The 140,013-nt window shown below is 35.1% G+C and overlaps 17 protein-coding genes and 1 non-coding gene across 34 annotated transcripts; 11 read left to right on the plus strand and 7 right to left on the minus strand.

Annotated features, from left to right (window-relative positions):
* The first annotated feature begins 308 nt into the window (after positions 1–308).
* Positions 309–4,284, plus strand: LOC125216173 (vesicle-associated protein 1-4-like). Of its 7 annotated transcripts, none has more exons than XR_007175367.2 (11): positions 310–484; positions 595–665; positions 776–857; positions 989–1,095; positions 1,551–1,670; positions 1,750–1,791; positions 1,890–1,931; positions 2,035–2,076; positions 2,736–2,881; positions 3,607–3,966; positions 4,065–4,284. XR_007175367.2 is itself a non-coding variant. In XM_048117814.2 (10 exons), the coding sequence occupies exons 1-10, from the start codon at positions 433–435 to the stop codon at positions 3,752–3,754; spliced, it is 852 nt and encodes a 283-aa protein (XP_047973771.2). In that variant the 5' UTR covers positions 310–432; the 3' UTR covers positions 3,755–4,063. The 7 variants fall into 7 exon arrangements, 1 of the variants encoding a protein (XP_047973771.2); XR_016136335.1 differs by having other exon boundaries at positions 4,074–4,284; XR_007175366.2 differs by having other exon boundaries at positions 3,607–3,963.
* A 721-nt stretch (positions 4,285–5,005) lies between these two features.
* On the minus strand, positions 5,006–8,391 carry LOC125208933 (pyruvate dehydrogenase E1 component subunit beta-like). 3 transcript variants are annotated; one of them, XR_007174268.2, is made up of 5 exons: positions 8,062–8,391; positions 7,731–7,813; positions 7,600–7,640; positions 5,301–6,326; positions 5,006–5,185 (listed from the first exon to the last, which is right to left on the minus strand). XR_007174268.2 is itself a non-coding variant. In XM_048108466.2 (4 exons), the coding sequence occupies exons 1-4, from the start codon at positions 8,141–8,143 to the stop codon at positions 5,354–5,356; spliced, it is 1,179 nt and encodes a 392-aa protein (XP_047964423.1). In that variant the 5' UTR covers positions 8,144–8,391; the 3' UTR covers positions 5,006–5,353. The 3 variants fall into 3 exon arrangements, 1 of the variants encoding a protein (XP_047964423.1); XR_007174267.2 differs by having other exon boundaries at positions 5,006–5,196; XM_048108466.2 differs by having other exon boundaries at positions 5,006–6,326.
* Positions 8,392–13,586: 5,195 nt separating this feature from the next.
* On the plus strand, positions 13,587–17,445 carry HIP1 (HSP70-interacting protein 1). The gene is made up of 11 exons (XM_048115534.2): positions 13,587–13,814; positions 13,975–14,017; positions 14,249–14,404; positions 14,499–14,586; positions 14,673–14,753; positions 14,845–14,909; positions 15,363–15,503; positions 15,586–15,702; positions 15,782–16,078; positions 16,292–16,349; positions 17,066–17,445. Exons 1-11 carry the CDS (start codon positions 13,705–13,707, stop codon positions 17,161–17,163), a joined length of 1,254 nt encoding a protein of 417 aa, XP_047971491.1. The 5' UTR covers positions 13,587–13,704; the 3' UTR covers positions 17,164–17,445.
* Positions 17,446–26,781: 9,336 nt separating this feature from the next.
* On the plus strand, positions 26,782–30,853 carry BETA-VPE (beta vacuolar processing enzyme). Of its 2 annotated transcripts, XM_089066251.1 has the most exons (10): positions 26,782–26,971; positions 27,709–27,873; positions 28,051–28,207; positions 28,285–28,370; positions 28,446–28,645; positions 29,358–29,406; positions 29,471–29,680; positions 29,765–29,971; positions 30,100–30,268; positions 30,503–30,853. In XM_089066251.1, exons 1-9 carry the CDS (start codon positions 26,807–26,809, stop codon positions 30,262–30,264), a joined length of 1,404 nt encoding a protein of 467 aa, XP_088922377.1. In that variant the 5' UTR covers positions 26,782–26,806; the 3' UTR covers positions 30,265–30,268; positions 30,503–30,853. The 2 variants fall into 2 exon arrangements, with proteins under 2 accessions (XP_088922377.1, XP_047966272.2); XM_048110315.2 differs by lacking the exon at positions 30,503–30,853 and having other exon boundaries at positions 30,100–30,372.
* A 774-nt stretch (positions 30,854–31,627) lies between these two features.
* LOC125209735 (non-specific lipid transfer protein GPI-anchored 7-like) lies at positions 31,628–33,358 on the plus strand. Its single transcript, XM_048109320.2, has 3 exons — positions 31,628–32,062; positions 32,235–32,276; positions 33,104–33,358. Exons 1-3 carry the CDS (start codon positions 31,762–31,764, stop codon positions 33,199–33,201), a joined length of 441 nt encoding a protein of 146 aa, XP_047965277.1. The 5' UTR covers positions 31,628–31,761; the 3' UTR covers positions 33,202–33,358.
* Positions 33,359–35,600: 2,242 nt separating this feature from the next.
* On the plus strand, positions 35,601–42,855 carry LOC125215509 (uncharacterized). The gene is made up of 13 exons (XM_048116942.2): positions 35,601–35,769; positions 35,876–35,990; positions 36,080–36,158; positions 36,294–36,369; positions 37,101–37,184; positions 37,306–37,410; positions 37,655–37,735; positions 37,861–37,925; positions 40,268–40,337; positions 40,417–40,494; positions 40,920–41,017; positions 41,082–41,217; positions 42,494–42,855. The coding sequence occupies exons 1-13, from the start codon at positions 35,710–35,712 to the stop codon at positions 42,638–42,640; spliced, it is 1,194 nt and encodes a 397-aa protein (XP_047972899.1). The 5' UTR covers positions 35,601–35,709; the 3' UTR covers positions 42,641–42,855.
* Positions 42,856–43,975: 1,120 nt separating this feature from the next.
* On the plus strand, positions 43,976–50,878 carry LOC125216467 (alpha/beta-Hydrolases superfamily protein). Of its 2 annotated transcripts, none has more exons than XM_048118183.2 (8): positions 43,976–44,332; positions 45,351–45,476; positions 46,962–47,060; positions 47,307–47,449; positions 47,948–48,051; positions 48,491–48,598; positions 50,094–50,234; positions 50,357–50,878. In XM_048118183.2, the coding sequence occupies exons 2-8, from the start codon at positions 45,439–45,441 to the stop codon at positions 50,627–50,629; spliced, it is 906 nt and encodes a 301-aa protein (XP_047974140.1). In that variant the 5' UTR covers positions 43,976–44,332; positions 45,351–45,438; the 3' UTR covers positions 50,630–50,878. The 2 variants fall into 2 exon arrangements, with proteins under 2 accessions (XP_047974140.1, XP_047974139.1); XM_048118182.2 differs by having other exon boundaries at positions 43,979–44,332; positions 47,943–48,051.
* A 459-nt stretch (positions 50,879–51,337) lies between these two features.
* Positions 51,338–64,675, plus strand: LOC125215066 (SNARE-interacting protein KEULE-like). The gene is made up of 21 exons (XM_048116372.2): positions 51,338–51,598; positions 53,801–53,859; positions 54,092–54,173; positions 55,088–55,166; positions 57,758–57,808; positions 57,971–58,067; positions 58,164–58,196; positions 58,364–58,489; positions 58,572–58,763; positions 58,855–58,938; positions 59,020–59,118; positions 59,211–59,284; positions 60,063–60,159; positions 60,441–60,566; positions 60,656–60,751; positions 61,702–61,821; positions 61,901–61,978; positions 63,258–63,454; positions 63,676–63,769; positions 63,845–63,934; positions 64,379–64,675. The coding sequence occupies exons 1-21, from the start codon at positions 51,526–51,528 to the stop codon at positions 64,430–64,432; spliced, it is 2,001 nt and encodes a 666-aa protein (XP_047972329.1). The 5' UTR covers positions 51,338–51,525; the 3' UTR covers positions 64,433–64,675.
* A 3,056-nt stretch (positions 64,676–67,731) lies between these two features.
* On the plus strand, positions 67,732–69,664 carry LOC125215523 (uncharacterized). Of its 3 annotated transcripts, none has more exons than XM_089067802.1 (9): positions 67,732–67,967; positions 68,046–68,095; positions 68,195–68,298; positions 68,370–68,414; positions 68,592–68,675; positions 68,753–68,857; positions 68,966–69,065; positions 69,152–69,299; positions 69,363–69,664. In XM_089067802.1, the coding sequence occupies exons 1-9, from the start codon at positions 67,792–67,794 to the stop codon at positions 69,385–69,387; spliced, it is 837 nt and encodes a 278-aa protein (XP_088923928.1). In that variant the 5' UTR covers positions 67,732–67,791; the 3' UTR covers positions 69,388–69,664. The 3 variants fall into 3 exon arrangements, with proteins under 3 accessions (XP_088923928.1, XP_047972922.1, XP_047972921.1); XM_048116964.2 differs by having other exon boundaries at positions 67,733–67,967; positions 68,041–68,095; positions 68,263–68,298; XM_048116965.2 differs by lacking the exon at positions 68,966–69,065 and having other exon boundaries at positions 68,041–68,095; positions 68,263–68,298; positions 69,139–69,299.
* Positions 69,665–70,281: 617 nt separating this feature from the next.
* On the minus strand, positions 70,282–70,353 carry TRNAQ-CUG (transfer RNA glutamine (anticodon CUG)). Its single transcript has one exon. It is a non-coding gene; the product is annotated as a tRNA-Gln (tRNA).
* Positions 70,354–70,844: 491 nt separating this feature from the next.
* SETH2 (UDP-Glycosyltransferase superfamily protein) lies at positions 70,845–75,038 on the minus strand. Its single transcript, XM_048110611.2, has 10 exons — positions 74,776–75,038; positions 74,039–74,179; positions 73,354–73,926; positions 72,711–72,865; positions 72,153–72,243; positions 71,873–71,989; positions 71,545–71,648; positions 71,379–71,469; positions 71,195–71,306; positions 70,845–71,105 (listed from the first exon to the last, which is right to left on the minus strand). The coding sequence occupies exons 2-9, from the start codon at positions 74,174–74,176 to the stop codon at positions 71,208–71,210; spliced, it is 1,368 nt and encodes a 455-aa protein (XP_047966568.1). The 5' UTR covers positions 74,177–74,179; positions 74,776–75,038; the 3' UTR covers positions 70,845–71,105; positions 71,195–71,207.
* Positions 75,039–80,203: 5,165 nt separating this feature from the next.
* LOC125216048 (uncharacterized) lies at positions 80,204–83,649 on the minus strand. Of its 4 annotated transcripts, none has more exons than XM_048117655.2 (2): positions 81,011–83,649; positions 80,204–80,640 (listed from the first exon to the last, which is right to left on the minus strand). In XM_048117655.2, exons 1-2 carry the CDS (start codon positions 83,271–83,273, stop codon positions 80,627–80,629), a joined length of 2,277 nt encoding a protein of 758 aa, XP_047973612.1. In that variant the 5' UTR covers positions 83,274–83,649; the 3' UTR covers positions 80,204–80,626. The 4 variants fall into 4 exon arrangements, with proteins under 4 accessions (XP_047973612.1, XP_047973610.1, XP_047973609.1 ...); XM_048117653.2 differs by having other exon boundaries at positions 80,204–80,637; positions 80,965–83,648; XM_048117652.2 differs by having other exon boundaries at positions 80,965–83,647.
* A 2,569-nt stretch (positions 83,650–86,218) lies between these two features.
* AHL1 (AT-hook motif nuclear-localized protein 1) lies at positions 86,219–90,058 on the minus strand. The gene is made up of 5 exons (XM_048108402.2): positions 89,342–90,058; positions 88,507–88,574; positions 88,137–88,268; positions 87,161–87,322; positions 86,219–86,827 (listed from the first exon to the last, which is right to left on the minus strand). Exons 1-5 carry the CDS (start codon positions 89,751–89,753, stop codon positions 86,603–86,605), a joined length of 999 nt encoding a protein of 332 aa, XP_047964359.1. The 5' UTR covers positions 89,754–90,058; the 3' UTR covers positions 86,219–86,602.
* Positions 90,059–98,037: 7,979 nt separating this feature from the next.
* On the plus strand, positions 98,038–99,757 carry LOC125216110 (uncharacterized). 2 transcript variants are annotated; one of them, XM_048117735.2, is made up of 5 exons: positions 98,038–98,220; positions 98,295–98,420; positions 98,488–98,555; positions 98,639–98,838; positions 99,485–99,757. In XM_048117735.2, the coding sequence occupies exons 1-5, from the start codon at positions 98,069–98,071 to the stop codon at positions 99,554–99,556; spliced, it is 618 nt and encodes a 205-aa protein (XP_047973692.1). In that variant the 5' UTR covers positions 98,038–98,068; the 3' UTR covers positions 99,557–99,757. The 2 variants fall into 2 exon arrangements, with proteins under 2 accessions (XP_047973692.1, XP_088923963.1); XM_089067837.1 differs by having other exon boundaries at positions 98,039–98,220; positions 98,295–98,401.
* Positions 99,758–100,904: 1,147 nt separating this feature from the next.
* On the minus strand, positions 100,905–103,765 carry LOC125211265 (SNARE associated Golgi protein family). The gene is made up of 4 exons (XM_048110991.2): positions 103,196–103,765; positions 101,991–102,227; positions 101,681–101,898; positions 100,905–101,433 (listed from the first exon to the last, which is right to left on the minus strand). Exons 1-4 carry the CDS (start codon positions 103,430–103,432, stop codon positions 101,253–101,255), a joined length of 873 nt encoding a protein of 290 aa, XP_047966948.1. The 5' UTR covers positions 103,433–103,765; the 3' UTR covers positions 100,905–101,252.
* Positions 103,766–110,578: 6,813 nt separating this feature from the next.
* On the plus strand, positions 110,579–113,997 carry LOC125210578 (Leucine-rich repeat protein kinase family protein). The gene is made up of 2 exons (XM_048110116.2): positions 110,579–112,175; positions 112,304–113,997. The coding sequence occupies exons 1-2, from the start codon at positions 111,007–111,009 to the stop codon at positions 113,787–113,789; spliced, it is 2,655 nt and encodes an 884-aa protein (XP_047966073.2). The 5' UTR covers positions 110,579–111,006; the 3' UTR covers positions 113,790–113,997.
* A 5,257-nt stretch (positions 113,998–119,254) lies between these two features.
* Positions 119,255–122,579, minus strand: LOC125216006 (putative L-gulonolactone oxidase 6). Its single transcript, XM_048117601.2, has 3 exons — positions 121,859–122,579; positions 120,428–120,683; positions 119,255–120,346 (listed from the first exon to the last, which is right to left on the minus strand). Exons 1-3 carry the CDS (start codon positions 122,522–122,524, stop codon positions 119,520–119,522), a joined length of 1,749 nt encoding a protein of 582 aa, XP_047973558.1. The 5' UTR covers positions 122,525–122,579; the 3' UTR covers positions 119,255–119,519.
* A 14,329-nt stretch (positions 122,580–136,908) lies between these two features.
* Positions 136,909–139,088, plus strand: OZS1 (C4-dicarboxylate transporter/malic acid transport protein). Its single transcript, XM_048112677.2, has 2 exons — positions 136,909–137,516; positions 137,713–139,088. Exons 1-2 carry the CDS (start codon positions 136,977–136,979, stop codon positions 138,883–138,885), a joined length of 1,713 nt encoding a protein of 570 aa, XP_047968634.1. The 5' UTR covers positions 136,909–136,976; the 3' UTR covers positions 138,886–139,088.
* Positions 139,089–140,013: the final 925 nt, after the last annotated feature.

The raw sequence follows: 140,013 nt of genomic DNA on the forward strand, positions 1-140,013 counted from the left end.
GATAACTAAAATTGATCCAATTTAAATTTCTCAAAAAGTTAAATATTTGTGTGCACTAACTAACTGACAATATAATTTGAGATGATCGTAGAATAGTAAAAGTTTGATAGAATCCACAAATATGTATCGTATGTGATCATGATTATTAATTTGACGTTGAGTATTAGTAATTTTGTTCATTTTAAAATAAGCATAATATTAATTCTTGTGTATTGACGTAGTCAAAATTTGATCTCAATAGTAGAGTAAATTCGTTAACCTTGAATTTGATGATACTTATTTAGTCAATAACCAATTAAAATATGTGCCACAATTTTGCGGTCGTCGTCAACATGCTTGCTTTGCTGCTGCCTCCAATTCTTATTTCACCAAACTGAGAGAAACCTTTTTTTTGTACTGTAAAACCCTAAAATTCGATTATTGTGGAGAGAAATGAGCTCAGAGGTGTTGCTCAATTACGACCCTCCCGAGCTGAGTTTCCAATGTAAGTTTCATCGTTATCGCAATTTGACTTTTTCTTTTTCGGTTTCGATTGTAGCTTTTAATCATCTCATGATAATCGGTTGCTGTTATCGGGTTGTTGTATTTGCTCAGTTGATCAGAACAGACAGCTATCATCTTCTGTCCGATTGTTGAATAAAACCGACGATTATGTTGCTTTCAAGGTGGGTTTATTTGTTCTTATTCCGAATAATTGTTCATGATGTGTGATGTTTCGTGTTTTTTGTAAAAAAACTGTAACCTAGTTGTCTCTGTTTGTGGGCTACGTGTTCAGCTCAAGTCCACTAATCCGAGATATTATGTGGTTCGACCAAGAATTGGAATTCTGTTGCCTCAATCAACTTGTGAAATCAAAGGTTCTTATTTTATTGGTTAACTATTTCTTCCCAATGGATGTTAAGCACCAAGGAACCATTACTTTGAGATTGTTCCTTTTATTCTTGCATCATTTTGAAAGAACTCAACTTCGCACGTTTTGCTGTGACAGTGCGCGCCCTGAGGGAATCTCAGCACAGTCTGAGGTCCAAGGACAAGTTCATGATTGAAAGTGTAGCTGCAGCTCCTGATACAACCGTGGAAGATGCTCGGAAACTGGTAAATGCTTAATCTGATGTTCGCCTTTCCAATGCTTGTATTTTAGTAATTTTTAGCGACTACATGCTTGGCCTGATTCTGATGAGTGCTTCCAAATATTTTGGTTAAAAATATTTAATATGGATAGAGATAGTTCCCTGCATTATCATTAGTTATTCTTTTTGTTACTTGTTTATTTGCATAGACGTCTGTGGAGTAGTTTATTTTAGATGGGGCTAAGTTTCATTCTTTCAGAAATATATTGAGTTCAGCATTTGCTAATGGCCTTTTTGGAGGAGGTTTATTTTGTATTGGTAGAGATACTATTACTTTGATGAATTTGAATGAGTTGATACAACTTAATGAAACACCTAGTATTTCATTTAAAGTTAAAAAAATGATTTTCATGTTTATATGTTAGTGAACTTTCTGGTTCATTATTTTTGTAACTTTGTTGGTTTATATGGATTATGTAGTTTGATAAGGAGTCCGGACATCCTATTCAAGAGTTCATACTACGAGTCAATTACAGTAGGCCAACAGAATCTTCACCTGACACATCTGTCATTGAAAATACAGATGTATCTGCTCCTGAGGTTGGCTTATTAAAATTTTGAGATTTACTTGATTTTCAAATCCAGGATAACCACTTCATCCTTTTGTTGGTTACTCCAGGTTAATAGATCTCTTACGGAACCTCATGAGAACGGTTTACAGGTAAAAAATATGTTTCTCTCATGCCAATTTATTTTCCACTCCATGGGCATGATCTTGTTAGCTGGGATAGTGACTTGTGTTTTTGTTCGTTATTGCAGGTCACTAGCTCTGTCACTGACTCTCATGACTATAATTTACGGGTGAAAAGCCATTTTACTCTCACATATTGTTTTCTCCACTCACAAACATCAATGCACAAAGTGGGGATGATGACAACTTCTTTTGGGTTTATTCATAATGCAGGTCATCAACAATGTTAATGAACTTCGTCCCAATGGCGCACAGGTAGACATTCATTTTCTTGTATGGAATAAAAAAGTATGGGGGTTACATTCTTGCATGTTTGAGTACTGTGGTTGTTCCATTGAAGTCATCAACTAAATTGCTTTTAAAGTGTTATGAGGTTTCAGAAAAGATGCAATGATTCAAAAATCATCTGTTTAAACTTTTGATGAAGATTAAATCATGCATTAAGTTTTAGTTGCTATATGCATATTTACTCCTCACAATAGACTAAGTGTTGAGTGAACCAGTGAATTAAATTTGTTTAACCATTTAACTTTTGGGATTTTTATAGCTGTTTTTGTTAGGTTTCATGAGTGATATATATAATCTTCCTAGTCTTCCAATGCTGTAGAATGAAGTAGCAATCTATGTTTTTGTTACTTTTACCCATTTCTAGTTATTCTGGTTTATTTACGAAAAAAAAATAAAAAAACAGGACTGAAGATCCACTCTCAGTTATGTGTCTTTAAGAGCCTTCATGAATCTATCGACTGCACATATCGAAATAAGTCCAAACATTTCTTTGTGTATATTGTATTTGACCAGCAATACCGTGCACATATGTGGTGTAGGATAGTGTTAGCAGTTAACTTCACATTATCATTCTTACTAAGTGTCTTCTGATCCTTCTGCAACACAATGTTCAATGTATCTTGCAGGAAAATGATATCACTCGTAGTGGTGACTCAATTCTCAGGCGCTTTATCAGCAATTGTACTGGTGAATCAATTCTAAAGGAGGTCATTGGTAGCTTGCTGATATTAGTATTCTTATACCTCATGAAACAGACGATATCATGGATCTGGTATGTAACTCTAAGTCTATGTTTGATTCACATATATAACTGGGATACTATTGCCTTTATTCTCTAATATTTTGGACCTAGCTTGGCATTTAACCGAGGATTTTGCTTGGCCAGTGTTGAGTAATCTCCCGAAAGTGTTGTGCCTGTCTTCTTAGAGGATGTTTGGCTGAGCTTATAAGTCCTTAAAACAGCTTATAAACTGTTTAGGAGCTTATAAGATCTTGCAAAGTGTTTAGCAAAATGAGCTCCACAAAAAATAAATTCCCGAACCCCAATTTAAGTTTTCTTAAACTAACTATTTACACTTTCAATTCCATTTATATTCTTTTTTTACTCTCAAACTTAATATTCACTATCTACCTTATACGTTCAATTGTCCAAACATTTTCACAACTTATAAGCTCTTTAGACATTATAAGCTATCCAAAAATAAGCTTAGCTCTGAAACAACAGTTCATCATCATTAACCTACAAACACTTTATTTCCTTTTCTCTAATATGTAAAATTGCACATTTATTTCTTTTAGAAGATAGGTTACACTAAGCACGAACTGTATTATTCTAAAAGTGACTTCTGTTTAGTCCTGTGGGAAGGCACTACTATTGTCTCTGTCAAATTTGTTGGTTCTTTACATTCTTGGGGCATGCTGGATAGATGGAAACTCTCTCCCACTTCAACCATTATAAGCCTAAGTTGTAGTAAGATTTGAGTTTTGTGGTTGCAGGAGTCTGGTAATGTTTGTGGCCATGGTGATAATAAAGATGATAAAGAAATTGGTGTCTGATTCTGTTGAAGACTGGATAGTGAAAACACTTATACATATCGTTATGTATATTCTATTTGGGCGCAAGGAAAACACTGGCCTTACGTAGCACTCTGCCTTCTTGTGTCAATGATAGTGATAAACAGGGTTATGAAAGGAAGTATGTGTTCTATGTGAAGCTATGCCTGCATGTAAATTAGAAGCATTTGGAGTTTTGTACATGTTCTCTTTTAGATGGCGTATATTATTACAATGGAATGGACTACAGATAGTGATTGTAAGCATTTGCCACGAAATGAGAGACACCCGCACTGAAAGGTGGTAGGAGTACTATTTTTGCCATCATGTTCATATTTATTACTCTTGTTAATATTTATTCTTTCACTTGGATCATTATCCTGAAATCCATTTTATTCAAGTTTGTGCAGTTTTGTTCATTCAAGCTCTTCTCCTGATGTTGCGTGTTGTTGAGCAGTGCAGATCAAATTGTTCGTTACTTAGTTTACAATGATGTTTGTAATATATTAAGATCGAGAAACAACACCATTCGTTGCAAAATAGCTTCATATTTGAGTTTGTGTGGTTTGTTCATTCAAATGCTTATTTGAAGATCAACACCTGGAGTTACATTTTTTTCTCTGAGTATTGTGCAACCTTTTGACATAGATTTTTTTTGTGTGTGATGTTTAAGTATCAAACTTCACTATGGTTCGTTCATTTAAACGCTGAATTGAAGTGTAATTCCGAAAGTTTAAGTTTTTTAAAGCAATATCGCTACCTACCTTATTATGACGTGTCAAATGTAAAACTAGCATTATAAAAACAATATAATTCTCCTCAAAATAAGCATCAAATGGTTTGTTCATTCAAACACTTATTTGCAGCATCAAAACAAGCTATGATTATATGTTCTCACCCCTTATTACGATGTTTCAGATGTAATAGCAAATCTACTACTATTTGAGATTTAAATGGTTTATTCATTCAAACGCTTATTTGAAACATCAAAACAAGCTATAATTATAAGCTCTCACCCCGCGACCGCATTGTTGTTTGAGACGAGTTGAACTGAGCCGTTTGTGGAGAATTATTGTTAGAAGTGTTCATTCAGTTGGACATGTTATCCAATGCCGGGACGGGCCGCAAATGAGCGCAGCCCCAGGACCCTCCACCATCCCGAGTCACGTCCCAGGACCCTCCCTTCCCACCCCACCCAACCAGGCCCCTATAGCTTTGGGGATGGCCTTAGGGGTTCGAGCCCATGGGAATCCGTATCACCCAGCCCTAGAGCAGCATTACAGAAGCCTAGCTCAACTTTAACATAGTGTAAAGTTGTACAACTAAAATCGCGATGCAACAATTATTGACAAATAATCGAACTTACAAATTAAAGGGGTTACAAGTACATTTTTTATCAGGTTCAATTCTAAGAGAAATAAAGTTTACCATAGGAAAAATAACTAAACTAAACAAGTTCACAAAACAATACTGATTTTCTCCAATGCATACAATCTTCTTTGAATAAGATAAGGCGCCTCATCTGGAGCAACACTTGACATAGAGAGGTTCACAAAAATTTAATTAACTGATCTAACATCTAATAACAAAACTATTCAATGGGAAAAGGATAGCTGAGTTGTGATGAAAAGAGATACCGTTGAAACAGTAGCTGTAGCAACACAGGGTGGCAGACAGAGGTCTTTCAAAGCTACCGGCAGAGCTGCTCAACAGCCGTTACAATCTGCCCAGGTTGGACAACAGTCCACTCCTCCAACGTCCCAGCATAAGGAGTAGGGACATCCTGCGACGAGAGGCAAACAATTGGTGCATCCAAATAGTCGTTGAAATTCTCATTTATTGCAGCGGTAAGGCTGGCCCCAATACCACCTGTTCTCATGCACTCCTCAACGATCAATACCTTGTGTGTTTTCTTAATGGAGTTTCCAATTGTGTAGAGATCAAAGGGCTTCAAGGATCTAATGTCGATCACTTCTGGGTCATAGCCTTTGTTAACCAGAGTCTTGGCAGCTTGCATGACATGGTATCGCATCCTAGAGTATGTTAAGATCGTAACATGCTCACCGGGCCTCACCATCTCTGCTTCTTCTAGTGACACTACATACTCTTCATCTGGAATTCTTTCCTTTAAGTTGTATAGGAGCACATGCTCGAACAGAACCACGGGGTTCTCACTGCGGATGGCAGCCTTCATCAGACCCTTGGCATTGTATGGGGTCGAACAGGCAACCATCTGTATTCCAGGGATTGACTGGAAGTAGGACTCGAGCCTCTGTGAATGCTCAGCCCCAAGTTGACGTCCAACTCCTCCGGGCCCTCGGATCACAGTTGGAATCGTGAATTGCCCCCCTGAGGTGTAGTGCAACATGCCACAGTTGTCAGATATTTGGTTGAATGCCAAGAGAAGAAATCCCATGTTCATGCCCTCAACGACTGGCCTTAGACCTGTCATAGCTGCCCCAACGGCCATGCCAGTGAAAGAGTTTTCAGCAATGGGTGTATCTAGCACCCTCAGATCTCCATACTTGTCAGCAAGACCCTTGCTGACCTTGTACGAACCACCATAATGTCCCACATCTTCACCAAATATACAAACTCGAGGATCCCTCTCCATTTCTTCATCCAGTCCTTCTTTAAGGGCTTCAAACAACAGCACTTCATGCCTAGAAATATCCAAAATCAAAAGTTAATTGACATATTTCAGGTATCACCCACAATGCATCATTCAAGTATTTGGGATTGATCATCAGAGAATAATATGAAACACAATTGCAAATTAAAGAGATAAACATGATTGTGTCACCATATATAGATGTCTCCCAACACTGCAACAGCTTGAGTATAGAATCTCAAATGTGCTCACACAATTCCACCAATTGATTTTTAAAATTATAATTAGAAATTTATATTACATCGATTAGAAAGATCTTTAATGTTTAAAAGAAAACATGCACTTCAATGGAAAAATATTGCCACCCAAACTAAGGCCATTTTTTAACTTTGCAACCTAAGTTGTAAGTTGTTTTGTTGCAATATGTGGCCTGAACTTTTCAAAACGTAATGCTTAACAACCAGCAGCCAAAATATTCATTAGATGTCTATTATTTACTCTATCTTTGTCTTGTTAGAAGTTAAAGCTAATTCTTTTCTCACATGAAGTGCTCACAGTTGAATAAAATGTGCACATAATTGAGCTATACTCAGTTGATGGCGACTTATATACTAACTATTCAAATTCTCAATTAAGCACAATTAACATAAGTTAAAATAAACAGGCACCAGCTACCACTCATATAACAACAAAAATTGCAAATTTAGGGCTTAGCCATATCTGAATGCTTGACTGCAGTAAAATACTAATGTATATATGTGTAAAAGATTCCTAGTTGTAATTTTTGAATTCAATCTATCAAGCTACTGCACTTTCCAATAATTAACAAACTCTTAAAGACCATACCATAGCAAAGTCTGCATCCATGATTCAACCTTGTAGACAATCAAGCTAGGACATTATCAATTTATCATTCACGCGATAAGATTATACAACACAAACAAACTCATGATAGGCTTGTATTTTTCTATAACAATCACATGTACATCCATAATGCTGGACCAGGATACAAATTCCAAATACATACTATCATATAGTGAGTATGTGAAACAGGCATGACTCACAGTCTCACATCACTGCAAATTTCCAAAGATAATTGAATTTTCGGTTTTGTGTTGTGCAAGCAATGTATCAATCAACAGTCAACACTTATTATTTGTATGCTGGCTCTTAACGAAAAAATGAAAAGGTTTAGCCACTCCATATACAGTAAGAAGCCTATCTTTGATTAACATGGAAATTAATAACTATAGCCAGCACATGACTGACATTGCCAAAGGGAAGAAACAGAAGCCATATGCAAAGTTAACAACTAAAAACCTTACCCTGGTTTGGAAGCCGCTGATGCAGGATTTTCAGCCTGTGCCTGAATACCAAGTAAAAACCAAATAATTGCATTCTATGTAATGAAGAAAATGAACCAACAAGAAGTCCAACTACACCACATAATACTAACCGCAACTGCCTTGGTAGTGATTTTCCCAGCCTTGCGGGATTTATTAATTCGACAAGAGATCGGCCTCGCCTCAGATCTGATGACTGTGAAACCAACAGAACGTGAACAGCGGAATACAATGTGGAATCCTCAATGATTTAAAAAAATAACCAGACGCACTTTCGCAGGATCAAATTAATATATCTGACAATTCCCAATCATCATAACAGTATTCAAATTATACATGAGCAAAACTAAGATTCAGCTAAAAAAATCTAATAATTTCAGTTACTATAGTATTTGAACTTTTATATGAGCAAAAGTAAGATTCAGAGAGGGAGAGGTGATATACCTGGAAGAGAAGGAGGAGAGAGCGCAGGCGATTTGACGGCGTTGGCAGCTGCGGCCGATGAAACTCCAAATGAAGCTGCCATTGAAGCCTGTGTATCTACAAATGTAGTATGCGTTTGAAGCTGTGAGCGTGGAGAGAGATCGGAAGCAGGGTGGTGTGGCGGAAAAAGTGATTATAAAGGGAGAGAGAGAAATTGGGGAGGCGGAGATACAAATGCAAATAGGTGACCAGATTTGAGCAAAGATTCAATGCATATAGCAATGACGATGATTCCAATGACGATCCATCTGTATTTTCTTGCTCTTTGATTTTTATGTTAGCGGCATAGCGCTGTCACTGTGTATGCGGGAGAAATTGTAGGTCAAAATATCAAATTTTGGATTTAATTGTCATTATTAATTGACTTAAATTATTTAGTGCTATGTATTGTTGATTTTTTCAGCTATCAATTTAGATACAATTTCACAAAAAAGGGAAAAAAAATCAGTTAGAATAATTATAAAAAGTTCAAAGTTCTTAAATTTTTTACTGGTTTCTTTAGTTGCATGAAAACAAAAGGTTTAGGCAATTTTTACAATAATTTTTCCTCTTTTATACATTAAATATAGTATATCATAGGTAACAACTCAAATGTTTGATGGTATTGGTATACTTTTATAAAAGTTATTGACATTTTTAATTTACAAAATTTATATAAATCAAAATTTAATTTATTATTTTATGTATTTATTTAATTAGTTATAAAGAAAACGAAGAAATTGATTTATGAATTATATAAATTTAAAAATGTCAATAACATTTTTTGTAATATTCAAATCAAATTAAATATATAAAAAAAAATAATATTAAACGAGCATCAAACAAGGATAATACTCACATAAAGTATGAATGATAGCATAATTTATCTATATTAATATGCACATTTTTTATTTTAATTTTTAGATTCATTGTAATGATACTTTGTTAAGAATAGACATACTTCATATCATTAATAAGCTCACCTGTTATTTACCTAACTTATAAAAAATACTATACTAATTATCTTTGTTCAATGACTTTTTCATATCTCTAGAATTGAGTCGAATTGAGTCCTCTAAGCTCAATCTATACTATATAAAAGTCAAATACCCAAAAAGTTGTTTTTTTCCCGATTTTCATAAAATATTGATAAGTATATTATAAAATTATATCAGCATATAATATACAATATTAACATATATATTAATATATGATTAATTTGATATAGAGATAAATGGTTGTCAATTAGTCAAATTGTACTCCTTTTGTCCATTGGATAAAAATAAAATCAAGCGGTCTCTCTTTCATTTATTTTATTGACCAATAAGATTATGTCATTTGTTACAATCTCGTAAGTCAATAAATATTTTAGTTATTATTCAAATATCTTTAATATATGAAATGAAATCGATAAAAAAATTATATCAAAATTCATATTTTTTCATCCTCTACAAATCAAGATCACATTTGCTATAGTTCTATTCACAAAAAAAATCTCTATTTCTCTCTACATACAATCTTCCTTCAATTTTATTATATATTAGCATATAATATAGTATTATATTAACATATGATGGATATAAATATGTAACATAAAGAGTTGTCAAATCAATCAAATCACACTTATATCCAGTGAACACAGTCTGATGCATAAAATGAGACCAAGTGGTTGAGGAATATATGTGATTATGCCATTTGTTACAATGTCATTCGTCAATAAATGTTTTATTTAATATTCAAATATTTTTTATATATTATATTTATATATACATATAGATAGATAAATTATATCAAAATTCATATTTTTTTTATCCTCTATAAATAGAGATCACATTTGCTATAGTTCTATTCAAAAAAAAAATCTCTATTTTTCTTTGTATATAATATTCTTTCTATTTTACAATTTCTCGTTTTTAAAAATTTATTGACATGTTCCCTAATTCCTAAAATTTCATACCTTCCTAAGATTATTTGTATTTTAATTGTTACTACAACTCCTACTAATTTAATGAATAGTATTTCAGATATTGGTTTGTTTTGTTTGAATATTGATTTAATGAATATTTTAGGTATTGGATTTTTTTAGGAACTATATGTTTATTTGAATTTTTAAATATTAATTGTTATATTTTTATATGCTAGATTATGGAGTAGGTTTCTTTTAGGTGTTTAATTTATTGAAATTTTAGGTATTGAATGATAAATATTGTCGTCATGTCGGTTTGTATAGTTGTGAGTTTTTTTTTTTGAATTTTTAGGTATTTAATTTATTGAAATTTTAGTTATTGGATGATAAATATTGAATCATTTAAATTTTTATTCAAATAAATTTGGATTAAATATTACAAATCGGTTCCGGTTCTGAATCGGAATCGACCGGTTCTTAACCAGCCGGTTTCAAACCGATAGTTTCGGTTCTAAGATTTATGAAAATTTAAAATTGATTAACCGATCAATCGGTCCGGTTAGAACCGAACCGGCCGAATAAGCAAGCCTAGAGTTGAACAATTTTAAGTTGTCTTTATTAAAATAGTAGTACATTTATATATATTTAAGTTGCATCTATTACAGTAGTAGTACATTTTAAGCTGCCTCCCATGCAGACACACGTTAAAAATCTCGGTTATAACATAATCCCAAAATGAATAAACTTTAAAAAATGGTGCAAGTTTCAGCGGCTTCAATTTTTTCTTTAATTACACTTTAACAAAGTTAAAGTTAAACTATATCTAAAGCTAACTTAAGCAAATGTGAAACAATATAAATTAAGTCAAATGTTACATAACAATACGAAAAAAATGCAACTTTGCTTTAAACAATATAAATCAATTAAAATTTTATATAAGAATACTAAAAAAATCATCATTCTAATAATACTATAAGTTGTTTATTTTTTGGAATAAAAATCAATCTTAATACTGTACAGTGATAACAAAATTTAACGTTATTAAAAACTTATTCAATTAATAAAATAGTGCATCGCACTGGGATTGAATATATGGACAATATTTCATTAGACGGATGGAGCATATAATGATTTGATTCTAAAGTTCACATGTATCAATAATGTACATGATTATGTACTTATTTGATTACTATAAATATCGTCAGCTGCGCATCGCGTCAGGGCTGATGTGTAATTCCAACATGTTGAAATAATTGCGTGAACAATTACATAAACCGATGATTAACCAAGAAAAATGGAGAAAGAGCATAAACTGTAGAGCGGAAGCGTACCTTGATCCATCTAGAACAGAACAGCGGAATTGCTGGAATTGCTTTGCAGCGGCTATGGATCTTCCAAACGATCAGAGACGTTCTTCACAATAGTCTGTAGAGGGAATACAGAAATATCGAATCGTTTTTCTGACGTCTGGGGACCATAACCATAACTTATATTTATAAAAAACATAAGTTCCTTTATTTTCTATTTGGTCCCTCAACAAATAGAAAATCACAAATTTGTATCTACACTTATTTCCAAAACAAATAAATACACTTTAGTCCAAACTTTAATCTTTATTTGATCACCATATATTGGACAACTAAATGATAGTCATACACATTAAATTAGTCATGTGGAAGTCCAAATTTCTAACACAACATTCCAAGGGTTTAGTAGTCCATGAGGTTAGGGTATAGCACCAACTCAATAAACTAGCATTTACTAAGTGTCGAAGTTAAATCCATCTCCCAAGGGTTTAGTAATTCATAAGATATAGTAGTAATTGAATATTATAATAAATCACCTTTTATCTATGAATGATTGGAGTAACAATCTCATCTCTTAATTCATCTTGCTCATTTTATTTTTTTTAATTGTTGTTGCATGGTCTTTGATCAAAATCTTCAGAGTAAAGTATTTATTGTTATGTGTTTTGTTTGCTTTAGAGTTTAATAATCTTTACTTTTCTTGTGGATCGACACTTGAAGTAGTATATTTGAAGATATATTCTTGCAGTATTGTTGTAATATTAGAGTTATTTTATTAAACTTGTGTGATCTTGCACTTGATTATATAACTTGAAAATTATACATTAGTTGTGATGATGATTTATGTTAGTTGAAATGATACATTTAATGTTATGTCATTTTCGTATTTTATTCAGGTGTCTCGGGAGTAGATGTGGACAAATAAGTATTCACGTCTCTACACTTGATATTTTTCATATGTTGAGCCTTTCTTTTGGTTTTGTGATGAAAATGATATTAGTTCTGATGATATATTCAATGTTGTGTTGTTTCAACATAGATTCATATTTTTAAAATAATGAGTCGTGCATCGCACGGGTGTAATACTTATTTTGTTAAAATTGTATTCCAACTTTCAACAAAAACACCAAGACAAAACTTTATGCTAGAAATCGATTTTAATTTACAAGAAAAAGGTAACCTAATGACCTAAAAAAAATGAATATATAACAAGTTCATTTTAACAATGTCTTGTAAACTGAAATTTCGATCGATCAGCCCAGCCAATTCATCACATTCTGATCCAAAAAATTTCTATTGCTTTTTTATTTTGTTATATTAGATTTTCACTACTTTTAACTTATTGATAATTACAAAAATTTTACCATTCGAACTTGACATCTTGAATAGTGATGATAATTAATATCGAGATATATTTAGTATTATTACTGCATTGAATTTTATCATGAAAAACCAAATAAATTATAGTACTATTAAAAAAAAGGTTTTAGTGCATAAAGCATGACCAGTTGGATTTATTTCAAAATAGACCACTAATAATAGTATTTAAACTCCATTATATATTACTCCTATTATCCAACAAACATAAAATGAAGCCCATCTACATTTTCTCTCTATATTAATATGTCAACAAACAAGTCATACTAGTATTTATCCAAAATTGAAACTTAAGTGAAGCTTGTAGCCTCTAGGCCCGTCCATACTCATTGTTGCATCATATTTAATTATTTATATTACGATCTACACATATAATAAAAATAAACTTATAGGAGCTTAAAATGAAGCTTCTAGGCCCGTCTATACAATTTGTTGCATTTCCTCAATTATTGAGATTCGTCCCTCTATTATTGATATATTTTTGACACAAAAATAAAAAAAAAATTAATTAGTTAAATAAATTAAGAATAAAATAGATAAATAAAGAGATAGTAATAGAATATGAAAAAGTGTAATCAAAATAATTAAAGAGAAAGAAAATTATGCGAGAATAAGTAAAAATTAAGTGTGGATGTTTGCTATAAAAAAGAATATGATCCAATTATAATGAGACGAACGGAGAATTTATATAAAGTCACCACACAAAATAAATTAAATGAATAAATCACATGAACTTAAAGAAAATAAAAATTTAATTCTCTTCTATTTTTTTATAAATTAATTAATGAATATGCTAACAAACAAGCCTATTATTTATCCAAACTACTTAATTTTTTAAACTAAATGATGTGTTAAACAAACAAGCCCTAGTATTTATCCAAAACTTGATAGAAGCTTCTAGACCCCCTTCGATAGAAATGTATAGCTCAGTTTCTTTGCTCTTTACAACAAGACTCGCATTCCCTCTCCGTTTGTACACAGCAAAGCTAGAATTTTTATTCAAGTAGCTGCGCAAAGGAGTTCAGTACTGCGACCATGGATTCATCAAAAGTAAATCAACTGAAGCAATTTATCGAACAGTGCAAGGCAAATCCGTCCATTCTCTCCGATCCTTCTCTCTCTTTTTTCCGGGAATACGTTGAGAGGTAGTAATAGAATTTGTTCGTGTATTATCTCTTTCCTTCAGCAAAATTTGTGCTTGAAATGCTGTAGTGAGTTCTTGTATTTAGATGATTCGGTTAGTGATTCCAATTTTAATTCGAATTTTTTTGGTCAATTAAATGTAATTGTTTCGATGGTTTTCAGTCTCGGAGGCGAGATTCCGTCGTCTGCAAGGGCTTCTGAAGCGGTATGTTCAAGTTCACTCGGATTTTGTGTCTCGTCTTTTCAAATTTTGTTTCATTTCCTTTGGTTTGATTCGTACTGGTGAATATGGGTTGGATTAATCTAGTGGAGAATAATTCAATGATGGGGAATAATATCTGTAATTTTTCTTTGATTCCATATGTTGTGCACGTCTTTTTGTTTTTCATTGTTTAGAGATATGACTCAAGTTTGTTTTGTAAATGACGGACTACAGAAGTCTCATGTGGCACATGATAGTGATGACGATATGGACAACACTGAGTATGAGACACAGCCACCTCAGGAAGAAGAGGAGCCTGAGATAGTTGAATCTGATATTGACCTCGATGATTCTGATGTTGTGGAGCCTGACAATGATCCTCCACAGAAGGTCTGCACAACCCACATTTGCCCGTTTTCTTTATTTCATCACTTCTGTGAAACTTTTAGCTGTAAATGAGTGTTTTTATGATAAAATTCTCTAGATGGGTGACGCTACTGTTGAGGTTACTGAGGAAAACAGAGATGCTTCTCAGGAGGCTAAAATGCAGGCAATGGAAGCAATTTCTGAAGGTACTTTGCTACTATGAACATTATCTTTTGGTAAGTATTACTAATCGCTTTGTTCCATTTAGTAATTTTTTCTTTTCATTAAATAGGCAAACATGATGAAGCTATCGAGAGTCTCACCAAGGCTATCATGCTGAACCCTACTTCTGCAATTATGTATGCAACCCGAGGTGTATTGCCATACCCATTTCTTTTGTATTCTTAAATGTGTTTACATCATAAATGCTTAGCTAATATGTGAATTTTATTATTAACTTGCAGCTAGTGTCTATATTAAAATGAAAAAACCAAATGCTGCTATTCGGGATGCTACTGCGGCATTAGAGGTATATATGTCTTACGATGTTTGAGATATGTAACAATAACAATTGTCATTCCAAATTTTGTCAGTACGGAGTATTATTCTCTGCTGGTTCTATTAATTAAAGATCTTACTTGATGATAACATGGTATCTTGCAACATAATTGCATATGGCATTTATGGATTGCTTTCAGCTACAACCATCCAAATTAGTAAAGAAATATTGCATCAGGATAATGTGTTCTCTACAATAATTTCATATCTGTAATTTCTGTTACTTGCATTCTGTTTGGATTTTCCACATTGACATCTCTTTTGAACTAAGCATATCTTGTGGTGGTTTAGGTAGTTCTGAATCCGCAATGTTGCATTAACATGTACCATCAGCATTTTTCTTTTCAAATTACATTTTTTGAGAAATGTCTGTGTTACACCCTTCTGTGGCCGATGAAAGTCATATAGATAACTTCTACTGCAGATCAATCCAGACTCTGCCAAAGGGTACAAGTCACGTGGTATAGCACAGGCCATGCTTGGGAAATGGGAAGAAGCAGCCAAGGATCTTCACCTGGCCTCAAAACTTGACTATGATGAGGAAATCAGTGCTGTGCTAAAGAAGGTTGGCTTTTGTGTCTTTTTCTGCAGTAAAGCTGTCATAGTATAATAGAAATAGCAACCTCTTACTATTGAATGTTTGTTAGGTTGAGCCAAATGCTCATAAGATTGAGGAACATCGTAGAAAATATGATAGGCTTCGAAAAGAGAGAGAAGATAGGAAGAATGAACGCGAGAGACAACGGCGCCGAGCTGAAGCAAAGGTGACTCATCTTTCATGTATCACTTGTGTTCCCTTTTACTCCCTAAGCATAAACCAATTTTCCATATTTCTTTTTGAAGGCTGCATATGAAAAGGCTAAGAGACAAGAGGAATCATCATCAAGTAGAGGAGCTGGGGGCATGCCCGGTGGATTTCCTGGTGGAATGCCAGGAGGTTTTCCTGGGGGCATGCCGGGAGGCTTTCCTGGAGGTATGCCTGGTGGATTTCCTGGCGGTATGCCCGGAATGGGGGGAGGTATGCCGGGTATGGGGGGAGGTATGCCCGGAATGGGGGGAGGTATGCCCGGTATGGGGGGAGGTATGCCTGGAATGGGGGGAGGTATGCCCGGGAATGTTGACTACAGCAAGATACTGAATGTGAGTTGTTTGTTCAGATCAGGTTTATCTTGTGGACATTGATATTTAAGAGATGTACAGGTTTATCTTGTGGACATTGATATTTAAGAGATTTACATGATAAATAATTTTTTAAAATTTGCATGACATCATCTGTGTTGTTTTCATCAGTTTCATTGTGTGCTATTTCAAAAGTCAGATTCTAACAGCTTGCAATTTATTGTAATGCAACAGGATCCTGAATTGATGTCAGCATTCAAAGATCCTGAAGTCATGGCTGCACTCCAAGATGGTATATATTTTCTTGCTCAATTATCCAATTTTAATTTTCTAATTTCGTGCTGGTGGATCTTCACATTTCATGATTTCTACTGTTGCTTTTCAACATCTTTTTAGAAGATAGTAGTTACTATGTTGGCATCGTTTGCAATATATCATTATGTGTTATTGAAAGTAACTGTGCTCAGCATCTTCTTATGGCGTTCTTCATCGTTACGTATTCTTGTTTTTTGTTAACATAAATTGGTTATTTTGTAATGGATAACTTTAGTTACTTGTGGATTAGATATCTAGAATTTTAGGGATTTGACTAAATTTCCAGCTGAATGATAAAATGTTTAGAATTTCCAAATTTCCAATGCCTTCTCACAAAAAGTTAAAAAGAAAAAAAATGAAAAAAGGAATAAAGTTTCCATAGCCTTGCTTTTATCGCTTGGTATCTATGTATTTAATGTTTGTCAGATTGAAAGTAGAGCGAACTATATGTGAAACATGACAATTGCTTTTAGCTCATTCACTGTTGTCTATTGTTGCAACCTATGTATTATTATAAGTAAATTGATCCAACATTCACCTGCATGATTTGTTTTGTATGTTTCCTAGGATCTTTAATTTCGAATGACATACATTGCTTTGTTAAGAATAAGCAGTGCTTCTCATGAGGGTCTTATAGAGCTCAAGATTATGCCTATGTTTTCTGATTTTCTGTTCTTGTTGGCTTTTATTCAGTTATGAAGAACCCTGCTAACCTGGCCAAGCATCAATCGAACCCAAAGGTAGCTCCAATAATAGCAAAAATGATGGGTAAATTTGCTGGTTCACAGTGAGTAGTGATTGCTGGCTCTCATTTTGGCATTACTGGAGGTTTCTATTGTTTTGAAGGGCGTCTACATGTTTTCGGAACATGCTTTAAAAACTCCGTTTTAGACAGGAAATGTTTCTTTACAATCTGAGTTCACATATGATATGATGCAATTTACCTCAGAATATGGCAACTTGTGAAGATCATGGATTTGTTGCGTATGTATCTTATAAGTAATCATTTGGGGATGCTAATTTGTTTTATGCTCCACAAACTTGAAGACTAATGTATCTCCCTTTGTTGGCAATGTGGTTTGCTCTGGTAATGTAAAGAATTTCAACCTGTTGAAGAAACATTTCAAACTTAATAGGGTTTTTACAAGTACAAAACAGTGGCATGTAAAGCCTATTGGAGATGGTGAATTGTTTCAAAAATTAAGGCCATCAATGATACTCCTATAATGGAATGTTGGAAGAAAGGAATCATGTTTGCTACTTCTATTTTATTCATTTCTCAAAGTATTAGTACTTTTTCTTAGTCACTATTTCTATCTTCATTTCATCTATTATTGTATTATCCATTTTATTCTATTTCTTTCTATTTCTATTTCTATTTCTATTTCTATTTCTTATTATTTTAGGTTTTGACAAAATTTTACGTGCATTCTATTTTATGTTACTCGCATTTTCTATTTCGACTCATCTCAAACTATTTATACTAGCTATTTAAGTAAGAATATGATAATGTATTAGAGTTAATTAAATATTTTCTTATTTAGTGATGTCTCATTGTATTTAAAGTACTAATTAATTCACTACAAATTAGTAATTTCAAATTTATGATTGAAAGTGCAAGTAACATTGAAAACCGGAAGTATTATATTGGTGGCTAGGGCTATAAGCGCCAATAAATAAAATCTCAATTGATTCTTTTTAGTGTGTTTTTAATTAAGAACTGAAAAAATGAGTTGTATTTAGATATAGTCCTTGAAATTCGAGTCAAAAAATCTTCGAGTTATTAAAGTATGAACTGCCGCTTGATTGCTGCAACACCTTATAAAAAGAATTTCCCTTCGACTATGACGGGAAGGATGAAAGCGAGTCGGTATACTAATTCCTCATCTACAAATCAGCTCTTCCCATAAGTTATTTTCTCAACCAATACCGATAAGATTAAACAAAAGGATTCGCAAAGAGATGTGATCAATTGCTAATATTCTAAAGTTGTTAACTCTGCTAATTCATTAACACATTGTATTAAAAATGTCAATATGATGATATTAAAATGTCAAACATATAATTTTATTGATATTTTAATATAGGTGGTGTTCGGTTGCATAGATTAAATAGTCATAAGATATAGTATGGGATTGAATGTTGGTTGACACAAAGTTGTTCGGTTAATAGGACAATTTTGATATAAATATGCGCCATTTTGATTTGAAATATTAATTACAACAACTAACTGCATATTTACTACTATGCCCTCAAAAACACCTCTTCGATAAATATGTCTAATATGCTATAGTATACCAGAAAATAATTATAATTTAATTATTTTTCATCGGAACTTCCAAGACAAAATCATGCCACTTTCCAACCAACTAAAACCCTAATTTCTCAAAATAATAAGCGATCAACAAATCAGAACATTTATCCAAATTTCTAACCATGAAAAATTACTTCATTTCCTTCTTTCATAAACCATACAACGGAGATAAATTACCTATCTTGGAATTCAGTTTTCTTATCATCTTTCTTGAAATACCCAAATGATAGAAAATTGGTTGCGTAGCTTGGTTTCTTGCAAAATTGGACAATAGCAGAGATTGATTTGGCTAAAAAGGAAAAGGCTAAAAAAGGAAGAAATGTTAGTCGCGGCCCCAGATTGTTTTGTCGGAGGGGGGAGGCGGAGATTGAGAGTCCCGGGACAATCCATCTCTGATTAAGTCTTGGATGAAGTTGGGGATCTAATATTGCCATCCGAACATGGGTTTAATTATATCTGGGATATGATAGTCCATCCGAACGGGCCCCATAATGTATTTTTAGCGCATCTCCATCCTGCCAATACCATAGTGTCACAATTAATTGAACCCATCACTAGAATAAGAAGGCGTATATAAATCAAGAGTAAAATGGTTCACAAGCTGACATCATAAAGTCGCTTGAAAGTAAATTGAAATAGTCGCAAGATGACGGAAATAGAGATGAGCTGCCGCCTGCCGCTGGCATAGGTGTCGCAGAATACTTGGCTATGTATCTCAGATTACTTGTCTAGATTATCATTTTAACTAGGGGTGTCGAAACGGGTAGCGGGTATCGAGTATTTTCCAACCCGACTCGATACCCGTCGGGTATCGGATACCCGTTACCCGCAAAATTCGGGATCGGGTACAAAATTTTCAGAATGTCAGGTATATTGGATATACCCGATACCCGAATAAATACCCGATTCAAATTTGAGAAAGAATGATTTTTCCCATATTTATACAACTCATCATCTAATATCATTTACCTCAATTTCAATGTGGGACAACTTAATCAACTACCACCACTATCATTTCAGATTTTAATCAAAAACCATATCATTCCAATTGTCATTACAAAAGTAATTCAACTAAACGTAAACGCAAACTTTTATTGTTAATTTTGAATATCAATTGAAATGAAACAACCATCAACAAACGAGTTTACAAAAATAGTTGGATTTAGACAAAAAAAAAAAGTAAAATAAATTCAACATTAGAATTAGAATAGTAGATAAAATCAAAGATAGTAAGTACATTTCCAAAAAAAATATTAAATATTGTAAATTTTGAGAATTTACATGAACAATATTCTTCATGTAATGTATATTTGAACTTTGAGGTTTGTCGTCTTATTTCTATCAATAGTGTGTCTATTTCTATTTTTCTTTGTTTAAGATATTAATCATTATTATAGTATTTGACAACACTGAGTGTTTTGGATCTTGGCATACTTCCAATCTCAGAAATATATAAATATTACATAAATATATAAGCTTAAGCTGTGTAAAAATATTAGGTAATAAGCTTATTCACAAGTTAAAAATATTAGTAATAAGCTTATTCACAAAAGCCATCCCACATCGTTGATTACATAACAAATGAGTCCTTAATCAAGGTATAAATATCGGCATATTTGCATTCATTATTACAATCTAACTTGCTGGCGGGTACGGATACCCGAGATTGCGGGTGCGGGTTACCCGCAAGCATTGCGGGTCGGGTGTCGGGTAGTACAAATTGTCTTTTTTCAGATTCGGGTACCCACAAAATCGGGTACAGATACGTACCCGTTTCGACACCCCTAATTTTAACTATGGTGTCACAATATTTGTTGTAATAAACAAATGAGTATACTTTATTCTTTTTGAAGAATCGAAATAAAATTATAAATGTTTGACAATAAGAACAGTTATCTTAAATAAAAACAAATCAATTATTAATAATAATAATATATTGCTAGAATTGATTAAAATTATAAATGTTTGACAATAAGAACAATTATCTTAAATAAAAATAAATCAATTAATAATAATAATATATTGCTGGAATTATGAAAATAAGTTAATATATTATTCCAACCCAAAATTAGTTTCTGTAACAGATAGTTCAATTATCTCTTCTATCTGGGTACAACTGAAAAAAAAGTGGGGATGAGATGTTCAACTTCGTCTATATTAGGTGTGTTCTTTCAATATCTTTATATTTGTGTAGTATTAATTATTATGATATAAATTTATAAGAAATATATAATTAAAATACATATAAAAATAATTAAAATAATATTAATACATAATATCTATGAGTTTAAGATAAAGACTTATTGTCATGAATTTGAGCATGAAACAGTGGACCACTTTGGCATTGAGTTAAAAATGATGGCAATATTTTTTTTCAAAGAAGCTCTATAAACAATTAACTATTGCAATAGTTAACTCGTCTATATTAGGTGTGTTCTTTCAATATCTTTATATTTGTGTAGTGTTAATTATTATGATATAAATTTATAAGAAGTATATAATTAAAATACATATAAAAATAATTAAAATAATATTAATACATAATATCTATGAGTTTAAGATAAAGACTAATTGTCATGAATTTGAGCATGAAACAGTGGACCACTCTGGCATTGAGTTAAAAATGATGGCAATTTTTTTACTTTCAAATACTAACTAAGTTACCGTAATAACTAATATCAATGTTGTAGGTTAATAATAATATCAACACAAAGACATAAATTTATCAATCTTTTTGTGTTGATAAACTTATGTCTTTGTATTGATATTTAAATTTACATGTTGTATTGATGTAATTATGTCTTTGTGTCGATAATTTTAATACACAGAATTAAATGTTATTAATTATTACTGTAAATTAGTTAGCACAATAACACAACCCTAACTATCAAAACCCTGCTGCTCTAATTAGATATGTATGAATTTATAATTTCAACTAAAAATTAAGGTTCAACCCTTTTAACCCAACCATTTAAAAACAGGCTCTATTTACTACACAAATCGGCCCAAGTACCAACTAAAAGAAATGACAGCCCATTTCCCATCCCTCTCATCCAGCCCAAAATATTAAAAAATAAAAATAAAAATCTAAAATAATAAAAAAAAGATCAGCCCAAAACCCGGAGACATAGAATGTATGTGTCTACATGAATTTAAAGTTTACAACCATCATTCCAAGTGCAAAAAAATAATAGGATCAAGTATGCTTATCCTCAGCTGTGTCGGCGCTATTGTAGCTATTTCTGCTGCTTCTTCAATGAGTGTTTTGCAAGTAAGACTTTTAGTCGTAGCATACATCTTCAGCTCTTCTGAGTCTCACAGTACTCTGCACCCCATTGCGTGATCTTTGATACTTACGTAGACCCCATCCACTTCAGCCTCGTTTCTAACAACCACCCTCCCAGATGTTGTAATCTGCATACGCTTTTTCGTCAATCTTTTCAGTGCAGTGTGTTGTGCTGGCAGTGAAACTTTGTGGTTCATTTTAGCAACTTCCCTTTCATAGTCTTTGATACTTTTGTAATAGTTATTAGCTTGGTCTTCTGCATCTCTGTACTACTGGGCCAATTAACCATAAAAAAAAGTTGAGTTTATCAATATAATAATTGTCCATTTATAGACAAGTTAAAATACTAATATAAATTATAGTGTAATTGTCTATTGTACTACTCCAATATTATACTAAGATTATCAAATTTGAAATTTTGTAGGAGTATTCATTTAAATCTTTAAAATTAGATTACTACCACAAATACTGGAATAAAATTCCTGAACCATATGCAGTTTGTAAAATTCTAACTATCAATCAAAGAAAATGAACAACATTAAGTGGAATAGAAATTACAATGAAAATAATAAAATCAATAGAACTATAAGTTGAGTTGAGGAAAGCCCTCTTCTGCAAGACAAATTACTTCCAGCTATTTGCTCTCGGATTGACATATTATTCCCATAGATAAAAGAACTTTCTCCTAACGTTTAGAAACATCTCAAACCGTTAGACACCAATAAACTTGATGAAGCTTCGGGAATCAAGCAATATAACGCTCCTAAAAACACACTAAAATATACTCCTAGAAAATTTTAGAAAGAAGTAAGAAATGCTATTGTTGGGGTGTAATCCATCTACAAATCAATGGTTTTTATTAGGGCTAGGGAATTATACCGAAATACCGGAATACCGGACTTACCGTACCGAAAAATATCGAAAATACCGTTTTTTCGGTATACCGTAGTTTTCGGTACGGTATGATACCGTACCGATAGAGATCGGTACGGTAACGGTATTAGATTTCCCATACCGCAGTATACCGGTATACCGAAGATTCGGTATATACCGATGCTTCGGTATACCGGTATACCGATTGATATATATAATTGTTGGGGTTTGGTGCCCCCTGCACAGCGGAAGACTTGTACAAAACAAATATATCAGACACGGATCTATTTGACCGATTATGCGATTAATCAATTCACATGTTAAACAGATAATTGCATGCTAGAACGTAAATAATTCATGCTCATAGAAAGTAAATCCTAAACATGAATACTACGGTTTAGAGTTACCGATTTTTGATTCTCTAAAGAATCGTCGATTGCTCGCGCCTTCTCCACGTGATGATCTTCAATACTAGACCACGGATCTTCTAACTGGTTCCCGAACTGTATTCTGATATCAGGGTGGGCTGATCTTATCAAAATACTAAGACTCGAATAAAAAGAAGACAGAAATTCCTCACGGAGGAGAGCTGAAGAATTTTCGAGCTCCTCTAAAACCAGAGGGGGACGGAATTTCTACTACTGATTATTATCTTTCTGTCTCTCCTTTATTCTCCTATTTATATTAAGTTCATATTGGGCCCCCCAATTAGTCAGGGATCTATGGAAGGTTTTGGATATGGGCTCCCCCAATTAGCTTTCTATTAATTAAATTGAACCCCAATTTAATATAAGCTTTTAATTGGAATATTACGAGCAGTCACTACAGAAGTAATATTGCACTCCCCATCCAAATCCGAAATTACAAGTAATCTGGGTTTTCATTATTTATATTATTTATTTCCCGCGCTTAAGATATAAAATGTCCATTAATTAATTAATGTCTGCTATGGACTTAATTAATTAACATCTTATTAATTCCAAGAGTGGACTTAGCAAGAAACACTAATTTATTATTCATAGAGTAATAAAACTCCAACTGGCCAGTTTTCTAAATAATAAAACCTTGTTCGAGCTCCTCTTGAGGACATTATCAAACGAGACTCACCTCGCGCACGATTCAACATAATAGCAATCCTAGCACCGCTAGATATTAATCACCACTACCCAATATATCAGGATTATTGGGTTGCGAAAAACCTGCACCATTTGATAAGTCAAAGTAATGCATAATCAATACCGTATGCTCAATGCTAACGTATGTAGATTAAGAAATGGTTATTTATCAAGACCTAGTCTTTCGGTAGATAGCATAAAGACACGTCTTGCTGTTAGATCCATTCAGTGCTATACCACACCAATGTCATCTTATTTCAGTAAGGCTTAGAAATAATCGGACTGACATTGCAACCTTTCACGATAGGTAGTCTAAGCCTATCTGGGTTGTGAAATTCTTCCTTTTCTTTTGCAAAGCATTGCATAGAACCGACTGCGTTACCTTAAAGTGGACGACGCCCACAACCAGTCTACTAAGCAAAAGACTTAGACTTTGTTTGCTTCTTATACATTCAAATGTTTATAAAACATCTTCTAAATGCACAAGCAAACACAATGTGATAATATATTGATTCTATTCGTGCGAATCTACTCGAATAATACTGAATCGAGTTAAAAGTGAATTATAGAGTTTTAAGTATACAAGCAAGATTCTATTCGAGCGAAACTAGCTCGAAACATGCTTTTCAGTATACCAAACCTAACTATAATATATAAATATATATTTATATATGTTATATTTAAACTAAATTTTAAAAAATAAGAATTTTTATTATACAAAAATAAAAGAATCAAAATTGGGAACCCTATTTTTTGAAGTAGTCTAAAACTAGATTTTTTTTTAATATTTTGGATATAATAGATTTTTTCACGGCATAATGGTATAACGGTATGTCGTACCGTAAAACACGGTATATCGGAATGCCACATCGCAGTTCGGTATACCGCAAAAGTACGGTATACCGATAACACGGTATGGTGACGGTATGGAAAACTGCCATACCGAATTTCCGGTATACCGAAACTTACAGTACGGTATCGGTATGATTTTTGTCATACCGTAACTTTCGGTATGTTATACGGTATGACACTCCCGGTATGGTATACCGTACCGAAACACCCCTAGTTTTTATAGGCACAAAATAAGCATGCGAGAGGTTTTGTAATTAAGTCTCCTTAAACCACAAAGTTAAAGCAATGGAAGTTACAAGAAACGAAAAGTCAAATGTCTCTCCATTACCATCCTCCACTACTCAAGCCATTATTCTCCTAAGAGATCTCTTTTTATTTTTTTTCTTAATTTCTTTGCACAATTAGTTAGATGTAATTTAACGTACGAGACTTGATATGCATGATTGAATTGAGACATAACATTAGTGATGGATCATAATATTAAATTATTTCAGTCACACATTAAATCCAACAATATTTAAATTAAATTATTCAAAACTCATAGTTTCTTAATAGTATTGCTAAATATATTGGATTTGTCTTTTTTTTTTACCATGTACTCCCCGTCCCCGATTAAGAGTCATACTTTTCCATTTCAGTCCGTCCCCAATTAAGAGTCACACTTCATTTTTACCATAAGTAGTAAATAGGTCTCACATTCCACTAACTCAATTCACTCACATTTTATTATAAAACTAATATAAAAAATAGGTCCTACATTTCACTAACTTTTTCAACCAACATTTTTTTACATAAATTTCTTAAAATTCGTACCCGATCAAAGTGTAACTCTTAATCGGGGACGAAGGGAGTATCATGTATGTACTATATATGTTTATGGGGCGGTAGTATTTACTATGGTGAAACGGCTGGTTAAATATAGATAAAATCTTTTCATTTTTCTAATTATTATCACACAATAAATACAACCTTTTTGTTTTTTCAATTTTATTAAAAATTTTATAGTGGCAATTTGTTATTTTCTCCAAAACCCATATATGTATAGATTTATAATTAACAAAAATAATACTTATATATGCAATTTTCAATTTTGGAAACCCTTTTATATTTAATGAGGTTGGGTTCCAATCCCACTAATAATATTTTAATTACTTTTATTTTTTATCTCTCTTTACCAATTTTTCATTAAAACTCATATCGAACCCAAAGTGGATATTCTTTAGGGACCTAGGGAGTAATATGCAAATCTTCGTGGTATTACATTTTAATGTGATTGTGTTAACATTTTTTATATACTGCGTTGATGAATTAATAAGTTAACAATTTAAGAAAATCAATCCCACTAATAATATTTTAATTACTTTTATTTTCTATCTATTTCTTTACCAATTTTGCATTAAATTCCGTACTGAACCCAAAGTGTATATTCTTTAGGAATCAAGCGAGTAATATGCAAATCTTCGTGGTATTATATCTTAATGTGATCGTGTTAACATTATTTTATATACTGCGTTAATGAGTTAGCAAATTAGTAATTTAAGAAAAGTTATCATTATAATGCATTAAAATTGTATAAAATTATATATTAAATATAAAATGGTTCAATCCAGTATCTTGATAGATACAAATTTATTTTTGGTATTGTTTATAATATAATAGATACTTTTTAAAATTATTTTATATATACAATATATTTTTATATTATTTATTATATATTTATTTTTTAATATATTTAGCTGTTAATATATCTTCGTTACTTTAAAAAATTTTATCTAGTGCATAGTGCATAATACAGGGTAACACTAGTTAAGAGTGAAGCTGACATCATAAAGTCGAGTAAATTGAAAAAGGCGCAAGGTGACGGAAATAGAGATGAGCTGTGGGCCCACCCGCTGCCGCTGGCACAGGTGTCGCTCCCTTCTTCTGCATGCCTGAGCACGCTGCTTTTAATAAGACTAGCAAACGCCTACGCCACTTCATTTGTGCATTTCTGGATGGCTCTTACTCGGATTTTTGTGCTCTTCATGTTTATCGCGGCGGTGGTGGCAAGGCGGCAGAGTGTGTGGGATCCCATTATCCGGCTGCCCACGGAGGAGAATGCCACCAGGTGGGCGGTGCTTGTGGCCGGTTCTAATGGCTTTGGAAATTATCGCCATCAGGTTTATTTTTTTGCTAAACTGATTTTATTGCTCAATTTGTCTATTCATTTTTTTTCTTACTTTTTGTTTATTAGATATAAGAAATATATAAAAATGTTTTGTATGTCTTAATATCGTTAAAGTACTAATTTTTTATACTTTATACTTGTCTCTATGTAGTAGGATTATCATATTTATACTTTCTGAATGAAAGAAGAACCCCAAATTATATGTATTTTTTGTGAGAATATGAAAATAATGTTATGAACTATGTGGAGTCCCAAAACCATGTCTAACCTTTTTTTTCGACTGCACAAAAACCTCCTTCATTATCAGCTTTACTTTAATTGAAATATTAGCATGATTTTGTGGATTGATGGAATATATTCTTGTAAATAATTTTATGAGTAGTATAGTCTCAACTTCATCGCTACCATTTTACTGGATCATATTGAAGCTTGGTAACTCATCAGAGGGTAATATGCATTATAAAAGAAGTTTGATTTGAGTCATGAGGAAGTGCAGCAGCACCTGAATATGAACTACGCCTCAACAAGGATGAGTAGGCGTTTGTGTTCATTTCAATTGACACATAAACCAAATAATGCAGCCAAATTATGGTTTTGGATGTGCTACGGGCTACAGCTTTTGTTACATATGTTTCATTACAACTTCTACAATTAAATCGCATACACATGAAGATCTTCTACGTATATATGATAGATTGCTGTGTACTCATACATGAAAAATTACTGCAGGCAGACGTTTGCCATGCATACCAAATACTCAAAAAAGGAGGCATCAACGATGAGAACATTATAGTTTTCATGTATGATGACATCGCAATGAATGATCTAAATCCTCGAAAAGGAGTTTTGATCAATCACCCAACAGGCGAGGACGTCTATGCTGGTGTTCCAAAGGTAAATTGTGACATTTATGAATGTCAAGATTATTTCCTGAAATTATTATTTCAATCTCCAAGAGACTATTGGTGAGGAACTTGACAGTTTGATTACTTTGGCATCTATGTTAGAATTAACTTGACATGATGGTTTCTAGATAAATTTTAGACCTGATTTATTTATTTCTTATTGAAGGACTATACTGGTGAGCAAGTCACAACGGAGAATTTCTATGCTGTGATCCTAGGCAACACAAGTGCTTTAACAGGTGGAAGTGGTAAAGTTGTCGACAGTAAACCAGGAGACACGATATTTGTTTACTATTCCGACCATGGTGGCCCTGGAGTGCTTGGTGAGTAAATAGTATCCTGCGACGTCCATTTAGCATTGTAACAAAGCCCATGACTTAGGGCTCGTTGTAATCCTCAGGGATGCCGAATATGCCATATCTGTATGGAAAAGATTTCATTGACGTTCTAAAGAAGAAGCATGAATCTGGCACCTACAAAGAAATGGTGAGGCCTTCGTGTACAGTTTTGAAGGCCTTCTAAGTTGTTTTTGGTCTCTGATGTCGGTTGTGGTTCATGCAGGTGGTATATATTGAAGCATGTGAGAGTGGAAGTGTATTCGAAGGTATGATGCCGGATGATCTGGACGTCTATGTGACCACAGCATCAAATGCTGAAGAAAGTAGCTGGGGAACTTACTGTCCTGGGATGGATCCCCCGCCACCTCCCGAGTACATGACGTGTTTGGGAGATTTGTATAGCGTTGCTTGGATGGAAGACAGGTACTTCTAACTATGTTATTCAACTATTATTATCCCTACACATTCTGTTCTTATGTGGTGCATTTGAAATTACGACGTGCCTAGCTGACAGAGGAGCTCCTGTAATGTATTCCCTCCGTTCCATAGCAATAGAGGCGTTTCTTTTCGACACAGAGATTAAGAAAAATTGTGTTAGGTGAGTTAAATAAAGGGAGAATAAAGTGAAAAATGAAAAAGGTAGAGAGATAAAGAGAGAGAAAAATAAGAGAGAGTAAAGTAGGTGTGGAAAAATGTGTTGACTTTTACTAAAAAGGGAAATGACTATATTACTATGGAACGTACCAAAATGGCAAAAGGACTCTATTACTATGGAACGGAGGAAGTATGATTTTGAATTTTTTTTCAGCTGGCTCACGTTCAAATCTCAAGTATGACGTGTTTTCCCATCCTTCTCTTTCATGCCGAAATTTTATGATTGTTATGATTATATTAGAACTCTTGATAGCTTAAATCATACTCCTACTTAGTACGTAATATTTAGACATTACGTTTCAAGTGTGATGTATTTTCCATCGCTATCTTATAAACTGGAATGTGCAATAAATTGCCAGGATTATATGAATCCTAGTTATTTTGATCAAAGCTACATTTAAACATTGGTTTCATCTTCTCTGCTTCTGCTTTTGGATTGGCTTGCTGATACTTACAGTGTATGCTTGTCTTTCGAGTGCAGCGAGTCCCACAACCTCAAACGAGAAACAGTACAGCAACAATACGACCAGGTATAAATCCGACTGATGGCTTGTAAGGTGGATGGCTATTTCTAATTTGCATTACTTTTTGTAGGTCAAGGAACGAACGTCTAACTACAACACATACAATGCTGGATCTCATGTTATGGAATACGGGAACAAAAGCATCAAATCTGAGAAGCTGTATCTCTTCCAAGGATTTGACCCTGCGACTGAGAACCTTCCACCGAATCAATTCAATGCCAAAGCTAACATGGGTGTTATCAACCAGAGGGATGCCGATATCCTCTCTCTGTGGGAAATGGTAAGTTGATGCACCGTGCAGTTTTCTCGCCAGAGTTGATGAGATCCCTCTCACGAAACTTGGATATTGTTGTTTCTGATCCAGTACAACAGGCTGGATGATGGTACAGAAAAGAAGGCACAACTGCTAAAGCAGATTACGAGCACGATGCTGCACCGGAAGCATCTTGATGGTAGCTTGGACATTATCGGCATTGTCTTATTCGGCCCAGCAAAGGCTCCTACTGTCCTTAAATCAAGAAGAGGAGGTGGTTTGCCCCTCGTGGATGACTGGGACTGTTTGAAATCAATGGTTTGTTTTCTTAATTGTGCTTTATAGTGTGTGTGTCTCGGCTAAGCTTATATAGTGGTTAATGTCTGAAGCCAAAATGGTTATTTTTGAAATTGTGTGTGTTTTTGACGTATATGATCGATGAACAGGTTCGTGTATTCGAAGCTCAGTGTGGCCCATTGGCGCAGTATGGGATGAAACACATGCGGTCATTTGCGAATATTTGCAATGCTGGGGTTTCCGTAAGCAGAATGGAGGCAGCATGTATGGCGGCTTGTGGTGCTACATCGACCCCTCTGCTGCCTGCTGCATAAATATGTACGAATTGTGGAAGTTACAGATTTTGTGCAATGTGGTGTGTTTAGATTGTGTTTGTTGCATGATACAGGATGATGATCAATGAATAACATAATTTATAGATATGCGAATGATATCATGAACGGATGATACATGAGCAGAAATGTGTTGAAGTGAAGTGGATCTCAAATTTGTAGAAATTCATACATTGGGATTGATAAATGGATCAACAAATACTAAAAAATGTGTTTATAGGCCTTTTCTGAAGGAGGAAAAGAGGAGACAAACGGGAGTATTTCTAGGCTGGAATGGATCCATGAAATAGAATTTGTGGGAATGGATATAGCAGTAGTTGCTACTGTCAGTCTCCGGATGGAGCAGAGGACATAAAACGCAAATCTCTGCACTCCCTCCATTCCATTCAAGATAACCTTTACTTTTTTGTTTGTCCTAAACTCCCAATTAAGTTAACTTTCTAATTTTGTAAATACTTCTCTCTCTTCTTATCTTTACTTTTTTGTTTGTCCTAAACTCCCAATTAAGTTAACTTTCTAATTTTGTAAATACTTCTCTCTCTTCGTTAAAATATCTAAATTACTTTTTTCAATTTTATTTTATTTCATTTAACAACACTTTCTAGAATCTCGTGCATGATCATTTTGAGTGGGACGGAGGGAGTACTATGCATGACACTAATTTTTATTACTTCGGAAATCGTATAGATAGATGATTTTTTATGAAAGAAAGTGGTAGCTTTAATTTGTTACCAGTAGTATTTAATTTCATAATATTCTTTCTGTCTAGACAAAAATACTCTTAAAATTATAGACTTCTAACGAAATTGATATGAACTGAGATTAAATTGGGATAATTTATTTTCGAATTTAATGGCATAAGGTGTTTGATTCCATCGCGGAAATTGTGATGAAATTAGACTAGTTTTACTTAATGGAAATGGTCTTATTTTGAGTCCATATTACTATGTTATTTCGTCGCGCTAAAATTCGTACCGGTTAGTGTGATCAATATTTCTGAAGTCACACATAAATATTTATTGGCTGTACAACTTAAGCATATTTTGTAGTAGCAGAAATTTGAAGAAGCCATAAGCCACAAAAATATATACCAAAGACACAGAATTTAGCATCATCATAACTAAATGTGGCCAGGGAGGTTATTAATGATGGTAAGAGTCAAAATTTCCAACTAAAATTTGAAAACACATATGAAAATAATTAGTCAAAATGTAGACATTAAAAATACAAAAAAAGGATCTAGATGGTAGACTCGGCTTCCACACCATTTCATATGTAAATTTCCATGAGAAAACCATCTACTACCATTCTTTTATCTTTACTAATTCAACATCCCGTTTTCACACGCAATCATATTCAATAAATACAAGTCCTCAACTCTCAACGACCCCACCCTCCTTTTTAAGATCGGACAACCCCAATTCCTAACCAACCACCACCAAAAAGAGGTTAATTTAATTTGCCGATCTATCAATTTCAATGGCGATTAGGTCCTCGACGATCGCGGCGGCGGTGATGACGGTGGCGGTGCTGTTGGCCGCTGGGAGAGTGGTGGAGGGGCAGTCGGACTGCGCCTCTAAGCTGATTCCCTGCGTGGACTACTTGAACTCGACGAAACCCTCCAAGGAGTGCTGCGACGCCATGAGCACTGTCATAACAACTCAGCTTCCTTGTCTCTGCGGATTGCTTAGAAACCCAGCCGCTATCCCCGTCAATATCACTCAAGCTCTTGAGCTCCCTAAGCATTGCAACCTCCCCGGCGACACCACTGCTTGCAACGGTATGCTCTTCATTTCTTCAATTTTTGGATTAATTAAATATTTACTGATAATGCAATAAAAAAAATTGAATTGATGTGTGAACTAACATCTGAATGGTAAAACTAGAAATACACATGTTGTCTTTATGAATGGCCAGCTAATACACATGTTGAATTTGGTTTCTGTCAACAGCACTTGCTGATGCTCCAGGATCCTCATCTCTCCCTCCTCCAGGTAAATTCATTAAATTATGCCTCTTTTGTTACTAACTACAACTACTACTAATATTTTATATAGCAGTCCCCTCACCCAAATTAGTTAAATAAATAAATAATTTGTTTAGTAAGTAAGTAGTATTACACATAATTGGTAGCAATTATTAATACACACGAACACATTAATAGTACTATTATGTAAATGGATTATTTAATACCACTATGCTAAAATGATAAAATAAATGATCGAGCACAATAATACTCTGCCTAATAATTCTGACTAACTCAAAATACAAGCCTAGCGCCTTAATGTTGATGACTAGATTCATAACATTTGTCAGTTGAAGTTTCGCTAGCCAATTAATTAGATATTGAATTACTAGAAGCTCTATAAGATGACCCAATTTATGTATATAGATTATGGTAACCTAAAGACTGTGTTTGGAATTAGAAAATGAAAAAGAATCTTTTGGTAATTAATTAGTGTAGCGATTACCAAATCAAATAGATAGACTATTACAATAAAGTTAAAAATTTGACCAGTACACCATAGTGGCCAAATTTACGCTATTTCCGAGCTGCTAAATGTTGACCCACGTGGCCGACCAACTATTCAAACACCTAATAATATACACCTAAATAGTACCTAATAGTTTGTCCAAATTGAATTGCATCTGTTTGTTTGTTTTCACTTTACATTAGCAACCAATAATGGTCTTAAAAGTCATCTTATCACTGGTTCCAAACATTCATGGGTGTTTGAGAATACAATATTTTTTTATCTCTGGTTATTTATTTATATCAAAAGTTTGGCATATGCAACTTACACGCTGTGCATTTAAATAGCGACACCCGGTGGCAACGGCGGTAACGGTGCTGGTGCACTCACACAGATGGGGATGCCGGCTCTTCTTCTGGCCTCAGCTTTCACTTTCTTCTATTAGTTGAAGAAATCGAGATATATACCCATTTCTATCTATGATTTATTTTGTTTTGATGGTAGAGGTTAATAAGTTTGGATGTTGTTGCTATTGCTACACTGCGTTATTTTTATTTATCTCATGGGTTAATAAATATTCGGCATATTATTTCCGATTTGGATCCCGATGGCGATTTCTATTTTCAGTTGTGACTTGTGAGTGTAGTTAAGATTAATCTAATTACTATGAAAATAATACTATGCATCATTGATTAATAAATTATTAATCTTATCACTTCCACATGTCACTCCGCCACATACGTTTTGAACAATGTTACTATCATCGATAAATTCGGAGAATTACAACATAGGACTAAGTTTAGTGACAAAGATTGTGATTACTCTGTCAGTGTCATTGTGACCCTATAACTTAAAATATTAGTTATATACTTATGATAGTATAACTATTTGACTATTTCTTATAATGAAACTTTTCTTAAAAATAAATTAAACTTTTGCGTACGTCAAAGTGATGCAATGAATACTGTTTATACCATTTTTGTTAAGGAAAACGAGATATTTTGTTAGATTAAATGAATATCCAACCACATAGAAGGATCATTCGGCTGTAAAAAATGTCCGGACCGACAGGCCGAACCTAATAGCCCAAGTATAAAGTGGAAAAGCCCAAAAGTTATAGCCCAAAATTTTAAAAATTTGACTAGCCTGAAACCAAAATATCCCGAAACTAACACGGTTTGCCTGGATACCAAATGGATTGTTCTAAATTCTAATTAACCAAAATTGATATATGATAATTGAAAAATGTGTTTTGATTTTCTTTATAACCTAATAAAAATATTTATGACATAAAAATTAAAGAACGATACTGTATTTATGTTGCATGTGTGTCACTATTTTTTTTAAAAAAATAGCGTTTAAGTATTACTCCATCCATTTCGCGGTGGTGGAGTGTTTCTTTTCGGCAAGCGATTTAAGAAAAATTGTGTTAAGTGCGTTAAGTAAATAAACAATAAAGTAGGAAATGAAAAATGTAAAGGCAGGCGAAGAAAGAATATAAGGTATAGTAAAAAATAAGTGAGAAGAAATGTGTTAACTTTTATATAAAAAAAAGAAATGACTCCACTACTATGGAACGTACCAAACTAGCAAAATGTCTCCACTACTATGAAATAGAGGAAGTACTTGCATGTATCTAATACTCAATCCGTCTTAAGTTTATTGAGATGATTTAAATAGAGAGAATATAAAGTGAAGTGGACAAAGTAGAAATAGAAATAAAGTACGAAGACAAATAAAATAATTGTTTTTGTCTTAAAAGAGAAAAGAAAATGGTTCATTTTAACTTGAAAAATCTAGTAAAAGAGTATAAACTTTAATGGTGTTATTGAGTCGTACAAGGTTCGTCCATTTTTAACTAAATGATTAGAAGATCGATCATTATTTTAGATTAGTTGTCTATCCTTCAAGGTGCCTACAAATTAGTAGTTATTGGATTTTGTCAATAGATGTCATTTAGAGCGTCCACAGTGGTGGCCTTCTTGGGCATGCCCAAGCCACCAAAACTTGGGCATGCCCAACAAACTTGGCCATTCCCGTCAAAACTATATGCCTATAATTTTGATATTATGAAAATGGTAAAGAAGGAAATTTAGGGTTTAAAATTGAGAATGAAGTAAACAATTTTCGGGAAAAAAAATTCTGAAATTCGGGAGGGCCGCGGCTCTCGGCTCCTTGCAGTGGAGGGTCGCGTTTCGCGCCTAAGAGCCTCGGCCAGGCCGAGAGCACGCCTCTCGCTTGGGCACCCCCCCTGGGCCACGCCTCCTCGCGCCTCTAGCAATGGGGGCCGCGCCCAAGCCAACTCCGGGCCAAGTGCCGCGGCCCTCCCACTGTGGACACTCTTAATCTAGTAGTAACTAAAAAACGACTATGGATAGATTAATTTGGAATAGAAGAATAGAAAAAGGTGGCGTTCGGTTGCCATGACTAATAATCATGAGACTATTCATCTAGGATTAAGTTGTGAGATAATTTTAGTTGGAGGGGAACTATGACTAATTATCAAGAGACTATCCATCTAGGATCAAGTTGTAGAGTTTAATCTTATGAACCAAACATGATACATAATTAATTATGAAATTTAATCTTGACAACCGAACACTCAAGAGTATACTATCGCAATTTTGAGAAAACCCAACCCAATCTTTGAAACTATCGCAATTTTGAGAAAACACAACCCAATCTTTGAAATAAAATATCCACTGGACCAAATAAAAATAGACTGATCAAACACCAATCAGTTACCACGTGGGATTGTTAATCTAATTTTGCCACGTGCAAATTTTATTTCAGCAGGTTCCCCCTGTAACCACTCTCGTAATCATATTTTGGATTTAAATTATCTAAATATTCTCCAAGAATGCTAAAAATCACAGTGCTTCACTATCTTCATCCATAAACATTGATACATTCACCACATTGAGCCGTTTCCCATCATTATCCGTTGTCAATTATGTCATCTACTTTGCATTCTCCGCTATCCTCCCCACTCTCTCCAACTTCATCTCTCCAGGCAAATCCCAAGCTCTCACACCTTTCTCTGTGTTGTACTTGTATGTATGCTTTAATTATCTGGTGGCGATTGATATGTGTGTATGTGTGTGTAATGTGCCCGGCAGGTGAAGAGACTGCGGATTCCAGCTCGCTCCGTAGATTCGGCTGTCGTTTTCAAGCCTCGGCGGTTTTACCCTTCGATTCGAGCTGCTGCAAACTTCTCTTCGTCGCTCGACACCGGTGCAGTTTTTGTTTATTTCTTTGTTTTGATTTTTTTTTCTCTTCTGTTTTTATTACATTTTATTAGTGGATTCCGGTGTTGGAATTAGGTTTGAGCACCGAATTGGATGCCGTTACGAGTTACAGCGAGATTGTTCCGGACACGGTCGTTTTTGATGATTTCGAGAGGTGGGGGTTTCAAAATCGTGAAATGAATAACTACAAAAATCTCGATTTACATTTATGTTTACGTGTAATGTGTGTATTGGTGTTTCTTTTTGTTATAGTGTTTCTAATTTACTGATTATATCTTAAATTCTACAGGTTTCCTCCTACCGCTGCCACTGTTAGTTCCTCTTTACTCCTGGGTATTTGTAGCCTTCCCGATACTAAATTCAGGGTAATTATCCAGATTTTATTTCAGTAAACTGATAAACTTGGCTGGTAGTAGTACTTTTTATTACTTTGCCCCTTACTTATTTTTCAGGTTAAATTCTGTCTAGGTAGATATAAACTCTTCTAGTTTACATGTTGAACTAAGAATTAGGTACAAGTCCACTAGCGGAAACCTTCCTTCTGTAACAATATTGCTTTACTTAATTTAATTTTCAGTGAGGACTTCAGCTATCTACTTGTATCCTCCTTGCAATCACACCGATTATCCATTCTGTATCAGCTCCCATTTAAAGACTGTCCATTTGGATAACCAATTCCTGTAACAGCTCCCATTTTAAAACTCTTTACATGGAGTATTAAGTACTCCATAAGTCCATATAAAAGATAGCTCTGTTCCTACCACTATATAATCATAAAGAAAACTCAAAGAGTTAACAGTGGATTTGGCTAGGTTAGGGATGAGTAACATTACATGTATAGTTTTACCTCAAAAAAACTTGAGTCACTTACTTTTACCCTAGCAAAAAGGGTCACTTTTCCCTATAATGTATGAGAACATAAGGAAGATGATAACGAATGTGTTATTAGTAAAGGATGCTCATACTTCTAAATTCCTTTTATGTTTTATTGTATGTGATTTTATTTGAGAAACAATGGGAATTTTAATACTAAGGAGCACTTAAACTATCATTGCTAATATAGATGAAATTCAATTTTATTTCTTTCGTTTTATAGAGCGCTGTTGACACTGCATTGGCTGATTCAGAGTGTTATGCCTTTGAAAATTCTGATGATCGAATATCTTGCTTCGTCAACAAGGTAGGTCCTGTAAATTGCACATGGAGTTAATAGCGTGAATTTTGTATGAGGTTATGAACATGTTACTGCATGCATTATTTGGGTGTGTATTTAATCATTGTTGTGTTAAAACTTATAATAGGCTTTGGTGAATGTTGGAGGTGATCTTGCAAAGCTTGTGCCTGGTCGCGTTTCTACTGAAGTTGATGCTCGTCTTGCATATGACACTCAAGCCATTGTTCAAAAGGTTACATTTGATTGATTATTCATTTTGGTCTTATGTCTTCTGCTTCTCTACTTGCTAAGCTATAATGTTGCTCGACCATAGTAGTAGTTTAATAGCACTTTATTTACTGTTGCATAGTATAATATAGCTTATAAATATTTTCACCAACGTTGCCTAAATATATAATCTCACAAACCTTCTTTTATTTGCATACATGATCTCACCAGAAGGTTCGTTGATCAACAGTTTGAATTTGCTTTTTCAGGTACATGACCTTTCGAAATTATATAACAAGATTGGTGTATCTTCCGAGCGTTTGTTGTTCAAAATTCCTGCAACTTGGCAGGTTAGTGTTTCCTACTTTAATATACAGATTTCACTTCTTAGAACAGCTGAATAGTCGAGCCAAAATTGAGTTATAAATTTTGATCATCTGTACCTGTTTTATCACTTTGCTTTATGCTTTTCTAGGGAATTGAAGCATCAAGGATATTGGAGTTGGAAGGCATTCAGACACACATGACTTTTGTCTACAGGTATTAAGCATATTGCTACATAACTTTGAAACTAATGCATTTAAAAGATTCTAGAGAAAATAACTACACTAACTATGGACACCTTAAAAGTTCTAGTGATGGATGACTAGTTTATTAGGACTTAGGAGTATCAAATAACCCCAGAAACCCCGGAAACCCGTGTACCTTCTCCCTAGAAATTGTACTGATTACAAGATTAATCGAAGCATTACCCTAACTTAAAACTTCTGCCTACCTAATAAGTAATAACAACATGCATTGATAACATCCCATCATATGACTGGCCCAAGAGGCACTTGAGATAATTGAAACAACATAATTAAGTAGTACATCGTCCTCTTACTGTGTTAAACAATGTACTACACATGCTGATTATATTCTGCACTACGATGTCAATGATAAACTAGGATTGACAGATCATTATCTACACCATCCTTATGCGCGAAACAACTTTACTCTTGAGACAGAAATGTGGAAATTCGCCTTAAAACTCCCACTAGCCCTATCAACTTATCAATCCCACAGCTTAATAAAGACTTGACCACACGTTCATCCTCCCACGAAGTTTTTGTCTACATATCACAAACTGAATCTTTTACCAGCAAATCTGATGACGACGAATACAGACCTCATTATTCTCATCCAGTACCTTCAACTGGGAGACGTGGTAAAAACGTAAAACTAGACGAAGACCCAACACAGGTAACTGAAACCGATAAGCTACAGCACTCACTCTGCCAATAACCTTAAAAGGACAAAAGTACTAGGAGCAAGCTTGGTATTTATCTGCTGAAAATGTGACTCATCTTGTGGGGTGTTATTTCATAAAAACCTTACCTCACATTGAAATTTGATATTCCAACAGTGTTTGTTGGCAGACTAACAAATGAATGTTTCAAGATTTTGTCCCTCTATGAGAGATCACATGTGGGAGTTTTTACTCAAATTTCTCTAGGAAAAAAATGAAGTCTGTATAGTCAGGTGAACAACCATACACCATCTCAAATGTTTGTTCTCCCTGAGTGAAAACTCATATTAAAGCAACTTTGGCCCTTTTTGGAAGAAAACCAAGACACATGAGCAATGTTAACTCATTTCTATGGTTACCTCATTCCTAAGGACCTCAAGGACTGCCAAACCTGATGACTGATTTCTGTTTTCTCTAGGTAGTACCTAAAACCTGTGCCCCTCAAGGACAACCTTACATATGAATGGCATGAGAGCCACTTGACAGTAATTGGAAAGTAACATATTTGATTAAAGTCCAGCATCTTTCCATGCTAAAGACAAGTACTACATAGGTGAAGTCGCCTGATGATGCTAAACTTGGAATTTTTAGATCTCTATTCATTATGTTTTTATGATAAACTTTCAAATTCATAATACTGTATGTGATTCAAAAGTTACCTGTTTTATTTTTTATTTTTTTGAATTTATTTTCTTCTACTTATACTAAAAAAGTGTAAGGTAGTGTCATTAAGGCTTCTGTGGATATTTTATTAACCAGTAACCACTTTAAAGAGTTAAGTCAATGATAAAATTATACATCTTGGGGGGTGTGGGGGGGGGGGGGGGGGGGGTCTCTATATCTTGTTTCTGTAGGTATCTTATTTCTTTTAGCAGGGGCAGTCGTATGTACAAGTTCTTATTTGATTGCCTATTAGCCATACTCAATCCCATCGAGGGGTTGCTATTTCTATGTTTCTCCAGAAAGGACCGCTGCCTAACTGCTACACCAGCACATTAGCCTCTCTTGTTCCTTGTAGCCAGAATAAATCTAAATCAGCCATGCCGCAGCCTCCTTCTATTTCCTTGATGCTGCTGCCTGCTTCTCTTGTTGATAGATTTGCTTTGGTGGCTTTTACTCTAGATGTTGTGGTTTCTCCTCTCCTTACAAAGGCCCTTACTCCTTAAAGCATTGCCCCTCTCTTGCAGAGCCCCCTGCATCTTAAAGGATGGGAAGAGCGTATGTGGCTTCCCTCATTGAAATTGGAGGGAACTGACCGTGGAGTCCTTTAACAATATGGACTCAGAAAACTAAGGCTCACTTTGTAGCAAGGGGATTGGGGAATATGGATTTGCTGATCAATATATAACTTGAACGAGTTTCAAACATTTGACCTCTTCAAATATCAGACAGCCGCACAAAATGGCTCATGTCCGCAAGCAATGACTATGACCTCCTTCCTAAAATGACAATGATGATTATGAAGTGACACATACAACAGAAATTATGGGTCCTGTTGAACTCCATATATTTTATGTGCCCGCATTCTCCACTTACAACAGCATGCCTCTTTCTTGTAAAATATTTTACAACCGCATTTAATGTGTATCAACAGTTTTTGCCAGGCTGCTGCTGCAGCTCAAGCCGGAGCTTCCATCATTCAAATTTTTGTCGGTCGCCTTAGGGTAATTCATTCTCAAATTAATTTGTGCTCAATTGTAATTTATTTACTATGGTTGAATAAGCGACTATGTTCTTTATTAGGACTGGGCCCGCAACCATACTGGTGATTCTGAAGTAGAAGCTGCTCTCAGTAAAGGAGAAGATCCTGGATTGGCTTTGGTCAGTTTTTCCTGTTGCAAAACCTATACCAACTAGACTATCTTGAATTTTCTGAATTTGCTGCCAATTTTTCATGATTAATTAAGTTATTTCACATCTGGTCACAAGTTCCATTGTTGTAACTTGTAATATCATTTAACTAAACACAGTTTGAGTTTTCTGTTAAAAATAGTGATATTTTTGTTCAAAATGTTTATAGTTGGAGAATATAATTACAATTCTGTATAAATTGAAACATTTTTGTTAAAAGGCTAATAGTTTGGTAGTCTTTTAGTGAAATTAAGAATCGTGCTGTTCTTAGTCTTGTCATCTCATGATTACTGATTTGCTGTCAATAACTTCTACTTTATTCTTAGTTCATTGTTGCATTTATTTAATATGAGAAGGGAAAGGTCGAACTTTTATCAGTACTATCATGATTTCAGGTTACAAAGACCTATAATTATATTCATAAATATGGACACAAGTCGAAATTGATGGCAGCCGCAATTCGTAACAAGCAGGACGTGTTTAATCTATTAGGGTAATATTCCTGTCACGAGCTTGTAGTTATCAGTTAGTTGTATATGACGGTTTCTCTTTTGCAGGGTTGATTACATTATCTGCCCATTGAAGATATTGCAGCTGCTTAAGGAATCAGTGACACCTCCTGATGAGAAATATTCTCTTATAAGGAGGCTATCACCACAAACTGCAGCCTCCTATAATTTTAGCAATGAAGAGGTTTGCTGGCTTTAATGCTGTTATGATATAGATAGAGATACTACTATAAGAAAAGACTTGAACCTTGAAACACTAAGCGGGGGTTTACTTTGAGTGCTATGATTAAATGTTAAAAATAATCCAAGCTACTTGTTTGACCATCTTATCGTTCAGATACTCAATCCTATATTTTCTCAATCTATCCCATCACTCAAAGTAAATGCCCCCCTAAAAGAAAAGAAAAAACTTTATTTTACTCACATCAGGTGTCAGTGAGTTCTCTGAATGCATTTTACCCTACATGAGTTCCATTTTTTAGGCAAACCTTGTTTCATCTTTGCTCATGTGTGACTGTTACAATTGTCATGGGCATATCCTTGTTTTTTGGACATTAAAAAGCTTTATCTCTTCCTTCCTAATAAAAATGTATCTAGAGGACATTCTTGACTAAATTCAAAATTGTTCCTCTGCCTCCCCCCCCCCCCCCCCCCCGCTGAATCTTCGTTTTATTTGAGGTGGCAAGAATCAATGCCGCATATTTATTTCCAACAGTAACATAATAATTCTTGTACCAAAATGAGTTGCTGGACATTTTTGTGACTTTTGTGGAACGCTGGGTGTATGATTACGTAATTCGTTAAACACTGGTAATTTTTTAAAAAAGTGATCTCTGATTAAAATCTGGACATTATGCTATTTTACCCAAAATAATTGAACCAATAGGTTTTGATCTCCTGTGTTAGATTATGGTTGCTCCTTCATAGGAAATTTGAGATTTGGGGTAAGAAACCATAAGCCTAAACAACATTTACACACCACACAGGAGTCTTTCTTTAGACTATCCTCTGGATCTGGTCATGGAGCCATCAAACAAGAATTGGAATAAATGGTTTATATTGGTATATATTTAGTGTCGTGGTGGAAATTATAACATGGCCTGGAAATGCATGGGATCAATCTGTGACTATCTTTTGACGTAATGAGCTTGAGATGTCTTTAGATGTTTGTTGGGGAAGATAGCCTCAGAGTCCTCTCTCTGTCCTTATCCTAGAAGATTAAGTCGATAGACAATGTGGAACCGAACCTTGCACTCATTCTTTCTTGCTCTATTTAACGCACAATTAACACACATTTCAGAGCTTTCCAGTGTTTAAAAATAATGCTTTATAATTAGTTATTTCATATATTCTGGCCTTGTACATATGTTTCATACCTTTGGAAAAATCCTTTTTCTTGAGAGATTTTTCTGTACCTGAGGATTGACCTAATAATGCTCAAATGGCAAATCTATTTTCAGCTTGTCAACTGGGACGAGAATAGCTTTGCCTCTGCTTTGGGGCCTGCAGCGATGGGGCTTCTAACCGCTGGAATGGATGGGTATGCTAGCCAATCTACGCGGGTTGAAGAATTATTCGACAAAATCTGGCCACCCCCTAATGTGTAAAGGTGTCATGAAGTAGAAGATTTTCAGTGGTGGAATTAAGGTGGTAAAGAGAGTTAGCTGCGAGATCTTTTGTTATAAATCTTTTTTACTCTGGTGAATTTGGCTGTGAAATTCCTCAAATTGTCTCTCTCCAAAATCCATGGGATAATTAACTAATTTTGTGGATCGGTATCTGCAGCAATTCTATTCGCATAACTCAGTCGTGCTTGATACTACTTTTCAGGTGCACATTTTTGGTAAGGAAGCAGTATAATCAACCGTATTTTGGAGTAATGACAATTGACAGCTTTACTAAAAGTACTCGGTGGTGAAATGTTTAATAAGATTAAATTTTAATATTTTTAAATTCAAATGTTAAAAATTAAATAAAAGATGGACACAATTCAAAATAATGAGAATACAGTTCAAAATAATGCAAAATGCCTCCACTATTTTTTAAATTATAATATTTTGTCTAATTGGTCCGATTGTCAAAATTAGTTTTATTTTTAAAATATATTGACAATAAATTACTCATATACATTATTTTATTTACTAACTTATATTTTTTGCAGTTAACATAACAAAACAATATTAATGATATGGATTTGACTTCTAACAATAACTTTTTTCCCATTTTCTCTTTACTAGTTTAAGAGACTACTCGAGTTACAAAGATGAACACTGTACGTGCTTCAAATTTAAGTAATAAACGATGAAGATAAAAAAGAATAATACAATTTATGTACATTTTCTCTAATGGAATAATACAAGTGCTTTAAAGTTAAGTATTTGCATATAGAGAACAACATGTTATTTATTATGAGTAGGTGGAGTAGGAGTGGAGTAGGGGATCCGGTCCGGTTATATATCTTATGCGAACTCCTTATGTGAGCAACAATCTCGTTTAACATACGTTTAGTATTGTTCGTTTCGATTTATATAGTATTTGGTTTGATTCAAATACATTATAAAATATTATTGAAATTTTAATTTCACATAATTCATTAAAATCAAAGTTCGATTTACTCATTTTCTCTATAATTTTAAATAAATTAATAAAATAATAATTTGATTTTTTCATGATTTTTTTAAATTAAAAATTTTAATAACATTTTTTAATATATTAAAGTCAAATTAAATATATACTAAATCAAAGCTAACAACAATAAACCCGTGTCAAACAAGAGTAGCGCTAACATAATAAGTTGGCAAAGAATGTAGCATAACATTCCTATGTGAATAAAAATTACGAATGGTGGTTGTGTGCTCAAGGTTTTTCCAAATATAGGGTCTGAAATTGATAAAAATACAATTCAATGCCATAAAAGATAAAGATTTCTTGCGAGGACCTCAGTGATTAAGTTTAGCTGTTTCGTTCACTCTTGATGTTTCCGGTTTCCCAATGCGTGCGCCAGCACAATGATGGGCCCCCCACCACCACGTGGACCGCCCATTTCGTTGTTTCTGCTCCTCGTCAAACCCAATGAATCGGAATTAACCAATTCTCTCCTAAATCTTGCAAAGGCAAGGAAAAAAGAAGCAAACCCCAATCAAAATCACAAATCCCAAGCTAATTAAAGGTGCAATATTACTCTTTAGAATCGATCTCATACAAAATTAGATGCGTTAAAATCGGCAATGAAAGGCTCATTTTCAGTCCCCGGCGACTACATCTACTTCAAGTCTCAGGTTCCTTTACATAAAATCCCGGTAAGCTCTGGTTTCCTTCCTCCTTTTGGGGATTTAAATATCGATTCACTATGAAACTGTACTCACTTATCTGTCTGATTTGCTTGATTGCTCAATTGGGGAATTTCTGGTTTCAGTTCTCAATTCTCATCTTAATTTTGGTGGTGAAGTAGTGTTTTGAATTTTTTGGATCGTCCATGATCACTGGTCTGAAGTTCTCTTTACGTGTTATTATTGAAGTTGAGATCTTTACTTAATTGATTGTCGTTTTGTCGAAAGTGTGATGCCATCAGTTTTTGAGCGGATTAGATTCGAGTTAATGGAATCATGTACATGCTAGTAAGGATTGGTATTGTCCATATTTAAGTAGAATTAGGGATGTTCTCCTTCTGTGCGGATTTGTCATAAGCAAAGAACGGATTTTATCACATTTTGGTGGTTCCCATATTTTTATGCCATGCTCTTTAAGGTTGAAATCATGGGAAAAATCTTGTCACATCAACACCCAATGATAACATTATCATGAATTGGAGTGAAAAGGTAGAAACAGGGACTGTCCAAATCCTCTTTCCATCTATAGAACGTGTGAAAAGAGTGTCCTTTTCCATCAAAGAAGAAAACACCTTTAATGAGTAACAAAGGCACTGCTGGGATGAAACTTCATATGAAGTTGTTCTTATCGGGATCTATTGTTCAATGGGAGGGGGGCACATTCAGCACAACCTTTATGATATTGGAATGTTCAGAAAGAAGTATAGGATAACCATGCTTAAAAATCTTCAGCTATTTGGCAGTTTTTTACTTTCTAATTCCTTTAGTGATGTTGGGTAATTATACTCCTAAATGTGATATGGAGGCACATTCACCCGTGTCATTTTCCATAACTGATGAGCATCTGTGAAGGACTACTATCTTGTTACTTATTAAGGCTAGCATATGCTATGCTTTTCTGGTTTTCTTATAGTTGACATTATTCATGAGAAGAATGAACTTTGTATTGGGCAACAGAAGTTAATAGTTTCTCAAATTTTCAATGTAGATTGGCTCAAAGCAATGGAGATATTACGATTTTGGTCCAAAATACGTGCCTCCTTTAATCTGCCTGCCTGGTATAGCTGGAACTGCTGATGTGTACTACAAACAAATCATGTCACTATCAAATAAGGTAATGAGCTCCAGATTACTCAAATATCAAACTAGTTTATGGTTGCTTGCAGACACTTAAGTGTTTTATTGAACGGATGCTGGATTCGGGAAACTGTGACATAAGATGAGTGGCCACAGTTCAATGAAGTACTTGTTTATCGTTGTACTTCACATCTGTGCTTTTTAGATAAAAGGACCCCCATACCTATATGATTTTATTACATATTTTGAATCATTCTTCATCCATTATTTATTCATACATTATACATCTATGAGCATTTGCTTGGTGTTAAACTTTCCCTTGTTGGCTGTCTTCCAGTCACATAATATACAGTGTGACCTAGGCGCTTGACTTTCATTACAATATCCACTTTAAACTACTCCTATAAGTTAAATGGTATTCTCTTCACAAGGTCCTATGCATACAGAGACTTCCCGATACCAATTTGCTTTCTCTTTCATGGTGACTGCACAGAACTTCCAGTGAATTTGCGTTTGCTACTTATGTAGGTGTCTATTTGTTATCTTTGTATTCAAACAAATATCTCTTACTTTAACTGTTTAGCATTCACTTATTTTCTGTATAAAGAAAAGAAACATGGATTAGAATTTGGAGGCAAGAAAAGTCAGAATCAAGAGCCATTTGGAAAAGAAAGCACGCCATACCCAATGGGCTCCCATGTCTGGATATCTCTTTGTTACTCGATCGTCTTAGTTTACAAGTCTCTAAGTTGTGACTTCGAGAATGTTAGCAAAAATGATGAGACAAGTTGACGAATATTGTGCAAATTTTATTCCAAGATACACTTCAATGTTTCAGATCTATTATTGTGAGATGGTCTTCCAATGCACTCCTGAAGCACATTTCGACTACAAACTACAATTATAGTAATAGGAAATTCAACACTTAAACCTGCATTATTAATTGATTATATGTCTCCATCATTCTATCTCACTGAAGTCAGTAAAAGCCTATTGAGTTTGCCCTTTTGAGATGTTTCTATTACTTCATGTTTATTTTCAAAATGCCTAGCTAATTCTCTCTCCCCCCCCCCCTGAAAATGCATCTAAATAGACACCTGGCGACTGAAAACTGTCCGTTTCTTAAATTACTAAAATTTCTATTGGCAAACAGTGCCCAGAAAATTTGGGTAACCTCTATGCATGAACTGTTGGGAGTAATGTACTATTGTACTGCAGAGATTGTATACTGCGTCATCAACGTGCATATTTAACTGTGTTAATGCACAACTTTCCAGCCTAGCTCCAGCTTAATTCCCGTATTTATTCTAGGGTTTAACTTCTGAGCAGAGAGATGTTATGCCTGTTTTTCCCATTGTTGATGCAGTTGTCTCTCCTTTTGAATTCTGTTGTGTGGTATTTACTTATTGGAATTTGAAGGTGATCTTCATTTGAGATGGTTTCTACGATGTTCTTTCACTTGGCTTAAAGTAAAATAACTTGTTCTTGATAAGGCCATTGATTTGATTTACTAATGTCTCAGGGTTATCGAGTCATATCAGTTGATATTCCCCGTGTATGGAATAATCAAGAGTGGATCCAAGCATTTGAGAAGTTTTTGGATGTTATTGATGTCCACCATGTAAGATGTCCTTAAAAATTGCACTCAATGGGCATTAGCATCCTTATGTTAATATAGATGAAAGGACAGAGATTCTGTCATACTTATATTAGATTGCAAGTCCATATTTTATGCTATGTTTGTGTTGAATATCATTTTGTACATAATGAGTTGCTGGCTAGAGTATTTCTCCTCTGGTTTCTTGTTCGCTTTCCCTACTTTCTTCTTGCTCATCATGAAGGGAAGAGTTTTCTTCTTGACCTCCAGATACATCTGTATGGCACATCACTTGGAGGGTTCCTGGCTCAACTTTTTGCTCAGCATCGTCCACGGAGAGTTAAATCATTGGTACTCTCAAACACGTTCTTGGAGACAAGTAATTTTTCGGCAGCCATGCCTTGGGCTCCCATGTATGTCATTAATGATGCTTTGATCCTTTTCGCTAGACAAGCTAGATCTAATATAATATTTGTTTGTTTTATGTTGCATTACTTCAACTTAATATTTCAGTTTCTGAAATGTTTCTATCTGAATTCTGAACTGGGTCTGTAATAATCTGGGCCTTAAAAGACCATTGTTGTCTACAAAAATATATTTTAGGTGTTTCAATGTTTTTAGGTTGGGGTAAGGTTGGGGTATCAACCATTATATATTAATAAGTACCAGTTTTGACATTTTTTATTATCAAATGAGGCACATTAACAGGTGTCAGTTGAAATGCTAATTCTGTAATTAGATTGTGACTTTTGCCTAGTATATCTTTTCTATCAATTGGCTTTATTTGCACTCCCACTTGGTGAAACTGCTGTATTGTCATTGTCACTACACATGCTTCTTCATCTTCATGTGCTGTCTGTTGTCCGTAACCTTATTATAATTTATGGAAAACTTAATTTTTGACAGTGTAGGCTGGGCCCCTTCGTTTTTACTGAAACGGTATGTCCTTACTGGAATCCGTGATGGTCCTCATGAACCTTTCATTGCAGATTCAGTGGATTTTGTTGTTGCACAGGTGAATAATTTTTAAAAGAATATGACAACTCGCGATGTCTTTCTGCTTGTAGCTTCAACTGTTGCTCTAATTTGTAACTTCTTATGCAAAAACTGTATGTGCTTGCTGGTTTCAGTTTGTGTTTGTTTTGGCACATATTTTTAATGATTATGTACGTCCAGAACTCCAGATGTTATAGATGTATTTTCTCCCTCAGTCTAATTTTACTCAAATAGTTCCATTGGACTTGTGTAGAAAAATTGGCTATCAAATAGTAATTGAGTTACTAGGCATTCCTAGAATAATAAATACACTTCATGTTAGTGGACAACCAACCTTGATAAAGGGAATATGTGAACAAGAATACCAAAGATTCACGATTTGGTCGCTTTAATCTTTATCATCCAGGCATATGAACAGCAAATTCTTTACTAAGGCGTGTACATTGACTTCAATGCAGGTTGAGACCCTTTCTAAAGATGACTTGGCCTCAAGGTTGAGTTTAACGGTGGATTCAGCATCAGTTGGACCACTTCGGCTTTCAGATACTTTTATAACAATAATGGATGTAAGTATACTGTCATTTGGTGTGTCTAGCGATGAAGACAAGCATGTGGTTGATTTTCAATGATGGTTCTTTATCCATAGAAATCTTTCTAACAAATAATTTCTGACGGAAAACTTGTCTAATCTTACCAATCCAAATCCTATTATTACACGGAAGAAGAGGCAATTCTTTTTTATCTCTTCTAAACAGATGTAGCAAATTTTATCCATCTAGGCTCACCTCACATCCAGGGTATGATATAGTTGAAGAGACACTAAAGAAACCAAATCTCAGTATACTTTGTTTGAAAGGAAATACAGAGCGAATGCTAGATTGAATATGCGAAGGAACATGTTAACATCATGATTTTCAACTACACCGTGGAAGTTTTGAATATTTTGCTAATTGGCAGTTTTTTACATATACTTTGTTCAAACAAAACTGGAGCCAGGGGTTTGGGGATATAATTTTAAAAATGTAGACTTCTTCTAGTGATTTTATAAATTCTGTACTTCCAGTAACATAATCTAAGCTAATTTTACTTTCCAAGCATCATTTAGTACTTTACTATTAGTGATATCATGTTTTCCATTTTCATTCTTTACTCCTATCCTTTTCAAATTCATTAAAATATTATCAAGATCAATGTATCACTTTTACATACTCTCTTTTATCTTAACAAATTTTGCTTCTTATAGTTATTTTCAGTTTTCTCTTCACTGGTTCTACCTTGAGTGTTTTAGCATTTATGGCCTGTTTACTTGAGGATTAGTCTAGATAGATAAAATTAGTATAGGCTAATCCCTTGTTTATAAGATGGATTGGAACTTTGGATATCCCCACGGCTCTTGAATTATGATTAATATCTATCATTTGAGCTTAAATTTGCTGGATCCATATCCCTTTGAAAGGATGGAGTGGATAAATCCTAGTAATGAGAATAAAAATACTGATTTACTATATCTTATCAATCATGAAAAGTAAAGTCACCTTAGAATCTATTTCAATCATGAAATTAAATTCTAGTCTTCTTAACTATTTGTTAGTTGCTTCCTAAACCCTAATCAATTAGGGTAATATTACAAACTTTTTTTTTTCTGAATTGTTATATTATTATATTTACTGTTTGGAGGTACATGGTTTTCCAAGTTGTATTTTTATATTTCCCCTTCATAATGATTCATGAAATTAGACAAGCATTCTTTAAATGTAGAGTATCTTCAAAAATTTGCACGAAGTTTGTTATTTACTTGTGTGTCTATGACAATCGGTCTGTCCATCCCAAGCGTGTGTCGCTCAGCTCTGCTGCATTGTAACGCCAGCTGATTCAGTGTGGCTGCAGCATAGAGTTGGAAAACTCTGAAAATCCAACATAAGATGCAATAAATTGTATTGTGGTTATATTTTCAGCTTTATAGCTTTTGATGTACCGGATCACGAATCAACTTGTGCTTATGTACACCATGAATAAAAGGCAACTTTACTGAATTCATGATTATTTCTTGTTTTGTTGAAGACCAATGACTTCTGTGCGGTTCCTCAAGAACTCAAGGATCAAGTGATTGAACGATATCCTGGTGCCAGACTAGCGAATCTCAAGTCTGGTGGAGATTTTCCTTTTCTTTCACGGCCAGATGAAGTAAATCTTCATCTTCAGGTATATACTAATTTTTGCTTATTCCATCCATACCAAATCACGATTTTTGAGACTATTTTACACTGTGGTCATAGCAATTGCATCTTTCAAAAGTAATCGAGCATTAACTTGATTAATCACAGCTACACCTGAGACGAGTTGGTGTTGAAGCCCAGCCAGAACTTGTCCAAGGCACCAATAGGGATGGTGCTGGTGAGAGTTCAAGTGACCAAAACAATGAACGAGGTGGTGTGGACGATGTCTCAAAAGACGAGACGAGGGACTACATTGGTGTCACAAATGAAAACAGTGTCGCCACAAATGAAAACGAATCACCTCTGGCTTTGGAAACTCCTTTTCTGGGTAATTTTGATAATGAGATTCTCAGGAATGTGCATTTATCTAATGATGAGTGATCGATGCACATGACCACTTATGCTGAAAGCTATGGCGACGAATCGGAGCTTTCGCATGAATATATCATTCTTAAAATTGCTCCATTTTGCATAGATTGTACATTAATAGGATACCAGTGTTGGGAATTTAAGCATTATTTGATGTATTATTTTGTACATTAATATTGAAGTTTTCTGGATAGGGGATGCTTGTCTTGAAATTTTATCATCCATTTTCTGTGTGAGAAACCAACATTTTCCTTTGTATAATCGTATTGTGCTCCTCTGCAATTTTCTAAATAAGCATGTTGCCATGATGAAAAACAATCCGCTCTCACACAACCCAAGTAACTATGATGGTTTAATGAAGACCTATACAGAGAAGTGGATTTATCATAAAAAATTCATAACCAAAATAGTTGATTTAAATGCGTATATTTACTCGTGAAATTTGAAGTTTGAATATATATTTTGAATGCAATAAGTATTTCAAGCAAATCTTAATGGTTGATATTAGTACAAAATTTGACCTTGAAACAATGAAATGGAGTATAACAAAAGAAAATAAGAGTTAGCGTAAATCCACATTAATTCTAGATATTTCTTTCATATTACTTCAACACTTATCAAATTTAATTTGTAAGGTTGAAATGATCAAATTATAAAAATGAAAAATAAAGGAAAGATTGAGAAAAAGGCCGACCCGCCCGAAAATTCACCAAATAGGGGGTCGAACAGTCAAACCCACGCAAAACCCGAATTAAATGCCATTTCTGTCTTCCCTCCTTCTATGAAAGCATCTGTTTCTCTATTTCTCTCAACAATCAACAACCAGAAATCAGGATCAACAACGTTATTTCGGGACTCTGATTGATCTCTCACAGAAGGAAGCAGTCTCGCCTTTAGAAACTATCGCCATGTCGATGTCTGATTCCGATACGTCGTCGCAGGGGAGCGAGTATAAGAATTTTCGCCAAATTAGCCGAGATAGTAAGTCAATTTTGCATCGCTGTGCCTAATTTCTACGACCTGTACGTATTTTCCGGAGAGTGTGTTAAAATTAGCTGGTTTGTGCATGTGATTGGGTTGAGTGTGGTTCTTCATTCGAGATTGATGCTTGTTAGTAAATCTTGCGGGAATTATTTTCAGTTTTCTTTCCGTTATTGTATTGGTGCCTTTGATTTTGTGGTATTTGTTATTGTGTATGACTTGATCTCGATGTAGTTGTATACTTTGATGTTGGATGTAGTGATCGTGTAACATCACTTAAATTATTTGGGAGGCGAAAATTGTTGTTGGATTTGAGGCTTGAAAACTGATTTAGATCAACTGAATAAAACCGCCAGCAAGTTTCCAGTGCTAATGATTGATGTATATATTCCTAAGATTATACTTAGCTTATAATTCTGCTTAGAGTTTCACTCGAGTCAGCGTGTTAAGGGCACCAAATTTCCTCAGTTTCTTTAAAAAATGTGGTCATTTTCAGATACTACTAGATATGGCTCTGTGATACTTATCGTAAACAGTCTTAGCACGGCTCTATTGTTAATTATCTTTTTCAAATTTGAGTATGCCACCGTAACGCTTTAACAAATGAGTTAGGATCTAGTATGCTATAGTTATGCTGTATCATTGGCAATGTTTCCTGTATTATCAGCACTCTTGATCATGAAGATTGAAGATACCTTGATAAGTAATGCAGGTCCCAAACTAGTTCACAACTTAGAGTTATGTCTTACCTTTAGACAATTAATTGAGACTTTGAGAGTTTTCTAATACTCTATTGATAGTTTTTAGATGTCAGCATCTCCTGTTATTCAAGATCATTACTTTCTGACACAAAAGGATATATTCTAGTTCATGAAATTTTATTTTTTGTTCAATACTTTTCTATGATCAGAAAGAATGTAAATTGATTACGGAAGGCATGGAAACCAAATAACCAATTGACATGGTAGAGCAGGATTTTCCTGTATCACACCATAGTATATTAGAAAGCACCTTTCTCAGAAAAAAAAGTATCGGCAGAAGAGGAGGCCTTTCCGGATGAAATCTTGAATAACCTAATAAGATAGAACATTTAATTCTCTTATATTCCATAAGGTGATGCATAGATGAAGAATGTCATTGAGCACCAGAACTTGAAAAGCTTTATCAAGGTCCAGTCTGAATCAGTTTTTTTGTGCTGGTCACTTGTAGGAACTGTGGGTTGCTATGCAAATTCTAATAAAACACCACTAGTAAAATGGCCAACTGAGCCTCTCTATGGTTTTTAGTGTCTGTTGATACATTGATTGCAGAATTGAATACCTTCCATGCTTCAATCTGTTTCAATCTTTTTAATGATTACTTGTAGCAGCTGTTGATCATTGATACTATAAAATCCCTGTTTAAGCACCACTTTTAAGATCCAATCTGAATCAGTTTTTTTGTGCTGGTCACTTGTAGGAACTGGTGGGTTGCTACGCAAATTCTAATAAAACACCACTAGTAAAATGGCCAACTGAGCCTCTCTATGGTTTTTAGTGCCTGTTGATACATTGATTTCAGAATTGAATACTAGGATTTGAATACCTTCCAAGCTTCAATCTGTTTCAATCTTTTTAATGATTACTTGTAGCAGCTGTTGATACTATAAATTCCCTGTTTAAGCACCACTTTTAAGATCCAATTCAAGCACCATTTCTTTTTTTTACGTCTATTGATGCATTAGTTAAAGAATATCATTAAGCACCAGAAGTTAAAAAGCTTCAGAAGCTCCAGTCTGTATCAGTTTCTTTCTACTATCTACTTTTAGAAACAGTTGATCGCTAAAAAATTTCCTGTTAAAAATAACCAATAAGTTTGGAAAGTTGGAATTCAATCTTCCTATGGATCTTACATCTGTTGATGCATACATTAATGATCATTGAGCTTCAGTCTGTATCAGTTTTCTTACAACTGGTACATGTTAACTGATTAAAGTAGTTTAACTATTTTGTAGTTCATAATATCTGGTCCAGAAGTCAATTTTCCAATCTCCTTTATCAGTTTCTTATGACTTGTGTTGTGCTTGCTGATGTAATGGTGTGAGTAGTAGTTTGTTCTCTGAAAATATTTCTTAGTGGTGGTTATTTTTGAAGGATTGCATTTATATATTTTTTGTCTTGTGTAAGTTCTCAAAATTGCTAATTTCTGCTATGCCATATACAGGATTGTTATATGAAATGCTCCGATCAGCCAAAACAGGGGACTCAAAGTCGAGTTGGAAGGTAGAAAAGAATAAACATTTCTCTTGCATTCAGAAAATTGATAAGATTTTAGGAGTGGGTAATTGGGTTGGAGGATTACTTGGACTTCTCCTCTCCATCAATCCCTTACATCTGCATATATGTATATTGCCTAAGGCATCGAGTTTTTAAAATTAATCTATCATGTGATGCCCCTTTATCCCTAATTTTCTACAAGTTTGTCACCTCCATGTTCTGATACATTGACATGTAGGTACTCATTATGGACAAAATAACTGTTAAAATAATGTCTTACGCATGCAAGATGGCAGATATCACAGAGGAAGGAGTTTCATGTAAGAAATACCCAACACTATTGTTTTCTTGTTGCTCTCATACATCTATGCCATGATCTTATCTTTATACATTACAAGGTGTTATTGTTCATAGTGTATTTATTAATGTGAGTGCTTGTATGTTGCTTGTAAAATGTTTCAATAATATGCATGTAACCCCTGTATAAAACTCAGTACAAGACCAATAATTGATACTTTGATAATTTAATAATCTAACAACAACAACTACATTAATACCACTACTATTTCAGGCAATGATTTGAACAGTTATAGTCAACTCTCATTGTAAAGATAGTGAATATAAATATTGATTATGATATTCACAGAACAAAACCTGTTGAAACTTACCTTCTTATGAAAGCAACTTCAAATCCATATTCTTTACTGTTTAAACGTCTAACCAAATACTTCAGGTACTAAATGTCTCTTTGTGCTAGCTATTTGGTGAGTTACTTTACTGTTTGCCCTTTATAATTTACATGCCTGTCAGCCTGTACCATCCTTGTACCTTTATGTAATTTCTCTAATTTGTGCATTTAATACCATTTTATAATAACATATTTTATGGCTTGCTATGAAAACAGTCAGACGTATTATCTGTATGCTTAGACCAATAGAAAAGCTTTGGATGTGTAGAGGTCCTTTGGTCCATGCAGTTTTGATTTATTATAAGTTGGTGGAAGCATTATATCTGGACTCCATGTCTAGTGTAATCTTTAACTTCATTTTTCTGGAAAGAAGAAACATGTATTTGATTGATTCCTAATTGCAATTCACTTCTTTTAGTAGTACTATTTTTTATGGAACAAAAAGTAGCATATGATTGTCTAATGTTTGAAAGATTCACTTTGATACAAATAAATGCAATAAATTCTTTAGATAGAGGAAGTAACAATTTCTCTGAACTGTTGCAGTGGTGGAAGATATACACAAACGAAGGCAACCTTTGCCCTCCATGGATGCCATATATTTCATCCAACCAACCAAAGAAAAGTGCGTGAGTTCACTTTTTTTTATCATCTGACTTTGGTTTTGGCATCACCCTGATAGTTACCGGACTCAGAGCATCCTTAAATGAATGTTATTCATCATATATCAATTATCCTTTTTCATTTTCTTCTTCTAACTATTATTTATGCTACTGAGTGACAATGAATTAACATGTAGATTTATAACATTTTGTAGCTTTGTAGTGCATGATTTTGTTAGCAGCAATTATAGAATTGGTGATCTAAAAGCAGGCCGTTTGAAGCACTGTGGCATGTGGTGCTCGTCTTTCTAGCGATGGTCATCCTTCAGTATATTTCGGAGAAATCTACCAATTTCTTCCATTTTGTCTTGCCTTAGATCATAATGCATTTGTGCTGCCTTCAGTTAGGATAGCAAGTATGAAAGTTACAGTTCTGACTTCTGAGCTAGCAGCATCGTAATATCTTGTTTGTTTGATGATAGTATTGAGTTGTAGGTGCAGTAGTTTTAAAAATATGGAAGTAGCAGCACTTTGGTGGCATTCTAATACCACTAGTTTGATATAGTAGTCGCTTATATCTGGAAGATAAATGTTGGAGTACTAGATAGTAGATACCATTATCTTTTACCATATGATAAGTGTTGCACATTAAAGCAGGAAGGGTTAGTTTACTGAACTTAATCTGGTTTTATGACTATGAGTCATGACTTATGTGAGATATCATGCTTCCTGCTGGGGTGAAAAACGAAACCAACTAAGAAAAGTCACATCGTAAATTGTAGGTGCACCATGCAATTTGCTCTAGCTAAATTGTAAAGAACACAAAATCTAGGTGGGCATTTTGAGTGAGTGCATAAGACATGCAACCTCCTTGCATTTAATCACAATATGTCCATATAGAAAGAGATTTTTCTCACAGATTGAGACACTTGAACAAATTTCTATTTGATATTCTTTTTCATCAATCACTGAGAATGCAATGATCTTAGGAGTATTATGTAAATACAAGGTGGTACGGTAGTGTTTATAACAGCAGGGGCAAGTGCTGACCCTATTAGGCCCCTTGACTAGGTAAAAATGCAAAAATCTTGTGTATCCTAAACAAGCTTCAGGCCTTCTATTCTCGGTTTAAACCTGCCAAGATGTGATATTCTTTTGTATTTTTCTTGTAATATGACCTATGTACAAAGAGCTGAGAGGTTGCATTTTCTAATTTCTACCCACTAATATTATTGTAATAGGTTTTGCTCAACCTTTTCCAATATTTATTGCCCAATGCGGTAGTTATCAGCACTGCAATGTTGTTTACGCATGTAAAGGGTTTTTTAGTTTTTACATAGGCTATTTGGAGGTTGCCCAAGCTGGAAGATCGTAACTACATCCAAAACTTTTTTCAGGAAAGACGCATGATATAGGCAACTTTTAATTCCTTGCTTGGCCCTTCACAAATAGCGCTCTTTTTCCTCGTTGAATTTGGATAACCAATGTACTTTATATGGTTTAAAATGTGCTTTTGCTTGGTGCGAGGCACCCAGAAATTGCTCTTGAGCACCTCACCTTGTTCGAACTGGGCGGATGCCTCGAACCTGCTGAGGCACACCTGCATTTTTCTTCTTCCTTTTTTTTCCTGGTTTTGAAGGACGAAAATTGAATGGGCTTCTCTCTTGCCTCAGTTTGAAGGGGGCTGTTAAAACAGCCTCAATAAACAAATTAAAAGTAAAAAAGTAAGTTCCTGAATGCTAAACCTAAAGAAAATGAGAGAACTCTCTCTCGCGCGCGCGCTGCATCGTGGACATTTGATTATGGATAATAATTATTTAACCTTTTAGATTTTGAAGCCATTAGTAGTCATGAGCTTATATGTTTTACTCCCTCTGTCCACCAATACACGTCCCATTTTACCATTTTTGTCCGTCCACCAATAAAAGTCTCATTTGCTTTTTTACGACTTTTGGTAATGGACCCCACATTCCACTAACTTTATTTCACTGACATTTCATTATAAAACCAATATATAAAAGTAGGACTCACATTTCAATAACCCTTTACATTCACTTTCCACAACATTTCTTAAACCCGTGCCCAGTCAAACTTGGCCTTATATTGGTGGACGGAGGGAGTATTGTTTTTCTCATATATTTGCCGTACTTAGTTTTTACGTGTTCTATTAGGCATAATTTTCATGTGTATCACGATTTCTGCCTTGGTGTTACGCTTTGGACTGCCTCGAGGCTTATGCCTCGCGGGGTCACTGGAAAATGTCTGGGGACTTAAAACCTTGGTACTTTGGCTATATTGATAGGAAACACTCAAGTGTTTTTATTTGTTTGCATTTTGTGGTAAAATGCTCCGTGAGCTTTGTTACTTTGTATATCAAAGCTCTGCAGTTCAAGCCTGGGGAGGGTTGGTAATTACTTGCTCTTTGGAATTTCATACTTCTGATGCTAATTACACAGTAAATGTTGTGGCTGCTAGCATAGTCCATACAGTTCCCTACTAGTTTTTTTGAATGTTTTTGCTTGCAAAGTTCTTCTAGATAACTTTTAGTTAATGTTTTCTTTTCTTTATATGCCTCTAGTTCTTGCTCTTATCCTTCATTTTCTTGATGGTGCAGCATCGTCATCTTCCTGTCTGATATGTCTGGAAAATCGCCATTGTACAGAAAGTATGTCAAATGTTCCATTTCTATTTCATTAGGTGTTCCTCTACTGTTTTATGGATTCCTTCCAACTAACATTTGTGGAGTTATCTGCGTCTATTGCTATAGAAAAAATATTGGGCTCATCATCTCTCTGTTTTATCTAATTTATTTTTAATCTGCCTTCAGGGCATTTATCTTCTTCAGTTCACCTGTTTCCCGCGAATTGGTGGCCCAAATAAAGAAGGATGGAAGTGTTTTATCTCGCATCGGTGCCTTAAGAGAGGTTACCCGATTTTCGTCCTTTCTTTTCTGTCTGTGTCCATACAAATTACTAGCGGTAGATCTAGTATTTGTTCTTATTTGAATCTGAAATGTACAGATGAACTTGGAATATTTCGCTATAGACAGCCAGGTATACAATCATTTATACTTTTGTGTTAGTTCTTGTAAAATAAGTCATGCTATATCAGAGGGGGGCATTCAGATCCGTGTATTTTAAACTGTTCCTGCTGCATGGTGATAACTACAACATTAAATGGAACGGATTCATTTAATAATTGGCTAATACAAATACTTCAGGGTTTCATCACTGACAATGAGAGAGCCCTTGAGGATCTCTTCGGGGATGAAGAAAGCTCTCGCAGAGGTGATGCATGTTTGAATGTGATGGGGTCACGAATAGCTACAGTATTTGCTTCTTTGAGGGTACGTCATCTTAAACCTAAATGTTGGCCCACTTCATTAGCAATTTCAGAGTGAAGACCTCTATTATATTGTGATGTGACAGGAGTTTCCATATGTGCGTTACCGTGCTGCTAAATCCCTTGACCCTAATACAATGACCACTTTTCGTGATCTAATTCCGACAAAGCTTGCTGCTTCTGTATGGAATAATCTGATGAAATATAAAGCCAATCTTCCTAACTTTCCCCAGTTAGAGACATGTGAGCTGCTAATCTTAGATAGATCAATAGACCAGGTTTGTAGCTATCTATTTCCTTCCCTATATCTCAATTACTCTCGAATCCAGTTTACCTTTTCATGTATGACATGCTTATGATTCTGTTCAGATCGCTCCTATTATACATGAATGGACATATGATGCCATGTGCCATGATTTACTGAATATGGACGGAAATAAATACATCCATGAGGTAGTGTTTCTGAGGTCTTACCAGTCTGTTATATTACAATTCGGAAGTTCCTCAATCATGTTAAGTAATCATATTGGTCAGGTTCCAAGCAAGACAGGTGGTCGCCCTGAGAAGAAGGAGGTTCTTTTAGAGGATCACGACCCTATCTGGTTAGAGCTCCGACATGCACATATAGCTGATGTATGTATGGAGAATCCTCCTTCTATATATTTTATGATAAAGTTTTGCAGAGATTTGTCTCACTTGCTATATTTACTTTTATCAATTATCAGGCAAGTGAGCGGCTGCATGAGAAAATGACAAACTTTGTGTCTAAAAATAAGGCTGCACAAATTCATGGTTCAAGGTTGGTTAATATATATTTTGGCTGCTTTCTAAAAAATTTGGTCCATCTAACCAATGTCAACTTTTAATTTGAAATAGTCTTAGATCACCGACAATTTACTTGTTGGGGAGATCAATATTTAATCTGTCAACTTATCATTAAATATATTATCTTATTACTTTACTAGGGACTTTTAACCTTCGTTTATGTTTCTGCTGCCTGTTTCGGTATTTATCTTTTTTATGTTGTTAAGATATATGGCTATACTTAGGTCTGGGTAGCTATTTCAATGCGAATATCTAAGACTATTGTTTTAGCTAGGATTTAACCTTAAACATTACATGGCTGACATTTTCAATGATGTTGTCTTATGTCAACTGGAACTATTAACCTCGGTCCCTTGTAATCCCCCCCCCCCCCCCCCTATTTGAATGTGGATTAAAATTGTTTTGGTGTTCTTGGGTTGAATTAAAGAGCTGAGGGTTTTGCATATCTTTGTTTTTTCTATTTAAAGTTATGTTGTGCTGTGTGTGTATGAGTTTGTCATGTTATCACTTAAAGTTGTACCAATTTGTAGCAGGACAGGACATAACACTGCTCTGAGACTTTGAACCATCCAAGTATAGAAAAAAGTGAACACATTCAGTTATATGGCTATATTTTCATTTACCTAACAACCTTAATAATCCTAAAAGTTATTGTCTTTCTTTTTCATGCTTCTGTATTGTGGTAATGATATAAAAATATATATGTCCTGCCCTGGTATTATGTATATCTATTATGCGAGTTAAATATGCAGATCTGGTGGTGAATTGTCTACTCGGGACTTGCAAAAGATGGTTCAAGCTTTGCCTCAGTATAGTGAACAAATTGAAAAGCTCTCTCTCCATGTTGATGTGAGTATATTTTATCATCTTCTGTCATCGTCACTCAAGTCCACATGTATTATGACTTTGGCAGAAAGTGTTGCTAATGAGTACTGGTTAAAGCTAAATGGCATATGTTGGGTCGTTTTGATTGCATTTTGAAGCTCGACAAAAAAAATATGTAATCCGATTCTTGGAGAAGCAAATAAGTTACAGAAAAATTACTTCTATAGTTCTATTTTTGTTTCTGGGTTAAATCAAAATACTTCTGTTTTTGTTTCTGGGTTGACTGAAACTATGTGTTTCTTCAGATTGCAGGAAAAATTAACAAAATTATCAGGGAATCTGGGCTTAAAGATGTTGGTCAACTAGAGCAGGATCTTGTTTTTGGAGATGCAGGAACCAAGGATATTATTAACTTTCTTAGAACAAAAGAGGTGAGTTGCATTTTATACTTTCTGCTGAAAATGTGAAGAACCTTAGCTGTTGTTGACGGATTGTAATTTATATTGGTCAATTGTTGCAGGATGTGTCGCGTGAATATAAATTGCGATTATTGATGATTTATGCTGCCGTATACCCTGAGAAGTTTGATGATGATAAAATCTCAAAGTTAATGGAGGTTAGTGCTAACTTCGAATTTTTATTTCAATAGTCCAGGGGCTGTGACATGTGCCTTATAACCTTGTGGATGTGAACTCTTAATTGTTAATCTTAGATTCTTAACTACAGCAGATGGTATCACACTCCAGTGGTTGTTATATTCTTTCGTGTAGGGATAACCTTCTTATTAAGTTTATGTTCACATGCATGTTTACATATGGATCACCGGTGTGTTCATTTTTGCATGAGAAATATTGCATGTTCTACATAAACATGCATTTTCTTGAGATGAAAAAAAAAGTCTGGTGACCCTAAAATCCCAGGGACATGCCTTGACAACATAGTTCGCCTTCCCAACCAAAGGTGATTTCTTAATAAGGAATTTTTAGACCTTCAGCAAAAAACGGCTAAAGAGTTACTTACATATGTTGATGGCTAATATATGCATTTAGCTATTCATATGTAACCTTGATAAATGTAATGCCTTAGCCTTAAAATAATTTTCTTATAAGGAACCTGGAATCATGATACAAGTACAACTGGAATCATGATACAACTATAGAAACAACTACTGTCTCAAAAATGATCTGTACCATCTTTCTCACTATACACATCATCAAGAATTAGTCGCGAAAACTCATGCTGTTACTTTGAGAGACCTACTTTTAGGTCACCTTTTTAAAACTGTTGAAAAACATTATGAAGGCTGAATTAGTGCTGCTTAAAGTCTTCCCTTTAGCATAAGATACTATAAAAAGTTCTGGACTTGACTTTGTATTTTGCTTTAATTTTCATATTCTTGCCTCTTGCTCTTTTTGTTTATTTTTATTTTATTTTATTTTGTTGCATACAGGTAGCTGTATGTTTTTAAGTCTATACATTCCTAGAGGTGGTTCTTGTGGCTGAAGCTATTAAGCAATTTGGTAAAGCTTTAATATGAAAACTAATATCATGTTACAAAAAATGCAGCTGGCTAAACTAACACCAGATGATGCGACTGCGGTTTATAATATGAGATTGCTAGAATCATCTTCAGATCCCAAAAAGAGCTCACTTGCACCATTTTCTCTTAAGTTTGATGCCCACAAGGTAGTGAATACAAAAGTTGTTTTGCTTTAGTATCCATGCACATCATAGTGAAGTTAATTTCATATTTCCTTGTTTGCAGAAGAAGCATGCTGCTCGAAAAGACAGAGCTGGTGAAGAAGTGACATGGCAATTATCACGTTTTTACCCCGTTATAGAGGTAAAATTACAGTTTACGAATGCCACTGTTTTCTTCAAACAAGCTAATCAATAAAACAGATGAACAATTATAGGAACCTCTCTCTCTTTTGAGCCTTCTATTGGTAGAATGGACCATCACTGTGGTAACTCAATGACTTGCCTCAGCCAGTTATACTGCTTACTTAATGAGCTTCAAAATTCCATGAATTCTTATAGCAACCTGCTTGTTAGAATGGATTCAAATGTACTTATCTCAGACTAATATGTTGAATTGGTTTAAATTTCAATAACAATATGAAGATTATATGTATTCAGGGCCATAATTGGTTGATTTATTCTCTCATAATTATTAGGGGTGGGAATACGTTTATCCGTGGATATCCGACCCGAAAAAACCGGGTACTCAAACCCGAAAATCATCTAAAATGTCCACCCGATACCCGACCCGATATATTTTTGGGTAATCCAATACCCGCCCCCGGGTATTCAAACCCGAAAAATTGGGTACCCAAATACCTCACTCTTTACATGTGTTAATAACTAAATTTTTTTTCAAATTATAATTATATTTATATAACTATAGAAAATATTTAAATAGACTAATATCTTTAATGTTGCCTTTATTTTGTAGTATAAAAATATAAAAAAAATGGGTCACTTTTATTTTAAAGTACACGATTATATTTATAAGGATCGGTTATGTAAGTAAAACATTAAAAGTTACACATTTAATTAAAATGTAGAAGCACTGAAGCAGTGACCTAGTGTAAGAGAGATTGACTTATTTATACTAGGAGTATAAGTTTAGAGAAAGTTATAATTAGTAAATAAATTAGCCCGGCTCTTGAAGCCCGAAATGACTAAACCTAATTTATAAAAATACTTGAAATAATAAATCGGGTATTCGGGTAATTCCCGATGCCCATTCAGGTTACCCAATACCCGAATTATCTTAAATTTCAATACCCAATCCCATAAAAGTGGATATTGGATACCCAATACCGGGCGGGTATCAGGTCGGGTACGGGTAAACCCAATACCCGATATCCGTATTCCCACCCCTAATAATTATGATTAAAGTTTGCAAAGTAAATAAGGACCTGACCCTGTCATGCTCTGGTAGCTTGAATTAAAAATTGCAATATAGAAATTTATAGCAACCTATTAAAAATTGCTCTGGTTTGTGTATGCATTATAAGGTGTCTAGTGATGAAAACTAGTGGTAATACATGTTGGACTGCCATGTGAAGTCTATTGTAACCATATTGTCTGACTAATCTGTTCCCAATGCCGTGCAGGAGCTTGTAGAAAAACTAAGTAAAGGCGAACTACCTAGGAATGATTTTCCGTGTATGAATGAACCTAGTCCTACTATTCATGGATCCTCTCATGCTTTAACAGCAAGGTCAGGTAGCATGCCAGCACCTCATTCAAAGAGATCAAGAAGAACAGCTACATGGGCTCGTCCACGGAACTCTGACGATGGGTATTCAAGGTATCTACGGAGTCTTGATTTTGTTAATTGACTCAGTTTGTCTCCTATGGTTTTTGTAATATAAAAGTTGGCTTTATTGGTTTCTGAAAAATGTCTAGTGCTGTATTTTAAAGTTAAAAAAACTTGCGCATTTTGCCTTTCAACTTTTTGTTGCTCTGCCTGATGCTTGCCCATCATTTCACCTTGAAATTATATTGTTTGACGTGCCTTTTTTTTTGTAGTGATTCAATTTTAAGGCATGCTTCTTCTAGTGATTTCAAGAAGATGGGTCAACGGATTTTTGTGTTTATTGTAGGTGGGGCAACCCGTTCTGAGGTAATATATAAGTTGTGCTCTCTCTCTGTGTGTGTTTCTGGATCTCTCTCTTGTTTCTGAAATTTGTTTCTGCAGTTACGAGCTTGTCACAAATTATCAACAAAGTTGCAGAGAGAAATTGTTCTAGGATCATCCAGTCTCGATGATCCCCCGCAATTTATCACGGTAAAAGACTTCATTCTTTTCTATTATGCATTCATCTCCTTTTTTTTGTGTTACTACATTCACCGGGAATGTGTATTGAGTTCATGAGACAATGAATCTACTCCTAGGTCTGGTGTCTGATTCTTAGATGAGTCCTTGGCTAGCATGTTTTGTCTGTAGAATTGAATAGTCGATATGGTAGGAATATGCATAGGATTGAATTCACAATATAAGTTGCGCTGAAGTGGATGATTGTATGTGTTCCTTATTCATGATTTCTATTTCAGTAGATTAACTAATTATTTACGAACAGACTTTGCGTTCTGCATTCGCTTTGGTTTTAAACCTGTTGAAATGATTGCAACTGTGTCTATTAGAAGATTGCAGATTTACTATATAAATCAACATGATTGTATGATCGTTAACCTTAAGTAGAATGCCCTGATTCCATTCTCTATTTTACAGAAGCTAAAGTTACTGAATGCAAATGAGTTGTCGTTGGACGATCTCCAGATCTAGATATTTACGGGTGGTGAAGCTGGATATGCTTTGCAATTGTAATCATATAACAAAGTACTATCATGCTGCGTTCCACAATTCTTCTATTTACTCTCACCGTGTACAAAATGGGTCTGTGGCAGTTGTGTTGTACTAACTTATTTGTTGAGGCTTTCTGGAAATCCATGGTGTATGACAGCGTAAGTATACATTCTTTGAATATCGCAATTTCTGATTGCCTATGAATGTCACTCTTTTTCTCTAGCTAATTATTTACAGTTAACCCCACCTCGCTTCGTTGTGGATCATTATAATGCCAAACCACAAACAATAGCAGCATGTTCATAATTGAAACTCTATGTCCGACTAGGTATGTGAGTTTTGGTCGAAACACATCCCTTGCATTGTTCACGCACGATTCAATATTATCCATAATCAATTATCACTGAGAATTTGAGAACTAACTTTTCACTAACTTTTTTCTATTGTTCTTTTTTTTTTTATTATAACCACTAATTAAATTTACAAATAAACAGAAAATACTAATTTTTTCATTAAACAAGTAATTTTATAAGTAAAAGATAGGAGTAAAACTTTATAATTATTGGCATTCTGCCGTCACTGGAAATAAATTACTGCTACTATCAGTAATCTCTAAACATATTTTTGTCCCTTTCTTCTTTCTCTTCAACTACACCCTTCTATCTATTTCATTTTTCTTCATCACTCACGCCTCACCTCTGAACCGATAACCATCTTTCAGCTTACCTAGTCTACTCCGTCTCTCAGGACCAACAAGGGGTAGTAAAAGAATATTCCAAATTAGCACTGATGTTTCTTTCCTATTTTGTCGTTGTGGTCTTTTTTAATTTTATTTATTGCATAATCGAGCATGCCTTGGTCGTATACAAAGTACGTAAAGAGAAACAATAACATATAAAAAGTAGGAGTATTGACAAAATAATTAGTGTATCTAAACAAAATAAATTAAAGTACATCAATGCTTTAGGACATCCACAACGCTATCTCTTAATCTCATGCATCCTTCCATCTCTTAACCATCTCATTTCTTAACTATTCATTCAATTTTATTTTTTATTTTTATTTTCAACAAATCCAATTAATAAAAAACACACTTCATTAAATAAAATAAAATTACAATTTAAAATCCTAAAAATATAAAAAACACATAATTAAAATCCTCAAAAAATAAAAACACATAATTAATTCAATTACTAGACGCATTTGCTCAAATGGATCCATGAATTGATTCAATTTGGGAGAAGAAAAATGTTTTGAGATGAAGAATGTAGAGTGTTTGATTGAGAATAGAGAGTTTTTTTATGGTGGATAATTTGTGGGAATGATTTGGTATTTTATAGAAGTGATTGGAGGCTTTAAAAATATTGAAAAAAAATTAAAAATTTGAATAAAAAAGGCTAGTATAATTTTTGGAATTTTTTTTATATATTTTTTTAATTTTTGAATTTTTCTGAATTTTTAAAAAAATAAAAAAACAATCAATTTTAACGGATATAAATGACTCCCACTCGCGGGCCGGCGATTGGGCGTCACGCACGAACCACAGCTCGCCACGTCGCCAAGGCGCGTGGCGAGCTGTCTCCGAGACGGCTCCTCCGGGCGAGACACGCGACGAGATGCGCTCCGCATCACCGTCTCTTATCTGACTCGTCTCTTCGAGACGAGATGGAGACCGCAGCGCGATGTGCTTTGGATGCTACTGCTACTACTAACTACTGTTACTACTAATTTTTTTGGTCCGAGACAATCTAGTTGGCAAATTCCAAGCTGCCAAGTATCCAACCAGCCACTTTCCCCTCCAATAACAGAAAGATCCTAATATCCTATTTGTTCGGATTTTAGATAAAATGACAGTAGAAATATAATTTAGAATAAGCTGTGAGATTATTTAGTAAGATAGGTTTGACTATAACTAATTATCACATGACTATTTATCTAGGATTAAAATATGATATTCAATTTTATGATCCAAACATAATACTTCATTCGGTCCATAATAATGGAGATATTTTTTCTGTCACGGAAATTAAGAAAAAAGTGTGCAATGAATTAAATAAAAAGATAATTAAGTAGGAGAGAATAAAAGGTATAGAGATTAAAGTAAGAGTGAGGAAAAAGTAGGTGAGAAGAAATATGTTGACTTTTATTAAAAAAATAAAATGACTTCACTACTATGAAACGTATTAAAATGACAAAATGACTTCACTACTATGGAATGAAGGGAGTATATATTTAATACTATGAGATATAATCTTGCAAACTGAACACCACCCTAACAATACAAACAAGTTGTGGTGCCACTTTTAGCCATTTTTAGGAATGCACGCCACCAACGTCAAAATGACAATCGATTTATCTTTATAACTACCTTCACTACCAAGCAAAACTCACCCCCAAAACAATTACCCCCTACGTCCCAACTTAAGAGTCCTAATTAATTAGGGCACGAGTTTTAAGAAATATAAAGAAAAGTGGGTTGAATAAATCGGTGGAATATGTGTCCCACTTATATATATTACTTTTATAATATAATGTAAGTGGAATAAGTTGGTGGAATGTACTGCCTACTTCCTATTTATGATAAAAGTGAAATAAGATTCTTAAATTAGGACGGACGAAAATGGCAAAACATGACTCTTAAATTGGGACGGAATGAGTACTTATGTACTACCCAAATGAAGGAGATCTGCTTTATGGGAATTTAATCTTCAGCACAACAGAAATTTCTCCCCATCTTGGAGGTACTTTCCTCAAATTGTTACCTCAGTTTCACATCACTTTTGGATTCGCACTTAGCTAGAACACAACATTAAAGATATAGCTCAAGGCTTCAAGCAATTATCTTTGGTTTCCAAGTAATTATTCATTCAATATTGACGGACGTCGTTTCTGTTCTCATCTTCTAAATCACCATCCATAGTAACAGTTTCACGAGCATTGCTACTATTAGCAAGTGTGGTCATGACAGAGTAGTATTACAGTAAACGAGAGCCTTGCCAAACAATATTCTAGACTCGTTTCACTAAACTAATTCAGTGAGTCACAAAATCTCAGCACTCCCACTTATCATGTAAGTCATTCTTTTTCAAAAGAAGAGAGTAACTCGTTTTCTCACCAATGTTTACAATACTCAAGTCACATTCTCACTTCCGCATCGTGCACCACCGCTTAGTCAAATAATCATTAATAATTTCATTTTTGTAATTGAAAAAGTAAGATAAAAAAAAAAAACATTATCTGAAATCCAAGTAAATATCCACACCATCTTGGTGTGCGTGATGCAACCAACTATCTAAACATACTTGGTTGCGCCAATTGGTTTAGGTTGATTGTTAAAGATGATTGTTCCAATCGCAAACAAGGTTGGAATTGTTTCGACGAGGATAGACACTTGCCGCAGCTCTCTCTTCTGCAGCAAGAATTCCTCCGTCTCTCTTCATCCCACTAACGTTGCTGACAGAGTGTTGATGGATATTCAAAATTCCGGCATTATTGCTTGCCTTCGCGCCAAAAGGTCCACCATTCTTTTTTTCAATTTAGGGCTTGGAGTTTCTTACTTACATATCTCGATTTCTCTTTCTTTTTAGTGCAGAGTTAGCCGTGGAGGCTGCTCGTGCAGCACTCCGGGGTGGAATTTCCGTTGTAAGTTGTGGCCATGCCTCAAATTCTCTACTTTCAATCTTTAACTTTTGAATTTCATGCAATTAGAAAAGAGAAATGATAATATTTCTGCTGATTTAGTTTGTAAAAGTATCGAATCTGTTGGTTATATTCTTAAAAAAACTTATCTCAGATCAATTGTGTTTCAGTTGGAAATCACAATGTCAACTCCGGGTGTTTTTGAGGTAATTGTTGAATTCAAACTTGATATACCTTGTTTGCAGCTCCATTATGAAATCTTGTGTTTTTTCAACAGGCGTTGCAATGTCTGGTTCAAGAATATCCTTCAGCATCAATAGGAGTAAGTGCCATTTGGTAGAATATTTTAAACTCTTGGGTTCTCATTTGGTCTTTGACAAGGATTCTAAACAATATCAGTAATATAAAAAGCTGTGTTATGCTTATTATGTCCATGGTTTGTGTTTTTTGAGGGTTCAAATGAGAAAAAATCTCACTAGCCTTACTTTTTGAATTGCAGGTAGGAACTGTTTTAGATAGACGAGTGGCGAAAGAAGCAGTGCATATTGGAGCTAAGTTTCTTATGAGTCCTGCAATGGTGAAGGTATCATTCATATTAGAGGCCTCAAATTTATGAAAACAAATCTTTGTATTCAGATTGATTCTATTTGGTGGTATCAGGGAATTCTAAGCGATGTTGCAGAGGGCCAAGCTCTGTATATACCAGGAGCAGCAACCCCTACAGAGGTATTATCTGCATCGACTGATGGTGCCAAACTCATCAAGGTGAGCGAGCCATTTTCACCGCTTTTTGTACTTGAGAGATCAAGCATATGCTACACTGAGTCTGTTATCAAAATCTGCACTACACTCATGGAGTATTTAGTATTGTAGGTGTATCCAGTCTCTGTATTAGGTGGAGTTGAGTATTTAGCAGCATTAAAGAAGCCATTCCCCCATATCCCACTGGTGGCATCACAAGGCATGAGATTAGGTCAGAATTTATTTTTTCTTAACCACATAGAATCAAACAAAACAAAAGAAGACATTATTAATCATGTCTGCAGTTAACTGATACAGATTCAGTTGGAGCATATATATGTGAGGGAGCATCAGCTGTTGTTTTATCGGATGCCATATTTGACAAAAAGGCTATGGCCGAAAGAAATTTTCTTCGAATACATCACTTGGCATGCTCTGCTGCAACTAAGGGGAATCAAGCTGTGAGGTTAGAACTTCAATCTCTCTCTCTCTCATGTCAGCTTGCCTAAACACCTTAATTAATGTGCAGGAAAATTAAGTGTATGGATGAATGAAATTGTTATGGTGCATTTTTGGAAATGAAAGACAGCAACTATGGTTCTTGAAAATCATCTTTGTACTTGGAAAATGTTGAAGCAACATACAAGACTTTCTTGGTTGTGGGAGAAGATGACAGTTTTGTTGTAGTCCTAGTCTCGTAGTTGTAGACAATGCCCCAATGTGTTGCAGTTGGGACTTTCAACTAATTCAGCAACCACATGAATGTAAACATATAAGGAGGTAGTATACTTCCTTTTATTCCTATCATGAGTGTAGTTTGAATCCACATAACTGCACAATTTTGTTTTTATCATTACACTTGAAAAAACATAGATCATAGTACGTAGTATGTTTTAGGTACCTCAGTAACCATTGTAAATCTTCAAACATGAAATGTCGGGGTTGGATATATATCTGCTTAAATAAGATACACCGTAAACATATCATGTCTAGTACTGACCATTGGAGTACATCATAAAGCCAATGGTATTTGAGTAAGGAACAATTTTTATCTGAGTTAGTTCATGTTCAGTTTTAGGGGATTGTTCTTTCCTCATAATAGGGAACAATGGATGCTTTTGCCTTGGGTCATTGAAAATTTTCTCAAACATAGATAATTGGTGTAAAAGTAAAATAGAACTTTTCTTGTTTCTATCGAGGTACACTCCTAGAAATTAAAATTGAGATTTTTCACTCATGTGGTAATGCCATAACTTAGTGCTATTAATCTTACAAAATTTTGAAAATTTAGACTTCCGTTGAGAAATATGGTAAATATCGTAGATATAGACTTCCGTTTGAAAAATAGAGGCGCATTAGTAAAAACTACCTAGCTACAATTATTATACTTTTGTTGTACTAATAATTTTAATTCAAATAGTACTAAAATGTGAAAACGGAAAAGAATAAGGTCCCACCGAGACTTGAACTCGGGTTACTGGATTCAGAGTCCAATGTCCTAACCACTAGACCATGGGACCATTTCATGCTTAAACTACATCCATATTTATTCATATCCTCTCAAATGTTAATGCTTTCCTTTCCGAACCATAACATCTTTCTTGAGGGCCAACGCCACAACGTGGCAATATTTTTGTTGTTTAATTTGTTGACTCCAAATTCAAGTACGTATAAGTTATAACTTAATCTTCCCTTTAGAATAGGTGAATTCTTTTTAAAGCTTTTTATCTCTTTTTTAGTTGAGAGAGAATTTTCTTTTGCCTATAAATCGGCCTTTGCGTTGTATCGTTGTTTAGGGAGCCCTATTATGATTCAATATATTATACTTTTGAGTGTCAAACTCTCTTTTGCATTTCTTCCTAGCATAATTCTATCCAACTTATCAAAGATCCTTATTACAGCCCATTGTGTAAAGCCATTCTACCCTTTGATATTGAATTGCTTGTTGGGTTGAAAAGGCTCATGCATTCATTCTTGCCTACAAGTGAGGATCAATATGTTGGATCGTCAGTTTCAACCCGCGGTTAGGTGCGTCCTGGGAAATACATAAATTGAGTGTGCCATTTACAGCTACATATTTTGCTTGTTCTAATCTTTTACACCTATCGACGAATACGTAAAATTTTTATAAGCGGTAGCATTAAAAAAAATCTCACTGTAATAATAACAAATTTTTCTTTAAAAAAAAGGCTGAACAAAATTTTGATCTTCTTTTATACGTAGCCTAGTTCCACTAAAACTCCACAATGCTCAACTTATATTGCAATCGTACCTGCGGATACGAAGTTTATTTACGAAAGTTATCTTCTTAATAAAAAGATGAAATTCAAAAAGAGCAGAATGTGCTTAATTGGTTCTTACCCATAACTACTGCTCATATCTCCTTCTCATCTGCACCCAAATTCCACTTTTCTTCTCCACCGCGAGGACTTGTGAGATTAATGTCGGGCACAACCTCAACGTTCCTGTCAGCCTTTTTAACACCCGATGATGACCATTAAATAGAGGTTGCAATACAATTAATGTTGCAATAAGAGACAAGTACCTGCCACAGCTGGAGCAGTCGCCATAACAGAAAATCGATTATCATGACCATGCAGAAGAGCTTTCCTGCCCATGTACCACAAGATAGGTACCTAGAAATTAAAGTTATCAACAGCTCTCCTCTTTCCAATCGCACAGTCATAAGTTAAGTCTTTGTGAGAGAATACCTGGGTAGACGATCTATGAGGGACTGATTGGAACATTTGAGAGCACGATCGTACACAATCTCCGTCCTTTTAGCAACATCATGCCAACTGTATAGTTTTTTAATCTGCATTCAAATGATTTCGGAAAGTCAATTACGTGGTGCTTATTTGTCAAGCATGAACTTATTGGAAACCATATTTGACACAGTTCAAAAATTCCTAGGAATGAACTTTTGTTATATCTGGATAAATGATAAAGAGAATTGGAGCTTTTGGCCATAGTTTTACTGTGACTCCATTGCTTGCATTGTAGTGCAAATGAAGTTCACGTATGTCAGAGAATACTCACACGGTTGTGCATTTCTTCTGGATCAATCTGGGGAAGCAAATCTATAGCTTTTGTGATTGCCATTACCATGTCATTTGGATCTGGCTCCGCAAGAACAATAATGTCATCTGGAAGAACCTAGAAAATAAAGGTGAGCTATCAGAAACCCGAATATAAACTTTACATTTGTAAAAATGTTCAAGGCAGTGGTGCTGGAAATCTCATCCCTATTTAACGTTAGCAAGAAAGGCTGTTCTCATCAAATTTAGCAAATGTAAGTGAACACGTTAAATGACCATGCCTCTGGGACACCACCGACTCGTGTACTGACAGTCAGCAATCCACAACTAGCTGCTTCCAATATCGCTATACAGAACGCTTCTGTTAAGGAACTGTTGAAATGCACATTTATCATGTCAACAAGATTGATACAGAGTGGTGGTGGCACAAAAACTGCCCATCATAGGCTTCAGCTCTTTGGTCAGATGCTAAAAGTTTAAAATATATACTCAATGCATATTGCCTATGCTGTAATTATTTATAGCCTGGATGGGATGATAACTTAGCTTTACAGGGTCAATTGAAGATGATTTTATGGTTATGCTAAGTGGTCTTCCAGTCTTTAGGTTATCTGTTTCACTGATTTTCTTTCACAAACGGCCTATTATAGTTTCCAAGACATAGTATATAATATATTCATTCTAGAACTTGACCAAATGATGTAGTTAATGATATGTGAGTACATACATTCTCAAGGGAATTTCAGATCCTTAGAACTAGCAATGTATAGTTCTCTGCTGATAGTACTTAAAGGTTTATGAGGAAAGAATGTCAATCTCAATTTAGCAGTGAATAGTACCTATTTAAGAAGATATGTCCTGTAACCAAAACAGACTGTACTTTAGCATGTGGGACAGCACCCAACATATCAACCCGATCTTGAAGAGAGTGCTTTTCCCTCATCTCTTCCAGCCGCACTCTTTTAGGTCCATCGCCACCGATTATGAACCTTACCTGAAGGAATGTTCCAACAAGATATAGGTAAAGAAAGTCATACAGACAGTGATGGAATAAACAAACTCACATAGCAGCTTAAAATCTATTCAACACCCTAACAACGGCATTTGCAGCAATAGAATTAAAAGAGTATCTAGCATGCTATAATACTCCCTCCGTCCCGCGTTACTTGCACTAGTTTCCTTTTTGGGCGTCCCAAGTTATTTGCACTCTTTCCTTTTTTAACAAAAGACAAAACATCTAATCACTCTTTTTTTATTCTATCATTTACTTTACTCTCTCTTATCTTTCCTACTTTTTTCATCTCTCCTATTTATTTAATATAATTTCTTAACCTCCGTGCCCAACAGTAAACGTGCGACTAACCCGGGACGGAGGGAGTACTTTTTTGTGAATAACAAATATGGATAGCTACTAATTATTTTATTTACCTTTTAAAAATACAAAAGTCAGATACAAAGGAAATATTGAAACTAAGTGCTCACATTTTGATGCAAACGACAAACTTCAGGGATGACTTCAACAAGTAGATCAGCCCCTTTTCGGTAGACCAACCGACTTATCACAACTATAACAATTTCATGATTGCTGAGTCGCACTGGAGCAGGCTTGAACATTGCCGTATCCACAGCATTTGGAATAACAAAAACCCTTTCAGGTGGCAGTCCAGACCTCAACACTGTATTTTCCTTACTCGTATGTGATACACATATAGCCTGGCTGACATCGGCTAGAGTAAATTGTAAAACCTTGTTCATGTGAATACTTCCCACATCGGCAAAGCCATAAAGGGAATGATCAGTAAATACAACTTTGTATCCCATTGTGCGTGCATGCATCAGAGCTTCATGACACAGAGTTGAAAAGGCTTGGTGTCCATGCACTAATGTTATTCTCTCTCGAATCAGTATTGTTCTTATGATTGGAAGTGTTCCATAAAATGTAGGCAATGTATTCTGCATTAGAAATGGCTTCCACGGGACGTAATAAACTTTCAAACCACCAGTCATGTATCGCACTCCAGAACGATTTCCATAAGCATGGGTCATAACTATCACCTAGAAGATGGATCAATCCATGCTTATTCTATTTGTAATATCTAAGGTTGATTCAGTTACAGAAACGAACAGAATCATAATTGAGATTACGTAAGTTCAACAGTAGACGAACCTTGTGGCCGAGTTTCATCAAACACTGAGATAGATAATAAATGTGATTCTCTACTCCACCGAAGTTGGGGTAGAAAAAGTCAGATACCATTAAGATTCTATGTTTTCCTTGGTGGCTCATTTTATCTTCAGGTCTCATAGCCTACAACCAATAAAAGAATGCGACTTCAAAACTCGTAACGAACATATGTGCAATAAAAGTATGGAAAATCACTAAACTCAGCAGTAAACATCATACTGTCCTAATACACATTTGCCATCAAGACAGGCTCATACAAACAGACATAACACTAAATTAAAATTCAAATCGTTTGTCAAAAATAAAATTAACAAATTATGCCAAAAAATCCACCCAATATAATGATCAGTACATACAGACATGCTTATTAGTCCACTTCTGATATTGCTAATCTTCCTTATCAGAAAATCAATCTATTCAACAAAGAAATCCAGCTGCATTTATTATAGCTTCCGAGAAATAGCGGCAGGAGATGAGCAATCATTTGGAGGTCACTATCAAGAAATCAAGTTGGATCATTTTCCTCACAAGCACAGTAGTGCAATACCATTACAACACTCTTTCTCTATGATAAATCTAAAACTTCATTTCTATTTGAGATTATTTTACTGGTTAAAAAAAACGAGCTGCGTTGAAAGGATGCAAGTTAGGGATCAGAAAGAGGGGAAACCAACATACTCCAACTGATATGCTTAGAATAAAGAATAAAGAGATCTAACCTCGAATTGCAGTATTTTGGATGTTGAGTTGATGTGGTTTTGAAATTCAATTTCTGAAATGGAGAAAAACTAATGGAAATTGGGAATTGGGGTAAGATGCGTGGACTTCCGGCGACTTCGCCGGCAAGTTCGGGGCGGCGGCGTGCAGCTGAACGGAGAGAGAGCGGGGTGGCGCCGTGGCGGTGGAGATTACATAGAGAGATGTTGATTCATTTGATTCAATTCTTTTTCTTACTTCTCTATTTTCTAGTGGTATTTCTTTTGTTTCTAATAAAGTAGTATAAAAAAACTCACTATATAAGTAAATTCTAATTCATACATATACTCCATAAAAGAAGAATTTTAGAGAAATTTATACAAATATTATTTTGCTTAAAAATTTATTTACTAATTAAAATATTTTTTATTTATAGGTTATGTGATATAGATTTCACTTAATTTTTATAAATTTTGATTTCTATGTATTAAATTAATGATATGTACAGCGTACATGTGTTTAGTTCTAAATCTAAATTCTAACATTTAAAATTTGGAATTTTACAACTTCTCTCCACTTAAAAATTTCATCCCGAAAATTGAAACATGAATAGAATGGTAGGTATTGTCATCGCATCACGTTCTTTGGCTCTCAAATACTCCCTCCATCCCATGTAATTCGTCCCACTTTGACCGGGCATGAGTTTTAAAAATTGTAATGAAAAGTAAGTTAAAAAAGTTGGTGGAATGTGAGTTCTATTTTTATATATTAATTTTATAATAAAATGTGAATAAGAATGAGTTAGTGGAATATAAGGTCCACTACCAAATAGGGTAAAAGTAAAATGAAACAAATTATATGGGACATACCAAAATAGAATACTGGGTCAAATTATGTGGGACGAAGGGAGTACCTTTTATAACATTGTGACTTCACCACAATACTTTGACAAGAGATGTACTTTTATTTCAAAGTTCTTTGATCCATCTTCTCCTGTTTCAAGTTTGGTTGTATAGTCAATCTGTATATCTTCTCAATATTGACGTGGAACACATTATGTATCTTTTATAACTCAGGTGGTAATGCGAGTTAGTACGCTACTAGACCAACACAGTCCAAAATCTCATATGGGTCAATAAATTTTGGGCTCAACTTACCTTTCTTACCAAATCGAAGTACTTTCTTCCAGGAAGATGCTTTTAAAAACACTTTCTCAATAATACATAATTTATTATCTTTTCTCTTCAAATGTGTACAAGATTTTTGTGTATCTGCTATTTTTTCAGTTGGTTTTGTATTAATCAATTATTTTCTTCTCTCTCTTGTATAAGATTGGGTCTCACTATCTTGCTTTCACTTAGCTTTGTATTGCATAGCGGTGTTCGATATTTACGGCCATATAATACTTCATATGGAGCTACCTAAATATTGAAATTTGAAATGGTAACTATTGTTACATGCGAATTCCACTAACGGTAAGTACTTTTCCCAACTACCTTCAAAACTGATAACACAATTTCTCAACATGTCTTCTAGAATTTGTATTACTCGTACCGACCAACCATTTATATGTGGATGAAAAGTTATACTATTGTGTAGTTGAGAACCCAAGGCTTCTTGAAACTTCTTTCAGAATCATGAAGTAATCGTTGATGTCTAACGGAGATTATTGAGATAGATACTATATGTATAACTCAATTAGTGAAATAGATGATGAAAAATATGTTAATTATTTCTTTTAATTCTTCCGATTTTTATTATCTTTAATTTTCATAGTACTAGTTATTTATTTATTTATTATAACTATAGCTAGGATTATTAAAAATATGTTATTTGTCATTTATAGACTTGAGCTCAATCTATACATATAAAAAAGCCGAGTTTTGGCTTCAATTTGAATATTTATAAGTTTTGGTCTTGAATTTTAATAATTATAAATTTTGGGTCAATTTGGATATTTATAATAACTAATGAATATTTATGTATAATAAATGCCATGATATAATATAGGCCATAAACGATATAACTAATGAATTTAGACTATAAATAACAGTTACAAATGTTTACGTGTTTTGGAGTGTTTGTGGTAAGGAACGTTTCCTTGATCTTCATATCAATTAGCACAATATAGCTCTCCGTTAAAGATTATATATAAGTTATCTTTGAGCCTCTAATACAATCAATTTTTAAAATAAATTTTGGATTTTTAATACAATTTTTCATATTGATAGGAGTTACAAACCTTAATTTTTGTGACCGTTAGCCAGTTACAAATATTATAATTAGTGTAACTTATTGCAACTAATTAGCGTCTATTATAATATGCGCAAAAACGCTTGATCTCCCTTTATTTCAAAATTAATTAATTTTATCATTATTATACAGTCAATACTAATTAATAGAGTTGAATGGAAGAGACTTTTAGCACTATAAAACAAAGCAAATCTCTAAAATTACTCATTCGCAAAACAACATCTATCGATTAAAATTTAAAAGTATCTTGCGGCGTCAACGAATTATCTCAAATCTCATCTTTATAACAGAACAGAAGATGGCGGCAGATTCTTTTAACTAACCTAAATAAATTTAATTATTTTCAAATTAAGTGTTGTAAATCAAATAACGAGAAGGAAATCAAAATTGGAAAATACTGATAAATAAATTAGGAGAACGAAAAAAAGGAATTCGAAATTAGTTGTTGGCAATTACACCTTAAATTCAAAATGTAAATGTTGCGATAAGATCCCTATGATTGACGAAAGTATTAACGAAAAGTAAATGCTATTAAAATCTAAATAAATGTGTGACAAATATGATCGTGCTATTGTGCAAATAAAATTTATAATATATAAATTGTAAAGATTAATTGCTTTTTCCAATTTTTTTTTTTCTTAAGATATTGATTGATAAATGCCTTCAAATAAAATGTGGCAAATGATTACTAAGAGGTGATTCTTGGTATCTATGATAATACTATTATTTATGATTTTATAAAATTATTTTGAAGTATGAATAAATGTGAAGTAAATAGAATAGTTCGTGCATCGCACGGGTGTGATACTAGTTAGCATAATAGACTAGCTCAAAATCAAAATGTGTAGTTGGAATTTTTTTAATCTTGTAAATTACTTACTTCTACACCATAATTAATCCGCACCGAATGGCCTGCAATCCGAGTAAAGTGGGCTGAAATCCAATGGGCTGACCAGTCTTATTGACACCCTACTTATGAGTGGAAGAAACTCATATTTAATGCTTGCAAATTATTGATTGAATAAGGGCAATTGTAGCAAGTAGGAAACTGCTAAATACAATTGTGACAAAGGGACAAATATTAAATACCTTAAAAGAGGACATAAAGACAGAAGACTTTAACAAGAAGTTGAAAGGAAGACCAAACTTCTGCCAATGCTTCACAGCCCACGAAAACAGAAAAATATTCCAGTAAATAATATGTGAACCATGTGAATCAACAGTATATTAATCTAACATCTCCCTTTCCCACTTCTTAATAAACAATATGCAGTACGTATTAATTAAATAATTAAACACGTATGGAATGTCACATATTTATTGTTTATATCTAAAGTCTTCGCTATTTACTTATCAATTAGCTCAATTTGTGTCTCCTTTTTGCACTCTAATAAGTAGTAGTACTACTAGTCAATAATACATTTGGACCACTGCTATAAGTAGTCTACATATTCTGCTGAGAATTCTGAAAAGGAGTGGTACAAGGACCAAACTATAAATACGTATAGCTAAATAATTCTATTCCAAAATTACCTATTAGCCCTTTCCTTTTATGATTTGACATGTTTAACCTTTAATTCTTATATCGATTCAAACTATAAAATTAATTTTTTAGTACCAAAGTTTACTTACTGATATAATGAAATTGAGTTATGGTACAATTGACAGAGAATAGTTGTCCTATCAGTATGATCAATTATGCTGAAAACACGAGACAACTATAATTATGAAGATTGTACATGACAACTACCCATTAACTCTAATACTTACCTAAAAAGAATAATAGCTTTATCTCAGCCAATCATAAAAAATGTCACATAATGATTGAATTAATTAAATATCGTATTATAATGTGACAAATAAAAAAGAAAGTGTACAACTAACTATACATACCCGAAAAATTGGGCAAGTTAAAGTATAGTGAATTAATGTAGCTCTGTTTTTAATATTAGTAGTAGCATTATTTTAGCTTGGAGGAAAATCTTGGACATAGGAAGGGGAAAGATTCTTGGAGAAAGATTGTCGTCCTACATTAATGATTATACCCACTTTAACTTTTTTGTCAGCTTAGAGAGGGAGAGAAGCATATTTATGTATACTGGTGAAATTGTACAAACCTCTAGAAAAAGTAGAAGTGTGTAATTTGGAGTAGGTGAGCAGTCGGTATTACTAAGCTCTTTTCCTGTTTGAAAAACAATGTAACTAATCGCTGCCGACAAGAATTTGTGTCTCTCCACTAATTCTGTAATTAGATGACATAAAAGCCAAAGCTACCATAATACTCTACTCCATTAATTTATTCTACTTTTCTACTCTCTCTCACTAGCACCCAACCAAAAAGTTAACCAATAATTGATTTCTCTGTTTTCTCACCCTCCACTCCCCTTCTTGGTGGGTAGATGAATCTCTAGTGAAATTCCATCATTTCACTAATTATGCTTATGCATACATGTATGTGTCAATGAGTACATAGACAGTGAGAGTTGACGCCAATATGAATATCATCTTTGTAGTTATACTTACTTCATAAATCTATTGCTAGTATTTCATACCTATTATTGGAAATGTTGAATATCCATATTGCATGGCTTCAATAAACCTAATTCTTGTTTTCTCCTTTAATTTGAAATACCCATAATTCTTGTTTACTCCAGTATTTATTCTTCCCAAAACATGATATATAATCCACTACTACTACTACTATGGTTTTTTTACACTTCTTGATGATTTCAACTATGACTGTAAAATAAAGATATAAGTGTAGATGATATTTTTAATTAATGTAAATTCGGGTTTAAAAAGAGGTTATACTTCATTTTCACTTTTCAGTATTCAAACTCCATTTCGATTTTAATTTTTTTTTTATAATAAATGGCTAAATACTTATCTTAAATAGACAAATAAACCAATAAGAGCGCGATATAAAAATTGTCAACTATACATTTTCATACTACAATACATAGCATGTTTTATTATAATGCATGAAATATGAAAAATAAGGATAGAATATTGAGTCTCATTATGAAATGTAGTAATAAACTCACCTCGTCAATTAATGCATTTCCTCGTATGTCTTCTTAGTTTGGTCCTCACGTAACTCTTGGCAATACATTTGCTTCACAAACAAGAACACTCATCTTGATGTGCCTCGTTGACAACCAACATATAATAATGGTAAAGAGAAAAACAAGATACTCCTACTACAATATTAAAACATGATTTCTAACAATACATTGATGGTGTAATCAAATGAAATGAGAAAGTGGAAGAATAATAATAATTCATGAATAAGCAAAGCAAACACAAAAAAAAAGAAAAGTAGAGAAGCACATGAAAAATGGTGGATAATGATAAGTTTGCATCTACAATTAGTCAAATCTTGGTTATGCAATCACTGTCGACAATTTTGATCAACTTTGGGTCCCCTTTATGCGATGATGGGGGGCATCACCCAACGAATCTGCATGAACACCACCACCTTTCCAATGTTTAAAACTTAACCATGATTCCAATAAAGCCTTCTCTCCAACAACCAAAATTTGGAGTAGACTCCCACTTTGCTTTGCTCTTGGTGGGCCATCCCTCACATTCACCCTTTGCTCTCTTCATCTTCTCATTTTGTCAACTAGATGCTTCTGCCATAACAATTCCATCAGTTGTTGCAATTCTCTTCCAATACAAGTATATAATTCACCAATAACAAGCATGCTTTTCTAGTCTACAAATTTTGATATCATGAAAACAAGTGTGGTTTGTGAGATCATTTCAATTGCACTAACAAGGTAGCTATCCATAAAAGGCCATCAAGTGAGCCAACCTCTCATTTCATTTACTAATTCTAATCTCCTTTTCAACCAATACACTAACCACAAGAATTCAAACAAAACTCAAATAAAATAATGAAAAAACCAGCAAAACTATAATACAAAGATGTTAATAAAAAAAAGGGGAAATCTTACACAGAGGAAGTATCAACAAAAACCTCATTGAGCACATCGTCCTCACCATTTGCCAATCCGAAAAGCTCGTTCTCCTTGTCGTCGCCATCATCGCCAAACTCCCGCTTCGAATGTGCAGATATGAACATCAACTTATGAGCCCTGTCCATCCCCACCCTTGAATGCGAATGAGCACTCACCCATCTCAGCAACGACGAGTTGCGTTTGTAGCCAGACGACGACGTAGCATGGAGGAAGATAAGCCTAACTGCCACCTTCCCCAACGACTTGAGCTCCGTTAAATGCGCCTCCCACACAAGCCTACTACTCTGCGGGTTGGCAATCCTCATCTTCCCCGTGCTCGGATCCCTCTGCTTCAGCTGCACAGCTTGCGCGTACACTGGATCCAGCCCTTCCGTCCGCCACTTCATCAGCTCCATGAGCGCAATGTGCGCCTCCTCCCTTGACACGAGCCGCATTATAAGCTTGTCCACGTCCTTCTCCTGCTCGTGGCTCAAGCATTTGAAGGGCGGGAGGTACTTCCCGCTAGCATCCCTAATCAAGTAGAGCGGGTCGAGAATGAACGCAGCTGCCCATGCCGGATGGTAGTTCTTCTTGAACCTCGATTCGATCACCTTCTCCACGGGTGCTACCATAATGTTGAACTTAGAGCACCAGTCCTTCACTTTGAGTTTAAGCTCCTCCCATAGAGGCAGGCATTGCCCGATCCGCGGCTTCTCTGTCTCGATGTCTTGAGCCATTGTCTTGATCAGCTTCACTAAAGAGTGCACGGCTTCTAACTCGTTCCAGAAGTGAGGATTCCTCATTGTCTCCGCGACTTCCCTAGCGATCGGCTCCTCTATTTTGTAGGACTCATCCGACAGCACCAAATGCAGGGCACGAGCAGAGCTCAGAATATCCTCAACGAGCGCGTAAACAGCCCAAAAATCCGAGGCATCGAACGGAACCCTCAGCAAGCCGGCGTGGCCGTATTCCTGCAGCTGGAATTTCTGAAAGCTGTGGCGAATTTGGGATTTGTTGTTGACGAAAGCCGCGAGCTTCATGCAGTTGTTCGCCACGTTCTTGAACAGGACAAGCTCTTTCCCTAAATCCTTGATCAGACTAGTGAAGCCTTGATACTGACAGCAGAGGTTCACCATCCACGGATGCTGACTCTCGAGATTCGCCAATGCTTTGGCCTTGAACTTGTCGGAAACGACGCCCACGCATTGACGCACATTGGAATCGCAAATGTCGGTTATGGTATCCCAGAGGACCTCCTCGGCGTACTTGGAGTGGACGTAGCCGGTGGTGAAGACGGCCCTCCGGAAGACGCTGGTGCCGTTGGGGAGATTGAGGGATAAATTGACCAAATTGCCATCGCGGGTGAAGTCGTGCGGCTTCCAGCCGTCGGAGGCGATTTGGAAGAACATGGCGTCGCGGATTTTGGCCTCGCATTTGGACTTGACCTCGTCGTACTTGGCGTCTAATCGGGAGCCGGCGAAGTCGGGCTTGGAGATGGCGGGGAGGCCGACTTGATTGAGGAAGGCTTTGAATTTGGGGTGGTCGAGGCTGGAGAAGGAGACGGAGCCGCAGCATTCGTAGACCCAATCGGCGAGGGAGTCGAGGGCGGAGTCGACCTGGGCCTTGCTCAATGCCGGCGAGGGAGAGGCTTTGGGGCTCTTGAGGCGCTTCACGCTGTCTTCCAGCACTGCTAGAGCGCCCAGATCCTCTTTTCCGCCGGAGAGGACTAATTGCTGCTGGTGGCCGTACAGGCCGGAGGGGCTTGCGCCGCCGGAGGTGACGATTAGGCTCGTGCTCGGCGGCGGGTAGGCTAAATCCACTGTGAATCTCGAGGGGTCGACGATTGCAAGGGGAGGGATGACGGAGGAGGTGCCGTTGCCGCCGCCGGAGGAGGAGGAGGAGGCGCGTTTGCGGTGGTTGTGGGGCGGGTGAGGGGAGGTGGGGGAGAGAGTGGCGGAGGCGGAAGAAGGGGGGAGGGAGGAGATGGGCTTGGGGGCGGAGGCGAAGTTGGGGCAGGTGCCGCGCTTGAGGTGCTCGGAGGCGGTGCGGGAGGGGTTGGAGGCGGAGAAGACGGCGTCGCAGAGGGAGCAGCGGAGCTTGACGGCTTTGGGGAGGCCGGTGTCGGAGTTGTTGACGAGAATGGGCTCCAGGTGGGCCCAGTACCAGGCGCCCTTCCCTTTAATCGCCTTGGTCCGTACCATCACCAGCCCCTCGTACCGCTTGCTCACCGCCTTCGCGGCCAGCTCCTCCGATGGGGCCGAGGTCGACTCCAGCGGCGGCGTCGCGGCGGCATTAGTTGCGGCCATTGTGTGTGGGGAAAGCTGTGGTGATTAATACGTTTGTGGCACGAGGCGAAATTAATTAGGTAGTGTGATTTATTATATGTGGAGGATTTTGATGGTGTTGAACGTGGAGTTGACTAGGTCGTGACGGCGGTCGTGGCCGTGGGTGCATTATATGAGTGTGAAAGGGAGGCGGAGGGTGGAGGCTGTGGGCGGAGGGCGGTGAGGGGGGTTTTGGGGAATGTATTGAAGGGAGGAGAAAAGAGAGAGAGAGAGCAAATGAGCAATGGAGTTAGTGCAGAGAGAGAGAGAGAAGGGAAATAGGAATATGGTGTGTAGTTGAAATGAGTTTGGCTGCTAAGAGAGCAGAACTGTTACTTCAAACGCGCGCGTGTCTACTGTTGATGAATAGAAGCTTCTAAGACCTCCGTCACATCGTCAAACCTTTTTATTCATCTGATATTTTAACTAGTCCCTTTCTCTATTTATATTACTAATATAATACTATTCATTAAAGTATTCTTGGACATCTTATTAAGGACAACCAACAACACTATAGTATTTATGAATTTTACATTTTTTTATCACATGTAATATAATACTCACAATGTCATTTACTAGAAAAGTTTCGTTAGGCATCATTAATTATGTACCATCTCCTTTTATTTTATTTAAGTAGTAGTATAATTGTAATTTCGTATATTTATATATCATAATTATTTTGATACGAGAATAATAAAAACAAATGACACTAACATTTTAAGAATAAATAAAAAAAATCAAAATTGATAGTATATAATGTAAAAAATTACAACTACATTAAAAGCCTCTCAATTCCCCGTCGGTCATTTAATTAGCGATGCGTTTGCAAATGTTCCTCATCCGTCTAAGATGTGTTTTTGTTGTATGCTTTGTAATATAAATTCCACAACGCTGACTTATTATATTGTAAATCACCGTCTGGATACACATGTAATTAAGTTGCTCGTTGTCGCATTGCTCGTGTTTGTTGCCTTCCATTATGCGTTGCATTTATTCACTTTTTGTCCATTTAGACGACTCCTACTCTATAGCACACCAACGCTTCTCATCTGCGTTGTCGCTTAGAATATAGTTGACATCCCATATGGTGGTGAATTGGCTGTTGGAGTTGTGCTCCATTCTCTTTATTTGGGTTGATACAGAAAACACGCTTTGAGCTACTTGTAATCTTATTTCCTGATTACATTAAAATAAATAATTTTCATTACATTGTTTTTGGTTTTTTTTTTTTATAATTAGAAGTCCAATTATTTTGCATTATAATATAAGAGGTGATTAGGTGTAACCGAAGAGTGCAGTGCCTTAGCATACTAACATTGAGATTACGAATGACATTAATGTGATATAGAGAGCTGAACATGATTGCAATGAGATAAGTTTTCTTGTTGATTTTGAATGACAAGATTTCAGTGATTATTATTTCTTGATCATGCATATGACATTGAGCATATATCATTAATTATTTATTTCTTTGACTTGTTAGATGGGTTTTTTCTTCTGATATCTTGGATTAATAATAATTAATGTCTAGGGATGTTATTGTTATTGTTATTGTTATTTCTTCTTAGATGTTATTGTTATTTATTTAAACCGTGTCTTGAAAAAAGTGATATTGATTGATTATGAAGTGTTTAAGGTACATGTTTTATTTTATGTAAACTTTGTTTAATTGGAATTTAATTCCTCTATAATAAATAATTAAGTGTTTTGGAAAATACAACTCTTAAAAAAATAAGTTAATGATATCAAGAGTTAAACGGATACTGGATATTTAAAAACGATGAAATAATCAACATGTAGAGTTTAACTCATTTTGGGTCAATCATATGACACGCATATTAATTTAAGGCCCCGTCGCATTATGGGCCATTCGATTTAGGGTAATTCGAATGACTTTTTCGGGTTATAAATTTTTAATTTTAACCGCTCATATTAATTTCAGGACAACCCCATTACTGGCTATTCAATTTAGCATTATGCGAATGAATTTTTTCTGGTAAATTTTAGCCTCAACCACTTAACCTTATCAAGTTGGGCTATTTGAATCAACCCGCATGTTTTATCATGAAACTGACGTCCCTAGCTATTCCCTCATAGAATTTTACTAAGAACTTTACTAAACACATAAAAATGGATGAGAACATATCCCCACCTCGACATCTCGGTAAAATGTTTCACTATTAAGAATAAAGTAGTAAATACTAAGATTTATCCCCGGTCCTATAAAAGCATGGTAAACTAAAATTTTCGATAAAGAAAACCCTCAATATCTAGTAAAATTAAAAATATGATATTGGAATATTCACATGACTCACAACTCGATAATAAATTAGAATTCGAATTATGTATCCATGCATATCGTGACGCATTACAATGGTAGTGTGACATGGGTCCACGGTCCAATCATCCAATTTGATCAATTATGGGCTAAATTAAAAACCGAGTAGAAATAAAAAAGGGCCGAATTAGTAATGCTTGGTAGAATGTCTACCATTAGATTCAGGTGAATTCAAATGAGCCTCACAATTATGGAAAGGAGTCTGACCATTTTTATTCGGCCCACACATTTATCTTCCACATATAGTATATTGATACCTATGTAACAATATAATGACACTATACTGCAATCACTATACCGCATTCAGTATACGTGTGCATTTAAATTGTTGTATTTATAGTATTATAACTCTATATCACAACTAATACAAATGCAACTTCTGACATACCATCAATATTGGAGTCTCTTCATATTTTTGGTTCGATGCAAGTACCATATTATATAGTGAACTTAAGCCAAATCATCAATAGCGAAATCACCACTAGCAAACTAGATCAGAAAAATCAATATTGAACTACTACATAGTAACTAGCAATTTCATCCCAAACCAAATTACTTGTAGAAAAGTAGTACTACTACAAGAAAAATATTAACTTGTGACTAAGTGAACAATATAAACCGAAGATAAAAATTTGTGTTAAGGCAATCACTTGCCCCAAACAATCAACCTTTTTTTTCCCACCTAAAAACAACAAGATAATGGCAACTACAGACTAAAAAGAAGAGATTCTAGACCAACACTACTACAAACGATACATGAGTTCAACTCAAAGGATAAATTGTAGTATGAAGATACAATACATGAGAAAAAAACAAGCGCAACTAAGGCACTAATTCGAAACATGAACCTTGCTCTGGAATTGGCGTACACGCCGTGGTTTAAGGCAAGCGTTTAAGAGACAAGATTCCTCAAATAGGAGCCTCCTTCAAAAGGAATACTATGCAGATGAGGTCGGTAAGAAATCAGAATCCTCTAACCGGGCAAAGTCACATTGATGTCAGTAGGCTTGTTCTTTGATTCTTGGGGCATCGAAGACCAACTATCACCACGAAACGATGGGGATGTATGGTAAGTGTCTTCCATACCTGCACTGGAGATGGGTATGGCAGCAGTAGGTATAATAGCCAAGGAGTCGGGTTTTTGTTTCTTAGTTGTCTGCTCGAGCTGGTTGCCTGCGAGAAAGCTTCCCACTACAATCTATTGCAAAACACGAGAAATCAAAATTATGGTTACATGAACAAATATTTATGTAGCTGCTAAGAAAAAGATTGCACGGTAAGTGTGCGTTTACTTTTCATAATTGATAAGATACATGATTTCTCCTATCCTAACCTTTGAAGGTTATATGAATCAAACAAAATTAGCGCAAACGACAGATATTATCGAGGGAAAAATTTATAGTTCCAATCCATCTTAGTAAAAATGGACTAGTCTACACTATTCATATCTATCTGAAGCTAATTGTCAAAAAGTAAACGCTGCCTAACGGAAATGTAAATACTAGAAATTCACTTTTCGAGCTGCTGATACCTGTACAGGACTCGCGGCTACTAATAAGCCAGCAACTCCACCTCCAACAACACGCCCATCAGGACTAGCCAAAGAAACACTCATGCCACCAGATCTGTTTCTCATTCCTCCAGTCTCCGAGGGCATGAATGAGCCAGTCAACGACAGTATCTCAAAGCGACCCTGGTCAACACAACAAATAACGATAAAAATATGTTGGTTGATGACAACTGACTAACATCTACAGGAGAAGAATAACGAGCAGGCAAGACTAGTTCAGGATAACATATCAATGCATTCCCATCTAACATAACATAAGAATGAAATGGCAAACAGAAGTTATCACTAAAGTATATCTCCTTATCTTGAAACATGTCAAAACATATGATTAAAAACAGGATGTGCTAATATATTCTCCTGCTAATAGCCTAATATATCACTGAAGTCATTAAAACCATTAATACTTTAATAATTCTATCCTCAAAATTAAACAACAAAACATCATAATCAGTTCCATGACTTTTCTAGTTCAAATCCAAGGACAAAGATAAAACAAATCATTAATCAATCTCCACTTAAGATGCGGTTCAGCTTCTGAAGACATATTTCAGAAACCGAAATTGAGAAAATCAAATAACTCTGCTTATAACCCAAATATTAGACTTCAGTTATATCTAAACATAAGCTAGATATAGAAAAATAGGACTAACATGAACTATCTCAATATCAGGTTTGACTAAACAACCATAATTTATAACCAAACAGGACAAAGCCATAAAAAGGCAGTCTGAAGAAGAAAAAAGATAAATTTTAATTATTAAAATCAGAACCTACTTCCATAGAGATGGCGTCCAAGAAACACTAGTAAAATATTCAAAATAAAAATATGCTTGGAAGAAAACACTTCACATATTAGAAATGGTTATGCATGGATAATTATGAAAGAGATATTTCACTTAGTAGAGTAAACTAAGGAAAGTTTAAACTATTGTAGTACCTCATACGTCAATGTACCACCGGAAGAATCAGGTTGACGAAGAGTTACACTTGAAATTACACCATTAGCCGAGAGAATGCATATTGCTCGGGGACCTTGCTGAGAGAACGATATGACCTTCATAGTGACATCCTGTAAACCATAAAGATACAAATGGATTGTTTGAAAATAAGCTATCAAAAAAAGCAGGAATAGGTAGATAAGACATGCAAACTTATCGCTATTTGAACAACGATCAAACTTTGGTTAAACATGAGAACATCGAAAGTAAAGAATCACAAGCAGGCACATGTACTCTAGAGAGCGGTGAGAGATAATTTGATCAATATCAACATAAAATGTCATGGAAAACATATTTATTCCCTTTTACCTCTCCAGCATTGACCGTGATAATATGAGGTGTAAAATTAGCACCAACTGAACATGAAACCCATTCACCTACAAAATCAAAAATAGCATCAATCAGCAACTAAGATATCTAGAATGTGTGCTGTCTGTAATCAATTTCCTTGCACCACCAAAAAGTCCAACATACAGTGTTTCACACAAAATAAAATCTGATGGAAAAACCACCAAAATCGAATACCATCACGTGAATTTTTACGCAACTTCTTCAGCTCAAGGCAGGTGAATGATGAATGAGTTTCATATAGATAACTACCATCAGCAGAATTTTAGCGAAAAAGGGCAGCTAAGTACCACTAATTGTTCTCATTTTCCACTAGACAAATTAATTCAGCTACAACATCCACTCCCTTGAATACCAGACACAAAAATTACAAGATAATACACCCACATTGAAGCTTCTAATAACGAATTTCAACCCTATTCCACAAAAGTGAAAAAGAAAAGAAAAAAAATCCATAAATTAAGTCCCGTGCAGCAAATGAACGCAGGTGTCAATTAATTGAAGAAGCCAACTCCAAAAGGGAAAGAAAGGGAAAGGGCTCTCTCAGTAACTTCCATAATTTCAAGATTCCCTTTTTCCCCACACTTTGAAAACCAGCCATTTCCCCCAAACCTATCACACTTGGATCAATCTCTCAACAGGCCCCACACACTTAAATTCCAAATCATCATGTGCTTAGATTTCCAGTGTCGGATTCAGACAACACAGCACACAACATAAGCCTCACAGATCGCTGCATAACATAAAACCCAACTCCATCAACATGCATGCACCACACACACACACACGCACTCACCCATACTCTCCGTCTCCATCACTGGCATCTGAACCTTGGCAGCGGAGGAGATAGAAGACCGGATTTTCCCGCGCTTTGAGACGGCCGAGAAGTCGATAACCGGAGGCGGAGCAGAGGAAGAAATCGGCTTGGGAGAGAGAGCCCCAGCAACTGACCCATCAGGGCCGTACTTCCTCGGCCTTCCCCTCTTCTTCTTCAAGATTGCAACAGTCCCAGCCACGGCCACGGCCGCTGCCGGCGGAGGCGGAGGAGGAGTTGCAGAAGCTGGAGGCGGCGGAGTCACGGCGGCGGGTGGTGGCGCTGATACAGGGGGGGTTTCGGCGGCGGTCCTGGGAGCCACATGGTAGTCCGACGGAGCATCTGATCCCACCACTGTTACTCCGCTGCCACTCAAAGTATTACTCACTTCCATTACTAAGCAAGCTGGTATCAGATTTTTTTTCCCTTCAAAATCTCATTATTTTTAAACAAGCTTTTCTTGGACTCTGATAAGCTATTAGAGAGAAAGAAAAGTTGTAAAAAAAATAAAAAAAATAAAAATTGGTTATGAGGGAGAAAATTGTTGGAGATGAAGAAGGATTTTCAGGGAGAAAGATTGGATTTTTGGAGGAAAAAACAGAGATTTGGAAGAGAAAAAGGTTTGGTGATGGGAAAAATGGGAAAATATGAGGTTTAGGAAGTTAAAAAAAAGCCAATTTAGGTTCTCTAACTTTTCTCAGATTGTCCGAATTGCAATTTAAAAATTGTTAGGAAAACATTAAATATTGGGACATTAATTGTTAATTATTTGAAGCAAGGAAATTATGTATTTTGGTTAATAAAATGGTTTGGAGTCCGGTTGGGGGAAAATTAAAATAAACAAAAAAAGAGAGAAATTAAATAAAGTAATTGTAGTTGGGAAAAGTGAAATTAGGTTGCCAAGGCATGAAGACAACCATCACTCTCTTTTAAATAAAGCGAAAAATAAGGATTATATACATTATCAATGGCTAATTTAATTAAAATACTTATGGGAACCAAATGAAGACAAAAAAGGAATATGAAAAGAAGACAAATAGGAAATATTGAAATAACTAAAACCCCAGTTGCTAATAGTCATCAATTTTAAAATCTCAGCCATATTCCAGCTCTTTTCCTTCATTATTTTGAGCCATAGTTAATTACCATAATTTTCCATAATTTATAAGATGATGAAATTATAAAAGAAAAGAGAAAGTCAATTGAGTTTATAACGGGGAATCATTTGCTAGATTGGTCTGGTCTCTCATTGGCCAATAGTAAAAAAGCATGCTTTATATATTCACAATGTACTAACGAGAACTTTAATTATCATTATTCATTTAATTTTAATTCTTTTATTTTAATTCTTTGTTATTTTACAATAATTTATAATTATATAATGTAGTAAAAATTCACAAATAATTAGACAATACCAATTTATTAATTTTTTAAAATTACACAAATTAAATATTCTATTCTAATTATGAACCGTTGCAAAAAATCGAATACCATAATCCGTATTAGGTGGTAATTTTTTATAACTTGATTAGCACATTAGTCAAAAATTGCGTTATATTTATCGAACTGGAGGGAGATTTTCAAAAAAATTATTTAAAATTTTAAAAACATTGTCAAGATAAAGAAAAATTATAATACACTAATTTAAAAGCGAAAAAAAAAGAAAATCGATAGAAAATGGATGGAAAAAAAATTGGTCTGAAAATAATGAACAAAATGCAAAAAATTAATAAAAAGGGAAGAAATTTTGAACTATACTAAGTACGATATTGGGGGAGAATCGTTTGTTGGTGAGTATTTGTGTATTTTACTTGTAAATGCGTATACTGTTAGCATGTATGGTGTATTACAACTTTGTGCGCACATATTATTTGGCGGCTTTATACAACGTGTTAATGCTCTTTTAGATTCTTCAATTTTCACGTGATAGTTTGAGCATATAATTAAGTTAGGAATATGCTAAATTAAGTGTATTTTGTTAGAGGATATATAAATTTATACTCCTAATTTCTTCACAAAAACTTATAAAAAATTAATATTAGGCACAATAAATTTGTATGAAGTTTTTAAAATTCAATTTGGATAACATAATAGGATACTTAGATCATCTTCAAATGTACTCTAAAATCTAAAAGGAGTAGGTAAATAGTCCAATGGTACTCTAAAACTTATCTCATTTTAAATTTTTTAGTACAATATATCTATTTTTAGGTTTACACTATAATAAACTCAAATCATCTTCTCATATTTTGTGAGTAAAAAAAGTAAGTGCATCGAAAATATTCTTTAAGCTTTAATTTAATATAAATAGTTAGAGTAAAATCACTACTTAACGTGATATCTACCTTCAAATTAATATAAATTTAATGTAAATAACTGATAGTGACATTATTAGTTTTAGAGTGTTGATCTTATTTCATATCCCCAACTTTTAGCATTTTTAGAAAATATCCTTAATTTTTATTTTTTACTCAAAATATTTTAACTATAACTTTCATAAAATATCTCGCTATCTAAAAGTTATTAAAAAGATGGAAAATTGATTCATCTCACTAAGTTTTAGGTTAATTTTTTTTAGCATGTTTTACCGTTCATTATAGTAGTGAATTTGAATTTCTAATCAGTCTAACTGTTGTTATACTTATACTGTACTCCTATTACATAAATTGGGGAGCTAATTTTATTTTATTGGTGTAATGCTATTTATTTTATCAAAATCTTCATTATTAAGTATCGATTTACTTAGTTGGGCTCATTCTAAGCTATATATTTTTTGTTTTTATGATATCTCACTTTAAATAACACATTTCTTAAAATAAATATATTATTGTACTATGTTATTTTATTTCCACTTAACTAATAAAATAAAATATTATATCAAATAAGTATGCTCCACTTAAAATGATACGCAGAGACTAGTTGTCATACATGATTAATCCATAAAGATCCGAGTCAGTCTTATTTGGGACAATCTTAATCAGACTGAAAAATCAAGTGAATCTATTAAATTTTTGGCCTAATTGCGTGTGCATTAATCAAGTAGAGATTTTATTTTGCTTGATATTTTTAAGTACAATCCTATAAATTTAAAGGGTTATTCAAATCGACCAACATGCTATTGGCTATATTGACATTAACACATGAGCTTGGGACTATATTAAACATATTTACTTTTATGCATTTGTCCAAATACAATAGATCATTAAATAAATGAGCGGAATTACTATTTCGCCGAAAACTACAACTTAATAAAACAAAAGCCATATTACATTTTTTCTAATACCAATAAATGTAAATCGTCTGGAATTCGCTCATTTATTTCAGAACATGCGACCTTAGTTAAACACTTAAACTCAATTAAGGATCATTTTTATGTGGAAGTAGTTTGTTGACTTATGTGTTATTTTGATTTTGCACTAAAATTTAATCTAGTTCATATCTAAACAAAATATCGAATTATACTTCTATTTCTTTTCTTACTTTAGGAATGGGAAAATGATGAAATTTGTTCTCGACAACTCTCTGTTACAAAGCAATAGATCACATTATTTATTATTCCTAAAGACATACATATACTTTTACCTTTTATTTCCACTTAATATGTACGTTATTTTGGTCTAAATATTGAAATTGAATTGTATGACTTCTATTAATTGACGCAATTTTCTCAACCAAGAATCCCTTTTTTTCACAATAAATATTCAATTATAAGATAACGAAATGGCATTTTAAAATTTGTGCTGGCCTCGACCTTAGACTTTTATGCATTCATAATAATTTAACTAATAATTAACTCATCAAATAATGGAGCAAGCCAAGCAAAAATCTAAATTGGCGTGCAATTATAATATTAACTTTTAATCTTTTGCTTTATTAATAGCAGTAAGATGCAAGCAACAATTTTAAATTTTATTTAAAGCTCATAATTAAGCAAAGTTGTACCATCTTATAAAAGCAGTAGTTTTCAAGTTTTCCCAATTATATTAAATTATTTCCATCTTACAAAAGCAGTAGTTTTCAAGTTTTCCTAATTATATTATATATTATTTTAAATGTGCAAGGTTTGTAGGGGACCACGCGTATTGACCAAGGCAGAATATGTATGGAACCCATATGCAACTCCATAAGTATGATGACACCTATATAAATAAAATAGTTAGTCCTCTCAATTAATTTATTTTATGCAACTTCTCATCAAAAACAAAATAAATAAATAAAATATAGTATTATATAGTAAAGTAGTTTTAGATAAGAACGATGCATCCTTTTTCAGAATTATTTACTGATAAAAAATTAATTTAATGAGGGTGAGTTGCATCCACACATAAATTATTTTAATATATTTCGGAACAGTCTTTCATTAATATTAATGTTATTTTAATGTTTACATCTTGTTTTTAGTTGTAGCATCTCGGAAAAATTGAACCACCAACCCACCTTCCAAATTGTATAATCATCCGAATTGAATAAAATTTGAATTATGCTTTATGCCGAATGGACGTCTAATTTCAAATTATATTGGTATCAATGCAATTCAATTGACCAGAGATTAATAGAGCTCCCATATATATTATGGGCCCTGAATTATGATATGCATCCAGGCCCAATAAACTGATTTTAGCAAGCAATGAAAAAAAAACAGATTGATGTTTATACATGAAAACAAAATACTACCTTGTGTATGGAATGATGCAAATCATGTACCTCTAAATTATTAGTTAATCACTTAATCGAGTCCTTGTAAATTGTAATGGCCGACTTCATTGGATGAATGGGAAAATACATGAGACTTTATCCATATAAAATGGAAAAGAGATTGAGTATACTCGATACCCATTAAAAGAAAGACTCACTCGATTTTACTTTGTCAAGACCTCTATAAGATTAATATACAATGAGATGGTCAATCTCACAACAACATACCGAATAAAAAAAAAACCCAATTAAAACAGAATTTTCAGTTAAAATCTAAACAAGAATACAACAGTATTTACAGATAAAAGTGGATGGATTAATCAGTAGCCATACAAGCATTTACCAAAAATCTCAATGAATAACACCAGTAAAATCCACACAGAGCTTACAACACACCAGCATGACCACCGTCACCACAATCCACGGACAGAGGTTATGATTGAACATTCACAGTCGTCCGGAAACCCAAGGGCCAAGGGGTAACCTCGACTAGAAGATTCACTTCAAACTCACGTAGGAAGAGAAAGAGGTGATCGTAGAGAGATTTCTAGTTAGAAGCAAGAGCGTTTCTCAAATAGAGAGACAAAACAAAATATAATGTGTGAGAGACACCCAGAGAGTGAGAGGGAGGTCGTTAATCACGATTCGAGTGGAGCGACAAATGGTTGACTCATCACTCTTTCCTTGTATTTAACTATATTTCTCCATCTAACTGCAATTCCTTTCTCCACCTTTTGATCGTCTCACCTATAAATTCTTCAATTCGGCTCTCTAGATTTTCATCACCATCTCCTTTTTCATCGTCGTAGTTGTCATCAGCTGACTCCTCTATTGCTACAGAGGTATCTGATTCTGCATAATCACCATCATCACTATCAACATTGCTCCTTTGCTCACCTATCGTTTCCTCATCTTCTTGATCATAAACCAAGCCATGAAAAGCCATAATCTCATAAAAATATTGCGCAGATTCCTTCTCACATTTCATAATTGTGAAGGAAATAATAATGTTAAGCACTGCAAATACGAAAATTGGGCTAGAAGAAAATCCATTAAAGTTGCCATACAAATGCAGTGAGATGAAGAACATTAGGAAAAACAGAAATATGAGAAGCCACCCAAATTTCATAACCAGGTTCTTGCACTACACGCAAATTAAAGAAAACTTGATGTTTTGGTTAAGGAGTTCATGTCCCTATTTTATAGATTACAGTTTGATTAGTCACCAAGCACTATTAGTAAAATTTCCAAGAAATTTAATTGCTTATTTTATTACTAGTATATCATTTGTAACACATCAGTTTTGGATGTAATCCACGCAAAAAGTGGAATGAAATTTCGTGGAATGGTCTGTATCGGCAAAAAGTGGATTAATTTAACTTACTAGATGACGAAACTATGTATGCGTCACCATACTTAGCTACTGTGGTTGACATTTCGAATTAATAAAAATTGACTTGTAGGGTTTATTTGGTTAAATTTATATTTATATCTTGAATCCGGATGAGTGCAACCATTTAAGTTAAATGATGCAAAATTAATTTTAAATTGAGTTAGATCCCGTCTACTCTAAAATCAAGATCACCAACACAGGATTCATACAGAATAAATTTGGTAGAATGTCAAATCTCAAGTTGCCCTAATTAAATAGTTTTAATTTAAAATTTAAAAGATGTGCTCATAGATTATTTCAACTGTATTTGCTCAGTACTTGAGATATGTAAGACAAGAGTTAATGGGCTATATATATAATAAGATAAGAATTAATGGGCCAAATTATCGGAAAGCGGAGACTACTTTTCTCGACAAATCCTGAGTTTCAATACCATTAACCACGTTTTTGAGTTTTACTACTAGTTTTTATGCCCTTTACCAAAATAACATGGAAAATGCTAAAAATGAGATTCAAAACCCATATTAAAATTAAAAAATAGTAAAAAAGAAAAACCAAACACCGAATATTTTCCTATTTTTCTTTACTTCAAGAAAAACACCATACACCACAACAATCCATAAACACTTAACATAAAAATCAATCTTTTATGTAGCCATATTTAATTTTCCCAAAGACACATGTAGTATCAGTATTTATCTGACCCCAAAACCATTTTCGTATTTATCTAAATACTTCATAGTACTAATCATACATTTATTTATAATTTCCTCTCTCACACTGTACTTGTACGGAATTTCTTTAAGTGAAAATTTATGTAAAATGGTATTTAGATTAATTGTCTCGACCAAAACATAATATTTCATTGACAAGAGTGGTTGAGATGAATAAATTTAAAATGTAAAAAACCAATTTAATATGGTCATATTAAATATATAAATGAAAATATATAGATAAAGCTACATTTCATATGTTATGATAAAGTAATTATCTATTGAATTTCGACGCTTACGTACATGTTAGTTTGTATTTCAAAATAAAACTATTTACGTTTCAAAAATAGTTTAAAAACTATCATGATCCGGGAGAAATTAATTACAGTACTAAAGAAAGCTAACATGAAAAAATGGTTGAGGGAAACATTTTTTTTTTTAAGTACATCAATTATCCTAAATGAGCAAATTTTTCTGTAACATTTCATAATATCTTTTGAGGTTCTTCAACTAAGCTAATATCAATTTTATTACTTTTTGGCTATTTCTAATATTTTCATGACCAAAGTACCCTTAAGGCCATGAAGGGCAATTCGATCTATTTACCCTCTCATTTTCATTAAAGCATGTAATTTATTTTTCTTTCTTTATTCATCCACTTTCTGCGTTCTTCTAATTTATTTGGTATTACGTTTAATAGTTTCTTATACTATTGTTATTAATATATACAATACATACCTTATTTAAGTATTATGATATTACTTTCTAGTGCTAGTTAATACTTTTACATTCTCAACTATTTACATAAATATTTTATTTTAATGAATCTCATAATTTTTTTAAACTGAAAATTTAAGTTAATCATAATATATAACATATACTACATTGAAATAAAAATTTAATATAGTAGAAAAAATATATTCACGAATAGTCAAGGGAATAGATAAGAGGGTTTTCATGATGTTATTGTAAATAGTCTAATGATAATATTAAGACGCGACATTGTGATATTAAGCAATTGATAGCAACTATTAATTTTTTATTTAATTAAACAATTATAGATTTAAATTAATTATATATTCAACGAAGGAATGCTATTGTCTTTTTTATTAAATTGATTATGATAATTTCAAATAATTTTTTTAGACTACAATTACTGCATAAGAGTAGATAAAATAAAACTGAGCTCTTTGAATTATTTAATATTTTGTATATGTTAATGAATTTTAATTTATTTTTAATTGTCAATTTTGTATTGCACTTAAAAATAACATATTCTTCAACGTATAGCTTTAATATTGAAAACTTAATATTCCATCTAATAAATTGAACTACTTATTACATATATTGTATAAGTATAAAGTTTACATATATTTATATCTTAAGTTATATCACTATTAATATTAAATATAATACAATGATTTAAAATATTACACATACGTAAAACTAAACGTAAATAATTAATAGTAATAGAATATTAATATCATTAAGATATTTTTATTTTGAAATTAAAATTAGAGAGAATATCTTTTTTCGTATATCAATTATTCCAAATTATACTTTAATAAAAATGAGAGAATAAATAGATTTAATTGCTCTCGTGGCCTTAAGGGTATTTTGATCATGAAAATATTGAAAATAGTTAAAAAATAGTTGAATTCATATTAACTTATAATTGATGGACCTCAAAATATTATAAAATGTTATGGACCAAATTAATTTGCTCATCTAGGATAGTTGATAAACTTAAAAAAGATGTTCCATCAAAATGGAATTACAAATTTGACTCATATTAAATACTAACATCTTATTAAATAAGTCACTTTATAAAATAAATTTGACTCGATTCAATGGTTCCCACTATATAGATGATTTATAGAGAGTAGTCCACTAAATTATTTAGATTGTATGGCCACTTCATCTCGCTCTTGCCTCTCCCCTGTTGATCTCTGCCTTAGCAACAATACCTCTCTCAAAAATGGCGGAAAATGTTCATTTCTTCGCAGCAAAACCGATTTGCAGCTTCTCCACAGATCCCCCAACAAAAATATCTCCAAAAAGTACTTGTGTTTCTAACCCTCATTTTTTTTAATTAGCTGATCATTAATTAATACTTAAGTCGATCATCGCGCAGGAATTTTATTGTAACGAATATTGCTACGCCGGAAGCAGCTGCAGATCTTGTTTCCTCTTCGGCCGGCGCAGATCTTCTCTCTTCTTTCTCTCTCCCCACCTTCCAAGGCATCTCTGACAATCCATGGTCAGCTCATTAAATTTATTTCACCATCGATTGGATAAATTATATTATTTGAATCCTTTGGCTGCAGGGTTGCTGGGATAGCTGGATTGATGGTGGGAGTGCCTTTCCTGATCCAGTGGCTTGTAACAGTGTCAAGTATGTTAGTCAAACATTATCAATTATACTACTTGTAGCTAGTGTTTAATTGAGTAGTTAATCTTTTTTTGTTACATCTCCAGAGGAGGTTGGGGTGGTGGCGGAGACGGTGGAGGAAATAGCTGACGCGGTAGGTAAAGTGGCGGAGGAAGTGGACAGAGCGGCGGAGGACTTGGCGGAGTCGCTGCCGGAGGGAGGGCTAAAGCAGGTTGTGAGCTTTGTTGAGGATTTGGCTGAAGAAACAGCCAAGGACGCTCAAATGGTTGAGGAGTTGATGGACAAGGTGCATTTCTTATTTCCTTTTTTTGTGCCTTCTTTTATTCTTTGAAATATCAAATTATCAATGCCATGGGAATGCCAATTACTACATCAAATGGCAATAATTGAAATATCATGATAAATATAGTATATAACCAATAAATATGGTAGTTGGGGTTGTGGGACGCGCACCTGTCACACCCTTCAATATTTGATATGGTTTCATATTAAAAATTGAATAATAATAATAATAATAATAATAATAATAATAATAATAATAATTCAAGCTAATAAATTGATTAATTTAAACTTCTTGTAGCTAAATGAATTCTATTTAGTTAATTATTATATCACTCAAAATAAATGTTTATTCATTGGAAATGGTTATTTTAATTAATATTATCTCCTCAAATAAGTAGAGGGGAACACCAGACGTGGCCACGTGGGTTGATGTTAATTTCAATTTTCTTTCTTTATAAGGAAAACCACTTCAAAGTGTTTTTATAGTACACCCTTGATTCACGAAATGACGAAAAGTACTCTCTCCGTCAATATGATTTTTAAGAAGCTGTGATTTTATAAATTTTACTATTGCATTTTTTGTCCATCCACAAAAATATGGTCCTTCTGTTTTAGTGCATAATCTCACCATATCTTTTGCGGTTGGATAGGTGGAAGAATTGGACGAGAAGTTGGAAAAAATATTGGAGAAAGAATCCAAAAAAGGCACTGAGAAAGAATGATGGGTTATTGATTGTTAGAAGAATGGATATATTGCTGCACTTTAAAAGCAACAAATAAAACGTGATGATTATACTACTCAAGTAAGAAAGGCTTTTGGAGCTTAATCGGTTTAACTATGTATCTCTCTTTTAATTTCCTATTATTTTGGTTTTCGGATACAAATATACACAATAATGTAAGTCTCTCTCTTTTTTATTTAACTTGGGTCAAATCGCCATTTATTTAAATTACAACTTACATTAAACGTACTATTTAGAAAATAAACTTACACCTACTCATGTAACTATGTAAGTGCACATAATAAAATCATAGTGTTGCCTTAATTTGTATAGTCAATCAGATACGTGCCAAACGGAGAGAGTCTCTATTGCATGGGTTTCAGTTGAGTTGCAGAAAAAATGATAGAGAAAGAGTTGGAGTGCAACTTTGTATAATATAATAATTAAATTAATATACTTCTTTCAAACCAGAGCTTTTTTTTATTCGTCATAAATTTAGAATTGAATTTTTAATATAATTAAATTAGTCTTATAAATTTAACTAGAAATCTCTTAATATTGAAACACTTCATTAACTATAACATGGAGTAGTAATTTCGTTATTCTTGTTTAAAATAGAATTAGTATAAGTAGTTTGTGACGGGATGAAATAACAAAGTGTGAATAACATGAAATAGAGGGAGTTCATTTTATTTAATATTTAATTTTTTTTATCTTAGGCCATGGCCCAGAAAAAGTGTCATAATTTAGATTCCACATCTCTTATCTTTGTCAACTATTCGATTCTGCAATTGTTTGTTCTAGTTAATTATAATTTTCATTTCGATTATTCACAATCCTCACAAAAAAAATTGTAAATAAAAAAAACAATTCGAACGAACGGGTCGCTTAAATTATTTACTATACATATCACAAAACGTCAGGAACAGTATTATATGGTTCAAACCATCAAAAGACACCTGAAAGAAAAACTAACTAAATCCACCCCTATTTAATGAGGAATCAAAGGGACCATTTCTCTTTTTTCCTTATTTAATTCCAATATTCCATCATCATTTTTCCCTTTTTTTTGGTTCTTTTTTTAAAGTCAGGCTTTCTAAGCTTTCAAAGGTAGAGAGAAAAGCTGGACAGCATCAGTGGCCTCGCAACAAATTCTACAAGGTTTATCAGCCGGAGGCCGTAAGCACCTACGTTAGCTGGAGGTTCTCATTTCTCAGCGACGGTGATGATACCTTGCACAATATATCACATCCTCTTCTCAGAAAATAAAACACAGAATGTGCCTACTCTTTCACTACAAGCATTTCTAATCAACAAATTAAGGCATGGAATTACATGAACACAGTCGTTTAATGAATTTAAACTTATGGCAAAGTGTCAATACTGACTTATAGTATTAAGTGAAGCCAAGGTAATAATAGCTTGGATGGCTTCTTGTAACATAACCCTTAAAAAGCCGAGAACGAGGACTATGTATATATACAGATCATGATGGGGAGGGTAAGGAAGGAAGCAAGAATCGATATCATCAGTTGCGGTGCCCAACTAAATCACTTTCCCCCTCCAGGCAGACGAGTCTCAAAGAATGAGGAGCCAACTTATAAACTCACCAGATGATGAAACAGTTCGTTATATGCTACGGGTGGTATATAATTGCAATAGAAAGCAATAATCTTGCCACATGTAATGTGAGGTGTTACTGCAAGACTAGCACCTCTTCCATCTGCAGTTCCTTCAGTCGCCTTTTCGCATACAATGTTACTAGCACTGTCGCTGCCGCGGTGATGGAAAAGCCAGCAATGTTGAGCAGAATCTGAGGACCTGACATAGTTTGCCGATCATCCGCAGCATCAGCTATAGTTTGTATTATAATTCCACTGCATTTAAAGTAATAACACATTAGTCTCAACTGATAAGAGCACAAAAAGAAAATTGCCTGTGTACTTTTGCATCCAAGCAACACATGAAACAAGGAAAAAAGAAGAATCCAATATAAAATACTAATAAAATATGCATCATTGCAAGCGAGAGGGTACATCCCAAATATTATTAAGAGCACACAGAAGATAAACAGAGAGAAAGATAGAGACGAAACGAGTGAGAGGAGGGAGGAAGAGAACTAACGTGTAAAGTGTAAGAAATATTTCTGGCACCATCCCAACAAGTGTCCCAGAGAAGTAAGGACCAAATTTCACATCTGTAGCTACGGCACAGTAGTTATATATGATGTAAGGGAAAGGAGAAATCCTAATGAGTGCTACAGCTCTGAACTGATTAAACAGACTTCCCTCGCCAGCCAATCTTATCACAGAAGCTCGCTTAGGATATTGCTCTAGCCATACCTACAAGTGAGGAAAAGGATGATTAAGTTTGTAACGTGTTTATGAGTATGAAACAGTAAAGAATGACAAATGATATAAATATTCATCAATACCTGGATTTTGTGGTAAAAAAGTGAACCAATGAAATACGGAAGAGAGACACCAAATATGACTCCTCCAACAACCAGTAAAAATCCATAACCATATCCGAAAGTCATCCCAGCAAGCCACATAGACGGCGAAGAAGGTAAAAGGATGGATGGGAATATTGCCAGAGAACAAAAGATTAAAAATCCTAGCTGCTTTCTGCTGAACGATTCTCTCTCCCAATTAATTAACGGGATGATCTCCTGGAAAAGTATAGATAAGACTTAGTTAAAATTGGAGCTAGAAAAGAATGAAATGACAAATAGATGCAAGGCAGTGAAAACAGTCTAGTTATATCCAGATTTCCCACTTTATCTTAGGCACAGATATTACAAGAATAATGGCAATTTGAATTGCTTATTTGAACAAATAGATTGATACACTAAAATGCATCAGCTCTAACTGATACATGGCACTAAGTTAAAACTGGAACTACTAAGAATGAAATGATAAGCAGATGCTAATACTTGAAAACAATTGAGTTACAAATAGACTTCTCACTTGAGCTCTAAGCCTCTTTTGGGCACATAAAATACAAGCGTAATGGCAATTTGAATTGCACATTAGAAAATTATCGGAGAGAGAATACAATAGAAGGATCATTCCCCAGCTTAACATCATCCTCTACTTGTGAATTCCAAAGTAACTTGTAAGCAAAAACAGAGAGCCATCATCACATCTTAGATGAGCCCATAACTTTGAATTGAACAATGTAAGTTAAGATGTAAGAAACCTAAAATGCAATGGTACATTACAATGCATCAACTTTAACTAGCACAGGAAATGGGTCAAAGTAAAGAAGAGAAAGATGGATTACACCAAATACATACACACTAGTACATCCAGTTTTTTTCAACAACAACCAATCATCATACATTATACCAACACCAATAAACTTAATAATTGCATACAAGTTAGCTTCTCCAATGATTAAAGAATGAAGGAGCAATTCTTAGACAAAAGCACCTGAATCTTCAAAGTTTATGTTCCAAATTGGTACAAAGAGCTCACAAGCACATATACCTAAATTGGGTACAAATGCTTGCAATTGCTTAATGAAATCACAGCAAAATATAGACCTAACTTATAATTGAGAAAGAAACAAATGTATGCAATCTTTTGCACATAAATCCCCAAAACAGAAACAGACCCAAATTAAGAGAAACCTAACCTTCTCCATGACGAAGGGTCCGATCCATTTCAAGAAAACCGCGAGCAAAATCCCAATAAACAAAGCCACCAGTAGAAGCTTCGCCCACCACCACAGCCACGACCACCATTGGCCTCGTCCGCCGCAAGAAGGCGAGGCCTCATTCAGGCACTGGGCCCCAGCGCCCACGCCAACCGCCAATTTCACGTAATCCACATCCATCCTAAGATCGCCGTGGCCGGCATTATTGTAAGTCATCACAAACCCGAATCAAAAACCAGTTGTGATTTTGATCAATTGGATAGAATCCCAATTATTCAGCAATGAAAAAGATGAGAATTTGGGGGCCCCACCGAGAGAGGGGGGCATTCAGGGTTTCGCAACAATAGTCAAAATATAGCCGTTTGTGAACCTTTTTTCATCTTTTGGGTTAATATAAATTGAGCTAGAAAGATGAACGAATGAATGTATTTCTGCGGTGATGGAAGAAGAGAAACAGAGGGAAAATCGGAGATTACGTGGCAAGCTTTCCTGTGTATAGTTGCGCTGACTTGCTGGTTTAGAAATTAGAATGATGAGGAAACAAGTGACCGTTTCGGTAGATGAAATGAAATTTTCACCTTTTACTTTGATTTTATTTCACTATGTACAGTTACAACTTACAAGTTTCTTTTCTTTTCTTTTTTTTTTTCTTTTTTTTTTCTTCTCATTTTTAGGTGTGTCTGTTACTTGCAAATTTTACACTTCGTCAGCAGAAGTCAGCCAAAGATTTTTGGTTTTTTCGGAATTTTGGTTATGATATTCTTGGTTCCTTTGAAGATTTTTTTTCCGGAATTGTGGTTCATTGACTTTTTTTTCTTTCAGAATTTGGTTATGATCGATTTGCTTCTTAAACTAAATCTAATTGAAAATAAAAGTTTATATATACATATTTTATAATTTGATGTATTATTTTGTAATCGTAATTTAGTAGCCCCAACAAAATTCCCTCAAGTTTATCGAAGTAATGTCTGTTGTCTGCAATCGTGAACTCACGTACTCACCTCACTAGAACTAGAGAGATAACATGAGATAACGAAAATAGGAAAATTAATCATTTAGTTGCTTTAGCTCACAAAATATGTACCACATATTGTTACAAAGTACAAAAGATAATAGCTTTCGCAAACGCAAGATACATTTCAACTATTTAACCGTTTATTCAACTAATTTCTCAACCAACTTCTGAACTACATTATATTTCTTCGGTTAGTTTCATTATCAAAGAAATCAAGTTTAAAGGGATGACAAAAGGGTGCCTAAATGGCTAAATCAATTGGTTAGATGATGTTGTAACTTGCTACGATGCGGTGGCAATTGTATATGGACACGTGGCAGTTGGAAGGCCAACTGTCCTACTAATAAGAAATCAATTATGAATAAAGGAAATTCATTTGTATATATTAATTTTAAATAAAATAAGAGGTGAATAAGTCAGTGAAAGGTGGAATTCTATCAATATTTATGGTAAAAGTGAATTGAGACTCCTATTTGCGGACAGACTAAAATGAAAAACGAGACTCCTATTAGTGGACGGAAAGTGTAAATTTCTTGATTTATTGAAATAAAAAAAATATGGATTCAATTTTGACTTCTATTGATCAGACGGATCACTTAATTTACTTTATGTTATGAATCTCATATGCACATCTACCCACTTCGAAACTGCTATAACTAAGATATACTACTATAATGATAATGGTTGTGAACCTTATTTTAATTTTAACGAAGATTGTCAACAGTCTAAACTCTATATTAAAATGACAAAAGAAATCTACTATTGCCTACATTGATACTCCCTTCGTTCCATAGCAATAGAGTCATTTTGTCATTTTGATACGTTTCATAGTAATAAAGTAATTTCTCTTTTTAGTAAAACTCAACACATTTTTTCACACCTATTTTATTGTCTCTTACTTTTTTCTCTCTTCATCTTTCTACCTTTTTTATTTTCCACTTTATTCTCCATTTACTTAATTTACCTAACATAATTTTTCTTAATCTCCGTGTCGATTACTATGGAACGGAGGGAGTACTATATTGACTATACTCCCCATCCGTTTTTCATTTTGATATGTCCTTCGTTAATTATCTTAATTTATTTTTATTGTGTTTTGATAGTGGACTACATTCTAATAATTCTTTTTATTTATATTTTATTAATATTAAAATATAAAAATTGAATTTACGTTTCATTAACTATTTTAACCTACTTTCTTTAATATGTTTTTAAATTTGTGTCAGATCAAAATAGGGCGCACATGAAGAATAATTTAATTTATAATCATATTATAAAATAGGTAGTATATCGTTATATCTGATTTCATGGGCTTCAATCCACAGTACAAATGCTCAATATTAATTTTGGCCCATGATACTATTGACAAAGCTTCGTGAAGTTTGTTTGTTTGCTTTTGTTTAAAAATTAGTAGTCCATCCATATGGCATGAGTTCCAAAAAATTATTTAGTTTTGTCAAGAATATTAAATGGATAATGTTAATGATTCTGTGTTCATGGTGCATGATCTGCAATTTGTGAATGCCTCTCCTGCCTGTCCTTTTACCACTAATGACTGGTTATGTGATTCTGGATGTACTTATCATGTGAGTCCTTTCAAGGAAGTGTTTTCTGAGCTGAAACCTGTAACTAAAACGTTTGTGTCAATAGCTGATGACAAGAAATGTGAAATTCTTGGTATTGGCACTGTGTGTTTGAAGTTTGAAAATGGTAATGTGCTCAACTTGAAGGATATTAGATATGTTCCAGACCTGTGCTATAACTTGATGTCTTGTACTACTCTTGAAAATGAGGGTATGGGGGGTAAATGAGGGGAAGGCTGTATGAAAATTTGCAAAGGATCTATGTGCCTTTACAAAGCTAAGAAAAAGTGTGGTTTGTATGTCTATACTGTTGTGCCTCTTGCATGTGAAAAAGCTTATGTCAATGTAGTTAAAACTGATAGAACCATGTTGTGGCATAATAGGCTAGGTCACATGAGCGCTAAAGGCTTGAGTATTCTAAAAAAGCATGCCATCCTTTCTGATAATGATGTTCAAAGTGAGTTGCCTTTCTGTGATTCTTGTGTGCTGGGTAAACAACATAGAGTTTCTTTCCCTGGTACTCCTGCTCCTGCTAATGTGAGTAAATGTATTTTGGAATACTTGCATATGGATGTCTGGGGTCCTGCTTCTGTGTCTTCTCACTCTGGATGTGTGAAGAGTTGATTTTCTTGCTTGCTGTATCCTATCAATTTCTAATTACACACTTCCTAGATCCAGTAAATCAACTAGATCACAAGGTCTAGAGACTCACAAGACTGGAAGTCTGGTCGTTGGTACGCAAACAATCCTTCAAAACCCTCAACCACAGATACTAAACTAGCACAGGGAAGTAGGGATCGATCCCACAGAGATGGACTCGTAAAATACATGCGTAGAGAATTGGAAGCTATTTTTGGGTTGGCTGCTGCCACGCATATTTTGGGTTGAGGAATTTAACTAAGTGAATTTGGAAATAAAGTATGCTATGCTAACTGCTAGATCTAGGCAAAAAAATGAATTATGTATAAGAACTAAATCAAATCAACTACTAGATCTGGGACTTCTACGAACATCTCTAGACCAAGGAGATTAAAACAAGTGGGGACCAAACTCTGAAAAAGGTAAGTACGGACAGAATCGAATCTGCAGCCTAACTAACTAAAGCATCAACTGAAAATGACTTCATCTTCTTCAACGAACACAAATAAATGCAGAGATCGAGAAAAACAAACTCAGATGTAGATTGGAAACATAATTTTAACGGTAAACGAAACAACGACGGAAATCACACTACTAGACGAAGCAAACCAAGCAGAACAAAATCCCCATAATCTCATGCACAAATTTCACCTCCCCTGTTCAGATCCACACTTCGGATGCTAAATCCACTCCGGATCCAAGCATCCGAACAAAAATCCAACCGAACACAACTTCAATACCACGATTCTCGAATCTCCTAAAATATTCAGCAACAAATTCAAGAGAACATCTCAAATAAACAAACCAAAATAGCAAGCGTCATAATAATCAACACGAAATCCAACTTCATCAAGGCAAATCAAACGTAAACAGAACGGATAAACTGATTCAGCAACAAAACAACAAGCTCGACTTCCAAACGTGAAGTTCGAGACGGAACAGAGTAGTAAACAGAAATTAAGAGAACAATTGTTTCTTCGCCCTCAAGGGACGGTGGTGCACTGATACGTAATTCACGAAAACGAAAACCTCCCCCAATTTCCCATATCCCTAGTGTGTGTGCTAAGAGCGTGACTGTGTGTGGAGTGTAACCGATCTGCCATTCTTGTTGCGCACTCCTTTATTTATAAGCTTCGAGGTGGGGCCCAGCGAGGTATTGATTGACTTGATTGCCCTCAGCTTTTGGCTTCCTTCCTCTAGCTTTTCCTCGTGATTCCGTTCCTGCTCCTCGCTAGATATCCTCCTCCAGCATCTCCTGGATCTAGCGCTACACACACACCTGGCTTAACAAAACTTGTTAGATCCAGCAGAAATGTGATGTTTTTCACTACATAACCAATGCATGAAATTAGCCTTATCAATGTGTTTACTTCTTGTCTGTGATTGATGATTTTTCAAGAAAAGTTTGGTGTTTTTTGATGAGACATAAGTCTGATGTTTTTGAAAAACTTAAAACTTGGAAAACCTGGATTGAGACTCAAACTGGTAAGAAGATTAAGGCTATTAGAACTGATAATGGCCTGGAGTTTTGCAATAATCAGATGGATGATTTATGTGATAGTTTTGGAATCAAAAGACATAAAACTGTGTCTTATACCCCACAGCAAAATGGGGCTGCTGAGAGAATGAACAGAACTTTACTTGAAAAAGTGAGATGCATGCTTTCTAAGTCTGGTTTGTCAAAAAAGTTTTGGGGTGAGGCTTTATTAAATGCTACTTATTTGGTAAATAGGTCTCCTTCTGTGCCTCCGGTTGGTCAGTGTCCTGGATATGTGTTATATGGAAAGCCTCTTAACTTTTCTCACCTAAGGGTTTTTGGCTGTACTGCTTTTGTGCATAATAAGTCTGATAAATTGAGCCTAGATCTAGGAAAGGTGTTTTTCTAGGTTACCCTGAGGGTGTCAAAGGGTATAGAGTCTGGCTAAGGGATGAACCTGGGTTCAAGGTCATAATAAGTAGGGATGTAGTCTTCAATGAAGATGAATTCCCCTGCTTAAGATTGACAAATAGCCCAGATCCTATAGATGTGGACAATGAGCCCCTCAATGAGGTGGAGTCCACAGATACACTCACTGGAGTGGAGCATCCCAGTGATGCTCCAAGTGAGGTGGAACAACCATTTTGGAACACTTATCCAGTCTATACACCTAATGAACACCTGATGAAGGAAATCCAAATGTGATGCATGATAATCCTACCCAAAATGTTGCTGACAATGTGCCTAATTTGAATGATAGTCCTGTTAGATATTCTCCTCCTGTTCCTGCCCAGAATGTGATACATAGCCATAGTGGCATTCAAAATGCTATTGATAATACTAACTTGCAGGATTATGTGTTATCCATTGATAGAACTTGAAGGGTCAATGTCAATAGACCTTCTAGGTTTGATGGCTTGTTGGCTTAGTTGCTCTTATAAATTTGGCTTTCAATGTGTATGAACCTGATGGTGATGAGCCCCAAACCTATAAGCAGGCTACTAAGTCTAAGTTCTGGAGTCAGTGACAAAAGGCAATGTTGGAGGAGATGCATTCTCTAAAAATTAATTTTACTTGGATTCTTGTACCTTTGCCTCCTGGTGCATCTGTGGTTGATTGACTATATTGACTATACTCCCCATCCGTTTTTCATTTTGATATGTCCTTCGTTAATTATCTTAATTTATTTTTATTGTGTTTTGATAGTGGACTACATTCTAATAATTCTTTTTATTTATATTTTATTAATATTAAAATATAAAAATTGAATTTACGTTTCATTAACTATTTTAACCTACTTTCTTTAATATGTTTTTAAATTTGTGTCAGATCAAAATAGGGCGCACATGAAGAATAATTTAATTTATAATCATATATAAAATAGGTAGTATATCGTTATATCTGATTTCATGGGCTTCAATCCACAGTACAAATGCTCAATATTAATTTTGGCCCATGATACTATTGACAAAGCTTCGTGAAGTTTGTTTGTTTGCTTTTGTTTAAAAATTAGTAGTCCATCCATATGGCATGAGTTCCAAAAAATTATTTAGTTTTGTCAAGAATATTAAATGGAGAATGTAAATAGAATGCGAGACTCATTTTAGTATAAATTTTAAAATAAATTTCAAATGTAAAAAGTTAATAAAATATGAGGTTCGCATGCGAAAAATGAGAAAGAAAATAATTATTTAAATCACAGACAACTCAAAATGACCAAAATAACTATTTATACTAAAACGTGTGTGTGGGTTTGTGAATTTTAAAATGAGTTAGTACTTCTGTCAAGATATTCATATTTTTCTATTTTTAAATACCCATCAAAATTAATCTATTAGCACTATTTACGATTAATACTTTTTCTCTCTATTTTCCACTAAAAATATTACTCCATAATAGTAGTATTTTTTTTTATTTCTCTTATTTCACCTATTTCTTAAAAACTAGTATAGCTATATAGACAGAGTAATATTAATACAAGCATAAACATATAGCAATCGACATAATCATAGTATCTTATTAATTGCATGAGCCTTTCAATGTAATCAAGTGGTTATTAGAAATCGAGTTCGCTGCAATGGGCAAAACTGATACTTATAATTAAAATAATAGTAATATGATAACATTCACATTTTCTTTGATTGAATTCATAAGCTCTCTGCTAATTATGATGTTAAATTACTTCTGATCATCATTCGAATTATTATGAATATCTAGTCTAATTAAACTTTTGACATTGATTCATTTTATTTAGTTTCCAGCTGACAACGTTTAAATTGGTTAATTGATTAGTAATTCTTCAACTGGCTAATATTCTTCTTAATACATAATTAAGGAGTATTACTCCTTTTTGCTTTTTCCATTCACAATAAATATGGATTTCAACATTTTTTCCATTTATTATTCTAGTACAAAGTTGTTTTAATGGACACCAATCACATTAAAATTTTCAATGTAGATTGATGGTGGTGGCTTGGTTGTTGCAGAGAATAAATGCTTCTCCACTGTACTGAAACGGACCTTACAAGTTAAAGCTCAGTAATAGTCAAACATTAGAGCTGTCAGACAGAATGGCTTCATCCCTTGTTTGTGAATGCTAATTTAATTTAAGAAGATGGAGATGGAGGCTGTAGTCTTATTACATCTTATACCACGTGGAGGTATACCTCTCAGTTTTCACTTTTCTACGCTAGCGGAGAGAGAAAGGTCTTAATAAATTACCCAAATGCGTCTCTTTCCAGCCAGGCTTGGCAGTTTTCCCATTCACAAACCAACTCTCCATGCCAGCTCCCCATCTCTCCTTCAACTTTCTTGAAATTGTATAAAATTAAATATTTTGACACTAACCCACACACACAATCTGCCCAGAGCAGAGATCCCACTTTTCTATTCAGTGGAGAAGATTCCCCCAAACAATACCATAAAAGACAAAAAATTTGCATCCACCCCCTTCACATTTGCAGCAAAATGTTGAATTTTGGAAGAGAGAAAGATGGGATTTTGTGTAAGGGGCATTGGTGTATGAGCAGAGGAGGCACAGAATCTGGAACTATAATGCTGGGGTTATGATGGGAACATGAGAATGCGAGGTACAACACTCCACTGCATTGTGTTCCTGTATGCATTTTGTCTGCTTCAATTTGTGGTAGTTTTAGTGTCTCCCATTACGGAGAAGGAGATTTTGCTTCAATTTAGGGGCAACATTTCTAGCGACCCTTTTGATAGTTTGAGTTCTTGGATTCCTAGTAGTAGCCCTTGCCAAGATTATCAAGGGGTGTTCTGTAATTCTGATGGAAATGTGGCAAAAATTGTGCTTTGGAACACTAATCTTTCTGGAGTTTTGTCACCTTCTTTATCAGGATTGAAATCACTTAGGATTATAACCTTGTTTGGTAATAAGTTAACTGGTAATATCCCTTCGGAATATGGAGAGATCAGTACTTTGTGGAAGATAAACTTGAGCTCCAATGCTCTTTCAGGACCAATCCCAGAGTTTCTTGGAGATTTGCCAAACATTAGGTTTCTTGATTTGTCTAGAAATGGGTATAGTGGTGAGATTCCTTCAGCATTGTTCAGGAACTGTTACAAGACTAGATTTGTTTCCTTGGCTCATAACAATCTATCAGGGCCACTCCCTGCTTCAGTTGGTAACTGTTTGGATCTAGAAGGGATTGATGTGTCTTTCAATGGTCTCAGTGGGGCGTTGCCGTCACAAATTTGCAGCCCTCCAGGGATGATGTACTTGTCTGTGATGAGTAATATGCTATCAGGGAGTGTTGAGCAACAACTTTCACAATGTAGAAGCTTGAGTCTTTTGGATCTTGGTAGCAATATGTTTTCTGGGGCAGCCCCATTTGGGGTTATTGGATTGGAAAATCTAACGTATTTCAATGCTTCATGGAATATGTTTGAAGGGGAGATCCCAGAAATGGTTTCTTGCACAAAATTGGAAGTGTTTGATGTTTCTGGGAATGCTTTGTATGGAGAGGTTCCATCAAGCATCACTAAGTGCAGTGGCCTTAAATATTTAGATTTGGGTTTTAATAGACTTAATGGAAGTATACCAGATGGAATATCTGGATTGAGAAATCTGGTGCTGCTTCGGTTGTCAAGTAACTCGATAGATGGGATGGTTCCTGCAGAGATCGGTAGTATAGAATGGCTTGAAGTTCTTGATTTAGACAATCTCAGACTTCATGGTGAAATTCCTAACGAGATCACTCAATGCCGGTTTCTTCTCGAACTGTAAGTCCACTCCTCTCATTTTCATTGTGCCAATGTGAATATTGAATAAGTTATTAAATGATTGATCATGGCTGCAATCTGTTTTTGCTATTCCATTTATCTGATTGGTGTCTTAAACATACTTGCAGGAACGTCTCAGGGAACTCTTTAGTGGGAGAGATTCCACAAAACCTTGATAACATGACGCATCTTGTAATTCTCGACCTCCATCACAACGAGCTCAATGGAAGCATACCAATGACCATTGGAAATTTTTCTAACCTCTATTATTTGGATTTATCCGAGAACTTACTCTCTGGTCCGATTCCTTCTGCACTTGGAAATATCAACAATCTATCTCATTTCAACCTCTCTTATAACAACCTTTCTGGTGCTATCCCTCCAATCGAAAGCATCAAGCAGTTTGGATACTATGCGTTTTTCCACAATGCAGGTCTGTGTGGTGCTCCTTTAGAGAACTCCTGCTCAGGCAGTGCTTCCAATCCGTCTGCAAGGAAGCCAAGGCTGAGCGCTTCTGCAATTGTCGCCATAGTGGCTGCTGCCTTGATTGTTGCTGGTGTCCTCATCATCACAGTGATTAACATGAGGGCTCGTCGTAGGAGGAGAACTGAAGACGAGACCATGATTGTAGAAAGCACTCCACTTGCTTCTTCAACAGAATCAAATGTCATCATTGGAAAACTGGTCCTCTTCAGCAAAAGCTTACCCTCAAAGTACGAGGATTGGGAAATCGGAACCAAGGCTTTGCTAGACAAAGAATGTTTAGTAGGTGGAGGCTCAATTGGAACCGTCTACAAGAGTACCTTCGAAGGTGGGATTGCCATAGCAGTGAAGAAACTCGAGACACTGGGGAGGATCAGGAGCCAGGATGAGTTCGAGCAGGAAATAAGCCGCCTTGGAAACCTTCATCAGGCCAATCTGGCTGCTGTCCAGGGTTACTATTGGTTGTCTAGCATGCAACTAATTCTGTCGGAATTCGTATCAAGAGGAAATCTGTATGATAATCTCCATGGTCTTGGCTATCCTGGCACAAGCACTGGCTCTGGTAATCCGGAATTGAATTGGTCTAGAAGGTTCAACATAGCAGTCGGGACTGCCAGGGCTCTAGCCTACCTTCACCACGACTGCAAGCCTCCAGTTCTACACCTCAACGTCAAGTCCACTAACATACTCCTCGATGACAGCTACACAGCAAAGCTGTCTGATTTCGGGTTGGGGAAGCTGCTTCCTCTACTTGACAGCTATGGCCACCAAAAAATTCACAATGCAGTTGGGTACATTGCTCCAGAGCTTGCTGAGAGTTCAAGAATTAGTGATAAATGCGACGTTTATAGCTTCGGGGTCATCCTTTTGGAGCTAGTAACCGGAAGGAAGCCAGTAGGGAGCCCATCAGCGAATGAAGTGATGATTCTGTGTGAATATGTTAGGGGTCTGATCGAGCATGGTAACGCCTCAGACTGTTTCGACAGAAGCTTGAGAGGGTTTGTGGAAAACGAGCTCATCCAGGTGATGAAGCTGGGGTTGATTTGTACTTCTGAAACGCCGTCGAGGAGACCAAGCATGGCTGAGGTTGTTCAAGTTCTTGAATCTGTAAGAAATGGTTCGGAATCATAAATTAAATGTGTAACTAGACGTGTTGTGTTCTTCACTTGGTACAGGGAGGCCTTAGTGATTCTTTTGGGTTCATTGGAATATTTATGACAATCAATTGTTTGCTAATAGTTGGTAATAATGTTGTTTGTTCAATTATTTTGTAGCTTATGACTAATTCAACGTTTAAGCATTCTTTTGATATAAATACACATCAAGCCTGCTTCCTGAATTTGCTACTTGCCATTGAATGTGCAGCTCACTCTATTTATTAGTATTAAGTTGTTTTATCTTTGGCGGTACATTTATGACGGACGGGAAGGAATTAAAAATAATAATTGCTCCCTCTGTCTTTCAAGAATTTGCATTTTTTAATTTTAAAAATTCTTTTTTCTGAGATGGATCTATTCTCCACTAATAATATTTTAATTATTTTTCTCTTTACTTCTCTCTTACTTTACCAATTTATATTAAAATTCGTGGCGAACCCAAAATGCATATTCTTTAGGGACGGAAGAAGTATTTCTTTTCTAGAATAACTCATAGTTTATGATCTATGAGTGATTTCTAGAATAATCCCTAAATAATTATTTCGTCATTTTTATTTCTAGAATAACTCCTAATTTATAATGTAAGATTGATTTCTAGAATAATCCCACTATATATATAGAAATATATGTGTGTATGATCATGCGTATGACATAAATATTATTGGAATAGAGAAAGTATAATTGAAGTTTTTGAATTTAAAAATTAAAGTATAGAAAAGTCAATAACTTTTGCAAAAATAGTTTCAATGGTCTTTATTTTTTTATGCATATAAGTAAAACCTGTTTATAACAAATTGTACTAATCATAATTATCATATTATGGCTAAACATAGTAGTCCTCGTTAAGCAATCATTTAACTAACTTTATTCTATTCGCATTTTATTATAAATATATAAAAATAGAATCCACTTTTAACTAATATTTTCTCACCCACTTTCTATTACATTTTCTAAAACTTACATGAAGGGAGTATATTTATCATTTTATTCGATATCAAGCCGATCCACTCCTAGATCCATCACTGATCACATCAGCCACTAAAAAATGTGCAAGAAACCAACAAACAAAGCAAAACAAAGATCCGAATACTTTACAAGAATCAAAATAAAAACACAACACAAAATGTCACCATACTAACTTTCAACCGCGAATCAATGCCAAAACCTTAGCAACTGAAGTGATGGCTTTTTTTAGATCATTTATGGACATGACACCACAAAAAACTTACTTTTAAGAAAATAAATATTGAGACACACATTTGCGTTGGAAATTTTTAAAAATAACAACAATTTAGAACGTAAAAGAAAACAACAATTTAGAACGTAAAAGAAAACGTTCTTATATTAAGGACAAATTAATTTTATCTTTTGCTTTTTAGGACGCTTCCATTTGTGTCGTGTAATTTTAGTTGGGATACCAACATTAAGGACACTTTTTGAAGCGTTATTGATATATTTAGAAACATAAATAAGCATCCTTAACGAGTTTTTTTTTTGTAGCATTATTGCATTAAACAACGTTCTTAATGAGTTTTTTTTTTGTAGCGTGAGCTCCTATTTTCTTTTGTTTTAAAAGTCTGACCAACCTCTACTGCCGTTCGGATTGTCAACCATTTGTCTCGGGGAAATGAAATCCGGGTCTCTTCTTTCTAACTTTTTGGTGTGAAGTCTTGGAATTTTTTTGATAGGATCTTTGTGATTGGAACCATGTAATTTATCCAAGGATTATGCTAAAGTGTTGTGACTCAACTTTATTTTACCCAAATAGTATCCGCAAGTGTATGGGGTTATCATAGCAAATAACAAACAAGAGTATATCGTATCCCACAGAGACAATTAAGTGTAAACCTAAGTACCACGAACAAATTTCAACTACTATCCAGACGATCAAGAATTTTAGGTTTTGAAACTAACAACTACGAAAAGTATATAAATTCGGAGATTAAAATAAACACTTAAACAAGAGAGCAACTAAGCAAGTTGTGAAAGATGATAGAGAAAGATGCAGAATTCAAGGATCCGATGCACAACTCATAGTCTAACCCAATTAAAATAGATTTACCATTTAAAGTCTCCAGAATTGTTGAATCAATCACAATTGTAGATTAAATCCCCTCTCGAGGTGAGAAATCCGTAGATTAAGTGTAATAATTGAAGTCCCCTTCTAAGTCTTAGATCTAACTCCTAACAGGTTGATTAGATTAAAGATCACACTCAGAATCTCAACTCTCCCGAGTTCTATTGAATTAAGGTGTGAATTATCCTTTTTTCAAGATTAATTATTTCATTTCACGATTACTCTAAGAAACCCTAACACTCCCAATTGGTGATCACGCAATTGATAGGAAAAAACAAAAGAATAATTCAAACAATTGCAAGAGCAAGATAAAAACAAAGTCAATTGGATTAAAACTATGAATCAATGTATCTTCACACAGAATTCTACATGAAAAGTTTAGCTACTCATGTTCATGTAGAAAATAAATAGAAACTAGGAAAAACAATGGAAATCATGATACGAATTACAATTGGCGGAGGAATTGAAGCTTGAATCTTCAATCTTCTTCCAAGAGTTCTTCAGAGAGAGAGAGTGTGTGCGTTTGGCGGTTGGTGTAGAATGCCCAAGCTTAACCTAAATCTTCTTCTTATTTTTCTCTTCTAAAAATCGCGTTTGCACTCAGAAAAACGCCAAATTGACGGACCCGCCCAGATGGAATCAATCCACTGGAAATTACCTGGCCAGGTACATGTTTATGGAATTTCTCATGCCTTAGCAGACCACTCGGCTGGGTGGAATTATACGTAATATGTCGGGTGAGATTTTCTAGACATCGCAGTGTTTGTAACGGCCATAACTTTTTCTACAGGACTCCGATTGAGGCGTTTAAGATACTCACGTGAAGCTCTTTCGAAGACGAAGAGAATGATATGCATTAGAGGCTGATTGGAGTTCAAAATCTCAAGTAAAATTGTCTCAAACCAAGGCTACTGCACATCGACATATTTTGTACTCCCTCCGTCCCAGAGAAGTTGGCACACTTTCCTTTTTAGTTTGTCCCACAAAAGATGTCACATTTCCCTTTTTGGAAAAAGTTCTCTCTCACATGAATATAAAAATTATATTTTCTCTCTCCATTTAACACACAAAACAAAACCTCCTAAAATCCTATGCCATTTTCAAAGTATGCCAACTTCTCTGGGACGGAGGGAGTACCTTTTTCTACACATTCTTAACAAAATGGTCAACATACCAGCATAATAGAGAAGTAGATATAAACACGCCTAATAATAGACGAAATATGATCAAATTCATACAAAACCACCCTCTAAAACCATGTAAAATCCAAGTATGTCAACTTGATCATCAAAATAACCCAAAAACACACAGAGATAAAATAGATATAGCCACAAAATCTATATCCAAACTTGAATTGAATGGAAGATTAGAAGACTAAGAATGTGTAAATGATTAATAGCTAGGATTAGAGCGATAGGACCTTAACCAAAATGATGGAGGCATTTCTAGACAACTTCCATTGATCCACACCATCCTTTGGCCTTACCACTCAATGGTTACACTACGATTGATGCGTACCTCTACTTGATTCATTCAAAGAAAGAATACAAGCAACCTTCACTGAAGGAATTCGATAAACCCTCTAAGGGGAAAACCACACAGGAGATACAATTTCAATAATTCATCAAAGTCTAACTTTTAAAGCCTTAAAAATACTCCCTCCGTTTCTTCATAATTGAGTCATTTTTCCATTTCGGAAAGTTTTTTCATAGTTGAGTCATTTTCATATATGGTAACTTTTTCCTCTTTCTTACTTTACTCTCTCTTACTTTATTCTCTCTACTTTATTCACTTTATACTTTATTCTTTCTACCTTTTTCTCTCTCTTACTTTTTTATCTATTTATTTAACACACCCAACATTCATTTCTAAAACTCCGTGCCAAAAAGTTCCGCCTCAACTATGAAAAAACGGAGGGAGTATATCGGTGGGGTTGAAAACGCAAGGAAAAAAGCCATCAAAAATAGAGAAAAACGTCCGACCTGACGTTTCGAACCCTCATTTTGCTCGGCCGCATGAACTCTCTGGAGTAATTGGCCAAAATTGGGCAAAACGCCCGCCCACCCGGGCGTCTTTCCTACTTCAATTCACCTGACTGCGCGATTTCTCTGGAGTCAACCACTCTTCATTGCATGACTTTCTTAAAAACGACCACAACTCTCTCTACTGACTCTAATTGAGGAGTGCAAGATACTCACGCGAAGCTCTATTGGAGAAAAAGACATTGATAGCCTTTTCAGAGCATTTGGACGTCATCATGATAAGCCGATTACTGATTGAAACTAGCTGCAATTGAAACCTTTTGTTTTTGGTTTTTTAATTTCAAAGACATTGAAATGCTCCATTGTTCACATGAAAAAATACAATACATTTTAATTCACTTCCATATTAAGGGGCAATTGATTGTAAAGATAAATAAATACAGTAAATTATAAATAAATATTTTAAATATTTTTTGTCATATAACTTCAAAATAGATGAGTTATTACTATACGAAATTGCCCCTAAGAGTTTGGTCAACTAATACTTGGATGATTATTATTATTATTATTATTATTATTATTATTTACTCTCCCGTTCCTTGTTAATAGATGTGTTTCTTTTCGGCACGTAGATTAAGAATAGTGTTTTAAGTAGATAGTAAATAAAGTAGGAGAGATGATTACTTTTTGCCAAAAATAGAAATAATATGATTCAAATAACTTAGAATTTTTCAAAATAGTAAAATAACTCTATTAACAGGAACATGGGAGTACTATTCTAGCCAATATCATATAACAATATCTTTTTTTAAAAGATTTTGGTTATAAAGTGATATACATAACATATGTTACGCTTTGGCGTGTACACAATGACCGACCGATGTGGGGTCGACCGACCCCGCCGTCGTCCGCCGAGAGCTGCCGAAAACTCCATTAAAGGACCTTCGAGATCCGGCGCAACTCCACCTTCGACCCCACTGAGCTCCGCCTAGACGCCAAGAGACAGATCTCCACTGCAATTCTTCATCCTTTGCAGAAAATAAAAGAGATAGAGAATAACAATTGAAATAATAGATGAGAGAGATGGAGAGGAAGAGGGAGGGGTCGCCGGCGCCGCTGTGGAAAGAACCGACGGAGAAGAAGACGTGTGTTCTAACTTCTAAATGTAATTCATACTTTTGTATGAAATGAGCTAAATAATTGGGCCTACTCTAAAAAATGATAGTTATAGATTAATTAAGGGTAATTATAATGTCATTTTATTAATGATAATTTCATCATAACTTTTTTTTTTTTTTAATTTATTGATAAATATCAATAAGATTAGTTTTAAAATATTTAACGATAACTTAAAAAAAATTTAAGTTAGAAAATAAACTATTTAAAGTAAATACTAACTTAAATCATGTACTAACTTAATTTACATTGTGAAAATTTTCACAGTGGCGTACATAAATCGTGTACTAACTAATTCACAGCGATCTATATTAAAGTCCAAGGCAGCTATTTCCATTTTTATATACACTCCTACATAGTAGTACTACTATAAATTATAGTGTTACACTATGACTATTTGATGTTTGTTAGTATTAATACGGGCTCTTTTTTTATTATTAGCATTAAATTATTCACAAAGCTGAGTCTCCTAAGAAATATTTCCAGTTGTAACCTTGGCACAGACTCTGGCCTTATCATAGATTTTTCCAGGCACGCACAAATATCCCTTGTTAGGCGCGCAATGGCTATCTTGAGAGCAAATACACAACCCTTCAAGCGCACATCCTTCCCTCACCACACTCAACCCGTCCGCGAGCCCCAACATCTGATCACTCCACCCACTCGAAAACACCCCTTCAGGATCATACCTCTGCTTCACCTCCACGAACCGCGCGCCGTTTCTATACTTCCCAATCGCCCCGAGAAACGCCACGTTCCGATTCTTCCCCCAATGCGGCAGAGCTCCGTACTTGAACACCGCCATCTGCTCTATCTCCTCCAGCACGTCTTCGAAGAGCCGGGGCTGGAGGGGATCCTTGCTCCGGTAGTAAGTGATGTCGAAGTCGAGGGAGTCCTCCTGTTTCCCCAAGTAGGCTGAGGAGGCGGTGACGTATCGCATGAGGATCCCGTTGTAGAGGTCGAGGCCGCAGAGGGAGTCCGGGAAAAGGGAGACGAGCTTCTGCACGTCGAGGATGAAGCCCTTGACTCTCGACAGGGCGATGCTGAATGTGGTCTGGTGGAAGAAGAGGCCCTTCACGCGGGAATCCCACGGGCATGCCGTGAGCCGAGCGTCGTCCGGGCTGTCGAGGCATGTGCCGGAAGCTTGGATGCGGTTTTGGTAGCCGATCACTGGGTAGCCCTTGAATATGAGGCCGTCGTTTGTTAGCCCGAAGCCTGTGGATCTTAAAAAAGAGGCCGTGATTCTCCCGTTTATGCATTTTCCGTTGGCGTCGCCTAGGGACTCCTGCGTCTCCTCTGATTCAATACGACACCTTATTTAATTAGTTATAACAAAATAATCATTTTTGGATAACACTTATATAGGTCATAGCTTGCCTGTGCTTCTGAGAGTGGCGAGAACGAGGGTGGAAGTGGACCGGAATCCTGGGAAGTTGTTGAGCCCATTTCCGGATGAGTTGGTTGAGGTTCTGTCGTCCTGTCGATAAATGACGCGTTTCTGACTGGGGAACCATGTGAAATCTGCAAATTCGTGTTTCCGCCCCAACGTTACAGCATCTTCTCCCAAATCGGAATCGTTCCTTGTTATGTATGTTACTGACCTTTTGAACAGCGGCTCCAATTTCAGTGTTACCTACATATATACATCATACATGCATTCTTATTAGGGAAACTCATACTCCTAGTTTACATATACATGCATTCTTAAAATACTACTCCACCTACTTAGTAAGAGTACTAACTAACAAAACCACCTCCTTTTTTATTTCTAATATGGGAGTATTACTTTTTAAGTTTCGTCAGCTTAAAACTTTCTTCCTTGACATGCGGTATATCTTAAAAAATTCAACGAGATGTCGAGCTTTTTATAGTTTGGAGTAATTAGTCGGATATCAAAGTACAAGCCACTTTTGTTATATAGTTTTCACATAGTTTGTACATTTTATTTTATTATAATTATAAATATTTCACAATATTTTCTTAAACTATATATAGTACTCCCCATCCACCAATAAATTTCCCTTTTTTTACTAGCTTAGAATTTTAAAAAAAATTGTTTTACTTAGTAAAAAAGGTGGTAGAAAATTAGTAGAATATGTGTCATACTTTTATATTATTGACTTTACTTCAAAATTGAATATGGGTGGTGTGAGTTAGTAAAATATGAGGTTCACTTATAAAAATAGTAAAAATGCAATATGACATTTACTAGCAGACGAACGAAGAAAAAAATGGGACATTTAATAGTGGACGGAGAGAGTTATATTCCCTATCTTCAATTTCTTCAATTAATATAGCCATATAGGGATGAATGAGAATGAGTTTCTACTTTCTACTTTAGACATGAGGACATTCCGTTGACCCTTGAGCGAATCTAAGACGTAAGAATCCTCCCCATGCACTCGACGAGGGTAATTAATAAGGCCCTTATATATAAATGTCACTCTACCTATATTTGTTCACCTATTTCCTTCAGCAATAAATTAAATTGGTACCATTTTCAGTGGCATACTCACATGGAGGGAACAGTTGTGCATTTTACCCAAAAAAATAGCTAATGATAGTATTGAGATCCATTTTAACAAGGTTGTATAAATGGTAGGCAGTACTATTTGTCATGGTGATAGATTAAGTGGAAATTCGGTCACAAACAATGGTGTGATATGTTGTTTATTCTGTGTTTAAAGCCTGCAATTTTATTACTCCTTTTCATTTTTTTTTTTCATCTCAATTTCATAAATTTTACGTGTTTGCACATGTCCAATTTTGACTATATATAACCGGTAACGAAATGAAATGAAGTAGTACCTGAGAGATAACACCAAGAACCCCAAGCGAGACTTTAGCCGCATCAAGGTCCGCATCCCCGGTTTCCAGCACGCGGACGTGTGGCTGCGCGGGCGCCACAATAGTCAGGCGCGTGACGCGGTCATGCACCTGGCTCCCCAAGCCCCACAGCGAGCTCCCATGAGCACCCGTCCCCATCATCCCGCCCACGGTCAGCCCCCACCAATACGGCGCGTAAGGCAGCGCCATATTGGCGCTGGCCGCCTCGCTGATCAGCTGCCTCAGCGTCACCCCACTCTCCACCGTGATGGTCATCGCGGACGCGTCCACGCTCAGCGTCCGGTTGAGGTACTTGGTGCTTATCAGCAGCCCCTCGTCCCCGTCCGGGCACACCAGCTTCGGAATGCTGTGGGAGTAGCGCGTGGCCACTTTGATCTTCCTCTTGGCCGCGGCCGCGCTCGCCACGGCCGCGACCAGCTCGGCCTCGGACGTGGGGTACACTGCCTCGGCTGCGCGGCAGGCGCTTCGGTCGGGGAAGGCGCCGTAGGAGTTTGTGATGGTGCAGTTTGTGTTTTTGATGGCTCCATTGCACTGGATGGGATCTTCTGGTGAGGTGGAATTTGCGGCGATGCTCATTAATGTCACCAACAAAGCAATGGTGGTGATGGTGTTCATATTCGTATTCATTCAAGCTTGATTGATTCCTTTTCACAGCTTGTAGAGAATACAGTGTTTTTGAAGGAGTAGAGAAGAGAGTTATTGTTCTTACCAACCAAATGGGTTTAAGTACCTTCGAAGTTGAGTAAGGTTCCAACAAACGGAGAATGAGCTAGTTTTAATTTTACACGACACGGACTACGTGGCTGTGTGCATCTCTACGGCCTTGGCTTGAGTGGTGATGTTTCTTTTTGGTTTAATTTGCTTTGGGAATATTATATCTGTATTCGCAAATTTTAGTATTGCTTTATTTTTTTTTCGAAAGAATCTAAGAATTGTTCCTAAAAGTAGGGATGTCAATTGGGCTAATCCGCTCGGGTTCGGGCCAATCCACTTGAGTTGTCGGGCTATTTGGGTGCAGGTTATTCGGATTGTGAATTTTTCCGGGTTATAAATTTTTGGCCCTACCCTTGAATCTTCGGGTTTCAAGCTAACCCACGGGCTATTCGTGTCGAAAGTGACCTTACGTGTTACTTTCTATCCAATCCAATATATATTCCAACTTATTAAAAAACAGATTGTCGCAAATAGTAAAATACTATTATCAATGTGATCAAGAGAAAGAAAATAATAGCACTTGAAATTTGAAACAAAATTCATAAACATATTACTTAATTAATAGCACACGTACAACAATTAAATAAAAATTATGCATTCCATATAAACTTAACTTTCAATTTAAGAGAAAAGACATAATTACCATATTTACTTCATATCAATATTGCATTTAATATTGATATTACCATATATACTTCATATAAGTATATAACTCAAAATTTTAATTATATTTTTACTATTTTAAATGCTCAATTCATGGGCTAACCCGAAACCCACCTGGGCCAGCCCGCATAATCCGCCAACCTGAACAGGTCAGCCCGTGTAGCTCGCTTCTGAATTTGGATTGTGATTTTCCGGCCTTAACCCCTAAGATTTTACCGGATTATTTCGATGGACTGAGATTTCGAGCTAGATTGACATCCCTACCTAAATTAAAGTATATGGCTGAAGTTTTGTTGTGAGACAAGGCTAGCATAATAAAATACACACATTGCCCCACGGTCAGCACAACACCAATGAAGAAACAAACAGCAAACATACCGGAGAAGTAAATGGCAAGCAGTGGCGGAGCCAGAAATTTTATCACGGGGGGTTTAGATTTAAACTTAAAAAAAATTATATAAATTAAATTATATGGTTCAAAATGTAAAAGTTAAATACAATCACATCATGACATTTGTCTTCTATTCTTCATCTTCTGAAATCGTTGTATAATAGTTTCATTGGTAACTTTAACAAACACATCCTTTTCCATATAAGGAACTAAGCAACCATTCAACTGATGAAGAATCAACGGAAGAAAGTTTCTTGAAATAACGATCCATATACCTACAAAAATAGTCAACACTGATTAAGTTTGCAAAATATAAACCATACACAAAAAAGAATAAAGTTCATCTTATGCTTCACAACTAAAAGAATAAAAAGTAAACAAAATATACAATATGCTCAAATCTAAAATGTTGCTCTCACAAATCAAAGCGTAAAACTATTAATACATACCCATCAAATTAAGAATAAGGGTTAAAGAATTCCAACATAGAACTGTCGTAGCCATTGAATTACATAAGCTATCTTCTTTCTCCCCATTTGAAATTTATGTATACCAATTTTAGAGCTTGAATATGATTATTTAGGTCTCAATTTACATAACTATTGCAGCCAAACAAAAAAACAACATATATAGAAAAATCAATAGAATTATATTTGAGTTTTAAAATATACCTAGTTTTAGATAACTAGATTTCAGATTACGCTGCAGAAGGAGTAGAACTGCGGCAGAAGGAGAATACTAATTAAGAGGAAACGATTTATAGAGTATAATTTTGCTGAAATCTATCTTTAATATTATATATATTATAATTATAATGAATGTGAAATTACTAAAATACCCCTAGGTTTTTAAAAAAATTAGTGGGGGGACCATGCCCCCTTACCCCACCCTCCCTCCGCCCCTGATGGCAAGTCAAGGCATGGTAATCTCTCGCTTTTATATAGTACTAGTATTTATTTTTTGTGTCGGGTTAATGCAGAGTATAATCATCATAAAAACAATTTTTACGACAAAGTCTGTGCATTAATTTTTTTTATGGTACAAGAAGCTTTGATATAATATTATAATTGCTAGGTGCAATCCATCCAAATATAAAATGAAGTCTAATAATTGCTAGGTTACGTTGCGGGACAAGAGCATGGCGCAACGACCATTGTATGATATATGGTCCAACCGTCTTTGCGGCTGTATTTGATGCCACATATTTGAATTTTTCAAAAGTTGTTTTTATAGTATTTATTTTAATAAAAATCGATATTAAAATATAAACAAAAATTAATTCTAAAATATTACAGTGCCCAAAAGTTGAATTTATGAATTGTGAGTATATTTTAGGAAATGGCTTGATGGTTTATTTTATAAATTATTGAAAAAAGTGTGCTATTGTGGTGCTGATTTAAAAGTGAATATGGTTTGAGTTTTAGAATCTTGTAGTTGTAGTCATCAACTAATGTACGAGTTCAAGACGGCAATTTGTCCCGTAGACAAGTATTTATATGAGTTCAAGGCGCCATTTTGTCCTATAGATAAAAAGTGTGTGTTTAGACTAAACGTTTACACTCTTTTCCCTAACTTGTTAGTTTTCCCTAACTTGTTAGTTTTCCCTAATGAATTATATATGAAGTTATTATAGTAATGCAAAAAGGAATATCATATCCACATACATTAAATAGTTACTTGAGAACTTCGAATTAGAATTTTTCACTATTTAGACTATCAAAGTTTTGGTTTGGAATAAAATATCATACTCCTTCCGTCTCATAAAAATATGTGCACTTTCCATTTTTCGTCCGTCCCACAAAAATATGTGCATTCCATTTTTTATAAAGTTATATCAATTTAATAATGTAGGTTCCACTACCACTAGCACTACTTTAACTATCATTCTCCTCATCTCTCTTACTTTACCATACCATTCTCTCCATCTCTTTTACTTTATCATACCATTCTCTCCATCTCTTTTACTTTACCAATTTTATCTTAAATTCCGTACCATATCCAATGCCCATATTTTTATTGGACGGAGGGAGTACTACTTACTAACTAATTCAAGCAAAATAAAATAAAAATAAAATAAAATAAAAGAAGAGATGTTTTAGTGGTTCTAAAATAAGGAGAAAATGCCGTTTAGATCCAACTACAACAACTTAGTATTGATTCATCTAACAAAATCAATATCTTTATGTGTCTCTAGGATTAATAGGAAAGTCATTACTATATGATTAGTCCTTTTTCGAGTGCATGTATCCAATTGATTAAATTCTAATTAATGTCTCCTTTCAATAATTCGAATCTAACTCATGTAGTATAGATCCACCTTTCGTGAGAAAATGTGAAAAAGAGGGTTCACTATGGATCTGGCATAACAAATTAGGGTTCACGGCAGATCTGGTGGCGGTGGTCATCCCCACTATTAAAGATCATTATTGGACCATATACATTTGTATTTTTAGTAAATGCGTCTTTTCAAAGCATAAACTGTTGGATATATTTGAGTGGATTCTTATTTGGGCTGTGTTATTTGTTAGTCCGGATGTGATTAATTGGGCTGAGCCCAATTACTTATCCCCTCTCACACCAGATGCTACCACGTGCCCTCTCACTGGGATCAAGCTTCTCAGCCGTTGGATTTAGGGCTGTGTTCTGTTATGTGAGAAGGCTATGCGCTGTTCTCATACACACTCTAATCTCTCTCTCTACACTCGATTTAGTGTATTCTCTCTTCTCTCTCTTCTTCTCCGATGAACTTCCGGCCATCTCTTGGTGATCTTCCATGGTTCTCTGAGTGGTAGATCTGTTGTGAGTGCTGGTGTGAGGCAATCTTTTTGATTGCTTGTTGCTGGAGAGGAACTAGGGTTTGTGAGACTTGGAGGCTTTGTGTTGAGATTTGTTCGGTGGAACTTGATCTGGTGTGAGGGGATTTTCTGGTGGAGGTATTGGTGGTCTGAGGGTTAACTCTATCCAATCCATCTGTGCTCCCTTGGATCTAGTTCTGGAAGAATAGATCAGTGTTGTTGTGGCGGGTTCTGAGCCAAGATTCTTTGATCTATTGTCTTTCACTTTGTTCTTAGTTAGTATCTTGTGTTTGGATCTGAGAGGATCCTTCTTGTTGTTACTAACTTGTGTGTTGAGTGTGCAGGCTGAAGTAACTACAAGGAAGTTGAGTTAATAGCTTCCAAGACCTAATAATAGTTAGAACTTGATTCTTGTAATCTAAGTTGTATTACTTGTCTTAATCAGCTGCGTGGGTGAGAGTTTGGCTGAGCTCTCTTGTACAAGAATAAAGAGGTCTCGGTAATTAGTGAATCTAGACTGATCTGATCCCTACAGTGGTATCAGAGCCACGGGGGGATTAGTCTAGCACGCCGAGTCGCTTAAGGAGGTGGGCATGTGGAATCCTTATTCGAGAGGGGATTCACTCTGGTAAATTGGCTATATCTTCCTTGTTTTAGTTTTCTGTTTAGTGCCAAATATAGGCTTGAGATCTTGTTTTCTGGTAGACAGTCTCTGGCAAAGACTTAGGACTTCTGTGTTGCTTCCGCTGGTTCTTGTTCTCTGTGATCTTGTGATCTCATTTTACTTGACCACCAAGCATCTTATACTGCCCAAGTGACCCCCTGCGCCCTCCAGTAGTGAGCGATTGCGAGATGGGATAGCCTTGGCCAGTGTTGCTCGTGACAGTCAAAGATTTGAGGTCCTATCTGTTGTGTGAAAGCTGTCGGTCTGTTCTTGTGTTGCTTGTGTATGTCTCTGTGTTTCCAGGTGTGTAAGGCTTTGTGTTTTTGTCTTGCTTCCTGTGTTCTTGCAAAATTTCTTGCTAAAATGTCTCAGCCTGTTGGTTTGGTTCCCTATAATGGTAAAAATGATTTTGCTATTTGGAAACAGAAAATGAAATATGTTTTGATTCAACAAAAAATTTTCAAAGTTGTTGATGGTTCTTTACCTGAGGATACTGCTTAGGATAAAACTGATGAGATGAATGAGTTGGCTAGGGCCACTATTGTGTTAAATCTATCTGATTCTGTGATTAGGAAAGTTGATCATGAGAAATCTGCTGCTGAAATGTGGAAACTGCTTGATACTCTGTATACTGAAATATCTATGTCTTCCAGAATGTATTTGCTTGAAAAATTGTTCAAATTTAAGCTTGATCTTGCTAAGGATATTGATGACAATGTGGATAGGTTTCAGAAGTTAGTTCAGGACATTAAGAGATAAGGTGATAAAACCATAGATGAATAAACTAGTATAGCCCTTATGAATGCCATACCTGACTCCTATAGTGATGTAAAGGCTGCCATTAAGTATGATAGGGATTCTGCCCCTCTGGACCTTATTATAAGCTCCCTAAAGTCTAAAGAACTTGAACTTAGGGAGAGAGCTGCTGATAAGAATGCTTATAACAAAGTTTTAAATGTCAGAGGTAGATCTAAATCTAGAGGGGGAAATGAGCCTAATGGAGGTTCTGGAAATGGCTCCAACTCTAGAAAAAAGTTTAGGTCTAGGTCTAGAAGCAATGATCCTAAAACCTATAGGAAGTGTTTCAATTGTGGTGATGTTGGGCACTATAAGAAAGATTGCACTAAGCCTAAGAAGAATAAGTTTCCCAACAACAATACCCAGATTGAAACCCTTGTTAATGTTGCTACATATGATAATGTTAATGATTCTGTGTTCATGGTGCATGATCTGCAATTTGTGAATGCCTCTTCTGCCTGTCCTTTTACCTCTAATGACTGGTTATGTGATTCTGGATGTACTTATCATGTGAGTCCTTTCAAGGAAGTGTTTTCTGAGCTGAAACCTGTAACTAAAACGTTTGTGTCAATGGCTGATGACAAGAAATGTGAAATTCTTGGTATTGGCACTGTGTGTTTGAAGTTTGAAAATGGTAATGTGCTCAACTTGAAGGATATTAGATATGTTCCAGACCTGTGCTATAACTTGATGTCTTGTACTACTCTTGAAAATGAGGGTATGGGGGGTAAATGAGGGGAAGGCTGTATGAAAATTTGCAAAGGATCTATGTGCCTTTACAAAGCTAAGAAAAAGTGTGGTTTGTATGTCTGTACTGTTGTGCCTCTTGCATGTGAAAAAGCTTATGTCAATGTAGTTAAAACTGATAGAACCATGTTGTGGCATAATAGGCTAGGTCACATGAGTGCTAAAGGCTTGAGTATTCTAAAAAAGCATGCCATCCTTTCTGATAATGATGTTCAAAGTGAGTTGCCTTTCTGTGATTCTTGTGTGCTGGGTAAACAACATAGAGTTTCTTTCCCTGGTACTCCTGCTCCTGCTAATGTGAGTAAATGTATTTTGGAATACTTGCATATGGATGTCTGGGGTCCTGCTTCTGTGTCTTCTCACTCTCGATGTGTTTACTTCTTGTCTGTGATTGATGATTTTTCAAGAAAAGTTTGGTGTTTTTTGATGAGACATAAGTCTGATGTTTTTGAAAAACTTAAAACTTGGAAAACCTGGATTGAGACTCAAACTGGTAAGAAGATTAAGGCTATTAGAACTGATAATGGCCTGGAGTTTTGCAATAATCAGATGGATGATTTATGTGATAGTTTTGGAATCAAAAGACATAAAACTGTGTCTTATACCCCACAGCAAAATAGGGCTGCTGAGAGAATGAACAGAACTTTACTTGAAAAAGTGAGATGCATGCTTTCTAAGTCTGGTTTGTCAAAAAAGTTTTGGGGTGAGGCTTTATTAAATGCTACTTATTTGGTAAATAGGTCTCCTTCTGTGCCTCTGGTTGGTCAGTGTCCTGAATATGTGTTATATGGAAAGCCTCTTAACTTTTCTCACCTAAGGGTTTTTGGCTGTACTGCTTTTGTGCATAATAAGTCTGATAACCTTGAGCCTAGATCTAGGAAAGGTGTTTTTCTAGGTTACCCTGAGGGTGTCAAAGGGTATAGAGTCTGGCTAAGGGATGAACCTGGGTTCAAGGTCATAATAAGTAGGGATGTAGTCTTCAATGAAGATGAATTCCCCTGCTTAAGATTGACAAATAGCCCAGATCCTATAGATGTGGACAATGAGCCCCTCAATGAGGTGGAGTCCACAGATACACTCACTGGAGTGGAGCATCCCAGTGATGCTCCAAGTGAGGTGGAACAGCCATTTTGGAACACTTATCCAGTCTATACACCTAATGAACACCTGATGAAGGAAATCCAAATGTGATGCATGATAATCCTACCCAAAATGTTGCTGACAATGTGCCTAATTTGCATGATAGTCCTGTTAGATATTCTCCTCCTGTTCCTGCCCAGAATGTGATACATAGCCATAGTGGCATTCAAAATGCTATTGATAATACTAACTTGCAGGATTATGTGTTATCCATTGATAGAACTTGAAGGGTCAATGTCAATAGACCTTCTAGGTTTGATGGCTTGTTGGCTTAGTTGCTCTTATAAATTTGGCTTTCAATGTGTATGAATCTGATGGTGATGAGCCCCAAACCTATAAGCAGGCTACTAAGTCTATGTTCTGGAGTCAGTGGCAAAAGGTAATGTTGGAGGAGATGCATTCTCTAAAAATTAATTTTACTTGGATTCTTGTACCTTTGCCTCCTGGTGCATCTGTGGTTGATTGCAGGTGGCTTTACAAACTGAAAAATGAGGTGGAGGGCCTTAGGTACAAGGCTAGATTAGTGGCAAAGGGTTTTACTCAACAAGAGGGGGTAGATTACACAGAAATCTTTGCCCCTGTTGTTAAATTCACTACTGTCAGAATGATGCTTGCCTTGTGTGCTCATTTTGATTGGGAATTAAAGCAAATGGATGTTAAAACTGTCTTCTTGCATGGTGATCTTGATAAGCCCATTTACATGAAACAGCCTGAGGGCTTCGTAGATCCCAAGTTTCCCAACCATGTGTGTTTGTTGAAAAAGGCTTTATATGGTTTAAAACAGTCTCCTAGGCAGTGGAACATCAAGTTTAATACATGTATGCAGAAGTTAGGCTTTGTTAGAAGTACCTTTGATGCATGTTTATATGTTAAGAATCTTGATGTTGTGCCTGTTTTCTTGTTGTTATATGTTGATGACATGCTTATAATGGGTCCCTGTTTGAAAACCATAAAAGGTGTGCAAGCTGCTTTGAGTGAGAATTTTGACATGAAGGACCTAGGTGATGCTCAGAAAATCTTAGGGATATGTATCTTTAGAGATAGGAAAACTTCTACCCTTGTGTTGCATCAAGAGCCCTATGTTTACAAAATTCTGAAAAAATTTAACATGTTTGATGCTAAGCCTGCTTCTATGCCTTTAGCTGCTCATTTTATGTTGAGTAAAGATCTGTGCCCTAAGTCTCAGTCTGAGGTTGATGCTATGAAGAAAATTCCCTATGCTAATGCTATTGGATCTGTGATGTACTTGATGGTTAGCACTAGGCCTGATATTGCCTATGCAGTGTCATGCCTCAGTAGATACATGTCTAATCCAAGTCCTGTTCATTGGGAAGCTCTGAAATGGCTTCTTAGATACTTGAAGCAAACTGCTAAGTATGGTTTATGCTATTCTAAATGTGATGATGGTGTTTTACTAACTGGTTTTGTGGATTCTAATTATGCTAATGACAGAGATAAAAGGAAGTCAACTACCTCCTATGTATTTTCAGTGTGTAGGACTTGCATAAGTTGGAAATCCCAGTTGCAGCATATTGTGGCCTTGTCTACCACTGAGTCAGAGTATATTGCCATCACTAAGGCAATGAAAGAGGTTGTATGGTTAAAGGTAGTGCTTTCTGAACTCAAGTTTGTGAAAACCTCTCCTGTTGTGTTCTCTGATTCTCAATCTGCTATTCAGTTATGTAAAACCCCGTGTTCCATGATAAGACAAAGCATATAGATGTAAGGTTTCATTACATTAGAGATATTGTAGAAAAAGGTGAAGTGTTTCTTCATAAAGTGCATACAGATAAAAACCCAGCTGACATGGGAACTACCCTTACCTTTAGAAAAACTTCTTTTCTGCATTAAATATTTGTACTTTGATCTAGAATAGGTTGCATATCCCGGGGGAAAGACCTCAGCCACCTTATCAGCTGTGGTAAGGGTGGCTGGCGGCATGAAGTCCTTTTAGACTAATGGGTGTCAGCCCCTCTGGTGTCTAAAGGCAACCTGGTGGTTCCCAAAATGCTAGTGGACTTTGTCCTTTGGTGCTGAGAGATCTGCCTTGTAGGCTATGATGAGTATGCCTTAGCCTACAACACTTGATTGGTTTCCCAGAATAAAAGTCCAAGGTGGAGTATGTTGGATATATTTGAGTGGACTCTTATTTGGACTGTGTTATTTGTTAGCCCGGATGTGATTAATTGGGCTGAGCCCAATTACTTATCCCCTCTCACACCAGATGCTACCACGTGCCTTCTCACTGGGATCAAGCTTCTCAGCCGTTGGATTTAGGGCTGTGTTCTGTTATGTGAGAAGGCTATGCGCCGTTCTCATACACACTCTAATCTTTCTCTCTCTCTACACTCGATTCAGTGTATTCTCTCTTTCCTCTCTTCTTCTCCGATGAACTTCCGGCCATCTCTTGGTGATCTTCCATGGTTCTCTGAGTGGTAGATCTGTTGTGAGTGCTGGTGTGAGGCAATCTTTTCGATTGCTTGTTGCTGGAGAGGAACTAGGGTTTGTGAGACTTGGAGGCTTTGTGTTGAGATTTGTTCGGTGGAACTTGATCTGGTGTGAGGGGATTTTCTGGTGGAGGTATTGGTGGTCTGAGGGTTAACTCTATCCAATCCATCTGTGCTCCCTTGGGTCTAGTTCTGGAAGAATAGATCAGTGTTGTTGTGGCGGGTTCTGAGCCAAGATTCTTTGATCTATTGTCTTTCACTTTGTTCTTAGTTAGTATCTTGTGTTTAGATCCGAGAGGATCCTTCTTGTTGTTACTAACTTGTGTGTTGAGTGTGCAGACTGAAGTAACTACAAGGAAGCTGAGTTAATAGCTTCCAAGACCTAGTAATAGTTAGAACTTGATTCTTGTAATCTAAGTTGTATTACTTGTGTAAATCAGCCGCGTGGGTGAGAGTTTGGGTGAGCTCTCTTGTACAAGAACAAAGATGTCTCGGTAATTAGTGAATCTAGACTGATCTGATCCCTACATAAATAGTGGATCAATGTTACACGGCCGGCATGGGGGCACCATAGTTGTGGTTACGTTATGGGACGAGAGCAAACAAATTTTAAATTTTAAATATAGTTTGTTATCCTTTTTAAATATTCAAAATTATATTTATAAAGATTAATTCTACAATTTCATAATGTCCTAAAGTTGAATTTATGAATTGGTGAGTATATTTTAGAAAATGGCTTGATGGTTTCTTTTATAACTAGTACTACTATATATTATTGAAAGAAGGTGCAAATGTACGTGTTCAAGACGTCAATTTCTCCTATAGATAAGAAATAGTAGATGTTTGTTTTGTTTAAACATTTACACTATTTATCTATAGTTATGAAATATGTGTTGTATAAACAAACGTTTACACTCTTTTCCTAATTTGTTAGTTTTCCATACTGTTACTCATTTGAATTGTATCGCCCTAAATATACTCTTATAATATACTCCATGAATTAATTTTATCATATACTCTTACTTACATTCAAGAAAAAAACGTAATGTGTGACGCCAATTCCCATATTTATTTTTCTCGGCTTAATTTTTCATGCATGCTGTTTCGCTTGCCATGACCAACGCGGGAAGAATCGTTGGTTACGGGATGACACGAGCATCACGAGATGAGTCAAAGGTGGCTTAGCCAATAACGGAACCAAAAACTGAAGTAAGTCAGTGCTAAAAATTAAATTGATAATAATATTATTAAAATTTTAATTATAATATCTTTATAATATTTACATTCTGCAAAATAACACAAATCATAAATATGATATTAACAAATAAAGCTGAAAGAATCACCAATTTTATTATTCCCTTATATCTTATACTCTTAATCTATAGACACACTGGTGTTTTTTTGTGATGTTAATTCATTTTATTTATATTTTGACTGCTCACATATATAGTATTATTGATTTATGTGTATTGAATTACCTACGTACCATAAATATGGGTCATATTCTAATGCTTATAGCACCCTAATCCAAAATCAAGACCAAATCTCCACCCTTAAATTTTAAAATGAGTGGATGAGATTAAATCTTACGAATCTCAATAAGTAGTAGATAAAATATCAACAAAAGGGTAATATCGTTATTATGTTATCATATGATAATTTTCGTGAATGTTTTTTTATGTCAACATAGTATTACAAATATCAACAATATGACATAAGAATATCAATACTAGTACAAGAAAATATCAACACATATTTATTGAGATTTTTACATGGTTTTATTGAGATTTTTACATGGTTTTATTGAGATTTTTTGATGTATTTGTTGTTAAAAATCTGGTTATCAACATTTACGAAAACTAAAATAAAAAATATCAAATTTCATCATCCGAATGTCGTCGGAACATATGCAATTGAGATCTCGTTGGAATTCTTATAAAATTATCTTTAATTTGATATATTTTTTGCGAAAAAATAATTTAAATCGAGAGAGTTACGTAAATTTAAGGTTTTAAGATGATTTTAATGAGAGGGAATTGACATTAATACCCTCTAATTTTATTTATTAATTTTTTTAATTAAAAATATAATCCATGTGACATTATTTCAACCACTAGATCTTCTAATCTAATTGCTAAGATTTAGTCTTAGTTTAGGATTGCTAATTAGTTAGCAATTAATCACTTCCCCCATAATTATAAAGGCAAATCCTAACAATCGAACTAACACACGAGATGGGTTAAGCCTCTTTTTCCTCACAATCCATCTCTCCCTTTCTTCTTTCACAGACGCAATACAGCGGTGGGCCATCGCTACATTGGCAAGAGTACTGGGTTCAACGTTGGTGAAGCCTCCGCTGGAGCAGCTGCTTGGCTAGTGCTAGGTCCGTCCCTTGGCGTGACATCCCATCATGCATCCCTCGGCTAATCGAGACATGATATGTGAAGCCCACTCATGAGTGTTGCGCAGTTTAAATATAAATTTTGATGCACATATAACCACGAAATAGTAATAGAATATTCTAAAAATACTTTTAGTTGGTAAAAACCCCCGAGTGTTACTGAGAACTTAGTAAGCTCGGGTCTTTTAAGATAAAACCCCTGAGTGTTACTGTGATGGCAGACAATAAATCTTTTGTGTATATGTGTATCTTTTGGCAAAGTGTTCACTGAGTGCTCTCGTACTCAGCCCTGCATGTATTTCTAAATGTGCAGGTTGAGCCGTGGATGAAGTAGTGCTGAGTGAGATTGGTGATTTCCATATTTTTTTAGGACCCTCGAAGGCATATGTCTCCATACATATTGTCGCATTCAAACCTTCTTCCATTGTGCATTTTATCTTTGTCTTGGATAGACTTACTGATGAGAACTATGATAGGAATGTGAAGTACAAGTTGATGAACTCATTTTCGAGTCTGTATATATGACCATGTAAATCCCTTGTGAAATCCTAATATCTTTCGTGATAAAATGGATGTTTGGTTGATGCTTGGTTTCCTTCTTTTTTTTTTCTCTTATTCCACCACCCATAGTCATGGCTTTCAAGCTTTGTTATCATTAGCAAAGTGCCGTCGTGATAGACTACGTATAAATTGCTAGGCTAACTGGCTAAGAAGTTCCAAAAATAAGATTAAAAAAGAAAGAAAGCAGGAAAATAAAGATTAAACCTATGAGAAGAGAGAAGAGGAGAAGATTATTGAAATAGTGTTAGTGGAGAATAGCAGGGACGGATCCAATTAATAATGAGAAGTGGCAAATGCCTCACCTCAATTTCCCACATACATGTAAATTTATATAGCAACTTATATTAATTTATTAATTAAGCATTAAATTTCCCCTCCATATTTTATAATAAAAATATATAATTGCCCCATCTAATAAGATAAAATGCAGTCAGAATCCAAAAAAATAGAAAAGATGGATAAAATATTTTCCCTTTCCTTATAGAATAGAACATGCAGAAAAAAAATCAAGTATTTATAGCTGTTGACGAACAAAAATTAGAGCTTTTCTAAAGAAAAATTTGAATGTTTATACTTTTCCCCCTTCTAGTATAATTTTCTGGCTCCGTCCCTGGATAGTAGGACGCACATTAATGGTGGACCCTATTGATATAAGTTGTAAATAAATTGGTGTATACGGATAATGAGTTGTGAGAATTTTTTCATAAATGAAAATGTGTTATTTTTATTAGACAAACATAAAAGTAAAGTGTCCTTAACTTTATAGAACGGATGGAATATATTATATATACTTCATTCGTCCTGGTCTAAGCGAGACGTTTCTATTTTGGTACATGAATTTAGATAGTGGTGTTTAATGAATTAAATTATTAATAGTAAAGTAAGGGGAGGGAATAAAGTAAAAAAGAGAAAGAGATAATAACGTAAGACAGATGGTAAAATAAGAAAGAAAAAGAGATAATAAAGTAAAAGAGATAATAAAGTAAGAGAAAAGAGTGAGTTTATTTTTGTCAAAAAAATAAACAACTCACTTAGTTTGGGACGTTTCAAAAAGGAATACATCTCACTTAGGTTGGAACGGATGGAACATTATAATGAATCAAATATGGAAAGATTTAATAGCGTAAAAAATGAATGGTAGGCTACTAGGTTGTGAATGTTGAATCGTGAATATATCCCTCCACTATTTAAAGAGTCATTTTGACTCGGCATAAAATTTAAGAAATTGTTTAACTTTGTAAAGAAAAGTAAAGGAAGAAAAGGAGTGAAATATGAGATTCATTTTTTAATACCATAATGAATTGGGAGTGTAAAAAAGTTAATGAAATATGTGGTCCATGTCCTTATAAATCAAATTCTTCTCGATTGTTGACTTTTGGGCTTGTCTTTATTGCTCTTTTCATGCCCGTGAAATTCTCGGAAAATACTTTTCCATAACTTTAGGAGAAAAATAAATTCATGCCTCGAAAAGTCGTATAGTTGTCCAACACCTATACACACTTTTCTGTGTATTTGAGCCACAAATTGCTGCAATGCAAGATCACCTCTCACGAGTGAAAACAACCCTTCAAACAATCAAGTTCACTAAATCAAACCAACCACATTAAAGGAACTGCATTCTCGTGAACCTCTACAAAGGTGGCATTACATGTGAAGCAATGTACAAATACATTACATTATAACTTATATACATTCAAGCCTTCTTTCTTGTAAAATACATATTAGTGGTCAGGCCAACATTACAAAAATAAATAAATAATGGAGATGAAAGAAACCAAAAGAACATCTCCAAATGGATTATCAAACTTTGTGGATATCCATGAAGTGCCCGAAGAAGAAGAGGAGGAGGAAGAAGACGAACATGAATGCAAACGAAACAAGCCCGTGAAAGCTGCTGATCATAAAGAAAAACGAATGAGTAACAAGCCGATGAAATTTCATGAAGTGAAGAGACAGAACCAGAACTTCGGCAGGCAGGTTTCGCTGGAAACCGGGTTTTCTGTGCTCAACGGAGATAAAAAGGGGAGGAAGACGGCGCTGCCCCGAAGTGGGAACAGCTTCGGAGGGTTTGGCTCCGCCGATAGAAGAGAAGCGGAAACAAGGAAAGGCGATTTCAACATATTCAGGACCAAGTCTAGTCTTGTGAAGCAGAATTCCTTGCTTCCTTTTAGAAAGGAAAGTGGGATTGATTCTCAGTATAATGATGCCTCTTGTGGGCTTGATGACTCCATCAACAAAAGTGTTCCAGCTGGAAGATACTTTGCTGCTCTCACCGGCCCCGAACTCGATCAAGTCAAGGTATCCGTTAGGACAACAGACTGCATATCAGTTTGATATTGTCTGCTTTTGGCCAATTTTTGGGTTACTCCCCAAAAACATTAAACTAATTGGGATTGGACAGTCCAACTTCCCTCATCCTCCGATGTGGGATGGATTTACAACCCAACAGAAATAACTACTCAGTGATCAATCCTTTTTGTCATCTTTGTTGCAGGACTCTGAGGACATACTTCTACCAAAGGACAAGAAATGGCCATTCCTCCTCCGTTTTCCAATCGGTTGCTTCGGCATATGTCTCGGCCTCAGCAGCCAAGCCATCCTGTGGCGGGCTCTGGCATCGAGCCCAGCCACCCGATTCCTCCAGATACCACCCATAATCAACCTCTCAATCTGGCTGCTCGCCCTATCCGTCCTCGTCGCTGTCTCCATCACCTACACCCTCAAATGCGCCTTCTACTTAGAGGCCGTGAAGCGAGAGTACTTCCACCCGGTGAGGGTGAACTTCTTCTTCGCCCCCTCCATCGTGTGCATGTTCCTCGCCATCGGCGTGCCACCCTGCATCGCCCCGGGGAACCTCCACCCGGCCGTGTGGTGCGTGTTCATGGCCCCCATCGTGTTCCTCGACCTCAAAGTCTACGGCCAGTGGCTCTCCGGAGGGAAGAGGCGCCTCTGCAAAGTGGCAAACCCCTCTTCCCATCTCTCGGTCGTCGGGAACTTCGTTGGAGCGATTCTGGCAGCGAAGGTCGGGTGGATGGAGGCCGGGAAGTTCTTGTGGGCGATCGGGTTCGCGCACTATCTCGTTGTGTTTGTAACTTTATATCAGAGGCTGCCTACGAGCGAGGCGCTGCCGAAGGAGTTGCACCCGGTATACTCCATGTTCATCGCGACCCCGGCTGCGGCGAGCATTGCTTGGGGAGCTATTTATGGGGAGTTTGATGGATTGGCTCGGACTTGCTTCTTCATCGCCTTGTTTCTCTACTGCTCCTTGATTGTGCGGATAAACTTCTTCCGTGGATTCCAGTTTTCAGTGGCGTGGTGGTCTTACACGTTTCCAATGACGACGGCATCGATAGCGACCATAAAGTACGCGGAGCAAGTGCCGTGCGTGATAAGCAAGGGGCTGGCGCTGTCGCTGTCGCTCATGTCTTCGACCATGGTTTCGGTGCTGTTTGTGTCCACGCTTCTCCATGCTTTCTGGTGGCAGACGCTGTTCCCGAACGACCTCGCCATCGCCATAACGAAGAGGAGGCAAGGGGGGAAGGAGAGGAAGCCGATCAAGAAGGCTTACGATATAAGGCGTTGGACGAAGCAGTCGCCGTTGTCGTTGGTTTCGGGCATGAGAAAGCAAAATTCTGAAGAGAAAGATGGTGATGAGGTTGAAAAATAAGGATGGAAAATTATGCAGTTCCAAATTTACATTTCTTTTTATTACTAGTATACTATTTTTTATTTGGTCAAGAAATGAAACATGGAGGAGTAACGATAGATCTGTCTTAGCAAGTTGCAGTTGATTACAGTAGGATTTGAAATTGTCAATCCGTGTATGTGCGTTTCATTTTACTAATTAATTGAATACTTCATTTTCGTGTATATGGTATAACAAAAATTAGAGCAATGATGAAAACAGCACGTAATTTATACGGTAGTTATTTTAGGCCTCTGAGCTGCATCATTTAATTTCGTCCATTTTCATAATTAAGGCAAATAACAATGATAAAGAAAACAGTAGTACGTAATTTGTACGATAGTTATTTTAGGCCTTTGAGCTATATCATTTAATTTCCTCCATTTCATAATTAAGGCAAATAACAATGATAGGGAGTAGTACGTAATTTACACGACAGTAATTTTAGGCCTTTGAGCTACATCATTAATTTCGCATATTTTCATAATTAAGGCAAATTGGTAAGCCCCTTTTCAAATAATCCAAGAAAGATAAATTACGCCAAATTTATTTTAGGCTTTTTTTTTTCATGAAAATTCATTTCTACTATAGCGCACTTTGGTGTAGAAGAAACACTAAAAAAATTATTATAAGTTCTTATCATTATTTAATGAGAAAATGATCAAAACAAAAATGTGAATATCTTAATACAGAAGCCCAAATTATGGTCCTAAGATTAGCGATCTGATGTCAATAATTAACTAAAAACACGAAAGACCATAATTAATCAATTTTAGATCATTTTATAATATTTCGGTTTGCTGTTATTTTTAGATCATTTTAGGTTTTACTGTATTCACATGTATATAATCTGATGCATAAACAATTTTTATATGACTCTTCCAATAAAGAATGCTCTGAAACTCTACTGCATGTATTTTGTCTTACAAAAAATTATTCTAAACTCAAGTGTCTGAATATTTTAAAGTATATATAACCTACTATCTTAGTTCATGGGTATATGTCTCACTTTAACCCGATTAGCATTTTAGAAAATATAAGAGCATCCTCATGTAAAGAGCATGGATGTAAAGAGCATGCATGTAGGTCTGGATCCACTTTTATTCATTT

This window comes from Salvia hispanica, chromosome 3, assembly GCF_029641045.1.
Source record: "Salvia hispanica isolate PSC_SH4W2 chromosome 3, Shi_PSC_v1, whole genome shotgun sequence".
Lineage (NCBI taxonomy): Eukaryota > Viridiplantae > Streptophyta > Magnoliopsida > Lamiales > Lamiaceae > Salvia > Salvia hispanica.

Bases quoted from the DNA above. Each gene is read 5' to 3' on its own strand.
- AHL1 (XM_048108402.2), bottom strand. From the start codon at position 89,753: ATGGAAGTGAGTAATACTTTGAGTGGCAGCGGAGTAACAGTGGTGGGA. The intron at 87,323-88,136 runs GTACTACAATAG...TGTGTTGACCAG, and splicing joins GTGGTACATTGACGTATGAG to GGTCGCTTTGAGATACTGTC. The intron at 86,828-87,160 runs GTATCAGCAGCT...GTTTTGCAATAG, and splicing joins TAGCCGCGAGTCCTGTACAG to ATTGTAGTGGGAAGCTTTCT.
- LOC125209735 (XM_048109320.2), top strand. From the start codon at position 31,762: ATGGCGATTAGGTCCTCGACGATCGCGGCGGCGGTGATGACGGTGGCG. The intron at 32,063-32,234 runs GTATGCTCTTCA...TTCTGTCAACAG, and splicing joins CGACACCACTGCTTGCAACG to CACTTGCTGATGCTCCAGGA. The intron at 32,277-33,103 runs GTAAATTCATTA...GCATTTAAATAG, and splicing joins CTCATCTCTCCCTCCTCCAG to CGACACCCGGTGGCAACGGC.
- LOC125216048 (XM_048117652.2), bottom strand. From the start codon at position 83,273: ATGGCCGCAACTAATGCCGCCGCGACGCCGCCGCTGGAGTCGACCTCG.
- BETA-VPE (XM_089066251.1), top strand. From the start codon at position 26,807: ATGGCTCTTACTCGGATTTTTGTGCTCTTCATGTTTATCGCGGCGGTG. The intron at 28,371-28,445 runs GTGAGGCCTTCG...TGGTTCATGCAG, and splicing joins CTGGCACCTACAAAGAAATG to GTGGTATATATTGAAGCATG. The intron at 29,972-30,099 runs GTTTGTTTTCTT...ATCGATGAACAG, and splicing joins GGGACTGTTTGAAATCAATG to GTTCGTGTATTCGAAGCTCA.
- LOC125210578 (XM_048110116.2), top strand. From the start codon at position 111,007: ATGAGAATGCGAGGTACAACACTCCACTGCATTGTGTTCCTGTATGCA. The intron at 112,176-112,303 runs GTAAGTCCACTC...ACATACTTGCAG, and splicing joins TGCCGGTTTCTTCTCGAACT to GAACGTCTCAGGGAACTCTT.
- LOC125216006 (XM_048117601.2), bottom strand. From the start codon at position 122,524: ATGAATACGAATATGAACACCATCACCACCATTGCTTTGTTGGTGACA. The intron at 120,684-121,858 runs GTACTACTTCAT...GTATATATGTAG, and splicing joins TTCTTGGTGTTATCTCTCAG to GTAACACTGAAATTGGAGCC. The intron at 120,347-120,427 runs GCAAGCTATGAC...GTATTGAATCAG, and splicing joins CGCCACTCTCAGAAGCACAG to AGGAGACGCAGGAGTCCCTA.
- LOC125216173 (XM_048117814.2), top strand. From the start codon at position 433: ATGAGCTCAGAGGTGTTGCTCAATTACGACCCTCCCGAGCTGAGTTTC. The intron at 1,792-1,889 runs GTAAAAAATATG...TCGTTATTGCAG, and splicing joins CTCATGAGAACGGTTTACAG to GTCACTAGCTCTGTCACTGA. The intron at 2,882-3,606 runs GTATGTAACTCT...TTGTGGTTGCAG, and splicing joins CAGACGATATCATGGATCTG to GAGTCTGGTAATGTTTGTGG.
- LOC125215066 (XM_048116372.2), top strand. From the start codon at position 51,526: ATGTCGATGTCTGATTCCGATACGTCGTCGCAGGGGAGCGAGTATAAG. The intron at 60,752-61,701 runs GTTAGTGCTAAC...CAAAAAATGCAG, and splicing joins AAATCTCAAAGTTAATGGAG to CTGGCTAAACTAACACCAGA. The intron at 63,935-64,378 runs GTAAAAGACTTC...TCTATTTTACAG, and splicing joins ATCCCCCGCAATTTATCACG to AAGCTAAAGTTACTGAATGC.
- LOC125215523 (XM_089067802.1), top strand. From the start codon at position 67,792: ATGATTGTTCCAATCGCAAACAAGGTTGGAATTGTTTCGACGAGGATA. The intron at 67,968-68,045 runs GTCCACCATTCT...TTTTTAGTGCAG, and splicing joins GCTTGCCTTCGCGCCAAAAG to AGTTAGCCGTGGAGGCTGCT. The intron at 68,858-68,965 runs GTGAGCGAGCCA...TTAGTATTGTAG, and splicing joins ATGGTGCCAAACTCATCAAG to GTGTATCCAGTCTCTGTATT.
- OZS1 (XM_048112677.2), top strand. From the start codon at position 136,977: ATGGAGATGAAAGAAACCAAAAGAACATCTCCAAATGGATTATCAAAC. The intron at 137,517-137,712 runs GTATCCGTTAGG...TCTTTGTTGCAG, and splicing joins CCGAACTCGATCAAGTCAAG to GACTCTGAGGACATACTTCT.
- LOC125216110 (XM_048117735.2), top strand. From the start codon at position 98,069: ATGGCCACTTCATCTCGCTCTTGCCTCTCCCCTGTTGATCTCTGCCTT. The intron at 98,221-98,294 runs GTACTTGTGTTT...ATCATCGCGCAG, and splicing joins AACAAAAATATCTCCAAAAA to GAATTTTATTGTAACGAATA. The intron at 98,421-98,487 runs GTCAGCTCATTA...CTTTGGCTGCAG, and splicing joins GGCATCTCTGACAATCCATG to GGTTGCTGGGATAGCTGGAT.
- HIP1 (XM_048115534.2), top strand. From the start codon at position 13,705: ATGGATTCATCAAAAGTAAATCAACTGAAGCAATTTATCGAACAGTGC. The intron at 14,405-14,498 runs GTCTGCACAACC...AAAATTCTCTAG, and splicing joins ACAATGATCCTCCACAGAAG to ATGGGTGACGCTACTGTTGA. The intron at 14,587-14,672 runs GTACTTTGCTAC...TTCATTAAATAG, and splicing joins AATGGAAGCAATTTCTGAAG to GCAAACATGATGAAGCTATC.
- LOC125215509 (XM_048116942.2), top strand. From the start codon at position 35,710: ATGTCATCTACTTTGCATTCTCCGCTATCCTCCCCACTCTCTCCAACT. The intron at 40,495-40,919 runs GTCAGTTTTTCC...TCATGATTTCAG, and splicing joins AAGATCCTGGATTGGCTTTG to GTTACAAAGACCTATAATTA. The intron at 41,018-41,081 runs GTAATATTCCTG...TCTCTTTTGCAG, and splicing joins GACGTGTTTAATCTATTAGG to GGTTGATTACATTATCTGCC.
- SETH2 (XM_048110611.2), bottom strand. From the start codon at position 74,176: ATGAGACCTGAAGATAAAATGAGCCACCAAGGAAAACATAGAATCTTA. The intron at 72,244-72,710 runs GTACTATTCACT...GCATTTCAACAG, and splicing joins GGACATATCTTCTTAAATAG to TTCCTTAACAGAAGCGTTCT. The intron at 71,307-71,378 runs GTACTTGTCTCT...GGTGTTAAAAAG, and splicing joins GACTGCTCCAGCTGTGGCAG to GCTGACAGGAACGTTGAGGT.
- LOC125216467 (XM_048118182.2), top strand. From the start codon at position 44,261: ATGAAAGGCTCATTTTCAGTCCCCGGCGACTACATCTACTTCAAGTCT. The intron at 48,052-48,490 runs GTGAATAATTTT...ACTTCAATGCAG, and splicing joins TGGATTTTGTTGTTGCACAG to GTTGAGACCCTTTCTAAAGA. The intron at 50,235-50,356 runs GTATATACTAAT...GATTAATCACAG, and splicing joins AAGTAAATCTTCATCTTCAG to CTACACCTGAGACGAGTTGG.
- LOC125208933 (XM_048108466.2), bottom strand. From the start codon at position 8,143: ATGGCAGCTTCATTTGGAGTTTCATCGGCCGCAGCTGCCAACGCCGTC. The intron at 7,641-7,730 runs GTTAGTATTATG...CTTGGTATTCAG, and splicing joins TCACTACCAAGGCAGTTGCG to GCACAGGCTGAAAATCCTGC. The intron at 6,327-7,599 runs GTAAGGTTTTTA...GGATATTTCTAG, and splicing joins TCAGCGGCTTCCAAACCAGG to GCATGAAGTGCTGTTGTTTG.
- LOC125211265 (XM_048110991.2), bottom strand. From the start codon at position 103,432: ATGACTTACAATAATGCCGGCCACGGCGATCTTAGGATGGATGTGGAT. The intron at 101,899-101,990 runs GTATTGATGAAT...CCTCACTTGTAG, and splicing joins TTTTTTACCACAAAATCCAG to GTATGGCTAGAGCAATATCC. The intron at 101,434-101,680 runs GTTAGTTCTCTT...CTTTAAATGCAG, and splicing joins ATATTTCTTACACTTTACAC to TGGAATTATAATACAAACTA.